Source organism: Crinia signifera, chromosome 7 (genome assembly GCF_055691185.1).
Source record: "Crinia signifera chromosome 7, ASM5569118v1, whole genome shotgun sequence".
Classification (NCBI taxonomy): Eukaryota; Metazoa; Chordata; class Amphibia; order Anura; family Myobatrachidae; genus Crinia; species Crinia signifera.
Genome location: NC_139223.1, coordinates 76377331 through 76521509, shown reverse-complemented (window position 1 = coordinate 76521509; position 144179 = coordinate 76377331). Strand labels below are relative to the sequence as shown.

At 44.5% G+C, this 144179-nt stretch overlaps 1 protein-coding gene across 2 annotated transcripts; it reads left to right on the top strand.

Moving 5' to 3' along the window:
• The first annotated feature begins 60469 nt into the window (after nucleotides 1-60469).
• Nucleotides 60470-140416, top strand: CIITA (class II major histocompatibility complex transactivator). 2 transcript variants are annotated; one of them, XM_083153356.1, is made up of 21 exons: nucleotides 60470-60541; nucleotides 82207-82305; nucleotides 90855-90908; nucleotides 93670-93690; nucleotides 96630-96689; nucleotides 97537-97599; nucleotides 99713-99769; nucleotides 99879-99971; nucleotides 100065-100169; nucleotides 109069-109128; nucleotides 110898-111035; nucleotides 113709-115263; nucleotides 116923-117096; nucleotides 117189-117257; nucleotides 117899-117979; nucleotides 120773-120865; nucleotides 122447-122530; nucleotides 127879-127962; nucleotides 129844-129927; nucleotides 130422-130514; nucleotides 139398-140416. In XM_083153356.1, the coding sequence occupies exons 1-20, from the start codon at nucleotides 60535-60537 to the stop codon at nucleotides 130507-130509; spliced, it is 3069 nt and encodes a 1022-aa protein (XP_083009482.1). In that variant the 5' UTR covers nucleotides 60470-60534; the 3' UTR covers nucleotides 130510-130514; nucleotides 139398-140416. The 2 variants fall into 2 exon arrangements, with proteins under 2 accessions (XP_083009482.1, XP_083009480.1); XM_083153354.1 differs by having other exon boundaries at nucleotides 97534-97599.
• The last annotated feature ends 3763 nt before the right edge of the window (nucleotides 140417-144179 follow it).

Here is a 144179-nt window from a genome sequence, read left to right as displayed (position 1 = left end):
CAACCCCGCACTCACCCTGCTTGACGGACCACAAAACACTGCATAGCACCTTTAGCTTGCAGTGTCACACAGACACATTCAGGCACGGAAGTGGAGCCTGATGTGAAGGACGCTCCGACACTGACCCTGCACTGATCTGACCCGGCTGAGCCCTGCAAAGTGCCACACAGTCTCCCCAGCTTGACTCTCCATCGATCCTGCCTGAGCCCTGCAAAGTGCTACTCAGTGCTACTCAGCTGCTCTGGATCCTAGAGCCATATAAGAACATGCCGAAACAAACTGAGCAGCAGTAGCCACGCTGACCTTGCAGATATAGAGGGGACCTAAAGAGACGGAGAGCACAATACAGTGAGTAGTGACATACAATCCTGAAAGATACAATGGTGCCTGTATGTGTTGCTATCCCCCCCCCCCCCTTTCCCCAGGAGCATATATGACACTAAATAAAAACAAACACTTTTGAGGCCGGGGAGGAGAAAATAAGAAGGGAGAAGGAGGGAGAGGAAAGGAAAAGTAAAAATAAGGAAAGAGACGAGAAAGATTTAAAGAGAAGGGGAAGAAATTAAAAAAAAGGAGGAAAAGGAAAAAAAAAGAAAAAAAAAATAATCTGGGGAAAATGATGATGAATCTGACGTAAGAATGAGGCAACTGCCCAATCAATGCCAAAATAGAATGTATAAATGAGGAGAGGAAAATTTAAAGCAGAATAAGAGGAGGGAGGAAAAGGAGAAGAGAAAAAGATATATAAAGACATAATTTATAACCTGTTTCTTAAAGGGAGATCAAAAGAAGTAAAAGGGGAAAGAAGAAGGAGTGAAATCAAAATAAAGAAACATGTCCCCAAAAAGAGCTAAACCCCCCTTGGAAACCTCAATAAACTTCTTCAAACCCTCCTCTTCAAAGGAGAATGAAAAGCAAAAAGGAAGACAATCCACCTCCTCTGTAACCCCCCACCCCCCCTCGAGCAACCCCTCCCCACAGAAAATGAAGTCGCCATCCCCAGAAAATGATGAAGAGGATGAATTGGATGAACCAATTACACTGCGAAAAATGCTGCAGTTACTTTCAGACCTAAAAAAAGACATCACCTCAGAACTCTCATCTACAGTACATGAAATAAAAAGAGAGGTTGAGCAACTGGGAGACAGAACAGATCAAATAGAAAATAAAATTACAGAGATGGTAAAATCACATAATGAACTCTTAAAAAAACAACAAGATACTCAAGAGGAACTGAGGAATATGAGAGAGAAAACAGCCAACCTTGAAGACCGACTGAGAAGAGGGAACCTCAAGATAAGAGGGATAACTGAGGACATACAAGCAAAAGATCTGGAACAACATGTCCAGGAAGTCTTTCAAAAACTACTGCCAGATACACCGGCCTCCAAAATAGTGATAGACCGAATACACAGACTCCCGAAAACTAAAAAAGCCCCCCAAGACGCCCCCAGGGATGTGATTATGAAAATCCACTACCCCCAAATAAAAGATCAAATTATGAGAGCAACCAGAGATAAAGAGACGAAGGAGATCTTGGGTACATGGCAGCTGTATAACGATCTATCAGCCGAAACTATGATGAAAAGGAGAGCTTTGGTTAAAATCACAACAGCACTGAGAGACGCTGGGATTGAATATAAATGGGGCTTCCCAGTGAAATTAATCATCCATCACCAGGGATCCTTGAAAATCATAGGATCAGAAGAAGAAGGACTGAAATTATTAAAAGAGTGGAGGATTGGAAATCCAGAAAGAAGAGAGGAGACCCCCCAGCCAATTCAGGAAGATTGGACCCGAGTTGGATAGTAAAACTAAAATGGGAACTACACCTTGCAAAAGAATCAAGACTGAAAGAAAAGAACCCCATAGCTATTTGGACTTAGGGGAAGAACTTGAAACATAGCATCTCCCCATGCTGTAAACAACCTGGACTCCCCCCCCCTTTTTTCCCGCTACACTCCCCCTCCCCCCCCCCCTTTTTTTTTTTTGTGTTTATACACCTATAGAATGAGACAAAGTACCCAATAGTAAATGTGGTTTGGTTAAAGGATGGAGTGAATACTCTTACAAGTTAAAGCAAATAAAAAGAATAGAGAGATATATGTAGGAGGCAGAAAGAAGCCTAGAAGAGCACGAGCACTAAGAATATTTGTGAATGGGGCCCCTTTTTTTTATGTTTCATACTGTCATAGAACATATATAACGATGAGGAAATAAGGTTAAAATTTGAAATGAACACTCTTCACATGCTAGAATAAAACACAGAAAGGGACAAATATTAGTGAACACTTTTAGACATGGATGGAGATTTTTATATGTTTAATAGTAGATTTAAAATAAGATTGATTTATAGATGTAGTGTATGTTTCACATGGTCACAGAATTTGTATAATGTATAATTATAAAGAAACAGGGGAAGGATTCATTAAGGTATGTTTAACAGGGGAGCAAAACAATTTAAAGATATAAATTAGATCCGAACAGCAAGAAGTAGATGCCATATGCGGTATATAGAGAACACTCTAAAGGAGGTCCCATTGAAATTGTCTATACCAAATCTGTATTGTTGTTTTTTTTTTTTTTTTTTTGTTATTATTTTTGTTATTATATTAATGCAAAAAATCAACAGCCGCATTCGGCTTAAAAAGCATATAAATATACGATTATAAAATAATTTTTTTTTTTTTTTTTTTTTACTTTACTGCATAGTGACAAGACGAAATATGGTATGGGACTTTAAAGTTTGCTTGCTCAAAATTCATAGGAAATGTCCTCACTTAACTGGATAGGGGGGCAACATACTAGGCGAAGTCAGAGAAAGGTTAAAGGAGGACCATAAGTATATGCGATAGTAGTAGACACATCTCCTGAATCTCTACTTATAGAGAACCATAATAAAAAGCAGGATTATGTTATATACAAAAATGTTTTTCTCGGGGTCTGTCTTTTCTGATTAAGTGGGAGGGAGGGGGGGGGGAACTGGGAGGGATATGAGAAATATAGGGGAGATATAGAGGAGGAGGAGGAATAAGTGTAAAATACATTCTAGAATAGACAACTTAAAAAACAGTGAAAATAGGCGATTGATTGGGGAATCACTCCCCCCCCCCGTAAAGGAAAAGGTCTTGATGGACAAAGACCAGAGAGGCTCTAAAAACAACAAAAGAGCAAAAAAGAAGTGTATGTGTAAACGAAAGTATAAATGTATGTATCAGAACTATGAATATGTGTTGAAAGGTCAGCTAAATAGGCGAATGCAGGGACTGGAAATTAGGATTTCGCGGGGAAACCCACACAGGGAGGTAAAAAGGAAGATATTGGGGATAAAAGCAAAACAAGGGAAACAAATATGGTTAAAATCTTGACTGTAAATGCTAAGGGCCTAAACTCACCTCAAAAAAGAAAAAGAGTCCTCCAATACCTACATACACACGGAATAGAGGTGGCAGCAATACAAGAGACCCACTTCTCAAGAATCAAAGCACCCAGAATGGGAGACCACAATTACACAAAAGCCTACTTTTCTAGCGATATCTGTAAAAAAAGAGGGGTGGCAATCCTCTTTAAAAAAACTATAAAATTTGAACTAGAAACTCAAATCACGGACAAACAAGGCAGGTATATTATAGTGAATGGGGTACTGGAGGGCCAAGAAGTAACAATTATAGTAATATATGCGCCCAATCAAGCACAGGACACCTTTTTGGAAAAGGTATTAAGGAAACTAAAACAAGTTGCAAAAAAGACAGTAATTATGTTGGGGGATCTAAATGCCACGCTAGATCCACACATGGATAAGTCGGCAATAACAAATAGTAAAAGTTTGCAAACCCTCACGAAACTCTCACAAAAAGTGTCCACTAGCATTTTTGAGGCAGGACTCTACGATGTATGGAGAATCAAAAACCCTACCACTAGGGATTATACTTTTTTTTCAAACGTACATAAAACGTATTCAAGAATTGACCTAGTTCTAATGGGTTAAAAATACATTACAGCAAACCAATAAAGCAGAGATCCTACCAAAGACCTGGTCTGATCATGCCCCAGTGATGGTAGTTTGGGACATCAAAAGTAAGATACCCAAACATAGAACCTGGACGATCCCAAACTACCTGATAGGAAGACCTGATATAAAACAACAAATAGTAGAAACAATAGAACAATTCTGTAATACAAACACCCCAGAAGAAACAAACCAGATAAACTTCTGGTGTACTCTAAAGGCGGTAGTAAGAGGTAAAATTATACAAATTAACTCCAAGGAGAGGAAACAAGAACAGGAGAAGCAAATACAACAATTAGAGCAAATGAAAAATCTGGAAGAATCTCACAAAAGTAATCCAAAAAATGAAAAAATACTGGGAAAAATAAATAAGTTAAGAGCAGAAATAGAAGAAAAAAATATAATTCAATTAAAAAGAAATATGGTAAAATTCCAACAAAAACTATACTGTGAGAGCAACAAAGCGACTAAATTGCTAGCAAATAAGATAAAAAGAAGACAGGTAAGAAAACAAATAAAAGAAATATATAATAAAAACGGGGTGAAAATCACAAACCCAATAGAAATAGCAAGTGTATTCGCAGAATACTATAAAAACTTATATAATCTCAAAACGGATAAAGAAACGATCCAACCAACAGAGGAAGAAATAAATACATTTTTGACTAAAATCAAACTGCCAAAATTAGAGATAGACCAGATAACAAAACTAAATAAACCATTAACAGACCAAGAAATGAGAGAAGCGATCAGAACTCTACAACCGAATAAAGCTGTAGGCCCAGATGGGTATAGCAACGAATTTTATAAATTATTCCAGAAACAAATAGGACCTATATTAACACCTACATTTGAAGATGCAATAAAACAAGGGAAATTCCCAGCAGAAATGCTAGAGGCTAGACTAGTGACAATTCCCAAAGAAGGCAAGGATCCAAAAAATGTCCAAAATTATAGGCCAATAGCCTTACTAAATACAGACATAAAAATATATGCGAAAATTATAGCAAACCGAATAAAACAATACGGTACTTGTTTCCTAGAACGGCCACAATCGTGAGTGATCGTGGCTCTTAATTAAGGGACACGATCCTCACGATGTGGCCGATTTTTTACACTTTTTTTGACTTTGATTGACAGAAATCGGGTCAATCGGTCGGTCGCGACCAATTAAAATCGGCCGCGATGCGACCGACCGATTGACCCGATTTTTCCATAGACTTCAATGTTAAAAAATCTTTTAACATTGAAATCGGGAGGATCTTGTCGGTCTTGTGCCATTATAATGGCACAAGATGAGATGGACTTGATTAAGTCCATCTCACATAGGGAAAAATGTTAAAAAAGGTGAAATGGGCCAATATGACCCATTTCACATTTTTTATGTGCCCGCCATGACCCCACGATAGACGTCAACCCGAAGCGTGGCGAGCGCAGCGAGCCCGCGAGGGGCGGCGGTGCGCGTCCTCCGACCTTTTCATTCCCCTACTATCCACTAGGGCGTGGAGTGAGAATAGAATAGTGTGGCGAGCGCAGCGAGCCACCGAGGCCGAAGCGTGGCGAGCGCAGCGAGCCCCGCGAGGGGACGCGTCTAACTTCACAGGTATACGCGTCCCCTCGCGGGGCTCGCTGCGCTCGCCACGCTTCGGGCTCGGTGGCTCGCTGCGCTCGCCACACTATTCTATTCTCACTCCACGCCCTAGTGGATAGTAGGGGAATGAAAAGGTCGGAGGACGCGCACCGCCGCCCCTCGCGGGCTCGCTGCGCTCGCCACGCTTCGGGTTGACGTCTATCGTGGGGTCTAGCCCACTTAGTAACATTTGTGGGGGCAATTGAAAATAATCAGGTGAAAAAAAAAAAAAAAATCGGGTGAAAAATCGGTCGATCGGATCGGTCGCATCGTATGCGACCAAATCGCATGCGATGCGATCGATCCGATTTTTTATCTTACGACCACAACGATCTAAATCGTTGTGGCCGTTCTAGGAAACAAGTACCAACAATACTTACCAAACCTGATCAATCCTGATCAAGTAGGATTCGTAAAAGATAGACAGGGGACAGAAAACACTAGAAGGGCAATAGATGTGATGGAATACCATATAAAAAAAGAAAAACCCTTATTGGTGATGTCTTTAGACGCACAAAAAGCTTTTGATAGGCTACATTGGGGATATATGGAAGGGATTTTAAGGAAATTTGGGATGGTGGGGAATATTTTGCAAGCAGTAATGGCACTATATTCAGCCCCAGAAGCACATGTCATGTGCAACTCTTGTATATCCCCCAAATTTACCATCACAAATGGAACGCGACAAGGCTGCCCATTATCACCAATCATATTTGTCCTATCGATAGAGCCCTTTGCGGAAAAAATACGAGATACCTACTTAATAGAGGCCCCAGTGATCAAGGAAAAACAACATAAGACACTGCTATTCGCAGACGATGTTCTCATATTTTTAACCAAACCCCAAACCTCAATACCCATCCTGATGCAAATAATAGACCAATATGCTAAAATTTCATACTACAAACTAAACAAAAACAAAACAGAAATCCTACCGATAAATATTGACCCTGGAGAAATAACTACCCTTAAAAAAACATATAGTTTCCAGTGGAGAGACAGGAATATACAATACTTAGGAGTGAACCTGACTAACAATGAAGCTGACCTTATAGAATGTAATTATACGCCACTATTAAAACAATTAGAAAAAAAAACAAAAGATTGGATTTATAAAGAAATAACGTGGATGGGTAGAATAGCTACAGTGAAAATGTTCCTGTTACCCAAATTATTATATTTATTCAGGGCCATACCAAGAATACTTCCAAAATATTGGCTGAATAGATTTAATACAATAATAAACAGATATATTTGGAAAGATAAAAGGCCCAACATAGCAAAAAAATACCTGATAAGACAAAAAAAAAAGGAGGAGTGGCGCTCCCAGATATACAATTGTATCAATATGCAAGTATCCTGAACCAGATCTCAGAATCAATGAGAGAAGGGGAAGAGAGACCCTGGGTAAAATTAGAAGAAGAAATAATGGGAGACCGAGGTATAAAAGATTTAATTTGGATACCAGCAAAAATGAGAAAAATAACAAGAGACACCCCCAAAGCGGTTAAAGACACCCTCAAAGTCTGGGATCTCTTGTTAAATACACATGAGAAAATTAAAACTCCCCTAAAATATATAGAAATGCAAACAATAATGAAATTAATCCCAGACATCAGAATAGACACATGGATCTCTAAAGGAATAAAAACGGCAGAAAATCTAATTGGAGAAGGAGGAGTAATCCCATTTATACAACTCCAACAAAAATATGGATTATTAACAATAGATTTCTATAAATATTTGCAAATAAGAAGCTGGATAAATAAACAGCAAATAAAAGGAGAAGTAAAACCACTATCAAATAATGCGATAAACAGAATAAGAGGAGGACATCAGACAAAGGGAATTACGTTTTGGTATAAAACCCTAATAGAAGATAAAACGCAAGGGAAAATGAACGTACAGATTAAGTGGGAGAGAGATTTAAATTTAGAGATAAACGAAGAACAATGGGAGAAAACCTTCTTGACAGTACACAAGATGTCTAAATCTATTACACATATAGAAAGATACATGAAGTTACTACACAGAATGTATTACACTCCAGAGAAAATAAACAAAATACAACCCCAGCAGATAAACGAGTGCTGGAGGTGTGGAGAAGGGAATGCAGACCTGGTACATATATTCTGGTCATGTAGCAAAGTCAGACAAGTATGGAGGGAGGTAGGAGGACTGATAATAAGAGTATTAGGAAAAGAGGTGGAATTGACCCCCCAGGGGGCACTGCTCCACATCGAGCCACAAGATATAAGACAAACAAATACCTATTTCTTAAATCAAGTCTTCATAGCGGCAAAAACAGCGATAGCCCAGAATTGGAGGCAAGAACAAACTCCGAGTTTGATGAAGATAATAAATAAGATAAACTATGCCTTCAGAATGGAAACTAACGAGGCCATAATAAATATTAAGACCCAAAAAAAATGGGAAATATGGAAACAATATCTCGATGCGGAGGGAGATGCCCCCTGGGAGACCATAAACACCTCACTCACATAGAAAAAGAACAAGACATAATACCCTGCGAAAAATTAAAATTAAATAAATAAAAACCAAACAAGCCCTGAACCTGAAAGTGTAAATGAGTGTAGAATGAGGGACATGGTTATGTGAGAGATAACTATGCCCAGATGTAGATGGGGGCAGCGTTAGGTGAGAGATAACAAAGCCCGAAATTGGATGTGTTGTAAGTGAGTTCTGATATAATTTATGTAAGGAATGTATGCTTTTTTAATGTATAGTGTGCTTTATATGTAGACATGTAAGATAAATAACTATGTCTAATGTATGTCTTTTTCAAAGAATAAAATAAAAAAAAAAAAAAAATACCATCGACACTCAAGAAAACACAACAGAAGAAGTGAGAAGATCTTCAAGGGAAAACAAAGGTAAAGCACCCGTACGTTTATCTTACAAAGCAGAGGCAATTAACATACAAGAACCTACATCATGGGAAGAAATTGCTACCTTTTCAGAAAGAGAAGCACAAAAATGGCTAGAAGCCGCAAAGGAAGAAATGAAGTCAATGGAAGATAACCAGACATGGACATTGACAAGACTACCCGCAGATAAAAAGCCCATAGGATGCAAATGGACATTTAAGGTCAAATATGATACTGAAGGAAAAGTAGAAAGATACAAGGCGAGATTAGTAGCAAAAGGGTATTCACAGAAATTTGGAGAAGATTATGATGAAACGTTTGCTCCAGTTGTGAAGCACACCACCATCAGAACCTTACTCCTAACAGCAGCCATAAGAGGTATGCAGGTGAAACATTACGACGTGAAGACAGCCTTCCTACATGGTGAATTAAAGGAAGACATATACATGGAACAACCACCAGGCTTCATAGATGCTCAATTACCAGATCACGTATGCAAGCTTAACAAAAGTCTATACGGTCTAAAACAAGCAGCGAGAGCATGGAATACAAAAATAAATAAAGTATTGATGGAGAAGGGGTTCATCAGAAGTAAAGCAGACCCCTGTCTTTATACAAAATCAATAGAAGGAAGATGTTTATACGTATTGATTTATGTGGATGATTTGCTAATTTGTTTTGAACAAGGAGGAGATGAAACTGAGCTACTGCAAGAATTAAACAGTCAATTTGAAACAAAAGACCTAGGGCACATAGCACATTACTTGGGAATGGAAGTCTCAAGAGAAGATGATGGTACATTCACTTTGAGTCAAAAACGCAAGATTCAAGAAACCATTGAGGAGTTCGGTATGCTAGAAGCAAAGACAGTAAGTACTCCTATGGAAACAAGTTATGTAAAGGAATTAAACAATCAGAGTGAACCATTACAAGATAACCATCTATACAGACAAGCTATAGGAAAATTGCTATATATTGCAACCGTCACAAGACCAGACATTTCCACAGCAGTTGGGATATTAAGCAGGAAAGTTTCCAAACCAACACAGATGGACTGGAACGCAGTTAAGAGAGTAATTCGTTACTCAAAGGGAACAATCAACAAGAAACTCAAACTCTCAGCAAGCAAAAATCCCAAATTAACAGGACATGTTGATTCAGACTGGGCTGGAGATGTAAACGACAGAAAATCCACAAGTGGATATCTATTCTCAATCGGAGAAGGATTAATCAGCTGGACAAGCAAGAAACAGTCTTCTGTAGCACTGTCATCTACAGAAGCTGAGTACATAGCAGCAGCTCACGCCAGTCAAGAAGTTACATGGTTAATGCAACTATTATCAGACCTAGGTATGCATCAAGAAGAACCTATCAAGATAAATGAGGATAATCAAGGATGCCTTGCGTTAGCGCAAACTGAGAGAGTAAATCCCAGAACCAAGCATATTGATGTCAAGCATCATTTTCTGAGGGATCTACAAGAACAAGGTCTTATAGAGTTGAACTATTGTCAGACAGAAGACATGACAGCTGATATCCTGACCAAGCCTCTTGTCAGAGAGAGACATTCGAGACTTACATTAAAAATGGGTTTAATTGAAGAAACCTAGTCTGTTGAGAAGGGGTGTTGGAATATGTGCAACAGACTGTGGGTTTCACTCATATGCATATACATGTGTATGTACACTGGAGGGACAGTAGATGGCGATATACTGTCATATGTATTGTTTGTCTGCTGTTATATTCCTGTATCTCTCTGATGTTTCCTGTTTGTTGTTGTCTTAAGAAGAAGAATGGAGAAGCACATGTAGCAGACATCTTGTGTGAACAAGATACCACTGAATGCTGAAGTCATGTAATGTTATATTGATCCTGTTACTCAGTTATACATAAAGAAGTTATACCTTTACAAGACTCATCCTATCTGATTGCAAGGTAACACCTGTGACCATCTTTTATGTGAAGCTGACCGCTGCATACATCATTGGTAGATTCCATCGCAGAAACGCCAACAGTGGTCATGGCTGCAGAGGTGCAGGACCTGTGCGACCTCCTGCTGTGAATTTTTATTTTTAAAGTTTATGTTAAAATGTTAATAAATTTTTGTGAAAAAAGTTAGAAGTGGTCTGTGTGTTATTGTATTATTTTACAGTATAAGTATAAATATAAGTATATAAGTATAAATAGTGGTGTTTATTTATGTAAGGTGCAAAAGGGATATACAGTATATAGATGGGTTTAGTGCATACAAGTGGTTGAAAGTGAAGGGTAATGTGAAGATGTACATAGTGTGTTGATGTGTATGTGTGTGTTTGAATGTGAAGAATAATAGATGATGTAATATGCATACATAGCACATGGGCTTAAGGGGCGAGAAAGAATGTGGTGAACTTAGCATGATGTAAGGGTTAATCTAAAGTGGTAGTAAAGTCTTTAATTATTAATTAGATAAATAATAGATGACCATTAAAAACAATCCCTTTTTAATGAGGTTGCCTAATTGCATAAGTGGGTCATGGTACAGATTTGGGTGTTCTGATAAGAGTGGTGATTTGTGCGTAAATACACCGCATCGGTGCGTACGGGCAGGTTACCGTCCGTTCTGAAGCGGTAAGACCGTGCATACGCTGTAAGACCGTGCAGAATATGTGCGTGTCCACCGCACACGCAAGGTTTGGATGTCGTCCGTAAACATGCCCTCTTCTTAAAGAGTGAGTCCGTCCGAATGCGGAGGCTTGGTGGGCGTTTATATGGACGATGTCCGCACAGCGTGGCGTGCGGGCCGCTCCGAAAGAATTCGGGAAAGTACGCACCGACCAGAATAAGGGCCTGGGTGTCCACGACACCCATAGAGGGAGAATAAATTAGTGTGCCGAGCATAGCGAGGCACCGGGCCCGCTGCGTGGCGAGCGCAGCAAGCCCGCAAAGGGGGGGCGATCCACGTCCCCCCTTGTCGGGATTTCGGCGGTCAGGATTCTGGCGTCGGGATTTTGACTGCTGGGATTCCGACCACCGGGATTTAGTACCAATCCTGTTCCTTACACATAATGCCCGTCGTAGTGATGTTTACACGCAATACCCAGATTAGTGCCACATACACATAATTCCCAGAGTAGTGTCCCTTACACAATGCGCAGAGTTGTGGCGCTTACACATAATGCCCAGATTAGTGCCCCATATTTATTTATTTAATTATTTACTATTATTTATTTATTTATTTCTTATAGTGCAGCAGATTCAGTTGCGCTTTACAATTATAGACAGTGATGAAACAAACTGTGTAACAACAGACAGACTTGGAGGAAGGAGAGCCTTCCAGAGTAGTTCCCCATATACAGAATGCCCAGAGTAGTTCCCCATATACAGAATGCCCAGAGTAGTTCCCCATATACAGAATGCCCCCTCATTCTCTACAATGCACAGCGTGCCCCCTTCCCTAGTGGTTAGTCACCTTCTTCCCGACACTCAGCTACTCCGGCTCCAGCCTCCAATGTGTCTGCATCTACACGGAGTCTCTTTCTGCTTCTGCCTGTGGCTGACAGCAGCAATGTCTCCCCACAGTACAGTATACTGAGAGGTTACCACTGTGCTGCCTGTGCGGTGTGCTGAGCTCGCTGACAGGTGCAGGCTGCAGCACCCGGAAGCAGCAGTGTCAGAGCTCAGGGGACTCGGAGCGGCTCTCAGGGCCGGCGCCTACCTGTGTATGCTGTATACAGTTACTTGTAAACAGCGGCAGTTTTTACCTATAGGCTGCAGCCCCCCCCCCCCCCTCTTTGTAAAGCCAGATGCAGTCTGTGAGACTGCACTGGCTTCACTGTGACTGACAGTGACTTCCTATTGGAAGTTTGACCAGCCAATCATTAAAGGCAGTCCATAGTAAATGCCTAAAATACGAATACGCCTACAAAAAAATCGTATTTCATTATACAAATTAAGGTAATATAAGATGATGGCAGTGTTGTTACTATTTTTCCTTCTTGGAAAGTACCAGGATGTGACATAAGATAAGGGCAGAAGTGGTTACATGCATTTAGTATTTGGTCTGGAATTTAGGTTGGTGTAGGTTATTTTTCTTTTTTGATCAGCTGGAGTGGACCCTTGTGGGCGCACATCACTCACCACACTTTTATCAATAAAGCAGCCAGTATTTACTCCGCACAGAAACAAAATAACACCCAAGTCTAACTCTTTCTGCACATGTTACATCTGCCCCACCTGCAGTGCATTTGGTTCTGTCCATTAGAGACAGAATTTGCTTTTGCAAGTAACCAGAATCAGGCTCTAAGTTTATCGATATCATATATCAGTTTAAATTTCTTCCTGTGCCAAACGTGTGTTAATATTTTAATTTTATAATTGATATATATGGCTTTGATACCAACGAAATGGATAATGGACCTTATTCTGGTTGATTCGTTTGCACGCACATTCGTACACACCCGTGCGAACGGCAGTCACACACATGCGAAGCGACGCCCACATGCGAACGGGAGTGTTCCCAACGGTACACAAAGGAGAGTAGACTCCCACACACCTGCGTACTCGTAAGCACATTCCTGTCAGTGCAGGATCATGCACCGTGCGTGCGAACACCCTCTGTGGTTTTTCCATTTGCAACTCGGACCATACACACGCAGCCATATCCATCCTCAACACTATAGTTAAATACATCAATTCGCTCACTTCATTGTGTTTACAGCAAGTAGTTTTCTAAATGAGTGGCCATTAACCATTAGCAAGGAAGCGTCTATTAGATGGATGTGGTTTTTATTTTTATGTATTTCTTCCACAACTACATTTACATATATGTATCCTTTCCATGTCCTGGATATGAATGTCCAAAACACATCAGTGCCTTTATTATATTAAATGTGTGTGTATATATGAAAATAAGTGTGCTTTTTAATGTATACTCGCATGTTTCAATGGTTATGTATTTTCAAATGTTGCTAAAATAAATATAAACTCTTATATCATGCATGCCCTTGATATTGTATTTATTTGCTATGTCAGATTAGAGTAATATGCAATCGGTTTCCACATGAAAGTGTCCACATGCACACAGCAACAGTTTGCTAAGCGACTGATATTAAGGCAGTGGCGGTTTTTACCTATGGGCTGCCGGGCTGCAGCCCCTCCAGGTAAAATCCACCACTGTAGTAAAGCCAGATACAGTCTGTGAGACTGTACTGGCTTCACTGTGACTATTGGAAGTCCAACCTGCCAGCCACCAAGGCAGTAACATTGGGAGGTGTTCGCTCCCTCCGAGATGCCTTTCTACGGGCTGCCGTGCTATATCGGCACTGCGCACGTGCTGGTCCCGGTGCCTGTCATTTGTATTGTGCAGCTGCCGGGACCATGATTTCTTCTATGGGATGTTCCGGAAGCAGCCCATAGAAGCTGGCCGCATGCGCAGTACAGAGGTTTGTACTGCGCATTCGCCAGTCCCGGCACCTGTCATCAGAGCACAGGTGTTGGAACTCTGTCTCTGCAGGGACCAGCGGTAGCGACGGGGGAGGGGAGGTGCCTGCATCGTGGTACCCTGGCAGCCCCCTCCCCAGATAAGGTACAGGCCACCACTGTATGTGGCATATCCGCACGCATATAATAGATATGAAGAATGAAAGGGATGACTGTGGGAGCTACAAAAATGTGTTTGCCGTGGCCCTGCATTCAGTAGATGTGGCGAGTTAATTGTTTAATGAGAAACACTTGTATGGGGCATGGGTGAGAAGTGCGTTCAGGGGCATGTGTTTTAGCTATTAAGCGTGTTGATTGTTGTTGCGAACGTCAGTCCACTTAGCTGGAGATCTGAGAGTCACTTAGATTTGCAAATGATTTTCATTCCCACCACTGAGTGCACGCGCAGTGTTGCGAAGTCAACACCCAGCACTTGTGGTCAACTCCCCTTGTATATGCCCCTGTTTACACCCATTTTTACCCCTTGCAAGGCCACGCCCAGATATACACCCACACCACGCATTCATTTTGGGCCTCACTCGCAAGCATATTTTTGTTCGCAAGGCTGCGTGTCTGCACGACTGATCAAAGTTGCACATGCGCAATGCGCCCCTGCGCACATACAATGAGCTAAAATCTTCCTTACGTGTGAATTCGCATGCAAGCGTATCAACCAGAATAACCCCCAATATGTCTGCTGGATGCACTATGAACTGTTTTAAAAGGATGGGACAGGGAATTTATTTCTAAACCCTTTTTTTATTATTTAAATGTTCACTTAAACAATTTTTAAAAGATCTCGAAGTTCGACCAATGTAAAATTGATGACAAGAACACTCTATACCGTATATGATGTTCTTACAGGTCATAAAATCATTTCAAATACATTTCTTCCCATTGATACTGATCTTATTCAGTTTTTTTACCCAAATACTGTAAATCTCTTAAAACAACCTTTACAAAGATCACATCTATGGAAGCCCTTTGTTAAGACTTTTCCTGTTGGTGGGACCATAGGGAGTGCACTCTTAATTATTTTGGATCGAATGCTCAAAGCCTTCCTATATATAAACTTAGGTCTCATCAGAAGGTAATTCCCCCCCTCCCCCCAATACTGATTAATGGGTGATTGTTGGGAACATCAAGTGGAGTAGGGAAAGATGCCTATAACAATGCTTCAGGATCATATATTGTTTAGCTTTTATTGTAATACAAACAGAGCTTTCAGGAAAATATGTCGCCAGCTCGAGTCTGAGAGAGTAATACCAAATTATCTCAATCAGGTTTTAGCCCGAGGTGATATAGGAGAGTCTTCACTAGTTAGAAGTAATTGGAAATGGATGCATACTGGGGGTTATTCTGATTCACTCGGAAAGGCACAATTACTCTCTAATGGACAAAACCATATGCACTGCAGGTGGGGCTGATGTAACATGTGCGGAGAGAGTTAGATTTGGGTGTTTTAATGTTTCTGTGCAGGCTAAATACTGGCTGTTTTATTCTTACACTGCAATATAGATATCAGTTTGAAGTACACCCCCCACCCAAATCTAACTCTCTCTGCACATCTGCCCCACCTGCAGTGCACATGGTTTTGTCCATTAGAGAGTGATTGTGCCCTTCCAAGTGAATCAGAATAACACCTACTGTGTGAGTGGGGGATGGGAGAGAAATAAACAGTTTCTCAAATAAGGTAAGGTCTCTCTTAACCAAAGCCAGACTATTCCCTGTAGAAAGTGACATAATTATAGAAATTGATTGGGGATGGTTCATGGATCCTTCTCTCGTATTGATAAAATCTTAATAGCTGATGAATTAATGTCCGAAGTCTGTAGAGTTGATATTTATGATATAGTAATATCAGACCATGCACCGGTTATGGTGGCTATTAACCACACCTTTATGCATCACACAGATAGGATTTGGAGATTCCCGTCATACCTTTCCTCCTCAGAAGACTTTAAGTCATACCTAATATACCATTGGACGAACTATGTAGATGAAAATATAGAACACTGGGATCGTCCAGACCTTTTTTGGGATGCATCCAAAGCAGTAATGCGGGGACATGTTATTGGATATGTCTCCAAAAAGAAAAAAGAGGCTAGGATGGAACATGATAATCTCAATCATGCTATGTCAAAAGCTTTCCAAGAATATTCCGCAAACCCTTCAGTACACACCCTGCAAACATATAAAAAGAACAGACAACTTTTCGAAACATATCTAGCCACTCAGGTGAAACGATCTCTGGACTACACCAAACACAGGTTCTACAGGTGGGGAGGCAAGGCTGGTAAATTGTTGGCGGGAATAGCCAAACCCCCGAGAAAACGAAATATAATCACTATGTTAAAGCACACGATATCTGGTAAGGCAATAACCAATTCCTCTGAGATTGCCTCCCAGTTCCAAACTTATTTTGAAAGCCTATTTGCCTCCTCACCGGTGGATCCCAACGCCCAAACTACTTTATTTAGTGATGAAGCATTACCCCCTCTCACTCAGGACCAGAAATCAGCCCTGTCAGGGAAAATAACACAAGAAGAAATTAATGTGGCCATTTCTAAATTGCCACACAGAAAATCCCCAGGCCCAGACGGATTCACAGGCGATTACTATCGCATGCTCCAATCCCACATCGCCCCATCTCTATTAGAATTATTCCAAACTATCTATGAAGGTGGAATCCATTCCCATCTTTTTAATAAAGCTTTTATAACACTCCTACCTAAACCAGATAGAGATCCTTGCTTATTATCCTCTTACAGGCCAATTAGCCTATTAAATGTCGACTATAAATTATTGACGAAAATAATGGCCCAACGACTACAATCAATCCTACAGATATTCTCACCTCCTCACAAATGGGATTTGTCCAGGGACGGCACTCTGTCAGAGCAGTACGCGCCGCGTTGGCAGCAGTCGTCTCCTCCCATAACTCCCCGCATACTCGTAACATGTTACTTAGCCTAGATGCTAACAAAGCATTCAATATGATTCTATGGCCCCATTTATTCTTTGTATTGGAAAGGAGGGAATTTGACCCAGACTTTATCGCTTTCATACATTCCATATATAGTAACCCATCCTCCTCGCTATTGATAAATGGATCCAAGGGACCCCGTTTCCGTTCGGAAAAGGGAACCCGACAAGGGTGTCCCATGTCACCGCTTTTGTTTAATATAGCATTAGACCCAATATTACGCACTTTACATAACTGGCCAGAATTCAAGGGCATTAAAATAGGCAATCAGGAATTGAAAATATCGGCATTCGCCGATGACATCCTTCTTTATGTAGCCGACCCTGAACACACGCTATCACGGGTTCTGGATAAGTTAAAATCCTTTGAACCAATAACTGGATTCAGCATAAACATGGACAAATCGAATGGCATGCTCCTTTATAATGCCAACTCCACCCCTCTGTGGGCGGCTAAATATAAATTGAAATGGCAGAACTCACATATTTCATATTTAGGTATTTTGATACCCCGTAACCCCGCTACTCTTTACGCGCTTAATATTACCAAAGCAATAACTTCTCTGACCAACGACATCACCAAATGGGAACGTCTCCCATTATCCTACTTAGGGAGAGCAAACCTACTGAAAATGGTGGCAATTCCAAGACTACTATACCCCTTACAAATACTCCCGGTAATATTATCTAAAAAGGACGTCCAACAAATCACCAAGCTCTTTCGCAAATTTATTTGGAAGGGGGGGCGTGCAAGAATTGCAATGAGGAAACTCATGCAGCCAATATTTAATGGAGGCATTAACTTCCCTGATGTAGTTACTTACAAAGGCGTAACTACCATAGGTGCAAGGGGTGCAACTGCTATGGGGCCCAGAGCTAAAGGGGGCCCATCTTTACAGTCTAAGGTATATGTGCTATATTCATTTATTACCAACAGTTGCTAAATAGGGGGCCCATACAAACTTTTGCTATGGGGCCTATGAATGTCTAGTTACGCCTCTGGTTACTTACAATTACGCCGCCCTTTTCAGACACTTACGAGATTGGTTACACAATAGCTCAGTCTACACTAACACTTTAATACACCAAAATTTTCTAGGTAACATCGGTTTGATTGGCTTTCTGCACCAGCATGACCAGGAAATATCAGAGAACATAAAAAATAACCCTCTCTTATGGACCACTAGAAAGATGTGGCATATTATACGACATTCAAAAGGCCTGAATCATTATCACTCCTTATTTCTACCCCTTCTTAAAAACCCAGCTTTTCTTGACGGCATGGCTGCTCATCCCTTCTCAGCTTGGAGCTCAGCGGGGATCACCTCTATCTCTTTATTGGTTATGAGGGAGGAAAGGCGCATTTTACGCTTCTCTGAACTATCTGCACAATATCCTATGATCAGTCCATATCCCTTGGCGTTTGTGCAAGCCAGTTTTTATGTGTCCTTTGTACTCTCCTATTTTTCAGAGAAGGACTGGAATAATACTCTAGATACTATGCTCTCCTACCCGGTTCCAACTTCTAAGGCGATATCTGTGCACTACACCTTCCTGAGACAAATCCTAGATTACACTAAAATTAAGGGAGGCATGACCACACGGCTGGATCATTTCCCCTCATTAACTGTACCACAGTTGCAAAAAGGTCTCCTCTACTCAAGACAAACACTCAAGGCTAGTATGTATACGGAACTTTTTCTTAATATCTATCACAATTCCTACTTATCCCCTATCAGACGTTTCCATATGGGAACCTCTGACACGCACACTTGCCCAAAATGCCGCCTAGATAATGCTGATACATACCATTGTTTATGGGCCTGCCCAATTATCCGTTATTTCTGGCTCCTTGAGAAACGTTATGCAGAAGCCAAGTTAATAACATTTGTCCCCCTCACACCAGAATGGGCAATATTGGGCATCTTTGATCCCAATATACGTATGACAAAGGAGAGTAAAAAACTACTACTAGCCTTGAGTGCGGCAGGCAGAAAAACTATTCTACAACGCTGGATTGACACCCCCCCCCCCCCACAATTCACTTTATTTTTAACTAAACGTCACTTTTTATTTAGGATGGATTGGGTGGAAGCAATTGTGGACCGAGACAAACAAGTAGGAAAATTCTTCCTATTGTGGGATTCCTACATACCCACCCTCCCTCTTAACACAAGACAAATGATACATGATAGTTTACAATCAACAACATGGTACATGACTAGAGTTGCTGTCCAAGATACCCATAGGTGTGCGCAGCCCATTTATTTAGGGGGTGCACTATTAGAGGGGCGTGTCCATCACCGCCTACTGGGCGTGTCCATCATCGCCTATTATTACTCATAATGCAACACACTGCAATTCCCATTAGACATAATGCCACACACAATAATGCCCATCACACATGCCACACACAGTAATGCCCATTCCACACAACGTAATGCCCATTACACAAGGCTTGAAAAATGTTAGTGAAATAGGGGCAATAGGGACAGTGCGCGCCAATTTTATACCGTAATGCATAATACACATAACACAGCCATTACATAGTATACCAGATTGCATAATGCCCATTATATGTTATGACAAACACCTTAATTCTCATTACATGTTGCGCCTCACACTGTGATGCCCATTACATGTTACGCCTTACAACATGATGCACCTTACACTCTATGCCTCACACCGTGATGGCCATTTCACATTACGCCTCAGATTATGCCATGTGGGGGAAGGGGTGTGAAATGCTAATTGCCAAGAGTCACATGCTCCTTACCATGGGTTTCATGCTCCCTGGGAAGGGGGTGGTTAAATCCTCGTTGACAGGGGAAGTTTCATGCTCATTGCTGGGGGTGCTCACTGCACACCAGCGCTCCCGGAATCCACACTTCCGGGTAGCGCTGGGCGCTCTTCTTGTCAGAAGCCCACCGGAGCCGCAGCCACCTTCCCTTTTGAGCCGCTGGCCAGATGCTGCACGCCGCACACTGAAGCTACTTTACTTGTCAGCGGCAGGCAGCATCCGGCCAGCGGCTCAAAAGGGAAGGTGGCTGCAGCGGGCGGTGTTTCAGGTACAGCGGCCCGTGCCCTCCCTTCTCTTTAGAGTGGCAGGGCCCGGGACACTTGTACCCCTAGTACCCAAGAGCAAATGTAGGATTCTCGGGAGGGGGTTTCTGTTTATACACACACACACATTTTAATACTGAAATAACATCATAACATGTTTCCAACAAAGCATACTACTGTTCCGGAAGGCCAGGAATAGTACCCAATTTTTATGAGCCTCCCATCCATTCTGGGACTGTAAGCAAGTATGACACAGTATACATACACACAGCCGACACACACATTATACATACACACAGCCAACACGCGCACACACACATAGTATACACATACAGAGCCCCCCTCTACACACGCATAGTATACATATACACAGCTTTGGTTATGTGATACTTATCTTGCCTGAAAGTCCTGCAGAGTGCCGCTCCCGCCTCTCCCTCCAGGACATCATTGTCTATTTCTTGCCCATGTGCATGTGAGCGGTCACCGAGGCATTGTTTGGTGTTTGATTGGAGTGCTGGGTCAGTGTGGCTATTTATATATGTATGATTACACAATATATACACACAGCCCCTCTATGCGCACACACACACACACTCTATACATATACACAGCCGACACATATGAACACATAGTATACATACAGGCACAGCATGCACATACAATGTACTGTAGTATACACAGAGCCCCCCCCCCCCCACACACACACACACACACACATACACAGTCCCACTATGCACACACACACACACACACTATACATATACATATACACAGCCCACACATATACACACATAGTATACATACAGGAGGCACAGCATGTACATAAAATGTACTGTACTATACACAGAGCCCCCCCACACACACCCACATACACAGCCCCACTATGCACACACACAGTATACATACAAAAAGCTGATGCACACACACACACCTTTTTGACAAAACAATAAAAAGCAGCCAGCATCATTAAAAAACAATATAATCACGTTTTCTACCTTCCCCCTCCCCCTCTAAAACAAACTCATAGACTGCTCATAAAACATACAAACCCCCCTGTTCCAGCACCTCCCAATTAGCAGAATACCTGGTCCACTCCTGCAGCACTTTTTAAACACCCGGAAGTCCTCACCCAGCCACTCGGCCAGCGCTTCTCAGTAATGCCTGAGAGGACCTGAGCACTTCAGCAGTTCAGCTCCCCCTACAGGCAGTCAGGGTCCTCATTTTATAGTCTGTACTGTAGCCTGCGCTGCTTCACTCCCGGCAAAAAAAAAAGCTATTCAACTGCTGCAATCGTGCGGGGGTGCCTGTCATTAGGCGGTGCCTGTGCACCCCCGGCACCCCCTGTGCGCACGCCTATGAAGATACCCCTGTTCCCCTGACCTAACACTTTTGTAAAACTGTTTGTCAAGACCTACATGTAAACCTTATTTGATTTGTATGGTGATTGGATCTCAAATATTAATGGACTCTGTTTTAAATTGTTACTCCTTTGTAATCTGTTTACAAAACACAGATGTAAAGTGTTCTACTGTCACGTAAAAGCAATGTCTCAATAAAAAAGTTTATAAAAAAAAAAAAAGGAAATTGATTGGGGTATTGCCCATATCTCATGTATTTCTGAAAATAGTTTAAAGCCAGAAATGGACACCAGCTGGCCGACTCTAAATAGTCCCTCAGAGGTCCTAAAATAGAAGTGTGAGGGACAAATACCTTAAAAATTAAGTAAGTGGACTGAAGAATGAAGAAATACAGTATGTGCAAAACAATGAGATTTCCAAATGTGCATGGTAGGAGATACTGTATTGGATGGGGTGGGTCTTGGAAGAGAGAGTAACCATAGTGCAATTTCTATAGATGTAGTCATAAAGCAGCTTTCAAGGTCAACCGATAGTTTAAATTACCAATTCCTGGTCCACTCAAGAATAAAGATTTAGCATGGACTAAGTCTAAGGGCAGTATTCATTGATGATTTTCGTCATGTGCAGCGAATCCTGTTAGGATTTGCTGCACATTCGCCGCGTTCCGGAGGGCTGGAGCATTTGCTGCCAGCCCTCCCTGTCGCCCTATTCAACCCCTGCAGAGCCGGGGGGCGACGGCAGGCAGGGAGATGGAAGTCTCCCTGCCTGTGCCGGAATGTGTGGGGGAGAATGAGGGCTCCCGTGATAGAGGCAGCAGCAGCTGCCCTCCCGGAGAGCTGGCAGGGGACATGGTTAGGGAGCCGATGCACTGCTCCTGCTCGTGCATATGTAATGAGCCGAAGCAGTATGAAGTGAATATATGAATATGTAATGAGCGGCTCCCCGCCCCCTACTGGCTTATGTGTAAAAAAAAATATATATATATATACATGTGCAGAAAAAGATACTGATTTTTTTAAACCAAATAAAAAAAAAACTATATTTTAAAAGATAACATTCCAGTTTACCTTGAAAATATGGCAATTGCTACACGGTGAAGCACAGCGAAAATCACGCTGAAAGCAATTCGCCATCCTAACATTGAATGTACTCACGGCGAATCATGGCGAATAACAGTGAAAAACCCATTGGAAAACAGCAGCGAATTGCGGCGACTAACAGACGGCAAATTGGCTGTCATTCACTGTTCGTCGTCTGCGAATTTTGAGTGTTGAATAGGGCAAACAAATTTTTCAGTCAAAAAATTTGCCAGGGAGCACGAAAATAGAACACATTCACTATGAAAAGTGGCAAATCAGTGTCATTGAATACTGCCCTTAGGCCTCCTAAGTATTTGTGGTATGAGCAGTGACGTAAGTTTGTCCCAGTTGTCCGGAGGCAAGATAAATATTGGTTTCCCCCAATAGTTCATTCAGCTAGGTGTCTGTCTTGAGAGATGTTAGGAGGACGAGTCAGAATCAGAAGTGATATTGACGGCTTTCAATTAACTGATTCAAAGTAACAGGTAAAGGGAGAAGAGGTGACCCCTTGGGAGGAGGAGCCCGGCAGCAGATGACTCCATTGTCTCCCAGAGTTCTGCCTCTGGGCGCGAGAGTAACCTAAGTCTATTACTAGTTTAAATACTAGGTCTTTTTCTAGCCCAAATAAATTGAGAAAACAATGAGTTCATAGATTGAAACTTGTTTTAGGTATTAAATTAATATAGGTAGGGTTTGGAAAAGATAAAGTAATTTAAGGAGAGTATTTGTATCACATTTATTTTCAAAAGCCAGGATAGCTGCTTCATAGACCGTCGATTGTGTTCCAATTTGACAGAAGAGTATGGGAAAGAATTTGTTTGAAAATAAATGAGACAAATTTCTAGTAAGCTTAACCCACAAATAGGTAATATGGGAGGAGTGCCATGACAAAAGGGAAAGCAGTTCAAGTCCTGCTATTGTAGAAGGGGCTACGCTCGCCACCTATTCTATTCTCCCTCTATGGGGGTCGTGGACCCCCACAAGGGAAAATATTGGGTGGCCGTTGGGAACTCGCCTGTCGGTGTTTTGACAGTCAGGATCCCGACTGTCGGGACCCAGTCCGGCACCCTTGTAGAAGTAGGGGTGGAGATATTCAAACCTGAATATTTCAAAAAATTAAGAACCCTGCTCTTCTGAGTCCGGGATTCTTTGGGTATGTACATATTGGTCTGCTTATACACTGGATAGTGTATGCAATACAGAATTAATAAATATCACTATAGATGGACTACTCTACAGTTTAGGCTTCAGAACAAAAAGTAAAAAATCCAAAAGTAGTTTGGATATTGCTGTAGATTTCCTAAAATTGTGTTATACACTACTGATATTGCAGTCATGATTTGTGCCACTGCCTGAGGAGGGGGGGTTTCTGGGCAGTTGGTAACCCCCTTGCATTTTCCTATTGTTAGTCATGCTTTAGGTAGTGTCAAATAGAATAAGAACTGTGGTTTGTGTTCTTGCCAAATTATTCTACTGCACTCTGCCAGAAAGTCATAAGAGCAATTGCATTTGATTGCAAAAGTACTGTGAGAACCTCACTTGATAGTACTGTTACTAGTCTTGTGTTAGTAGAATTGGACATCTTTCAATAATGAGCTGTTACCAAGCACTGGGTATAATCCCTGCAATTCTCATTAATGGTTTCAATGTATGTTTAGGTCTCTATATGGATTGAGAAGATTATTTTGTATCCAGCTATAATAGTGCAGCTCAATCTAAGAAATACAATATGTACTGTATCTAGCTTTAAAAAAAAAATTGGGGGCACAGTTATAATGGATGATACCATACTTTAATGACCAATCATACACAGGCCTGATGTGGCCTGTTTTCATATGACCTAACGGATCCGGAGAATGGATTGGATAGAAACTCGGATATGTTTTGCCATCCGATCTGGCCCTTGCGCATCAGATCCGATTCAGCAATCATATGTGCTGCACATATGTGCATATGTGCTGCACATGCGATACATCACGTGTGAAAAGACCTCATACAATGTTTTGCATGCGATCCTGTGGCCCGGGACCTTCCCAGGCTACTTACAGGGCATTATTGGTCAGACACTGCTCCGAGAAGTCAGAGCAGTGTATGGCCAACTTTAGAATTTTACAATATATAGCAGGGTTACCAACCCTCCCAGAATGGCCGGGAGGATCCCCCTCCCGGCCCCTTGGAAAGGGGGGCAAACCCGCATTTCCATCCATCACCTGCGAACCCCCTCCTGGTGGGGGGTCCGCGGGTCATATGATGCAATCGCGTCATTTTAGCCCCACCCCCGCAGTGCAATGACCGAAATGCCGACATTGCACTGCGGAGGGTGGGGCTAAAATGACGTGTTTGCTATAGCCACGCCCCCGATAGAGCAGCACGTCAGTGGCTCCGCCCCCAAACCGCCATTTCCCCTCCCGGCAATGGCCCCGCCCCCCTACTTCAGTGAGCTGGCTGCCCTCTCCCAGAGAGGGCAGCACAGAAGTCGGCAACCATGATATATAGATTAGAATAATATTACAGTAATATGCTGACACATGCTTGGGGCTGCTGCTGTGAACACTCAATACCTGGGGACAGTAAATACAGTATGTGGTATTTGTGCACAAAACAGTGGAATAGAAACACAGAATTTGACAGAACCTCTTCGCCCATCAAGTCTGCATTTTTTCTTTTATTATTTTGGAAGCTTTAACCCTATATCTACCTTAGGGATGATGCGAGAAACCAATGTTGACACTCAGTCAGTTTTCTATTTGTAAAAAAATGTTCTGTTAGTATAAATACAAATACAGCCAAGTCAATTAATTGAAGTTTAGTTAAATATTGCACCCAAAAAAGAACAGTCGCTGTTAGGGAAGCTGACATTTTTAGCGGATATTTTGAGGATCTCTCACAGGAACATTGGTACTCAATGGGTCAATGCAGTGATATAGACCCCTATTGTAGTGCAGGCAAATAAAACGTTGTTCTACATGAGAAGATATTTAAGTGAGGTGGCAAAGGTGTGTGCATATATGAGTGTTCCCGAGTTTTGTGGCATTGTAGGGTGGTAATGCCACACAAAATAACCAGAATTTTGTAATATTTTAGAAGTGGACAAAATACACTGCAACCCAGCACAAAGCAGTGTGTGCTGGACAGAGGAGAAGAGCTGCAAAAGCTGCTGTCACTTAAGGTAAGGGGGTACTGTATAGCAGTGGCGTAACTATAAATTTTGCTCCCCCAAGCCAAATAGTTTTGGGCGCCCCCCCATAATGCCCCTTACACATTACATAACACACCGTAATGCCACTTACACTATATGCCGCACACGTAATGCCACTTACACATTACACAACACACCGCAATGCCCAGTACACATTATGCCAAACACCATAATGCCCAGGTTTCTCTCACATACAAGGGACGATTCAATTCATTGTGATGGGCACAATGTAACATTCAATTTGCATCCAGAAACATGGCTACTTTGTTCTCACACCAAAGAGAATAAGGGTACCATAATGGGAAGCTGGGCATTGCCTGCACTAAACCACAGCCCATAGCACCTTAATAAGCAATCTTAATGTAAACTAGAACACAATTTGCCCAAATAAAATGAGGCATATAGACATGAAATCCATACAAATGATTAATTAAAGCATATCAAAAATCATAAGAAATAGGCAGGAAGTATAAACTCCACCAAACTAAATAAAACAAGAATGCAAAAACAACAAGTGTAAAAACTTCAAACTAATAATTAATATAAAAAAGGTAAACCATATGGAGACAGGATACCGGGGTGAGAGGGGGTGAGGTAACAGGAGGTGACGTGAATAAGCAACAGGAGGTGAGGTGACGGGGGTGAGGTATAAGGGTGCAAGAGGGGGTGAAGTGAAGAGTGGCATGAGGGGGTGAGGCGACAGGTGGTGAGAGTTGGTGAGGTGAAGAGCAGTTGAGGTGACCTGATGAGATGAGGTGAGATTATAGGTGGTGACAGGGGGTGAGAGCGAATGATGGGGTGGTGAAATGACAGGGTGAGGTGAAGGGGCAACAGGGGCTGAGGTGACAGGGGGCGAGAGGGAATGATGGGGTGGTGAAATGACAGGGTGAGGTGAAGGGGCAACAGGGGCTGAGGTGACAGGGGGCGAGAGGGGATGATGGGGTGGCCAGGTGACAGGGTGAGGTGAAGGGGCAACAGGGGCTGAGGTGACAGGGGGCGAGAGGGGATGATGGGGTGGCCAGGTGACAGGGTGAGGTGAAGGGGCAACAGGGGCTGAGGTGACAGGGGGCGAGAGGGGATGATGGGGTGGCCAGGTGACAGGGTGAGGTGAAGGGGCAACAGGGGCTGAGGTGACAGGGTGAGAGGGTGAAGTGGAGGGGCAGAAGAGAGGATGGAAAGAGGAGGCAGGTCTTACTAGCATCGTCAGGACTCCCGTTCACTGGTGCCAGGCCCCTGCAGTGTGCACCCATCTCCCGGAAGCCGCTGTGCAGCTCCTTGTCTCTCAGTGGTGGCCCGGCCGCCGTTGTTGCCGCCTCCTGTCTGTGGCTGCCGCTGTTACAGCCTTGCGTCTCCCGCTGGCTAACACTGCAGGTCCCCCTTGCTCGCCGCTACAGCACCTCTCCCATGCGGACTTGAGAGCTCCTGTCGGGTCCAGCACAGCGCTTCCCAGGGGGGGGGGGGGTGCAGTGCGTTATGCTCTACTGCTCCCACTCTTATGCCTGCACTGTGGGGGGGGGCGGGTGAGGCGAGCGGGCGTGTAGTTCTCTGAGCGGGCGGGCAGCATCTCCCTGTCTGCGCTGTGCTGGGGGGTGCGTTCCGGTTTGAGGCGAGTGTGTAGTGTGTTCTGCTCTGCTGCTCCCTCCCTCAGAGTCAGTAGCCAGGGAGGAAGCAAGCGACACCGGCGGGTTTTAGGCCAGGCCCAGGGGAGGAGTCAGTGACGTGAGTGCTTCCTCCGCGTCCCTGAAATATCAGCCTTTTGCATTTTGCAGCAATGCCGCTTCTTATCTAGGCGCCCCCGCAACGCTGTCTCCCCCAAGCCACTGCGGGGGCTGCCGCATTATAGTTACGCCACTGCTGTATAGTATGCACTGAGCTGGGGAGATGGCTCAGTGCATACTATACAGTGCCATGTGCTGAGGTGGGGAGACATTTGCAATGTCTGCCTTTTGTTTATGACACATTAATTAGTCCAGCACCCACAGCCAAAGCATTGAATCCCTTTAATGTCCAGCTTTCGCTGTGGGTGCTGGCCTAATTAATGTGTTATAAACAAGTGGCAGACACTGCAAATGTCTCCCCAGCTCAGCACATGGCACTGTACAGTATGCACTGAGCTGGGGAGTAGGGGTGGCCATTGACCATCGATGGTTTGAAATCATCCATGGTTTATGGCCATTGATGAATACTTTTGCCATAGATGGGGAAGAACAAAATGGTTTTCCTACATCGATGGCACATCAAAACCGATACAAGCAAAGTGAAGGTGTTTCTCCCAGTGGCGCCCTAAAAAGAAGAGTACGTCCCTGTAAATAAGGGGACAGTCCTCTTCTCCGTATAAACGTGGTAGTGTATAATACCCCGGACTTCCCTCCTTTTGATAAAGGGATCCTCTTCTCCGTATCACAAAGGAAAGCCAAATGCAGGTGTTTAATCCCTTGGACCATCCACAGGGGGCAGAATTCCCTCCAATAGCATAGGTACCGGAAAAAAAGAGTGAAAGGAGGTACATAGAATAATACCCTTTATTTAAACATAAAATAAAATCCACAAAAAACAGAGGTAAACAGTGGCCAATTACCCAGGTGTTGGATAACTTAAGTGGGTACAGAAGTTCTCTAATGCGCATGAGATGAAGGTGAATACCCGGGATACACCTTCACATCCAGGCCAAAGGGGTAACAGGTCCAAAGTCCAGTCCTCACTTGAACAATAGGCAACAGGAGCTCCAAACGTTTTCGATCATCCACTGTGATCTTCTTCAAAAGGGAGTGCTCCTGTTTGCCTCTCCTACCTATTTAATACAGTCTAAACCAATCAGATATCCTGAAAATTAAAGTCCTCCCATTATAAACACCAATCTGATAGGTGTTCATAAATCAGTGTATGTTAGATTCAGAGCGGAAGCAACCCACTTCCGGGTTGCGTTCCACCTGCACTTCGTATGGACGCTACGCCGGAAGGTTCATACTTCCGGGTTGCGTTCCAGACGTGAAAAAAATCTGGCTGGTGGTGGACGCGTATAATACATTGCGTCACTTCCCCCGGATGTGTGGCTCCGTACGTCTGCCGCCATCTTTGTAGGGGAAAGGGAGAAGCAGGCTTCCCACGATGTTATAAATCTAGTGAGTCGCGTCACTTCCACCGGATGTGTGGCTCCGTATGTCCATTCGTCGCCATCTTAGTGAGGGAAAAAGATTTTCTCACGGTGATATGAGGTTTCTTGCTTTTTCAGTACGATCTGTCCCCATGCAGGTTATTCAGTCGCCATTTTGTTGGTTAGATGGCTATTCAGCACAGCTCAGTGACCTAATTTTGAGGCTGGTTTAAATGATGACAGATCATATTGGAAGGAGTGGAGTGTTTTCATCCATTTTATACTCCATATCCACACGACCAGATTTTGACCTCAAAATTATAAGGGGTATAAATATAAGTATGCAATCCATAAATACTGTCAATCATGTGCAAAGTTGCATTTCAGCTGTGCAAAAATAGCGAAAAGAGGAAGTAGATCTCCCACACACAATAAGAAACATAAAATACATTTTAAAATATGGTAAGATCACATGCAAATACTAAGCTAAAATCAAGTGGGATAAAAGCAAGAAAAAACATGTAAACCCATAAAATCCCAGTGTAAAAAGACAAATAAAACCCGGAGACCGGCCAATAAAAGTTTCGGGGCAATGTAATAGAGCAAGATGGCAGAACAGTTTTAAAAGTTAAAAAGACTTCAAAAAATTTAAAGGAACCATTTCACCTCAAAATCCATATTTAAACCCCCAGGGGTGAGTGTGTTCAACTCATAAATGCACTTCATTTCTTCCCTGGCCAGGGTACTGGCCAGGTTCCTATTCCGCACATTAGTAGTAATATGTTTGAGACCCACGAATTTGATAATGTGGCTACATGAAGAGTTATGCTTAGTTTTAAAATGTTGGGGTAATGAGTGTGTCTCCAGGCCTTTCTTTATATTATTCAAATGCTCACTTATTCTAGTTTTTAAAGGTCTGGAGGTACGTCCAATGTAAAATAAGTTGCACGAGCATTCCACGGCATAAATTACATTTTTACTATTGCACGTAATAAAATCATCGATAGTAAAAGAGACTCCATTGATGGTTACTGCGGTATGTTTGGAGGTGCCATTACTTTTGATCTCACGGCATCCTTTACATAATCCGCACCTGTGGAAACCTTTGGTTAGTGTCCTTCCCTTTTTTTGGGTAGTTAAAAGGGCGCTTCGTACAATCTTATTTCTCATGTTGGGGGCTTTTCTATATATAAATTTCGGACGATCCGGTAAAATTTCCCCCAAGATTGGATCTTTCTTTAAAATTCCCCAATTTTTATTAAAAGATCTCTCCAGTGATTTGAACTGTGCGTTAAAACCAGTGATAAAAGCCCAGTTAAAATTGTCTGTATTGGTTTTAGTGGTGTTGGATTCCTTTAAAAGTTCATTTCTTTCCACCTCTACAGTCTCTTGTACTTTTTTCTCAATAAAAGAGGGGTCATATCCACTGGTGATGAACCTTTGTGCCATTTTGTTGGATTGTACTTCATAAGTACTTGTATCGGTACAGTTTCTTCTTAAACGTTTAAATTGTCCACCAGGTATGGCATCAAGCCACTGAGCATGATGGCAGCTATCTCGTTGGATATAGGATAGTGAATCAGTGGGCTTAATGAACGTTTTGGTTTTCAATAGACAATCTTCAATAAAAATGGTTACGTCTAAAAAGTCACGCAAACATCTTCATGGGCCAATGGGAACGCGATTATGTGTGGTCCAACAATGCGTATGGGGCGAACCTGGTGTCTTGGAAGAGATATATAGACGATATTGTCTTCTTCTGGAATGGATCGGAGGAGGACCTGGGTTTTTTTTGTAGTCACTTGAATAACAACGACCGTAATATTGAACTCACTTTTACCATTGATAAAACCAGCATCGACTTTTTAGACGTAACCATTTTTATTGAAGATTGTCTATTAAATACCAAAACGTTCATTAAGCCCACTGATTCACTATCCTATATCCAACGAGATAGCTGCCATCATGCTCAGTGGCTTGATGCCATACCTGGTGGACAATTTAAACGTTTAAGAAGAAACTGTACCGATACAAGTACTTATGAAGTACAATCCAACAAAATGGCACAAAGGTTCATCACCAGTGGATATGACCACTCTTTTATTGAGAAAAAAGTACAAGAGACTGTGGAGGTGGAAAGAAATTAACTTTTAAAGGAATCCAACACCACTAAAACCAATACAGACAATTTTAACTGGGCTTTTATCACTGGTTTTAACGCACAGTTCAAATCACTGGAGAGATCTTTTAATAAAAATTGGGGAATTTTAAAGAAAGATCCAATCTTGGGGGAAATTTTACCGGACCGTCCGAAATTTATATATAGAAAAGCCCCCAACATGAGAAATAAGATTGTACGAAGCGCCCTTTTAACTACCCAAAAAAAGGGAAGGACACTAACCAAAGGTTTCCACTGGTGCGGATTATGTAAAGGATGCCGTGAGATCAAAAGTAATGGCACCTCCAAACATACCGCAGTAACCATCAATGGAGTCTCTTTTACTATCGATGATTTTATTACGTGCAATAGTAAAAATGTAATTTATGCCGTGGAATGCTCGTGCAACTTATTTTACATTGGACGTACCTCCAGACCTTTAAAAACTAGAATAAGTGAGCATTTGAATAATATAAAGAAAGGCCTGGAGACACACTCATTACCCCAACATTTTAAAACTAAGCATAACTCTTCATGTAGCCACATTATCAAATTCGTGGGTCTCAAACATATTACTACTAATGTGCGAAATAGGAACCTGGCCAGTACCCTGGCCAGGGAAGAAATGAAGTGCATTTATGAGTTGAACACACTCACCCCTGGGGGTTTAAATATGGATTTTGAGGTGAAATGGTTCCTTTAAATTTTTTGAAGTCTTTTTAACTTTTAAAACTGTTCTGCCATCTTGCTCTATTACATTGCCCCGAAACTTTTATTGGCCGGTCTCCGGGTTTTATTTGTCTTTTTACACTGGGATTTTATGGGTTTACATGTTTTTTCTTGCTTTTATCCCACTTGATTTTAGCTTAGTATTTGCATGTGATCTTACCATATTTTAAAATGTATTTTATGTTTCTTATTGTGTGTGGGAGATCTACTTCCTCTTTTCGCTATTTTTGCACAGCTGAAATGCAACTTTGCGCATGATTGACAGTATTTATGGATTGCATACTTATATTTATACCCCTTTTATTTTTGAGGTCAAAATCTGGTCGTGTGGATATGGAGTATAAAATGGATGAAAACACTCCACTCCTTCCAATATGATCTGTCATCATTTAAACCAGCCTCAAAATTAGGTCACTGAGCTGTGCTGAATAGCCATCTAACCAACAAAATGGCGACTGAATAACCTGCATGGGGACAGATCGTACTGAAAAAGCAAGAAACCTCATATCACTGTGAGAAAATCTTTTTCCCTCACTAAGATGGCGACGAATGGACATACGGAGCCACACATCCGGTGGAAGTGACGCGACTCACTAGATTTATAACATCGTGGGAAGCCTGCTTCTCCCTTTCCCCTACAAAGATGGCGGCAGACGTACGGAGCCACACATCCGGGGGAAGTGACACAATGTATTATACGCGTCCACCACCAGCCAGATTTTTTTCACGTCTGGAACGCAACCCGGAAGTATGAACCTTCCGGCGTAGCGTCCATACGAAGTGCAGGTGGAACGCAACCCGGAAGTGGGTTGCTTCCGCTCTGAATCTAACATACACTGATTTATGAACACCTATCAGATTGGTGTTTATAATGGGAGGACTTTAATTTTCAGGATATCTGATTGGTTTAGACTGTATTAAATAGGTAGGAGAGGCAAACAGGAGCACTCCCTTTTGAAGAAGATCACAGTGGATGATCGAAAACGTTTGGAGCTCCTGTTGCCTATTGTTCAAGTGAGGACTGGACTTTGGACCTGTTACCCCTTTGGCCTGGATGTGAAGGTGTATCCCGGGTATTCACCTTCATCTCATGCGCATTAGAGAACTTCTGTTCCCACTTAAGTTCTCCAACACCTGGGTAATTGGCCACTGTTTACCTCTGTTTTTTGTGGATTTTATTTTATGTTTAAATAAAGGGTATTATTCTATGTACCTCCTTTCACTCTTTTTTTCCGGTACCTATGCTATTGGAGGGAATTCTGCCCCCTGTGGATGGTCCAAGGGATTAAACACCTGCATTTGGCTTTCCTTTGTGATACGGAGAAGAGGATCCCTTTATCAAAAGGAGGGAAGTCCGGGGTATTATACACTACCACGTTTATACGGAGAAGAGGACCGTCCCCTTATTTACAGGGACGTACTCTTCTTTTTAGGGCGCCACTGGGAGAAACACCTTCACTTTGCTTGTATTTGTTCTGTTTTATGATATTAAGGGATATCATTTAGGTGTACCTTTCCGCAGGCTGCCTAGGCGCACAGAGGGACCTTTTTTCACTCTTTTTGTATACATCAAAACCGATGTTTTGCTTTTTTATTTTGCTGAAGTGCTGAACTGCATTCCCGAACTGCATTCCTTGCATTGTTTATAGTGTTTAACTTTGTTTTCTAGGTGTTCCATCACGTGATACATTTGTCAACATTTTGTCGACAATCGTTTATTCTTCTAAAGGTATTTACCTTTTTTTTGCCTTTAGTTGATTATCACATATTGCATTTCCACTAGGTTCCTTTTGTAGGGAGTTGCCTTATTTTCATTATATTTTTCAGAAATGAAGTTTGGTCTTGTTTTATTGAAATGTATGAGGAAAACGACTGCCTCTGGAGGATCGATTACAGAGACTATTATAATAAGGATAAAAGGAATCAGGCATACGAACAATTGATAAATTACAGTAGAGCCCGTACCAGCGATGTAGACTTGAGGTGGGTTCGGAAGAAGATAGCAAATATGCAAACAGTGGTGGTGAAGGAGAACAATCAAGTTAAGGAATCTCAACGTTCAGGAGCCGGGACTGATGAGGAGATTTACAAGTGCAAATTGTGGTACTACAAGCAAATGAAATGTATTAGTAAACAAACACCAAGGAGAAGTTCAGAGGGTACTCCTATGGATGAAGACTCTCTGGAATTTGTCTCGCTAGATGTTCCGGAGAGTGTGGACATAGTAGGTTTTTGATATGACATGTTTTGTATGTCAGAAACTGTCAAATTAAATAATATTAACTTTTGTTTCTATTTTTTTTCTAGGAAGTTACCCCCGAGCCGGAAGCAGAGACTGGTCCTGTCACGGAAACAGATGGTCCTCAGGAGGAGATGGTTTCTGAACCTCCACCGAGGATACAAAGGAGGAAGCAACCCTCCAAGACAACCAGCTCTGCACCAATCCGCTCAGAGCTTTTTTATAAGCATGCGGAGGATGTTGTAAACAAGCCCCCGGATTCTTTCCAAAATGTTGCCAATCACATTGCCTGTGAGATGCGGGCGATGCACCTAGACCAGTTCCGCATCTTTAAGCGTCTAGTACATTGCGGTATGTCACGCGCAGCAGACATGAATTTGACTGATGAGTGTGAGATAATGCCAGGTCCTAAACGCCACAGGCCATTGCCCCCACCGCCCAACTACCCATATCACCACCCTATGTACATTGCGCCGGGTAATCCTCTGCCTCCCCATTCTTCTTATTATGCACCGGGGTCCCCTATACCAACCACCACTGCCACTCAAACCAGTACATTGTCTGGTGGTGTGTACACGGCTTTGCTGAGTACACAATTCCCTACACCAGATGATGATGTTTTTTATCATTCATTTTTTATTTAAATTTGTATTCATTTTTTAATTAATTTCTTATAAAAAAGCTCTTGATTTGTTTGTTCAAAGATAAATTTCTTTGCTCATTTTACCACAATTTTGGTTTGTGAAGCTCACAGTATGGTACTTCTGAATGCTGTTCTCCTTGACACATCACTGTTCGACATTTCCCACGTTCCCATGAAAACACTGGGCATTCCCATGGTTATTCGCCGGTGATGCGGGTGCGGGGGGGATGTCACCAGACGTCAGCTGCCTGCCCTCTTCATACACCAGAGAGTGACCTAGATTTACGAGCGCTGTAGAAATCATTTGATGGTCAATGAGCATCGAATGATTTGTGCCCCAAATGCACAACCCCCATTTTCATGCGTGCGGGGGAATTCTGTGTGCGTATGGCAGGCGGCGTTTAATTGACTCGCAAAGCTGCAAAATCCACAGCTTTGCAAGTCAACCTGGGGAACTCATTTCCCTCTGCCACCTAATTACCACCCTCCCAACCCCCATTAGTCAGGACCAGTGGTAAGGCTTTTGGCACCCCCCTGCAAACTATAATGCTTTTCTATTATAATGACTGTACAGGGCAAAGGTAGAGGTTAAACTAGTTCCACCTCACCATTACAGGTGGTGGAACACAGTTTCACCATGTCCGTCCACCCCCCCCCCCACACACACACACACACACACACACACACATACACACACTTTAACCCCTGCTCTTCAGCATCCACAAACTGCAAAATATTGGAAATAACATAACAGTAAAAAGAATCTTCCGCACAACTTGGTCTACTTTGCTCTTTTATCTTTTAAAATGTTTAAGTTTGTTTAACCAAAGAGGTTTCAGGATTCTCCTGTGTGGCAAGTATTAGAAACTAAAAGTTATTTCATGTAAATAGTTTTAAGATTAGGAGGAGCCAGTTAACGTATATTCAGGAGTGCAGGTAAACACATAGAGAGTTGAGAGTGTAGTACAGCTTAGTTTTAGTCGGGGACATGTATTGGGTTACTAATTAGCAGCCAATGAGGGAAGAGGAGTGGGCTTTGGTTAGGAGGGGACAGAGGTTTGTAAGACCTAATCAGGATAAGGACTAGCCTCTTTGCCCTTTCTTGACCCACCAACCCGCCCCATTTTTTTTTCATTGCCAGCTGAGCTTTTTCAACCTACAGGTTGCGTGAAAGAACAGTAGTCTTTTTTGTGCATCCCGCCCAAATAAGCTGATTAGGCTACAGCCTAGGGCACCAGGACTGGGGGGGGTCGCCTTGCATGTGAAAGTCGAGGAATAAAATAAAGGCCTAATTTATTCCATACTCGTTAGCTATTATCCGTCCTGATGTACTGTGGGGGGTAAAGTTCTTAAGGTGACTGCCAGATGGGTGTGCCATTGTACCTTACTAATGGAACATTACTTTAAGTTTATGTACATTGTGCTACAGTGCCAGTTGGGCAGCCTAAAACCAAAATCTCCTTCACCTACCCCAAGCATTAGATCCTGCATGCCAGTTATATAACCTTTGTTATATACACATGGGCAGTATGACTGGTGAGTCACTGAGCGACCATACACATGTGTCTAGCAGCATTACAAGGAGAGATACATGTATATTATTAGCCTATAGCACCTGGAACCTTTAATTAGGCCCTGATGCCACTACCATGAGGACGATCACCCTGGAGGTAGACAATGGCAAAGAAGCTGCTGAAGCTAGTGGTAAAAAGGTTGTAGAAAAAATTTACACTTTAATAGTCTCAATTTTCTAATTATATTGGTACAGTAGCTTGTTATTCCTAAAATAGCTACATTTCAAACTTGCTTGCTTGCTATATTAAACTTTAATAACAAACGACCAATATAATTATTTCATTGAGAATATTAAAGTGGAGCCTTTTTTTAAAAAGTCCTTTATTTTATAATACCTTTTTTATTCAAGTGTTGTTTTTTTATAGTTATAACTTTTTGTTTAACACATATTATTTTCTATCTTTATCTAGTGCAGAAAGTAGGTATAGGTTCAAAAGTCTATGTCATTTCCAGAACAGGGCCGGTGCTAGGTTGTCCGGCGCCCTCCTGCAAACCATAAATTTTTCGCCCTTTTACATTGCCATTGCAACAAGCTGCAGCCCGATTGTGGGAGTGTATGCAACATGCAATCCTATGGAGGATCTCAGGTGCATGTACATGTATGCATGCACCATCTCAGTGCTGTGTCCGCAAAATGTTACAGGCACTAAAGGTGCCCATACACGCTGCGAGAATCGCATACATTATGGGCTAGATCGCATCACACGGCATGCATGCAATGTGTGTGCGATGTGATCCAAAAGCAATACAAAAAGTATGTGCAGCACATACTTTTTGTACTGTGCGATGTGATGCCCGATTGCAGTGTATATGGCCACCTTTAGGCACATAACCCAGCCCATTATTTAAAAAGTGTCTAAATTAATATAAAAAAAATCTACAATTATTAAACAATTTGTTATAAACATGTATAATAAAAAACTCACTGTTCTTTTACTGTTTAACTCTTGTGCAGTCCCTCCTCTTCTATCTGCCTAGGCAGGACGCTGAGGATGCCATTACACCCCTCTCATGACTGAGGGGGAAACGAATGGGAGAGAAGGAGGAGATGGAAGAAGAGGGGAGGAGATAGAGGGGGCGGAGTGTTGAGGACTGGCAGTGGCACTGGCACAGCACACTGAGAAGAGGGAAAGAAGGGGATCCGGCGCTGCTGCCTGTTCCGCATTTGATTGACAGCTGACAGGCGCAGGGAGCAATGGGTAGGGGGCGGATCCGGACATGCCATCCAGGCATTCACAGACAGCGCTACATGCCTCAGCGCAAAAGTCCATGAGGAAGAGGGGGCAGGTCGCAGGAGGAGGACAGTGTGTGCGTGGTGCAGGGAGCTGCTCAGCCTCTCCATACTGCCACCCGCTGTCAGACAGGCGCTGCGGGTGGCGTGCAGGAGGCAGTGACAGTGAGGGCTGAGGCAGCTTTAGCAGAGCAGGGAGGGAGACAGCGCCTTTTCAGCATGGCGCCTCCCTGCTTTGCAGGAACTGCTGAGTGGGTAGCGCCGGCCCTGTTCCAGAGTACAGTTGGAACTTTGACAATGAATGACATTGAATCGAGAGCAATGTTAAAAATGCTGCCTAACATATGTTTACAGTTGTAATACCAATCCAGTTAACATGTTCTAAGTATGTAACATGTTAATAACCTACCTTTGATAAAGCTACCTTGAGTAGCGAAACGTGTTAGTGAGCTACCTGGACACCCACTTTCCTTCACTAAACTCTGGAATGCAGTCTGAACCAACCCCTGGGATTCTTTCCAACTGGAAATTTTCACAAACCCTTGGGATCAGCAAACCACCAAACATTGGACATTCCTGTTCCATTTGGATTAAAAGGATGTTTCCATCTGCAGACCATTTCAACACAAACATCTCCAGTGGACTTTCGGTAATTTGTGCCAAACTTGGGCAGACCACAAAAACGAAAAGTGGATACTACACCGATCCATTCAAAGGTGGTAACTATATTTCCACTGATTCCTTTACCTCTACGGGTATTATAGGAATGGACCCTCCGGGTTCCATATTGTTCTGTGGGTGTCCTAATTTAACTATTCTGATATACATTGTTGCATACCATGCATTTTATTTTAATTCATTAAATTATCTTGTACAAGATCATTCAATCTACTTTTTAACATTTTCCGTGCGCTACTTACGCCGTTTGTTTCTAATGTTACGAACCTGTCCACATGTCAGCACCTGCATTCTGGAATCAATCCAAAATATCCATCCCTCTTAACACCTCTCTCCCCCTTTTGCATTGTTACTCTCTCCCCCAAATAATAATTATAAAATAGTGCTAGATACACCCATTAAGCGGCACTAGACATACCCAATAGGTGGTGCTACATATGCCCCTCTGATAGTGCATGCCTATGATTTTGGTAAGCCTTGTTCCTGCATGCAATAAATAATATACACCTGTAATGTATTTCATTAACGTAATGTGATTATGGCCAAATTTATCACATCCCATCTACATCTGAGCTGTGGACTGAGATACATATGAGCTATAATTTCCTCTGTTTCTGTTATTATTCTTTATCAGACGTGGTAACAGTTCCATTCCTGTTCCATTTAAATCATAAAATTATTTTATGTTTGCGAGATATTTCAGTGAACGCAAAATTACATCTTCAGAAAGTTTGAAGATGGGGTCTGTCTTGCTTTCATCAACTGCTGCCATATGAATAAGTTAAATCAGCAATGGGAGTTGTTTTGCAGATAAAAGTACATTGATGGGAAGAGACTTTTTTGCCTGTACAAAATGCCCAAAATGACAAATGATTTTGTCTTCCCATTATACTCATTACAAAAAAACTTGGAAGCACCACCAATTAAAAGCAGTAATACCCATCCATACATTATAATATATTAGTTTTATAAATTATTACACTATTTGATTAAAATCATTTTTGAAACCTGTGCAAAGGTTTTCCTTCCTCCAAAAGTACATTGATGCAATATTTGACAGTTAGATTTTTACCAAATCATTCAGACTCTTTAGTATTTCATTATTAGTTGAAATTTATTGTCATTTGTAGTGTATATTGTGCAGCCTCCCAAGTATAATGCAAGAACTGAAAAAGAGACAGGGGGGATTCTATAAACTAAAAATGAGATCAAAACCCAGTTATCAGGGTTTTTACCACATTGTGGGATGCTCTAAAGACTCCCTCGCCGGCAGTGTCATAGCCCCGTCAAGCAACCCTACCCCCCCCCCCCCCCCCCCGCCCCGCCGCCCATGCAAACCCCCCTCCAATCCCCCACAGCCTTACCTATCGCGCTGGTCCCATCGGCTCCGTTCTTCTGCTGAGGACCACCAAAAAATGGCAGCCCCCTTACAGCAGACAGTTTCGGAGAACTGTGTGCTATATGGGGGTGGCCATTTTGTGGTGGTCCTCAGCAGAAGAACGGAGTCGCCGGGACCAGCGAGATAGGTAAGTCTGCGGGGGATTGGGGGGGGGGTGTAACTATAGCACCGCAGCCCCCGGCACCCCCACATGCACAGTGCCCCCCCCCCGCAGTGGCGGGGGCTGCGGTGCTATAGTTATGCCGCTGCCCACCGGGTTACCGCAAAAGCTGGCGCTGCCCCATAGAAGCCTATAGGAATCTACCACGTCCCACCACCGCCCTAAATTAACCCCTGCCACCCGGCATGGACCCCCACAGACCCCCCTCACAGCACTGTGCTGCCCGGACCTGTGACCTCCTCCTCCCTGCACTGTAAATCTAATTCCGGTGCAGGGAGGAGGAGAGTCCACCCGCCTGCAGCAGAAGCACATAAGCCAGGTAAGGGAGGGAGGGGGGAACCGCCGAAAATGAGTTTTGCAGTTGGTGCACTGAAAGACCCTAAGTACATATTATAACTTCTAATACCTCTTTAATACCAAAATCTGACCTGGTATTTGGAACACAGTTCCAAGCCAGGTTGGATGTGTATTTGTTCTGTTTACAGCGCGGTACCGACCTGCAGTGTAAACTCGCGGCACTTGGAGATTGCATCAGCTCTAAACCCCGGGACCGCTGATCGCCATACCAGGGCCCAGGACCGCCATGCTGGGATAAAGCCTAGCACCAAGTTAAGCTGCTGGGCTGCCCCCAGCCTCTGTGCACCCCCCCCCCCCTCAGCCCCTGTCCGCAAGGTGAATGGATGCCATTCCATTCACCTCCTCCCTGCATCCGCTGCTGTCAAAACTGGTTGGAAAGGGATGCTGCAGTCTAGAGGTTGGGCTTCCCCACAGCTGTAAACGGGAGCCGGTTTGGATGACCCAACATACCCGTTTACACTGCGCCGCCCCACCAGCCTCCATCCCATGTTTCACCCTGGTCAGGACTAGGGTAAGATTCGCTGGGAAATGGACCCGGCTTTTTTTTTATACGATATATTTTATAAGATAAGGCTTTTACAGTATACCTTAGTTCCAGTGTCTGTCTTACTGAATTACTATAGTCTCTTAACTGAAGTGGTTTCACGAAAACACCATTGTGCTTATAGGGAACAGCCATACTCTGCCCAAATCCTTCTATTTGCCAGGACAATCCCACTCTGCAAACCAGGAGGCTCTCCAGCTCAAACTGAGTTATGTGATGATATTGCACCAAGGGGTTTGATGAAAAGTACTGACCCCTTTATGATGCATATCCGAAATCCCAGGATGATATACAATTCAGACTCCAAATCACTATAGGTATGGATCATTGGATGGACACCAACTAGGCCGACAAGCATTAGGTCGACATGCATGAAGGTCGACATGACTGAAGGATGAAATGACTGAAGGTCGACATGCATGAAGGTTGCCATGACAAGATCGACATGGGGTTAGATCGACAGGGTCATTATGTCAACAATCTTCAGGTCTACATGGGGAAGGTCAACAATCAAAAGGTCAACATTGGGTTTTTTCACTCGAATGTCGACACCGTTGACATGGACACTGAAACGTAGCAACGCATCCCCTCACATGGCTCGCTGCACTCGCCATACTTCGGGCACAGTGTCTCGCTATGCTCGGCACACTATTTTGTTCTCCCACTACGCCCTAGTGGATGGTAGGGCATGAAATACCACCTGTCGGCACATGTCGGCTCAAAAAAAGTAAAAAACCCCAATGTCGACCTTTTGACTGTCGACCTAGCCCATGTTGACATAATGCTTGTCAACCTAGTGACCGGATCCCCTCTTGGGTCGATATCCAAAGAAGACCCAACATTTCTGGAGGCAGTAATATGCGCTATTAAGTTCTCTGGTAGCAATACAAACGCACAAACCAGATTTGGATGAATACAATGCAGTCTTCAGACTATTGGTAGCAACACAGTACTACTCTGCCTGCCCCATACTGTATATCCCCTCCAAAAAAACAAATTCACATCAGCAATGTAGATCCTGTAAAGTGGTCTGTGTGCAAATCACCCAGGACTCTGAAGAACTGCAGAAGTCCTATAGCTATATTTAAAAAAAACAATTCTGTATTACCTCTGTAACTTCTCACTAACAAAATCAGGAACCAAATAGTTCCCTTAGTAGAGATGTTTTCTATTGTGTTTTTAAGTCCGAGAGGATATCTGTTGACTGTTTAAGAAAAATGAGGAAACCATGTAAAAAAGATATTGTGGCTTTATTGTTTCTTCATATGAAATAATAACTCGGTCAGTTACATTCACTTGCTGGCTATTTGCAGATATGAATTCATTTACAGAAATCCTGCCATTTATAAGAACTACTGTTTTAGGCTTTACATCGGATAAATTAAAATTATATCTGGAATTCCTGGTGGAATTTGGAGCAATATCCTTGGAATATTATCAAAGTCTGCTGGATGAGAGTGACCCTGAAGGCTTATGTCGGAAAATAGCATTATCTGTCATTAGAAACCCAGAGGTTCATCATAGACTGGTGTCTTCTCTGTGTGTCGTGGAGGAACCTGTACCATCTCCTGTCATCTGTAAGTACATCCGTTAGTGTGATCTGGAACATCAGTGTAATTGTTTAATCCAGTGGTTTTCAAAGCTGTGTGCCTAGGCAGATGCGGGACAAGGGATCTACAGCAAAAAGATAGACACCATTAGTTAGACAAACAGAAAGGTTGACATGCAAATAGGTCGACATGCAAAAAGGTAGACATGCAAATAGGTCGACATGCAAAGGGTCGACATGCAAATAGGTCGACATGCAAATAGGTCGACATGCAAATCGGTCGACACTGCCATTATGTCGACAGTGTCTAGGTCGACAGTCAAAATGGTCGATATGGTTTTTTACCCAAATGTCAACACAGTCTACATGGACAGGGCAGCCGAGAGGAATGCCGGGCCCCGGTAAAATTTTGGGGGTGTGGCCTAAGTGTGTGTTGTGGGGACCTCCCACCCTGAGGCCACGCCCCCAAAATGTTTAGAGGAGGGTGAAAGAAAACTCTAAAAACTGTAATCTCAGAAGCAGCACACACCTACAGCATGTGCTGTGCTGACTGCAGGCTCAGCATGACCTCTCACGCTGTCAGTGAGACACTCATGCTGAGCCTGCTGTCAGCACAGCACATGCTGTAGAAGTGTGTGCTACTGTTGCTACCCGGGAGGGATGGAGGGGGAAGGGAGGGGTCAGACCAGGGCCCCTGCGGGGCCCCTTCAGCAAGTGTGGGCCCGGGTAATTAGTACCCGCTCCCCCCCTCTCTCGGCTCCCCTGTACATGGACACAGTTTGAAGTGAAACGCAGCCCCTCGCATCGCTCGCGATGCTTCGGGCACGGTGCCTCGCTGCGCTCGGCACACTATTATAATCTAACTCCACGCCGTAGTGGATGGTAGGGCATGAAATACCGCCTGTCGGCACATGTCGGCTCAAAAAACTGTGAAAAAAACCATGTCGACCTTTTGATTGTCGACCTATTTGCATGTCAACCTTTTTGCATGTCGACCTTTTTGCATGTCGACCTTTCTGTTTGTCTAACTAATGATGTCTATCTAATGGCTGTCTATCTTTTTGCTGTAGGCAAATAGTCCGGATACCGCCTAGGCACCCTGGAGTGCTGCAAGGCTTTTGCAGGGGGGCCTCAGTTTGGTGGGTTAGGACCAATTCAAATTATTTATGGTGAAAGTGATAGGCAAAACCAGTACTAGTGGCTGCCAATCATAAAACACAAGGACAGTCAGAAGCACAATTGTACACCACCACATAACCATACCTCCCAACTGTCACGATTACAGAGGGACAGCCCCGATTTTCGGGTCCTGTCCAGCTTCCCACCCGCGGCAGGCATTGTCCCGCTGCGGGGGGGGTGGCAGTTGGGAGACCCCCCAATCTAATAGAATAGACGGCTAATTAGCATAAGCTGTGCCCTCATTTGCATACGCCCCGCCCCCTTTCCGTCCCTATTTCATCAGCACATAAGTTGGGAGGTATGACATAACTGATAATGCATGTGTTGTTCCAACAGCAATGGTCCCCATCCCACCTAATAGAATAAATTCCCATTTTGTCTTTGTACACTCATAAATAAGAAGAAAAATATATATCATAGATTTGTAATAGAAATTCAGACATTTTTAGAGCCTACTGTACAACAATTATTTTGGCAGTTCCATGCAGCTACAATGGCTACACTTGCAAACTACTAGTTAGAAATAACTTTAAAAGATACTTATTTTCCATAATGTAGTGTAAGTGTCACTACATTGTGCAAAACGTGCCTCCTATTGAAGTCTTTAATAATCACTTATATCCCTTTCACACCACAAAGTGCAGGGACATACCCGGGAATATGGTTCATGGATCATGCAGGGACATTCCCGGATTGGCACCTTTCACACCACCCTAGTCCCTGCATTTTATGGTGTGAGGGGGCAGCGGGGTCCGGGCAGCGGGTGGCGGGGTCCCACCCCGCAAATAGAGCTACAAGCCGCACCCCGCTGCCCGGACCCCACTGCCCTGATGGAAGCAAGCCGGGATGCCGGGTAAGCACCTTTCACACCGGTATGGTTCCCGGGCTGGTCCCGGGAGCAACCCTGCTATGTAGCAGGGTTGATTTCCCGGGAAATTTTCCAGGGAACCTTGCACACCAGCACTAGTTATGGGTTGTTCCCGGGTCCAATCCGGGAATTTAGGTTGGTGTGAAGAGGGTATAACTGATCTTCCCACATTTTCTACTAAAAGCAGTGCAAACACACATTTGTGTAACAGATAAGACACCACACATTATTATTGCAGATACTGTCATTTGGGTTGCATGCCATTGTTAACACGTACAACAATACAAAGCTATTCAATGACCCTACAAAATAGTAAAAATTTCTGCTTGAAAATAAATGAGAAACTAGATAAGATGTCTGCCAATTAATGAACATCACTGACTGTATAAGAATGCTTACTTGTCCTCCTTTGGGGACCGTTATTCTCATTTCCTTTTCATTCTAAAAAAAATGATTTAAGGAAGTGGTTGGCTCTTAGCTTCTTTACAGTTACATTTCTCTATAAATTTTTGGCTTCCTCTCATAGGTGAAACATCAATTTGTTAGTGGCCTCTATACACATAGGGGGTTGTTCTGATTTGTACACAGCAGGGCTTCGTTCGCACGGGGACCTATGTTTTTGCTATGCGCATGCACCCAACATAGCGGCAGGGGCAGAGAGAGGCGTGGGGCATCGGGCAGCCCCATTACAATATGGGAATGGCCAGTGTTCTCATGGTAATGAGGCCGTGACGTGAATGTGGGGGGCCGGCAGCTGATATCACCAGATGTCAGCTGCCCACCCATTTCCGTCCCAGTGTGCACACATACTGTATGTAAGTGATGTGAAGTCACTTTTATATGCGTGCACCTTGCACATCTTTACATGGTCAGCAACCATCACAACTTTCACCTCGCAGGGTTTGGTGGCCTCTCAAGGCTGTTAATATGTAGCCTTGCGAATCAACCAGAATAAACCCCATAATCTATATATATACTTTTGGATGGTGGCACTCGCATGAATTAATCTCAAACCAGCCTTTAGTTAGTCAATGTTTCTTTATTAATGTTTCTTCATCAGGTCATACAAAAAGCACAGTCCCAGGGGGGGCCAAAAACTGGTCTGTGCACTACTAAAGTGGGTCAGGGAAGCAAGATATGGCAAAGTTGCATAACTTAGAGGAGGCAGATGACATTGATTGGGTTCAGATTAGGTACACAGCCACTTAGAACCCAAACCCGACACCACAGGGGGCCTAAAAAGGGGTCCGCCACTACAAAGTGGGTCAGGGATGCAAGATTTGGCAGAGTTGCATAAAATAAAGGGGATAGAGGATATGGGGTTTAAGAAAAAAAAGAACTATGCTCAGATCCAGGAGCCCACCACAGACAGGTGTATGCCAGTCATAAAATGGGCATGGTGAGTGATTTAAACTTAAAACAAAAGAAGGATAAAGTTCAAGTAATGCTAATTGCACAACGGCGGGTAACTCAGCTAGTTATATATAATTTGTACATGAGTTGAACTATTTAACATGGAATCCGAACCGCCCCAAGCTTTATTCAGAAACCTGAGCGTGGCCAAATGGCAAAGTCCCACATTGGAATCTTGTGAGGCGTCGAATCTTTAAAGACTCGGCGTGTGCTTTGCTGGGTGCTGTGCTGGGAGTACGCGATAGCTGATTACTTCCCTGCGGCTGCCTGGCATCCCTGTCGTCTAGGCAACCGCTGGGGAAGAGGTGGTGCTAGCAGGGTTGAGCATCTAGCAACTGTTGCCATGACGCTGTCCCAGACCAGAAGTTCGGGACCGGCAGTGACGTGTCGTCCCGGCTGCTTAGCAACAGCCAGGACCAGAGCTGCAGGTCCCGGCTGTGCTGGGCAAGTGCCGCTAATTCGGCCTCAAACATTACCATGGGGGATTACATGTTCATTGCCTGGGGGTTACATGCTCTTTTCCAAGGGGGTATAAATGCTCTTTACCAGGGGGGTTTATATGCTCGTTGCCATGGGGGTTACATGCTCATTGCCATCGGGGATTACATTTAGTGTATGCATGATGTATGTCAACATTGTCATGTTAATGTAGAAATTAAGGACATGTTGACATTCTTAAGAATTGTGCCCAGGGATTACTTTATATAGGGAAGGGATTTGAATTTGGTGCCAGCATGACATCACTGATCCCTATGGGAACACCAGCTACCACTGAAGGCTGTGCGCAGGCCCGGCGACAGGGGGGTCAAAGGGGACAGCTGACCTGGGCCCCAACAATCAGAGGTGCCCCAAAGTTAGCCGCCAGGTCCCTCATCCCTTCCTGCACCCAGCCACCCGGCAATCGATTGCTGCGGGCGGCTGTCACTTGTTTCCCCCTTCCGCCACCCGAACAAGAATTTCCGCGGCTGCCGCGGTGCCGGTGGAACTCGGGAGAGGGGAGGGCTCTTACTATGCTGCATGGGGATGGATGGTCGACATATGCAGTTCCCGCCGACTCGCACTTACACACTCACACTGACATGAGCCTGCTGTGGAAGGCTCCCGGCCGCCGCTTACACACACTGACATGAGCCGGTGCAGCTGCAGAAGGCTGGAAGATGCCTTCAGCAGCAGCATTAGCTCATGTCAGTGTCTGCAAGTGGCGGTAGCTGCGTGTTCCCACAGGCTGTCCCCTGGGAACAAGCATTTAACCCGTCTGGCAACAAACGTTATCCCCCTAGGCAACAAGCGTTTTATCCCCCTGCAACAAGCATTTAGCTACCCTGGCAACGAGCATGTAATCCTCGCGGGCATTGAGCAGGTAATCCCCACTGGGCACAAACTACCCCTGGCAAGAAGCATGTAACCTGCTGGCAATGAGCATGGAACTTCCCCTGGCAAGGAGCATGTAACCTGCTGGCAATGAGCATGGAACCCACTGGCACCGAGCATGTAACCCCCTGGCACCCAGCAAGAAACCCCTGGCAGTGACAAAATGTGCAATGGGCATTACGGCGTGTGACGTAATATGTAATGAGTATTATGGCATGTGGCCCAATGTGTAATGGGCATTATGGTGTGTGGCATAATATGTATTGGGCATTACGGTGTGTGGCATAATGCAGTGGATCCCAAACTGTGCGCCTAGGCTCCCTGGGGTGCCTCGGAGCACTTGCAGGGGTGCCTCGGTTTGGTGGTCCAGAACCGATTCTAATTATTTATGGTTAATGTAATAGACAAAATCAGTGCTTGTGGCTTCCAGTTTTAAAATACGTGGATAAACAGAAGTGAATTCTGTCCCTCACCATATAACTGGACCTAAGGATGACATATAAGCACAACTTATTTAATGTAATATTTTTTTCTGAAATTCTCGGAAGCAAACTTTGCACCTAGGGGTGCCTTGACAAATATTCTGATAATCTAATGTGCCTTGATGCAAAAAAGTTTGTGAACCACTGGCATAATGTCTAATGGGCATTACAGTGTGTGGCATAATGTGTAGTAGCTATCAGTTCAGAAATGATAATGATACTGTCTAGGCTGGGGGCAGCCATTAAATGGGACTTTTTGCCACCAATGCTCACCATCCATCCCTGCTCCACATAACTACTAGTGATTGAGGGGGTGGGGCAGAAATATCAGTGTATGGGGCCCCAAGATTTCTGTTGCCGGCCCTGGCTGTGTGCATGAACTGCACAGACAAGAGGACTCCCAACTGCCCTCCTCCCCCTACCCTGGGACACTGCCGCGGATGGGAAGCTAGACAGTAACAAAAATTAAGAGACTGTTCCGCAAAAAATCAGGAAAGTTGTGAGGTTTATTGTATATAGATATTTATCTGTGGGCCTGTATATTGACCCGGAAGTGCTGGTTTTTAATTGAATAAAAGTGCAAAGAGGTAGCACTGTGTGGAATCCATTGGTTTGAACCACTGGCCATGCCCCCAGCCCATGTCTCCGGGAATAGATGCTGTGTGCATGCTCACACAGTCTATTCATCACTGCTTTGCTCAGTAGAGCAGTGCTGGGCAAGGGGGACTCACAACGTGCCCCCTCCCACTGCGGGACACTGCCAGCCCCGGGAGGGACCCACCAAAATGGGGACAGTTGGGAGGTATGCCAAATTTCCCAAAATATCACAAATATCTCCACCCCGCCCCCAGTGTAGCCCAGAAACACCTCAGAAATTGTTACACACCCCCCAGGTATTCCCCACTCAATTGAACAGATGTCACAATGGATATACAGTAGATTAGCGCCAGGGTGGTGGACAGGGCCAAAACTCTGGGAAGGTGGCCTCATAGGTGCGTTGGCCTCACGAGAATCCCTGTAAAGGCCCCCATACACTGCAGCAATTTGTGCCGATTCTACCTGTTCCCGATGGATCGGGTTAAGAAATCGTCCCAAATTGGATTCCTTTGATGTCCCCTTAGGTCCGATGCGCGGTCCTGTGCACATCAGACCTGCATCGGAGGACAATCAGGTCCGACCTCAGACCCACCTCCCAGTGGTGGGGAACAGGGGTCGCATGTGATACTGCTGCCCAATGGATCGGCTGGTAGTAGGCTGGTACATTGAAGTAGTGTATTGCCACCTTAAGGTCTATGCCAATCTGCCGAGTATGGGCTATTTCACACACTCCGGCTCCTGCCGGGCGGCAAATCCCGCACGGCCAGAAGCCGTGCCGTGCATGGTAGTTACTAATGGACACGATTGTGTCCATTCAGAAAGGATGGCCACGGCCCGGCCGCACGGTTGCAGCCGGATCCCACCACTGGAAGGGACGGCTGCCGGGCTGTGGCCATCCCCTCCATTTTAAACTGCTGTGTGCTGCAAGACTTCCTGGCCGTACGGGTTTTCGCCGCCTGGCAGGAGCCGGAGTGTGTGAAATAGCCCTATGGGTAAAAACCGGACCAGGACAAGACCCCCGGAACGGACATCAAACTGCATTTTGGAGCTTGTGGCGTCCGGTCCGGGTCGGGGGCAGGGGCGGATTTAGGGATGAGGGCGCCCCTAGGCACAACAATAATGTTTACTAAGTAGGACAGTTTATAGGGGCAGTATCTGCATGTCCTATCCATTTACACTCTATTTAAGATGGAATATAGTACAGTACAGTGGATATTTTGCAGTTATTGGTACATTTTGGGCTGACAGTACTATCACAGGCATCCAAGTGCCGCCCCCAAACATGTGCCGCCCCTAGGCCGGTGCCTCACGTGCCTAATGGGAAATTCGGCTCTGGTCGGGGGGGTGTTCTGTCCAGGGGGTGTCCTGTCTGGGGGGCTGCCTGTGACAGCTGTCACCAGAAAGAGGAGGGGGAAAATAAAGCCTCCCTGTATGGTCCGGGCATGGAGCAAAAACCAGACGGTCTGGACCAAACAAGGAGGCTGTAATCTCCCCTCCCCCATGTCCCTGGTGATAGCTATCACAGGGAACCCCCCGGACAAGACACCCCCGGACCGGACAGTACAAGCTCCGGACTGCAGATTGTCCGGGTCCGGTTTTTACATAGTCCCCAATCTGCCCCTGAAAGATATACATAATTATCATCATACATACATACTGTACGTACATATCATACATTCATAAATAGATTAACTCATTTTGACACTGAATGGTAAATACCCGATACCAGAGACTAGGAAGCGTTACACAGTATGCTGTGTGAATAAATAGCGCCCAGGCTACGAGGCTGAAGTTGGCTTCTTATTCGGCCAGCTTCTTATTCGAGATCCAGCTTCTTATTCGAGCTCCAGCTTCTTATTCAGAAAAATCACTTTTACAAGGGTTAATGAATCATGGACCACAAATTTCACTGCAGAAATCAACACAGGGGGGTTGCCTACATATGAACCACTTGCAATTTCTTTTGACCAACAATGATTTGGGCAGAAAATGGGCACAAAAATGGGCATGGGTCCCAGATATCATTTTGAATAAGTAGCTGGTGTCCTGCAAGTGTTAAACATCGTTGGTCAAAAAATATTACACTGGAAACCCGCACAGGGGGGTCACTTACATATGATCCACTTGCCATTTCTTTTGACCAACAAGGATTTGGGCAGAAATAGGGCAGTAAAGTGGGCATAGGTCCCAGATGTCATCATTTTGAATAAGTAGCTGGTGTCCTGCAAGGGTTAAACAGCGTTGGTCAAAAAATGTTACACTTGGAATCCACAATGGGGGGTCAGATACATATGACCCACTTGCCATTTCTTTTGACCAACAAGGATTTGGGCAGTAATAGGGCAGTAAAGTGGGCATGGGTCCCAGATGTCATTATTTTGAATAAGTAGCTGGTGTCCTGCAAGGGTTAAACAGTGTTGGTCAAAACATATTACACTTGAAACCCACACAGGGGGGTTGCCTACATATGACCCACTTGCAATTTCTTTTGACCAACAATGATTTGGGCAGAAAATGGGCACAAAAATGGGCATGGGTCCCAGAATCATCATTTTGAATAAGTAGCTGGTGTTCTGCAAGGGTTAAACAGCGTTGGTCAACAAATATTACACTGGAAACCCGCACAGGGGGGTCACTTACATATCACCCACTTGCCATTTCTTTTGACCAACAAGGATTTGGGCAGAAATAGGGCAGTAAAGTGGGCATAGGTCCCAGATGTCATCATTTTGAATAAGTAGCTGGTGTCCTGCAAGGGTTAAACAGCGTTGGTCAAAAAATGTTACACTTGGAATCCACACAGGGGGGTCAGATACATATGACCCACTTGCCATTTCTTTTGACCAACAAGGATTTGGGCAGAAATAGGGCAGTAAAGTGGGCATAGGTCCCAGATGTCATCATTTTGAATAAGTAGCTGGTGTCCTGCAAGGGTTAAACAGCGTTGGTCAAAACATATTACACTTGAAACCCACACAGGGAGGTTGCCTACATATGACCCACTTGCAATTTTTTTTGACCAACAATGATTTGGGCAGAAAATGGGCACAAAAATGGGCATGGGTCCCAGAATCATCATTTTGAATAAGTAGCTGGTGTTCTGCAAGGGTTAAACAGCGTTGGTCAACAAATATTACACTGAAAAACCGCACTAGGGGGTCACTTACATATCACCCACTTGCCATTTCTTTTGACCAACAAGGATTTGGGCAGAAATAGGGCAGTAAAGTGGGCATGGGTCCCAGAATCATAATTTTGAATAAGTAGCTGGTGTCCTGCAAGGGTTAAACAGCGTTGGTCAAAAAATGTTACACTGGAAACCCGCACAGGGTGGTCACTTACATTTGACCCACTTGCCATTTCTTTTGACCAACGAGGATTTGGGCAGAAATAGGGCAGTAAAGTGGGCATAGGTCCCAGATGTCATCATTTTGAATAAGTAGCTGGTATCCTGCAAGGGTTAAACAGCGTTGGTAAACAAATATTACACTTGGAATCGACACAGGGGGGTCAGATACAGATGACCCACTTTCCATTTCTTTTGACCAACAAGGATTTGGGCAGTAATAGGGCAGTAATGTGGGCATGGGTCACAGATGTCATTATTTTGAATAAGTAGCTGGTGTCCTGCAAGGGTTAAACAGTGTTGGTCAAAACATATTACACTTGAAACCCACACAAGGGGGTTGCCTACATATGACCCACTTGCAATTTCTTTTGACCAACAATGATTTGGGCAGAAAATGGGCACAAAAATGGGCATGGGTCCCAGAATCATCATTTTGAATAAGTAGCTGGTGTTCTGCAAGGGTTAAACAGCGTTGGTCAACAAATATTACACTGGAAACCCGCAGTAGGGGGTCACTTACATATGACCCACTTGCCATTTCTTTTGACCAACAAGGATTTGGGCAGAAATAGGGCACTAAAGTGGGCATGGGTCCCAGAATCATCATTTTGAATAAGTAGCTGGTGTTCTGCAAGGGTTAAACAGCGTTGGTCAACAAATATTACACTGGAAACCCGCACATGGGGGTTACTTACATATGACCCACTTGCCATTTCTTTTGACCAACAAGGATTTGGGCAGAAATAGGGCACTAAAGTGGGCATAGGTCCCAGATGTCATCATTTTGAATAAGTAGCTGGTGTCCTGCAAGGGTTAAACAGCGTTGGTCAAAAAATGTTACACTGGAAACCCGCACAGGGTGGTCACTTACATATGACCCACTTGCCATTTCTTTTGACCAACAAGGATTTGGGCAGGATTAGGGCAGTAAAGTGGGCATGGCTCCCAGAATCATCATTTTGAATAAGTAGCTGGTGTTCTGCAAGGGTTAAACAGCGTTGGTCAAAAAATCTTACACTTGGAATCCACACAGGGGGGTCAGATACATATGACCCACTTGCCATTTCTTTTGACCAACAAGGATTTGGGCAGAAATAGGGCAGTAAAGTGGGCATAGGTCCCAAATGTCATCATTTTGAATAAGTAGCTGGTGTCCTGCAAAGGTTAAACAGCGTTGGTCAAAACATATTACACTTGAAACCCACACAGGGAGGTTGCCTACATATGACCCACTTGCAATTTCTTTTGACCAACAATGATTTGGGCAGAAAATGGGCACAAAAATGGGCATGGGTCCCAGAATCATCATTTTGAATAAGTAGCTGGTGTTCTGCAAGGGTTAAACAGCGTTGGTCAACAAATATTACACTGAAAACCCGCACTAGGGGGTCACTTACATATCACCCACTTGCCATTTCTTTTGACCAACAAGGATTTGGGCAGAAATAGGGCAGTAAAGTGGGCATGGGTCCCAGAATCATAATTTTGAATAAGTAGCTGGTGTCCTGCAAGGGTTAAACAGCGTTGGTCAAAAAATGTTACACTGGAAACCCGCACAGGGTGGTCACTTACATTTGACCCACTTGCCATTTCTTTTGACCAACGAGGATTTGGGCAGAAATAGGGCAGTAAAGTGGGCATAGGTCCCAGATGTCATCATTTTGAATAAGTAGCTGGTATCCTGCAAGGGTTAAACAGCGTTGGTAAACAAATATTACACTTGGAATCCACACAGGGGGGTCAGATACAGATGACCCACTTGCCATTTCTTTTGACCAACAAGGATTTGGGCAGTAATAGGGCAGTAAAGTGGGCATGGGTCACAGATGTCATTATTTTGAATAAGTAGCTGGTGTCCTGCAAGGGTTAAACAGTGTTGGTCAAAACATATTACACTTGAAACCCACACAAGGGTGTTGCCTACATATGACCCACTTGCAATTTCTTTTGACCAACAATGATTTGGGCAGAAAATGGGCACAAAAATGGGCATGGGTCCCAGAATCATCATTTTGAATAAGTAACTGGTGTTCTGCAAGGGTTAAAGAGCGTTGGTCAACAAATATTACACTGGAAACCCGCAGTAGGGGGTCACTTACATATGACCCACTTGCCATTTCTTTTGACCAACAAGGATTTGGGCAGAAATAGGGCACTAAAGTGGGCATGGGTCCCAGAATCATCATTTTGAATAAGTAGCTGGTGTTCTGCAAGGGTTAAACAGCGTTGGTCAACAAATATTACACTGGAAACCCGCACAGGGGGGTCACTTACATATGACCCACTTGCCATTTCTTTTGACCAACAAGGATTTGGGCAGAAATAGGGCACTAAAGTGGGCATAGGTCCCAGATGTCATCATTTTGAATAAGTAGCTGGTGTCCTGCAAGGGTTAAACAGCGTTGGTCAAAAAATGTTACACTGGAAACCCGCACAGGGTGGTCACTTACATATGACCCACTTGCCATTTCTTTTGACCAACAAGGATTTGGGCAGGATTAGGGCAGTAAAGTGGGCATGGCTCCCAGAATCATCATTTTGAATAAGTAGCTGGTGTTCTGCAAGGGTTAAACAGCGTTGGTCAAAAAATCTTACACTTGGAATCCACACAGGGGGGTCAGATACATATGACCCACTTGCCATTTCTTTTGACCAACAAGGATTTGGGCAGAAATAGGGCAGTAAAGTGGGCATAGGTCCCAAATGTCATCATTTTGAATAAGTAGCTGGTGTCCTGCAAGGGTTAAACAGCGTTGGTCAAAACATATTACACTTGAAACCCACACAGGGAGGTTGCCTACATATGACCCACTTGCAATTTCTTTTGACCAACAATGATTTGGGCAGAAAATGGGCACAAAAATGGGCATGGGTCCCAGAATCATCATTTTGAATAAGTAGCTGGTGTTCTGCAAGGGTTAAACAGCGTTGGTCAACAAATGTTACACTGAAAACCCGCACTAGGGGGTCACTTACATATCACTCACTTGCCATTTCTTTTGGCCAACAAGGATTTGGGCAGAAATAGGGCAGTAAAGTGGGCATAGGTCCCAGATGTCATCATTTTGAATAAGTAGCTGGTGTCCTGCAAGGGTTAAACAGCGTTGGTCAAAAAATGTTACACTGGAAACCCGCACAGGGGGGTCACTTACATATGACCCACTTGCCATTTATTTTGACCAACAAGGATTTGGGCAGAAAATGGGCACTAAAGTGGGCATAGGTCCCAGATGTCATCATTTTGAATAAGTAAGTGGTGTCCTGCAAGGGTTAAACAGCGTTGGTCAAAAAATGTTACACTTGGAATCCATACAGGGGGGTCAATTACATATGACCCACTTGCAATTTATTTTGACCAACAAGGATTTGGGCAGTAATAGGGCAGTAAAGTGGGCATGGGTCACAGATTTCATCATTTTGAATAAGTAGCTGGTGTCCTGCAAGGGTTAAACAGCGTTGCTCAAAAGAAATGGCAAGTGGGTCATATGTAAGTGACCCCCCTGTGCGGGTTTCCAGTGTAATATGTTTTGACCAACGCTGTTTAACCCTTGCAGGACACCAGCTACTAAGTCAAAATGATATCTGGGACCCATGCCCATTTTTGTGCCCATTTTCTGCCCAAATCATTGTTGGTCAAAAGAAATTGCAAGTGGGTCATATGTAGGCAACCCCCCTGTGTGGGTTTCAAGTGTAATATGTTTTGACCAACACTGTTTAACCCTTGCAGGACACCAGCTACTTATTCAAAATAATGACATCTGTGACCCATGCCCACTTTACTGCCCTATTACTGCCCAAATCCTTGTTGGTCAAAAGAAATTGCAAGTGGGTCATATGTAAGTGACCCCCCTGTGCGGGTTTGCAGTGTAATATTTTTTGACCAACGCTGTTTAACCCTTGCAGGACACCAGCTACTTATTCAAAATGATGATTCTTGGACCCATGCCCACTTTACTGCCCTATTTCTGCCCAAATCCTTGTTGGTCAAAAGAAATGGCAAGTGGGTCATATGTATCTGACCCCCCTGTGTGGATTCCAAGTGTAACATTTTTGACCAACGCTGTTTAACCCTTGCAGGACACCAGCTACTTATTCAAAATGATGACATCTGGGACCAATGCCCACTTTACTGCCCTATTTCTGCCCAAATCCTTGTTGGTCAAAAGAAATGGCAAGTGGGTGATATGTAAGTGACCCCCCTGTGCGGGTTTCCAGTGTAATATTTGTTGACCAACACTGTTTAACCCTTGCAGAACACCAGCTACTTATTCAAAATGATGATTCTGGGACCCATGCCCATTTTTGTGCCCATTTTCTGCCCAAATCATTGTTGGTCAAAAGAAATGGCAAGTGGGTCATATGTATCTGACCCCCTTGTGTGGATTCCAAGTGTAACATTTTTTGACCAACGCTGTTTAACCCTTGCAGGACACCAGCTACTTATTCAAAATGATGACATCTGGGACCTATGCCCACATTACTGCCCTATTTCTGCCCAAATCCTTGTTGGTCAAAAGAAATGGCAAGTGGGTCATATGTAAGTGACCCCCCTGTGCGGGTTTCCAGTGTAATATTTTTTGACCAACGCTGTTTAATCCTTGCAGGACACCAGCTACTTATTCAAATTCATGATTCTGGGACCCATGTCCACTTTACTGCCCTATTTCTGCCCAAATCCTTGTTGGTCAAAAGAAATGGCAAGTGGGTCATATGTATCTGCCCCCCCTGTGCGGGTTTCCAGTGTAACATTTTTTGACCAACGCTGTTTAACCCTTGCAGGACACCAGATACTTATTCAAAATGATGACATCTTGGACCTATGCCCACTTTACTGCCCTATTTCTGCCCAAATCCTTGTTGGTCAAAAGAAATGGCACGTGGGTCATATGTAAGTGACCCCCTACTGCGGGTTTTCAGTGTAATATTTGTTGACCAACGCTGTTTAACCCTTGCAGAACACCAGCTACTTATTCAAAATGATGATTCTGGGACCCATGCCCATTTTTGTGCCCATTTTCTGCCCAAATCATTGTTGGTCAAAATAAATTGCTAGTGGGTCATATGTAGGCAACCTCCCTGTGTGGGGTTCAAGTGTAATATGTTTTGACCAACGCTGTTTAACCCTTGCAGGACACCAGCTACTTATTCAAAATGATGACATCTGGGACCTATGCCCACTTTACTGCCCTATTTCTGCCCAAATCCTTGTTGGTCAAAAGAAATGGCAAGTGGGTCATATGTATCTGACCCCCCTGTGTGGATTCTAAGTGTAAGATTTTTTGACCAATGCTGTTTAACCCTTGCAGAACACCAGCTACTTATTCAAAATGATGATTCTGGGACCCATGCCCACTTTAGTGCCCTATTTATGCCCAAATCCTTGTTGTTCAAAAGAAATGGCAAGTGGGTCATATGTAAGTGACCCCCCTGTGCGGGTTTCCAGTGTAATATTTGTTGACCAACGCTGTTTAACCCTTGCAAAACACCAGCTACTTATTCAAAATGATGATTCTGGGACCCATGCCCATTTTTGTGCCCATTTTCTGCCCAAATCATTGTTGGGTCAAAAGAAATTGCAAGTGGGTCATATGTAGGCAACCCCCCTGTGTGGGTTTCAAGTGTAATATGTTTTGACCAACACTGTTTAACCCTTGCAGGACACCAGCTACTTATTCAAAATAATGACATCTGTGATACCATGCCCACTTTACTGCCTTATTACTGCCCAAATCCTTGTTGGTCAAAAGAAATGGCAAGTGGGTCATATGTAAGTGACCACCCTGTGCGGGTTTCCAGTGTAACATTTTTTGACCAACGCTGTTTAACCCTTGCAGGACACCAGCTACTTATTCAAAATAATGACATCTGGGACCTATGCCCACTTTAGTGCCCTATTTCTGCCCAAATCCTTGTTGGTCAAAAGAAATGGCAAGTGGGTCATATGTAAGTGACCCCCCTGTGCGGGTTTCCAGTGTAATATTTGTTGACCAACGCTGTTTAACCCTTGCAGAACACCAGCTACTTATTCAAAATGATGATTCTGGGACCCATGCCCATTTTTGTGCCCATTTTCTGCCCAAATCATTGTTGGTCAAAAGAAATTGCAAGTGGGTCATATGTAGGCAACCCCCCTGTGTGGGTTTCAAGTGTAATATGTTTTGACCAACACTGTTTAACCCTTGCAGGACACCAGCTACTTATTCAAAATAATGACATCTGTGACCCATGCACACTTTACTGCCCTATTACTGCCCAAATCCTTGTTGGTCAAAAGAAATGGCAAGTGGGTCATATGTAAGTGACCCCCCTGTGCGGGTTTCCAGTGTAATATTTGTTGACCAACGCTGTTTAACCCTTGCAGAACACCAGCTACTTATTCAAAATGATGATTCTGGGACCCATGCCCACTTTAGTGCCCTATTTCTGCCCAAATCCTTGTTGGTCAAAAGAAATTGCAAGTGGGTCATATGTAGGCAACCCCCCTGTGTGGGTTTCAAGTGTAATATGTTTTGACCAACACTGTTTAACCCTTGCAGGACACCAGCTACTTATTCAAAATAATGACATCTGTGACCCATGCACACTTTACTGCCCTATTACTGCCCAAATCCTTGTTGGTCAAAAGAAATGGCAAGTGGGTCATATGTAAGTGACCCCCCTGTGCGGGTTTCCAGTGTAATATTTGTTGACCAACGCTGTTTAACCCTTGCAGAACACCAGCTACTTATTCAAAATGATGATTCTTGGACCCATGCTCATTTTTGTGCCCATTTTCTGCCCAAATCATTGTTGGTCAAAAGAAATTGCAAGTGGGTCATATGTAGGCAACCCCCCTGTGTGGGTTTCAAGTTTAATATGTTTTGACCAACACTGTTTAACCCTTGGAGGACACCAGCTACTTATTCAAAATAATGACATCTGTGACCCATGCCCACTTTACTGCCCTATTACTGCCCAAATCCTTGTTGGTCAAAAGAAATGGCAAGTGGGTCATATGTAAGTGACCACCCTGTGCGGGTTTCCAGTGTAACATTTTTTGACGAACGCTGTTTAACCCTTGCAGGACACCAGCTACTTATTCAAAATAATGACATCTGGGACCTATGCCCACTTTAGTGCCCTATTTCTGCCCAAATCCTTGTTGGTCAAAAGAAATGGCAAGTGGGTCATATGTAAGTGACCCCCTTGTGCGGGTTTCCAGTGTAATATTTGTTGACCAACGCTGTTTAACCCTTGCAGAACACCAGCTACTTATTCAAAATGATGATTCTGGGACCCATGCCCATTTTTGTGCTTATTTTCTGCCCAAATCATTGTTGGTCAAAAGAAATTGCAAGTGGGTCATATGTAGGCAACCCCCCTGTGTGGGTTTCAAGTGTAATATGTTTTGACCATTACTGTTTAACCCTTGCAGGACACCAGCTACTTATTCAAAATAATGACATCTGTGACCCATGCCCACTTTACTGCCCTATTACTGCCCAAATCCTTGTTGGTCAAAAGAAATGGCAAGTGGGTCATATGTAAGTGACCCCCCTGTGCGGGTTTCCAGTGTAATTTTTGTTGACCAACGCTGTTTCACCCTTGCAGAACACCAGCTACTTATTCAAAATGATGATTCTGGGACCCATGCCCACTTTATTGCCCTATTTCTGCCCAAATCCTTGTTGGTCAAAAGAAATGGCAAGTGGGTCATATGTAAGTGACCCCCCTGTGCGGGTTTCCAGTGTAATATTTGTTGACCAACGCTGTTTAAACCTTGCAGAACACCAGCTACTTATTCAAAATGATGATTCTGGGACCCATGCCCACTTTAGTGCCCTATTTCTGCCCAAATCCTTGTTGGTCAAAAGAAATGGCAAGTGGGTCATATGTAAGTGACCCCCCTGTGCGGGTTTCCTGTGTAATATTTGTTGACCAACGCTGTTTAACCCTTGCAGAACACCAGCTACTTATTCAAAATGATGATTCTGGGACCCATGCCCATTTTTGTGCCCATTTTCTGCCCAAATCATTGTTGGTCAAAAGAAATTGCAAGTGGGTCATATGTAGGCAACCCCCCTGTGTGGGTTTCAAGTGTAATATGTTTTGACCAACACTGTTTAACCCTTGCAGGACACCAGCTACTTATTCAAAATAATGACATCTGTGACCCATGCCCACTTTACTGCCCTATTACTGCCCAAATCCTTGTTGGTCAAAAGAAATGGCAAGTGGGTCATATGTAAGTGACCCCCCTGTGCGGGTTTTCAGTGTAATTTTTGTTGACCAACGCTTTTTCACCCTTGCAGAACACCAGCTACTTATTCAAAATGATGATTTTGGGAGCCATGCCCACTTTAGTGCCCTATTTCTGCCCAAATCCTCGTTGGTCAAAAGAAATGGCAAGTGGGTCATATGTAAGTGACCCCCCTGTGTGGGTTTCCAGTGTAATATTTTTTGACCAACGCTGTTTAACCCTTGCAGGACACCAGCTACTTATTCAAAATGATGACATCTGGGACCTATGCCCACTTTACTGCCCTATTACTGCCCAAATTCTTGTTGGTCAAAAGAAATGGCAAGTGGGTCATATGTAAGTGACCCCCCTGTGCGGGTTTCCAGTGTAATTTTTGTTGACCAATGCTGTTTAACCCTTGCAGAACACCAGCTACTTATTCAAAATGATGATTCTGGGACCCATGCCCACTTTAGTGCCCTATTTCTGCCCAAATCCTTGTTGGTCAAAATAAATGGCAAGTGGGTCATATGTAAGTGACCCCCCTGTGCGGGTTTCCAGTGTAATATGTTTTGACCAACGCTGTTTAACCCTTGCAGGACACCAGCTACTTATTCAAAATGATATCTGGGACCCATGCCCATTTTTGTGCCCATTTTCTGCCCAAATCTTTGTTGGTCAAAAGAAATTGCAAGTGGGTCATATGTAGGCAACCCCCCTGTGTTGTTTTCTGCAGTCAAATTTGTGGTCCATGATTCATTAACCCTTGTAAAAGTGATTGTTCTGAATAAGAAGCTGGAGCTCGAATAAGAAGCTGGCCGAATAAGAAGCCAACTTCAGCCTCGTGCCCGGGCTACGGAGTTAAGACCAAATTAATCTCACAACCCCTGCCCGACTGGTAGTAATTGGACTGCGACTTGCGCATGCGCTGTGTGCTCGCTCCGGCTGAGTGCTGCTTGGGAGAATTTAGAACGAGCACGGACTGGCTGCATGGTGCGCTCAGTGACTGCTGCTGCTGCTGCGCTGCTCTATGAGAGGTAAGGAAATAAACTTTTATTACAAAGTTAGCAGGCAGTTTGGCTGGATTTGTCCATCTTATATTAACTGTGCAAACCTGGTGATTGCATGAAACCTTATATGTGCTACACGCTCTGTATTCTGCTGTGCATGTACTGTATAAAGGGGAGAGACGGTTCCTTATAACCGCACTGCTGATGGATGTAGTCACTGATCCACCACTACAATAACAATGTAACATGTAACATATAACAATGTCCTCGTGATATTGGGCTCATCAGAAAGTTTAGGAGAACTCAAACTTTCTGCTCTCTTTCTGTCACCGCATTGGAAGTGTCTCATAGGGGTATATTAAGTGTGGTTCCCAAACGTTGTTTTATGAATCATGGTACCATGGTACAAGAATTGTTGTCGCGGCGCCCTTAGGACACATGTTTCTTTTTGAGAAATTCAGGAAAAAGTTTAAATAAATGAAAAACCATCAATAAATCATGGTGCTAAAATGTCAGACAAATAAATGTAATTACTTCTGGTTTGAATGTTTTTGGTATAAACAGAAGTTCCATATGTTTCATTATTTTATAAAAGGGGTAAGTGTACTATACTAAGCAATTGGTTTATAATAACGGTGTATATGTACTGTACTATACAATGCATTTATAATAAAGGGGGATAATTATTGTACTATGCGATGGATTGTGAAAACCCATGATTTTTGCCGCTTTTGGATGTCACTGAATTCCAGATGATTTTGATCCAGTTGCCAGAGCAAATACATTATGGTCCTGATTCTAAGCAGCTGGTGCGACTCGCAGGCTCTGGTGCCATGCATCACATTGGACCTGCTGTCAATCACATGCAATTTGGATGCTTTTTATGCAATTGATTGCCCCAATCGCATGGAAAAAAAATTGCATGTGAATCGCCCTAGTGTGTGTGGGCCATAGTCTAATGTATCTACAGGAGATTCAGATAGATCTTTTCTAGGTCTCTCTTTAGGTGAGTTATACAGTATGAAACATTTGGGAGCCATATCATGGAGATTTCCATATCACAGCCACTACTGCACCTTCCGGGATGCAGCTCTCAACCTGGTTTGCCGTAAATGATTGCTGCAATGACTGCTGCTTTAAAAAAAAAAAAAAGGGCAGACTCACACATAAGTTCTGCAACCAGGGCTGCCATCAGGGGGGTGCTATGGGTACAACTGTTCTGGGCCCTGCCACTCTGGCAGAGAGGGGAGGGCCTGGGTGTTCTGTTGCATTTTCCACTCCCACCCCCGGCCAATGGTCATCTCCCACCTTCATTTAACAGTGGCGGGACGTTGGTCGCCCGCTGCCACAGCCACCTGCATACCGCCCATCAGTCCATTTAATAGCGGTGGGTCGCCCACTGCCACTGTCTGCTACACAACGCCCACTAGCCTCCTTCATTTACATGGCTGCCAGTCACCCACTGCTTGGAGCCCTGGGGCCCTGAATATTTTGACAGTCCCGGGCCCCTCAATTTCTGATGACAGCCCTGTCTGCAGCTCCAGACATTGGAGGCTATTACATTTATCCCCCTGTCTCTGATTTTGAAGATGCAATAGAGAAATAATAGTTAAAATATATTTATGCAACGTCACTCCACTCTTGTTAGAAACTTTAGTAAATCTACTTTTTACAGTTGATTGGACAGCTACAGTATGTATAGAAGCTGCTGACATACTGTGCTGTGGATTTCTGTACATGTTAGTTAGTTATTCAGGTATGTACTGTATAAGAGCTTCTGATACTGTATGCTGTGAATTTCTGTACATGTATAGTTGCTTATGCAGCTGTGTATAGGACCTGATGGTACATTATGTATTTCTGTACATTTAGCGCTGATTGGACAGTTATAAAGGAGCTGCTAACATTATGTATTTAGGGTCTACTCTGTTAGTCCCACGATCACGCTGCAGTTAGCACAGATCTCTCTCTGTTGGAGCCTGAGAAGGATATCCACGTTACCTGCCCTGATTGCAAGTGCCACAAAGCTGTTAGCACTTTATTGAGATCCCGGATTCTATAGGCCAACTCATGGTATCTGGTATTTTACCACACAAGGAAAATAAGCCCTAATTGAATAGCCCGAGGCGGTAAAGCCTGTGGCTACCACCTTTTTCCCCTCGTGGTAAATTATGGCAGCTAATTGCATACAGCCTTTAGGAGCCCATTTACCATAGGATCGCGTTTATACAATTCAATCTGGCCAGGATCTTCCGCCCAGGAATGCATTGCTATATGCGAACCTGTAGGGGCTCTAAAGGAGACGTTCCCTGCGATCTGTGCCAGGGGGTTTGTAACTGCGGGGATAGTGCTGACCGCACTGCCCCGATGGCAATGCAGTAAGTAGCCCATTGGCTACAATGGGCTACTGCCATCTTAGAAAGGTGGTAGCTCCGGGACCCAATATTGGTACATCGGGCAGCATTGCATCCCCCCCCGGAGATTCCTGCTGTGGTCCCTCCGTCCTATAATCGGTAGGTACTAAGGGGTAGATTTATTATAGCGGCGCTAAAAGCGCCGCTATAGCACTTCCTGCTTCGCCTCATTAGCAAGGCGAAGCAGGAGGGGAGAGCGACAAGATGTTTTAACATCTTGCCCGCCAAAGCGGGGGAGCGCTAACTCCCCCCCTCCGGCGATGCCTCCTCCAGCTGACAGCGTATCAGTTAACACTGACGCGCTGTCTGCTTCTTCCTGGCCAGCTGGACTGCGCATGCGTGGGATCTCGCTACTCACGTGAGATCCCCAGAGCAGCTCAGAGCCAGCAGCAGGGACAGCGCTGTTTCTGCTGTGGGCATAGGGCATCGCCACCTGCAGCTGCCGAAGTCTATAGCTGCAGGCGGCGGTACGGGCAGCGATGCTGACTGTTCATTAATTAGGCAGGAGGCAGGCATGCAGTACGAAATATCATAGCTGCGCTATGCCTCCTGCCCTGCACTGCCGCACCACCCAGCAGGTGTCATAGATCAGGGGAAGCACTATCCTCTGCCTTAACGCACAGGGATAGCGCATATTCCCCTGATCGACACATCATAAATCTAGTCCTAAATCTTTTGCGGCTTACTCCTCAAAATAGGTGTTTTGGGGGAATTAGCCGCAAATATTCAATAGAAAATGGGCTGCTTAGAGTTAACTGGCAAGTCTGTATAGAGCTGCTGGTATATTGTAGATTTCATTTTCTACGTCACGTGCTTTATTTATTCAAATCACTTGCTTTATTCACTTCCGATATACATTGCCCCCCTTAGAATTGATTTGCAGATACTTATAGGTGCTTCTGGCATATTATGCGGTTAGAGTTGATTGGCAAGTATGTGCAGAGCTGCTGGCATGTTGTGGATTTCTGTACAGATTAGGTGGTTTCATTGGCATCATATCATGTGAAAATAGAAGGACGTTAATGCATGTTTAATCAACAACTTTGCCTTCAGAGAGTTTGGGATTGGGGATTTCCAGTTGCTGGAGCTGTATCACAGGCATGCTGCCAAGTGAAAGTAAAAGTAAGATGCTGCTTTTATTAATAGATTACATAATAGTCTATCTGGCAGGGAACAGGATTGGAAGTATGCCCAGGCAGGGACAGAGCCGCCTGATTTCCTATAAATTGTCTGACTTACAGGATAACTGTGCAGCACCAGACTGGTATGTCATTGTCATCTTGTATATGTTTGGGTGTGATGTATGTGTTATTGTGCCAGTTTATTAATAAAACATCATTTTAAATGAACACAATGATCAACACCATGTATAGTTTTTTTATATCTATTGTAAGTATAATAATTTATTTCCTATAACTAACGTGATATAAAACCCTGTGTGTATACTGCTTTATGCCATCATGTATTAATCAAAAAAATCTTAAACCTGACGTATTATGAGGTTTACTGCAATGCATTTGGTTCCTGGGGTTGGGATCATTTGGTCTACAAGAAGTTGGTCGACACGGGTCTAGGTCGACATGGGTTTAGGTCAACAGGTCATTAGGTCGACACAAGCATTAGGTCGACATGGTCTAGGTCGACAGTCGACATGGGGTTTTCCACTGTTTTCCTACCCGAATGTCAACACAGTCGACATGGACACAGGTTAAAGTGCACCGCACCCCCTCGCATGGCTCGCTGTCAGGCACACTATTTTTTCTCCCACCATGCCCTAGTGCAGGGGTGTCCAAACTTTTTGCGACGAGGGCCAGATTTGGTGAGGTGAAAATGTGGGGGGCCGACCATTCAGCCTGACCTTCTTCTTTGAATCAATAATCACATCAGAATGGTCCCCCACTCTGCCCCCATTCACTCTATGTCCCCCAGCCTGCCCCTTTACTGTATTTCCCCCAGCCTGCCCCCATTCACTGTATGTCCCCAGCCTGCTCCTCCTTCACTGTATGTCCCCCATTCACTGTATGTACCCCACTCTGCACCCATTCACTCTGTGCCACAGCCTGCCACCCTTCTCTTAATGTCCATCAGTGCCTCCATTCATTTTATGTCCCCAAGCCTTACCCTCCTTTACTGTATGACTCCCATTCACTATGTACTCCATTCTGCCCCCATTCACTGTATGTCCCCCAGCCTGACCCTCCTTCACTGTATGTCCCCCACTCTGCCCCCTCCCTTCTCTGTATGTTTCCCAGCCCCTTGTGTGAGCCAGAGGACATAGAGGCAAAGCAGGCACTGCAAGGACATGAGATGCTTGGGCTCCTGCTGCTGCCCTCCTCCGCTCTGCATGTAACGGGAGCAAGCTTCCCCCTTGCTGCACCCCTTCCCCAAACACTGCTGTCACTGTGATTGTGGAGTAGGGTGATATACGATTGCAGCAGCAGGGGTAGGACACCAAACACATCTGACTGCAGTAGACAGCAAGGTAAAGGCACGCTCGCCGGGGCCCCACCTTTAGTGTCCTGTGCTGTGCTTCCCATATCTGATGCTCTGTCCACTTCCAGCTGGAGGCTGCAGGCCATTGAAATGACAGCATGGGCCGCAATTGGCCCCCGGGCCTGACTTTGGGCATGCCTGCCCTAGTGGATGATAGGGCATGAACTATATATCGCCTGTCGGCACATGTCATGTCGACATGGACACCAAAACGTAGCACTGCGTCCCCTCGCTACGCTCACCAGGCTTCGGGCACGGTGCCTCGCTATGCTCATCACAATATTTTATTCTCCCACTACGCCCTAGTGGATGGTAGGGCATGAAATACCGCCTGTTGGCACATGTTGGCTCAAAAAAACTGTCTAAAACCCCATATCGACCTTTTGACTGTCGACCTAACTTGTGTTAACCTCGTGACCTGTCGACCTAGAACCATGTTGACCTTGACCCCTGTCGACCTATACTCATGTTGACCTTTCCTCATGTTGACCCAATGCTTGTCGACCATCATGTTGTAGACCAAATGACCGTATCCTGGTTCCTGTGGACCCCAAGCACAGCACTTCCCACAGGATTCCATGGAGCTGTGCCATGCATACATGTTGCAAGCTCAGGAAAGCATAACGTTTATGAGTTTCGGTGTAAAGCTGGCCATACACTAGGGTCGCCTGTGATCCCACCTTGTGCCGCCTAGGGAGGTCTGAAGTCAATAGATCATACATGGTCCTTTTGCATATGATCTATTGCAGAGGTTCTCAAGCTTTGGGTCCTGACCCCAAAGTGGGTCCCCACCTGCTTAACATGGGGTCACGACTCCATGTTGCTGACCATCAGGCTGATGACTTTTCTAATCTGTCATTGATTCAAGGAGTCTGAACAATCTGTTGAATTGTCTGTTATATTAGACTCCTCCCATCACTGTGTGCCTCCACAATGCTACTATGTATGTGACATGATGACCTTCTGCATCAAGTTGCTGGGGTCCCGTAAATATTTTTATTGTCTGATGGGGTCCCAGAGCTAAATAGTTTGAGGAACCCTGATCTATTGCATACGATCACAGCCAAGCCTGCCTGGTTTGGCTCCGATCAGAAGGATCTGTCCTGCTGGAGGACACGGTCATATGTCAGACCACACTTAGGTCGACCCTGGAAGGTCGACTGGCCCCAAGATCGACATGGGCCAAAGGTCGATATGACTTAAGGTTGACATGGGCCAAATGTCGACATGGGTTTAGGTCAACAGTCATTAGGTCGACATGAGTTTTTCACTGTTTTTTGAGCCGACATGTGCCGACAGGCGGTATTTCATGCCCTACCATCCACTAGGGCAGTGGTTCCCAACCTTTTTTCTCTCCCATACCCCTTGATTACGCTTTTCATTGATGAGTACCCTCTCCTCTCAATTTAAAATATAGACAGTACGAGTGGAGTAGAAGTGAGTGGTATGTGTATCCTTATGCATGTCCTTATATTAAGGAGTAACGGACAGGAATCGTGCCCTTCCGTGTCTGGCCGCTGGTTGTGTATTGTCTCTAGGGTTCCCACTAACACCTGTAGGATTAATGCTGCTGCTTCCTGCACCTGTGTCAGCGCAGGGCAGATGATTACTGATGTCTGAGGGCAGCACGGGAAGCTCCCATTGGATTGCTGGTCAGGCAAAATCACAATGAGACGCTGATGATGCTGATGACGCTGAAGACAGAACCATAAGTGACAACATAGTTCTTCTCCAAAGCAATGGGTCTTCTTCTGCCATCAAAATACTTTTTTTTTATCTTCCGCCATTACCAATATTATTTTCAAGTATCCCCAACTGGTCTGCAGAGTATCCCCAGGGTTACTAGTACCCCAGGTTGGGAACCACTGCACTAGGGCGTGGTGGAAGAATAAAATAATGTGCTGAGCGTAGCGAGGCACCGTGCCCGAAGCATTGCGAGCGAAGCGAGGGGCTGCGGTTGAACTCCAACTGTGTCCATGTCGACATTCGGGTAAAAAAACAGTGAAAAACTCTTGTCGACCTAATGACTGTCGACCTAAACCCATGTAGACCTTGGCCCATGTCGACCTTAAATCCTGTCGACATTGACCCATGTCGACCTTTAACCCTGTTGACCTTGGGGCCAGTCGACCTTCCGGGGTCGACCTAATGACTGTTGACCTAAGTCTGGTCTGACAGATGTACCGATTCCCCTGCTGGCGGTGTGACTCATAGGCTCCAATGCGATAAGAACGAGATCTCATCAGACCTTGTTATGGATTTGGGTGTTACCCACCGTTGGAGTCCGGAGACAGGGACGTGAGGATGTTGGTGTGGTGCTGCAGGAGGCAGGGAGCTGAAGATCAGGCGCAAGCCCGTAGCTGGGACCGCTGTTTAGGATGGCCACAGCGAAACCTACACTGACTGTTGAGTCCCCCGGGCAGATGGAATACCCCTGCAGAGTGCTAGGCTTCGCCTGTAGCCGCCGCATTCGAAAGAGCCAGTTACGCCAGCTCTAACCCCGATGCAGCCAGGTGTTATGAGGTGACAAAGGGTAAGCGATCGCCAGGGGGTATCACAAGAGGACCGTCTAACTACCAGGCCTAACTGGGGGAGAACCCCTGACTGCCGGCACCTGGCCAAGAGCGGGGAGAAGCACAAAATGAGGGAAATAGGGAATCTCGGAATGGAGACTCTGAGACTATGATTCCCCAAAACAAGGTGCAGTGGATAAAGGGAACAACCCCTGCCTGACAGAAGCTAGGGCGACAGACAAAAATAAAGCAGAGGAAAAGACAGGTACTTATGTAACTACCAGATAATGGACCCACGGAGGGGCGCAGCCACGGTGGGCCTGAGGTGACAGCAAATAATAACCAGGCTCCAAAGGAGCACTTACATGACCCACAGGCAAGGAGGGTAATGGGAACAGGCACAGGGACAGCCTGGGTCAAGATGAGAATCCTGCAGACAGAACAACTAGGGAGCTTGGACAAATAGAGAGAACTCCAGGGACAGGAACAGAAGAGATCCTGGGACCGGGTATGGGCGCTGAATGCTTGGGAAGCAAGAAGCTGAGCTGCAGAGGATATATCCTGGGATCCAAACAGGAGACTGGAACAAGGGACCAGGAAGCGTGGCTGCGAGCAAACAGAAGTTCCCTGCACATGCAGCAGGAACTTAAACAGAAAGCTATCACTGGCACAGATCCCCAGGAGAGCATGGCTTATAAAGGCCTCAGGTGATTGAAACAGCTGGTGGATCTCCAGGCTGCTCCTGATTAACGAGCTAATACCTCACAGCCTGTGAATAATAGCTCAAAGAACACAGGGCTGTAATGGCAACAGACCTACCACTGGAGGCCACCAGTGAGTCAAAAAGCCAAACAGAAACAAAACAGCCCCCCCATAGAGGGAGAATAGAATGTGCCTGCAGCGTGGCGAGCGCAGCAAGCCCGCAAGGGGCTTAGTTGCGCTCACCATGCTGTCTGGGTCCGGCCAGTTGGGATCCCGACGTCGGGATAATGACTATCGGGATCCCGACTGTCAGACCCCTATAACACACCCCCTCTGACACCATGTGGCAGTTATGTTAGACTCTGTTTCAAGACGAGTGTTCTGATTGGGTCGTGGAAGCTCCTATTCATTTCAGTGACATTTTCCCCTATGTGACCTGCCATTTGTAAAGCTCTCCCAATGTAAAATGTAGTATGTCGTGTTACATGAGGGGGTTTCTCTTTAGTTTGAGGATGTTTTGGATCAAACAGAACCTTTCATATGGATTTGTAAGAAATTTGCATCTCTGGTTTTTGTTGTATAAAGAATTTTGTCATTTTGATAATAGAATTTAATGTCTGTTTAATGTGTTTTTTTTTTCTCTAATATTTTCATGTGCACTGTGGTTGCTAGTTGACTTTGTCTGGCAGGAGAATTTTGGAACTTGTGGTTCTCCAATTGCCAGCATGTCCACCAATCCTTAACATTGGGCATTACAGGTACCTTACCTATAGTTAATAAAAATATTGTTTCTGTTATTAAAAATAATTTATGGTACTTGTTTCCTAGCACGGCGCCCATCGCATTGCATACCATAAGGAATACGATGGGATGCGATGCGATACGATGTTAGCCGATGTTATACAATTTTAAATTGTATACCATCGAATTGTATGCCATTGTATGGCATATACAATGGTATACGATTTTAAATTGTATAAGCACCGTAATGGGTGTTTTCAATGTTAAATGTGCCCCTATAAGATAAATATTTGTATAAACACCGTAATAGGTGCTTACAATGTTAAAAGCACCCCCACGCCACCCATATTATCAACACCAACCCGAAGCGTGGCGAGCACAGCGAGCCCGCGAGGGGCGGCGGTACGTGAGGGGCGGTGGTACGTGTCCTCTGACCTTTTCATACCCCCACTATCCACGTTGGCGTGGAGTTGATTTTATATAGTGTGGCGAGCGCAGCGTGGCTCGCGGAATACATGTGAAGTAATGCGCGTCACCTCGCGGGGCTCGCTACACTCGCCACGCTTCGGGCTCGCTGCGCTCGCCACACTATATAAAATCAACTCCATGCCGGCGTGGATATTGGGGGTATGAAAAGTATAGGCTGTTTTTATATAATAATAATAATAATAGTTAGTGTTCATTCTAGCACCCGCTATCTTTGAAAACCTATGCAGTTCCTCTTCCCTGCCTGGGGTGTCGCTGTCTGATGTAGTGCTTCTTGCACAGTGTGGTCTGTATATCAGCACTGATAAGCAAACCAGACCTGTGCTAGAAACACAACAGCAGACGGCGACACCCCAGGCAGGGAAGAAGAACTGCATGGGTTTTCAAAGATAGCTGGTGCTAGAATGAACACTAATAGTAATAATGATAAAAATAATAATAGTTCTCTAATATAGGTAATATCATTAAAAATAGGCTGTTATTAAATAATAATACGTTATTATATAATAATAATAATAATGTTAGTTCTCCATAGTTAATATCGTTAAGAATAGTTTGTTGTATGAAGAACTATTCTAATGATATAATGTTGCACAGTACTCACAGATATACATATTGATACTTTATGATGTCCTAGAGCAGCGGTTCCCAACTTTTTTCTCTCCCGTACCCCTTGATTTGGCTTTTCATTTAGGAATACCACACGAGTCAGCGCAGTGCAGATGATCGCTGATGTCTGAGGGCAGCGTAGGTAGCTCCCAGTGGATTGCTGGTCGGGCAAAAGCATAAGGAGATGCTGATGATGCTGCAGACAGAACCATAAGTGACTCAATGTTTTGTCTGCATGGCAATGGGAGACTTCTTACGCCATTGGTAGACTTCTTCTTCTGCCATTACCAATATTATTTTTAAGTACCCCGAACCATTCTGCAATGATCCCCTAGGGGCACAAGTATCCAAGTGTGAGAACCACTGTCCTAGTGGACAGTTGGACCTCTCTGTTCATATAAGAAGAACTGCATACTCCATACACTACATCCAAAGTCACATGTAGGTGCATGCATGTCACATCTTGTGAAAATGTAGACTAACGCATTCAGCGGCTGCTTCTGATGAGAGTGTATATTGTATATTTGTAAGCTTTGTGCTATTCAGAGTCATGTGTATTGCTGGGAAAGGAAAGCTTGTTTCTGATAGGTTTTTGCACCAAACTTGAAGTTGGTGCAAGTTCTAATGATGGTGACATCTGCGGACATTAGAACTGTGGACGGAAAAGACTTGAACTTTCAGATGCACAGATTTGCAACTTTGGTTAGATTGTGACATTAGCATAGGAAAGTGAGTGCAAATACTAGAGAAAAACAGCTGCAGACATATGCAGGTATCGCCCTCGCCACATTGTATTCTATCTATAGTTTAAGTCTTTCACATGCTCCCACCTTATGTCTGGGTACACATTAGGCCGATATTGGCCTTATTTTCTGTATTGGAACGACAATTTGTGAATATAGCATAATGTATATGCCGGGCTGCGCACTTCCATGGGTACTTTAGGTACCCCCTCTACCACCAGCCCCATGCACTTAAAATATAGAGTAATTTGGACACCTCAGCCCGTGCTCCCTGCTTGTCCCCTGTCTGTCCTGCTCTACCTCCCCTTCCCCACCTGCCCTTTATCATGGCTTCACTGCAGCTTCATCTCATCCTGTGCTCCCATCCCCCTTTCTTTATCACTCCCCCTTTTTTTAAACGATAAAAAAATGTTTTTAAATGTCCACGTCTTTTAGAATTATCACAGAGATATTCAAACTTGATTTAGCATTTTTGTTAAAAATAGATACATTGAATTATATCCAAAATGTTATTTTCAAAATTATATATTTTACAGTTAATTATTTAATTAAAATAATTACAGCCATGTTAATAAATAATTAATAAATGTTGGTGTCAAATGTTTAAATAGGTTTGTTACTAAACACGAAGTGGGAAATAAGCCGTATTTTAATCATTTGCTACATATGTTGTCCTCTTATGTTTTACTAGTACTTAGATATGTGTAGACATGCATGAATCGTTCTATTTGCATAATGTCTTATTTTAGTGACTAAAAGATATGTGAGCGTTAAACACATTACTTGCGGGAAACACAACATGACCAAAATATTATGCTCTAAATGGAAAGTTATTACGTTGGAGGAAGTGTCTGTGTCCGTGTATTGTGTTTCAGCCATGCCACTAATTATTTTAATATAGTTTGAAATGGTACACAATCCTTAAGACCCATAGACACTGGGTGACTGAGCTGAAAGCAGCTATTATGTCTTTTGAAAAGTCCACCCACCAGCTCAAAAGCCACCCAGTGTGTACGGGGCAGCGATGAGCAGTCCGCTGGCCTGGCCGCTCATCTAAAACGGGTAAAAAAATGCTCAGTGTGTTTTCCACCATCATCGGTCAGTATACATGCTGGGCAAAATCACCCAATGTGTATGGACCTTTAAAGATTGTAAGGCCCTTATGCATTAGTGTGATACAGGCACTTTTCATGCGATTGCTACACATTGTTGCGACAGACCGCATGAAAAGTGTCATATCCACAACCCGCAATGCTCATTCTAGCCAATTCTAACTTAATATAAAGCTATTACCTAATTGTGTTGTGAAATAACTGCTGAATATAAATATGGTATATGGATATGCGAAGAAAGAAAACAAGAATGTCTGTTTGTGGCGCACTAAGTAAACAATGATATAAAATGTAACTGCTGTACAGTTAACCAGTGATCCAGACTATGGCCCAAATGCACTAAGCTTCAAAAGTGATAAAATGGAGAGCAGCCAATCAGCTCCTACCTGACATGTAACAGACTGTGTTTGAAAAATGTCAGGCAGGTGCTGATTGGCTGGCTGTTTATCACTCTCCATTTTATCACTTTTGAAGCTTAGAGAATCTGGCCCTATAAGTGCTGAGATCACAGTAGAAATAGAAGCAGAGGCTCTGAGTAACTTAGGAGGTTATTCTGGTTGGTGCATTAATTTCCGAATTCTTTCGGAGCGGACCGCACGCCACGCTGTGCGTACATCGTACGAAGAAACGCCCACCGGTCCTCCGCATTCGGACGGACTCACACTTTAAGAAGAGGGCGTGTTTACGGACGACATCCAAACCTTGCATGTGCGGTGGACACACACATATTCTGCACGGTCTTACAGCATCTGCACGGTCTTACAGCGTCAGAACGGACGGGAACCTGCCCGTACGCACCGATGCGGTGTATTAACGCAAAACATACTACTATCATCGGAACTCATACATCACACACGACACACTTATGCAATTAGGCTACCTCATTAAAAAGGGATTGTTTTTAATGGTCATCTATTATTTTTCGAATTGATAATTAAACACTTTACAAATTTTTCATTTCATCCCCAAATGTGTGCTGTTATTGGTGAATGAAAAAGTGACATGGATATTTATATTAGTGATAGCAAGTTCTGTCCATTGCTTGCAGTGTAAATGTGTGTACAAAATGCAGCCGTGCTTTCAGCATATATTTGTGTGTTTTGTAATGGTCCATTTAAGCTGCAATGGTTCCAATTGAAGCAATGACAAGAGTGTAATTAATGAGTAATGAGTAGAGGAGTGGATTGTATTGTGTTCAGCTGACATTGGTTCAGGTGCGGCCGTACTAATTGGGCGTTCCGAATGCCTAGCGCATGACCGAGTGGTGTCCGCAAAGCAATACTTGCTTATGGAGACCGCATATTTTCTGCCTTTTGGTTTGTTTGCAGTCGGTGTTCTGTCCGAATGCACGCCTACCAGAATTAGTGCACTCCCTCGTGCACGCCCATGTTTACGCCCAGTTTAGCCCACTTTGAAACTACGCCCCTGTGTACTTCCGAATGACGCCCATATTACGCCCATATTTCCCGAGTGAATGCGGTGCACTTTTCTTTACGGTATTAGTGAGAACGAGTACGGAGACCTTGCGTGGCACATGCACATAGCGTTGCCCACGCATGCGCAGACGGCTAAAAAACGCCATCCGAAAGAATTCAGAAAATTACGCATCGACCAGAATAAGGCCCTTAATGACCTCCAAATATACTGGGCAGTACAGATAGCTTACTCAGTGCAACAAAGCACAATCATTTAGAGCAATACTGCCAGATAATGAAACAGTGCCACAACCCGAAACTGTGTCACATTGGGCCTTATTCTAGTTTACTCTTTCTGACAAAATCCTTCTTAGATGGACAAAACCATATGCACTGCAGGGGGGCAGATGTAAAATGTGCAGAGAGAATTAGATTTGGGTGAGTTATTTGTTTCTGTGCATGGTAAATACTGGCTGCTTTATTTTTACACTGCAATATAGATCTCAATTTGAAGTAAAACCCCACCAAAATCTAATTCTCTCTGCACAAGTGACATCTGCCCCCCTGCAGTGCACATGGTTTTGTACATCTAAGAAGGATTTTGTCAGAAAGAGTGAACTAGAATAACCCCCATTGTCCTGTGGTACAGACACAGCAACGTGACTAGAAATAGAGGCTCACATTTAACTAATGATATCAAAATCTGTCAGGGGGCACGGTTGGCTTATGGGGAATAGAACAGAGTAACCCACAGCCACACCGCCCGCTTTGGGAGATCATTTGAAACCTGCACTAACATACTCTGATAGATGGTCAATGTGAACTGTCTACAACATTATACAAGACATAGCACCGTATAAAACAGAGATAATCCTCAACTAGTCATACCTGTCCCCAGGAATTAGAGGACCAGATAGAGGGAGCTCTGCATCACAGGTGACAACATCTTTAAGCACCAATGAGTGTATATCACAACTGTGAATACTAATACTAAATTCTACCTGCCTACCCACTGTAATAGGAACGGGTGTGGTATAGGGGTCCGACAGTCGGGATCCCGACAGTCATTAGCCCGACGTCAGGATCCCGACTGGCCAGACTCAGACAACATGGTGAGCGCAACAAAGCCCCTTGCGGGCTCGCTACCTATTCTATTCTCCCTCTATGGACCCCCACGAGGGAAAATAGCAGGTGGCCGTCGGGAACCCGGCTGTCGGTGTTTTGACAGTCGGGGTTCCGACGTCAGGTAAATGCCTGTTGGGATCTCAACTGTCGAGACCCTGTCCGGCACCCATAGGAACAGAGATATTAGTTCAAACATTAAAATCTAGTAAACAGGGGGTTAATAAGATGCATTATAAATAGCCCCTTAATACTATCTGCAGGATACAGCAACTAGGTCAACAAGCATTGGGTCGACAGGCAACAAGGCCGACATGGGTTTAGGTCGACATGTGTCTAGCTCGACAGGTCATTAGGTCGACACAAGCATTAGGTCAACATGGGCAAGGTCAACAGTCAAAAAGTTGCCATGGGGTTTTCCACTGTTTTTTGAGCTGGCATGTGCCGACGGGCGGTATTTCCTGCCCTACCATCCACTAGGGTGTGGTGGGAGAATAAAATAATGTGCCGAGCGTAGCAAGGCACCGTGCCTGAAGCATGTGAGGGGATGCGGTGCACTTCAAACTGTGTCCATGTCGACTGTGTTGACATTCGGCTCAGAAAACAGTGAAAAACCCCATGTTGACCTTTTGACTGTCGACCTTGCCCATGTCGACCTAATGCTTGTGTCGACCTAATGTCCTGTCGACCTAGACCCTTGTCGACCTTGACCCATGTCGACCTTGCTGCCTGTCAAGCTGGTGGTGTCGACCTAATGCTTGTCGACCTAGTTGTTGTAGACCTAACAACCCACACCCCTATCCACTGCCAGACTGTAGAAACCAGGGTACACTGAATAGACTCTGGGAAGAGAGCCAACAGTGAATTCAGAATATCTATAAAAGCTACAATGTATAACACTAATTGAAGGGATACAATGAACATATACAACTCAGTTTGAAATTTATGAGACAATAAAAGCTATATAAAGCTGTGGGGCAGGTCAATCTGACACGATAAAGGAAACCAATATAGGTGTAATTAACGCTGGTACACACACATCCCTATATCTAAAGGATCAATTAACATTCTAGTTGATATCAGGTTCCTGACGACCAAGAGTGATTCTACGGGTAACATCGGTCCTGATGTACGGAAGGTCTAGTTAGGACTAACCCCATCCAGTGGTGTAGCTACGTGCCACGATGCCCGGAGCAAGGGCATGGGGCATGTTCCACCCCCCCGATTTGTAGTAGGTGGGCTACCCCCCCCCCTCCCCTTCTGGGCATATAAATCCTTTTGAAAGTGGCCCCCCACCCTCACCCTTTTTTCATGACAGGTTACATGACATGGTCCCCAGAACTCTAGACTATCAGCACCACATTGTAATGCAGTGATCAGTATATAGATATAGTATCCCCTCCCCATCCCCCCATTAATCACAAGACAGGCCACCATGATCATAAGAAGACTGCAAACACATGAGGGGCATTAATCTTAGCATCCAAAATAGAATTAGGAAGATAGCAGTGAAAATACTGTCTGGAAAAGACTGACATATTCCCGGGCTCATACATACGGTGGGGGTCTGGTTATCACACAGACGGTGTGTGATTTAACTGCTGGGAAGTATACAGCCGGCTCCAGGTTATTGGACTCACCCACACACAGATTAGAAGTGCCGCCGCCTCCCTGCTGAGAAGTGCCGCCCCACTTGCAGAGTCATCATTGCAATGTGCGTCTATGGAAGAGTGCCTGCCTGCATGAAAGAAGCGCTGCCTGTAAAAGACTGACATAGCGCCGCCCAGCCGCTTAAGCTGCCCACTCTAAGGGAAGTCAGCGCTGCGCAGGGAAGAGGTGTCTCCAGCTTGTAGCAGCTGGAGAAGAGACGCCGCCCACCTCACTCATCTAAAGCGATAGTTGCTCCGCCCAGCGCCTAGTGTCTGGGCGGGGGAGCCGGCGAGCAGGGCGGGGGAGCCGGTGGAAGAGTGCACGGCTCCGGCGCCAGGTAACATCTCTGCGCCTGGAGCGTGTGCTCCACCGGCTCCACCCTAGCTACGCCTCTGACCCCATCACATAATTCATTGAACTAATTAAAAAGTAAAATAACACACACAACAAGGGAGCGACAAACAGCCCAATTTTTTATTTTACTTGAATCACATTTTATTTCCTTTTGCACATTTCTATAATTTTAATATTTCACTGTAGTACAGTATATAAAAAGTATTTTATTTAAAACGTAATAAAAGTTACAATTTATATAATTGTTTACTTAGTGCGCCAAAAACAGACATTCTTGTTTTCTTTCTTCACATTTTCAGTAACTGTTAATGTCTGGGGCTGCACCCCCTCAATAAGAGCATTAATCGATGCCAAATAAATATAAAGGAGGGGTTCCCGGTATCTTTCTAAATCTATACCAAGCAAATAAGACCTAGTGCGATAGCTCCAATCCGTGCGCTCACATATGGATATAAATATGCTAGTGTCAGCAGGGCTGCCACTAGGAATTTTGGGGCTTGGGACTGATTTCAAGTCTGCCCAACAGCATCCCTCCCCCACCACTATTTCTTTGCTCTTGTGCAGTAATCTGACCTTCCCGGGACAGAAGCAGCCATGCCAGGCGCCGTGGAGTTGCCCATGGCGGATGAACTACATTTGCTACAAATGTTACTATAATCTTGTCTGGAGATACTATTCATTAACAAAGATTCACATCAGCTGCATTATTTATTTGGGTTCTCTGTTATTCATATTGTCTTTGTGTAACAACAGCAATTAGCTATCTTTACAATAAGTATTGGTGTGCCTGAACCACAAGGGATATATGGATACTAATCCATTGATAGATTATTATCTATTTGAAACTCTCTCAAAACTTCCCCTTTTTAAACTTTAATTTCTACTCCCCTGGAGATCCATATACTTGCCAACCTTTGACATTATTTTACACAAACTTCTTAAAAGTTAAGTTTTAAATACATATCAATTTTTCAAGCATGCCCCCACATAGAGGGTCGAAAACCTGGGATTTTGGGACGGGGGTTGACCCTTTCACATAGAAGAAATACTCGTGTTATTTAGCAAATTACCTGGTAGGAATTTGTAACCCGGTAATTTGTATTTCTGTGTGAAGGGGGGGTCAGGCTGGAACTGGCAAAATTTACTCAGCAATGAAAATGTCAGGTAAAAGCTGGTCTGAACTTGGTATAAGAGTTCCTCTTTGTATTAAACAAATTGTAGAATCCAAATAACATTTGCTTAACACCTAATTATCTATTTTTTTCCTTTGCAAATTCTCCACATTAGATTTTATAAAGACCAGAAAAATATGGAACAATTGAAAAATGTATTTCTATGCAGACACTCATTTATTGATAATATAAAAGGGGATAACACCGGTCAACACAAATTTTGAGTCTGGGTTCTGCATATATGATTTTTATTTCTTCCACATTGCTAACTAAAGAAAATATAATTTCCCCCCCCCAAAATTCGCTCTTTTATCTATTATAATCCCCCATCATACTCTCACTGTATTGCCCATGATAACGACGTTCAAGTCCATCACTTCTTGATGACAAACGTTCACCTTACTTTCCCCCGGCTCGTCCCCTCCCTTACTAAAACACGCTTCTCCTTATATGGGCAGTACAGACGGTGTAATGGTTAGCATTACTGCCTCACAGCATTGATGTCATGGGTTCGATTCCCACCATGGCTCTAACTGTGCGGAGTTTGTATATTCTCCCCGTACTTGCGTGGGTTTCCTCCCACAATCCAAAAATATTTAGGCTAGGTAGGCTAATTGGCTCCCAACAAATTAAACTGATGTGAATGTTCAACTATACTCTGTAAAGCGCTGCGGAATCTGTGTGCGCTATATAAGAAACTTAATCAATAAATAATTCAAAAAACTTTAAAATGAAACTGATCATTGTAAAAGGGACAAAAGCAAAGTTTTGGTTATTTTTTAATATATAGACAATCCGAACATAGTCGTTAAAATAAAAGACTAAAACATTTTTTGGGTTGTTGACCGGTGTAATCATAAAAAAGTACAGATGTTTCCTTATACTGTGTTGCTGCGTTATGCAGTGTTTCATAGCACTAAATCACTCCATGTATAGTTAATGGATAACCCTACTATCCCTCGCCATGCATGCACAACATGAGAACACATTTGTATATTTGGGGATTTCCTTAGCAGAACTTTGTGGTCAGTTCCTTTTTTGTTATTATGACTTGTTTTTTTTTATTTTGCAACTTGCAAAGGGTGGATGGCAAAGGACAGTCAATTTTGGTAGAGGAGGTAGTGGGGAGTGTGGTTTGGGTTGCTTTGGCAGTCTGGAGGCATAAGGACTGGTCCTGACATGAATAGGGTGGAGGGGGCTGTGACGTGATGCAGGTGCAACTCATAATGTTGGGCTCAGTGGTGGCCTGGCCCCTAATTTTCCCCTGCTTGCATGCTACTATAACGGAGATTATGTGGGTAGGATGAGTTAATGTGTCCACCCCATAAAGGTGTGAGCAATTACTGGCAATGTATGCAACCACACCTCACATGAGAAACCCTGTATTTAATGTAATCCTCCATTAAGAGTTGCTAATACAAGATGTAATTAATTATTACTGATTTAAATAGGGCATATTTCAAGTGAACAGATTCTATTTTCACCTGCTTATAACAGTTGTGACAGGAGGGATCAGTATTATGCAGATATACATTTGATATAGCCAGATATTACAGTGGAATGCATAATTACACTACATTCTAAACTGTAAATTGGGGCAATTTGTTTAGCGGTTTGGACACAATGGGCGGTATTCAATGAGGCTGATTCGCCATGTTTTTATGGTGATTTTGTGCTTTAAGGCGAATTTTTTACTAAAACGGTAAATCACCCTATTCAATGACCAGATGGCGAATACATTTCAAGGTTTTTTTCGCCATGATTCACAGGTAGCAATCGCTATCTTTTTATGGTGAAGTGGGATGTGAACTTTTAAAATAAAGTGTTTTGTTTTTTACATTTGGTGTAAAAAAATCAGGAATTTTATTCTGAGGAGGGGCATGCTATTTTTATTCATGTGCTGTAAGCACATGAATATATATTTAATAAAAAAAATATATATATAATTATTTTTTTTTACACAGACCAGCCAGCAGGGGGCCGGAGCCGAGCCGCTCATTAGATATTCATATATTCACTGCACCCGATCATTACATATGCATGATCGGGTGTAGTGAATATACCCGGTCCCCTGCTGGCACCCCCGGGGGGCAGCCTGTGCTGCCTGGCACCCGGGGAGCCCACCTCTCCCCCACAAACGTTCTGGGGCAGGCAGGGAGACTTTCATCTCCCTGCCTGCCGCCGTCCTCGAGCTCCCTGCGACCAGTGGCATCCCAAGTGTTTTTCCTGTATCCCATAGAGATACGCAGATGATAATGTTGAGCCAACCATAATTATGTGCACAGAGGATCATCCAAAGATTTTTGGCATTTTCTCTTCAAATTGGTCCCATATATTATCTAATATGGGGAAAAAAACAGATAATTTTAAAGGTGTGTACACACTAGACTATAAATTAAGCGATATGCAAAATAAGAACCATCATTAACTACATTATTGTGCATATCGGCGAGTGTGTATACACTGCTTGGTTAACGATGCTTGCTCTGATGGGTCGTTAGCGCTGTCCTCCATCTTCTGAACATGCAGGGTAGCACTAGCGAGGCCCCTCTCCCCCCCACCCCCACCCCATCTGGTTGGGTGCCAGATGCCGGCCACCCCGTTGGATCCCGATGCACTAGATCATAGGTACTCAAACTCGGTCCTCATTACCCCACACAGTGCATGTTTTGCAGGTCTCCTCACAGAATCACAAGTGAAATAATTAACTCCACCTAGGGATCTTTTAAAAGCTCAGAAAGAACAAGATTTGAGCGCTAGGGACAATTGTTGTGTGGCGTGTACAAATAGCTGCCCCATGGTAGAGGGATGCCGCCCTCAATTGTGTGCAGATACAAAAGAAAAACCCGTTGGGCGCCGTGTGTACACAAAAGACAATTTAATTATAATAAATAACAATAAAATTAGTTGGTTGTATGCATGCAAAAAGAGCACATTTAAAATAAACACAAAAATAAACACATACAGAATTGAAAAAGCCGCCCTGAGCGCGGCGAAACGTGTTTTTGAGGAGATCCTGAGCACCACCGGCCAAGGACCTGAGGGACAAGCATACATTTGCAAATATCAGCTTGCAGATCCCTTCAAATCACGGTCCCGGCACAGCCGGTGCAGACGGCACAGATAGTGATCCCATACACTGCCTCTAACCAGGAGGAGTGTGCGCACAACCCAGGATTTCGGGGATAGATACAACAGAAGTGCGATCTCACCCTCCAACGGAGTCACGCACTCACTGAGAACAGGTAGTCTCTGCCTCCCACTCGGCCCGCTGGCCGGTCTATCAGCTTGGAGCTCGAGAGACGCCGCAAGGTGTGAGCAGCGGCACCCGTATCCAGCGACTAACGAGTTGGTCACCTCCGCCAGCGACAGCCCAGCACAAAAGGTCTGACAGTCGGCCACGGCTGCTATTATATCTACTTAGATTTGTCAACTACCTGTGGATATCAGAACTGCAACTGTTGTTCCCCCCAAACTGCCATTATTGGAGACTTATGTGTGAGTATCTACCAACCTACCTACACACTGCATCCAAACTAAAAGTTGCAGGGATATTTATCTTTTATTTGGGGCTGACAGTAAAACTGTCCAATCTGTGCTATTCAACCTGTATTAGTCAGGATTTATCAAATACCGGTATTTAATACGGATATCTAATTGTATGTGTTTATTTTTGTGTTTATTTTAAATGTGCTCTTTTTGCATGCATGCAGCCAACTAATTTTATTATTTATTATAATTAAATTGTCTTTTGTATACACACGGCGCCCAATGGTTTTTCTTCTGTATCTTTTAAAATGTGTCAATGAGTAATGAATGCACCTGTGCACCTGCCGGGTGACCTGGAAAATGTGAACTGCGTGGGGTCCCCAGGACCGAGTTTGAGAACCCCTGCACTAGATGTTGTGCTGGGAATGTGTACCTTGCTTACATTCAATGCTTGTTTTTAGGAATGGGAAAATACCTGAAAAGATTAATGTTAGGAAAATACTATATAGTGTAGGGCCAGGCAATTTGGCTTCTTGGTGTGACTCTCCCATACAGTTTGTATGTATGGTCCTTGGGTGGTAAGAGATGTTTACATCTCTGCTTTTCTATCACCAATTATTTCATATGTGTGAATTTAGGCTACATGTATGTTTCATATTCTTATTTTACCATTACAGGTGATGATTTCTCAGACATGGAGTTACACACTTTCCCAGAGAGCTTCCTGCAGTTATTATACAGTGATGCTGAGCAGTCATCTGATGTGGATATAAAAGGTCAGTTAAAGTTAAAACCTTGTAATGTTTTGTGATATATGTAAGACATTTATTTTTGTCTTTAGCAGTTACAAATTCTTGCTACAAATAAATTGTCTTTCCCAACCCTTCTTGCATCTATAATGTATCTTACTAGAGAAGCATTGTGTACTTTTTTTAAGCAATTTTGAAATGAATAATGTGAAAAAAGGTGAGACAAAAACCTGGGCGCTGTATTCCTCAGTGTTTTGCTGCCTTCCCCTCACCACCAAGAGCTATTCCTTAGTTGCTCCAATAGAAAACTATGGAAAAAAGGGATCAGGGTGTGGGGTGTGGCGCTATGCGAGGTCAAGCATAAATTGTGGCGGTGGAGCTACTTATCTTAAATATTCCTGATCTTTTCTCCTCTCTCGATCTTCTTGTTTTTCTGGATTTTTCTCTCTCAAAGATTTTATATACAGGAAAAGACAGAGATACGGCGGGTGTTATTTCATGAAGGAAGTGGAATGGAATGAAGGAAAATCATTTGTGAATCGGCTGTATCCGGGAGAGTGTGCATCGGTCGAGGATTTCATTTCATTCCATTCCACTTCCTTCCTGACATAACACCCTCCGTATCTCTGTCTTTTTCTGTATATAAAATCTTTGAAAGAGAAAAATCCAGAAAAACAAGAAGATCGAGAGAGGAGAAAAGATCAGGAATATTTAAGATAAGTAGCTCCATCACCACAATTTACGCTTGAAATGAATAATGTCCAAGTAGGAAACAAGAATGTAGAGAAGAACATTTGGTATTATTAGGGGTAGGTGCCTAGCAAGAAGGGAAATGTAGGATGCTTGCCATGGCTGGTAGGGGTGCGGTCATTTGGTCTACAGCAGAGGTTCTCAAACTGTGGGTCCTGACCCCAAAGTGGGTCCCGGCCTTCTCAGCATGGGGTCGTGACTCAGTGTTGCTGACCATCAGGCTGATGACTTTTCTAATCTCAGTCAATGATTCAAGGAGTCTCAAATATCTGTTTAGTTGTTTGTTATTTTAGACTCCTCCCATCATTCTGTGGCTCTACAATGCGGCCTTGTATGTGCTGTCTGCAGACTTCACACGTGATGTGATGACCTTCTGCGGTAACTTGCCGGGGTCCTGTATTTATTTTTATTGTCTGATGGGGTCCCAGAGCAAAATAGTTTGAGGACCCCTGGTCTACAGCATGATGGTCGACAGTCATTAGGTCGACACCATTAGGTCAACATGGGTCTAGGTCGACATGGGTCTAGGTCAACAGGTCATTAATTCGACAGGTCATTAGTTCGACAGTGTCTAGGTTGACAGTCAAAAGGCTGACATTGGGTTTTCCACTGTTTTTTGAGCCGATGTGCTGACAGGCGGTACTACCATCCACTAGGGCAGCGGTGGCCAACCCGGCGGCTCTCGAGCCGCATGCGGCTTTCCCCCTTCTAATGTGCGGCTCCTGCTCGCACTGCTGCCCGACGTGGCGCCCATCACCAGTTCCCGTCCCGAATACCTTCTGAGGGTAGGAGAGCGCGCATTGCGCATCTCTCCTATCCCTCACTGTGCATCCTTGTGACTTGGCCGCCCGCCAATCACAGCTTGCGGGCCGGCAGCCAATCAGGAGCAGGCCCGCGAGATTTGATTGGTGGACGGCCCAGTCACAGGGAAGTGAGAGGGGAAGTGAGAGGGGAAGGAGACGCGCGGTGTGCTCTTCTCCCCTCAGCGACATGACAGGACTGCAGGGGGATGCCAGACTGTCCTCTCCCCGCCCGGCAGCAGCAGCAACAACGGTGAGTGCTGCTGCTGGGAAATTATCACTGGGGGCATAACTAGCACTGTGGGGGGCATAGGTGGCATTGTGGTAACATATCTGGCACTGGGCACATAACTAGCACTGTGGGGGCATATGTGTGGCATTGTGGGGACATACCTGGCACTGGGCACATAACTAGCACTGTGGGGGCATATCTGGCACGGTGGGGCATATATGTGTGGCACTGTGGGCATATCTGGCACCGTGGGGCATATATGTGTGGCACTGGGGGCATATCTGGCACCGTGGGGCATATATGTGTAGCACTGGGGGCATACCTAGCACTGTGGGGGGCATGTCTGGCACTGGGGGCATAAAGTTCTGTCATGTAGCCACTCCCCCTTGTGTCATATAACCACTCCCCTGACCACGCCCCCTGACCACACCCTTTTTGGCGCGTGCGCATGATGCCGGCTCTTTGGCTTGATTGCCGATATTTTTCGGCTCTTTACCTCAGACCGGTTGGCCACCCCTGCACTAGGGTGTGGTGGGGGAATAAAATAGTGTGCCCAACGCATAGCGAGCGATGTGAGGGGATGCGGTGCACTTTAAACTGTGTCCATGTCGACTGTGTTGACACTCAGGTTAAAAAAAACTGAAAAACCCCATGTCGACCTTTCACTGTCAAACTAATGACCTGTCGAACTAACGACCTGTCGAACTAACGACCTTTCGACCTAGAACCATGTCGACCTTTTCCCATGTCGACCTAATAGTGTCGACCTAATGACTGTCGACCATCATGCTGTAGACCAAATGTTCCCAACCCAGCTGGTAAACTAGGGGTATATTTACTAAAAATCGTGATTGAGGCAAACTTGGTTGTGATCAACTACGCAGGACATCACAGGAATTTGACATCACAGGAATTTGGGGGGGAGTTTAGTTTTACAAATCTCAGAAATTTACTAAAGGTTCGAACACACTAGACGATTATCGTTAACACACTATGCTGGTAATTCAGACCTGATCGGCTTGCCAATTCATACAACAGCGATCAACTATCGAGCGACTGCGTCTGGGTCGCAACACGTAAGCATGATGCCAAACAAAGACAAAAATCAGCAAATTCCTTTTTTTTTGCATTCCAACGGCAGTTTGATGGGTCTTATTTAGCTGTTTTCTGGGAGTGTCAGGAAGAACGCAGACATGCCCAGGCTCCTTCTGGGAGGGTCTGTGATGACAGCTCCAGCCTCAATAAGCCTGTCTCTGTCTCAGACTTGTGCTAGGATCAGAGTTACACACACTTGCACAGACTGGGAAAATCATTTGATGGTGAGTGAGTTGCAAATTGATTTGCAGCTCAGCGATCAATTTGCAAGGAATTCATAGATTTGCAAGGGGTGGGAGGGTTCTCTCTGTTGGGGCAGTGGCTATCTAATCACAGGCCTCTGCATTCTCACACAGCAGTGATAAGGTCTGAATAAGGGACTATATTGTTAACAATGTGCACTGCTGCAGGGCGTTACCGTTATCCTCCTCTATCCTTCATGTACAGACAACGGAGGACATTGTTAAAGAGACCCGCAGCATGCCCCCCCCCACCACCACCACCATAAATCGCTGCCGGCATCAACAAGTGTGCATGCCAGAACCCCGCCTTGTCCCCATCACCACCAGATATCGCTGGCTACACATGTCGCTACATGTGTAACATGCTTTAGAAGTGTGATTTCATGAATCGTGTTCTTCGATGGAGTACATGATGTTTTGTTACGTGATATTAAAACTAAACATCTGTGTTAGATATCAACAGACTCAATTCATATACATCCTGGATATTGTGTAAGATACTGTAGGTATTCTCAGGGATTCAGATGTCTTAATTGTTCCAGGTCTAAAGCTGGGGACACTATGTGATATTTCCAAACAATATGTACAATAACGATTTAGTTAATGAAATTATCGTGCATATCATCTAGTGTGTAGGCACTATATTGTTAATGATACACACTCCCGTGGATCATTAACGATCCCCCCAAATCGGACTTCATCAACAGTGACTGCATGTTAAGCCGAAAGCTGGGTGACATCACTAAACAATAACATTAACGCTACTAATGGGCCCTCCTACCTCTACGTCGGTTTGTTACTACCCAGTTTTTTTTTTTTTTAACTGAATATTTTTATTAAGGAAATTTTTAATTACAAATTATACAGAGTGGATTCAGCACAGGAACAATACTGCACGTGGCTCTGTGTTCAACATAGAACATACAACATTAATACAATTTCAATCACATTGAGAGAGAATATACACTAAATGGATTAAAAAAAAAAAAAAGAAAGAAAGCTAGGGGGGAAGAAATAAGAGAATTAAAAGGGAGGTAGGGTGGGGTGGGGTGTGATGCCATAGATCCTGGTACGACAAAAGTTATATGTAGCAGAGAGGGACGGAGACATCCATAGTATCCCAAATGAGCTACAGTATGATCGTGGTGGGGGTAGTAGGGTCTCGTAATAGTCAGACCAGGGAAACCATTTAGTCAAAGGGGAGTTTGGCGCCATAGAATATTTAAATCCAATAGTTTCCATTTCATAGCTGTGTTGCGCAGCTGCTATAATCTTGGGCAATATTTATGGTTTTCCAAGAGAGGAGGAGAGAGAGAAAGAACTCTGGGTGGGGGCACCCTTAAATCAAGGACCAATATTTGCTAGATATGCAGTATTTAAAAATTACACTTTTTATTGGTATACTCTAAAAAATAATGGTGTGTATATTCCTTTAAATAAAATTTGTAAGCGCTTTAGAAATATAATAGTATTGATAGGCTGGTATTGCCTTATATATGCAGGCAAGGAAAGACAGCTTGTCAGAGTGTGATCCTCATACAACCCAATTTATACCAGTGTCACAGTAGAAATAACAGTGGGAAATAATCATGGGTCACGTTATTTAGTATAAAATGTGACGCAGACAAGTGTCTTTGAGATGCTTTATAAACAGGAGCGCCCTTGATCTTAATAGCAGGAAATTGGTGTTATAATACACTAAGGGGGGTATTCAATGTCAGGGTCACGGCAGTCGGGCTTGCTCGACCGCCGTGACCCAGTCCCGTTCTCTGTCAGCTCGACCGAGAACACGCAGGCGGGATTCAATGTCCCGCCTGCCGGGGAGCAAAAAGGGGGCGTGGCCACGAGTTGCGGCCGGGAAGAGGCGAGCTGCAGCCGGCAGCTCGTCCCTTCCCGACTGTTCTCGGCAGAACGAGCCCGACAGCTTGTGATGTCGGGCTCGTTCTGCCAAGATACCCTGCTCAATGCTGTCGGGGAAGACAGCATTGAATAGGGCCCGGCGGGCATCTCCCCGATGGGAGGTGCTCACCGGAGATTGAATTTCCCCCTTAGATGAAGCTGCAGGCAATGTAGCAATCACTGTGTCTGTTTATGCTGCTGCCACGGCTAGGTGTCAGTTTAGCATAAGCATGAATCTATAACAGTGTGATGCCGCACTTGCTAGCAGGAGACAGGAAACAATGTTGCTGATAGAAATATGAATGTATCCACTGGACAAGTCCAGCGGTTACCTCACAGTTGGCTTCAGATGCCAGGTTCCTGTGTAAATGTGCTGGCGTCCCCGCTGGCGTCTCTCCTTGCCTGGACTGCCCAGTCACGTGGTGCGCCACATGTCCCGGGGGTTCCCTACGTACGTTTCTCAGGCGCTTGGTCACGCGATCCCCTTCCCCACAATAATATATAATCTTGGGCAGGCAAGGAGGGTCTGGTCTCTTCCAGTATTGAGGAATAGCTGCTCAAGTTGCTATGAGAATATAGTGCATCGGAACCTCTAGGGGAAATTGGTGCAGGAATAGGATTTCAGGGAGTAGTGGGGTAGAGACCTTAGAGATATGTTTAATCAAGTTAAAGACCTCTGTCCATAATTGCTGGATGACAGGACAGGTCCAAAATATATGTACTAGTGTTCCCACATACACTCATTGTCTCAGGATTCAGACAAGATTTTGTGAAGTCGTTCTGGGGTATGGTATAGTCCATGGATACGTTTAAACATCATTTCAGAGTGATTTATACATCTTGACATTTTGAATACATTAAGGAAGACCGTGTTCCATTCAGCGTCTGTCAAGATGATACCCAGATCCCATCTAGTCTGAATTTGAAGTTTAGTCTCATCATGTGGGGACAGCAAGGTAGAGCACCATTGGGATATACCTTTCTTGTGTCCCTGGGTACTAACTTTAGACAATACATATGGGGGGGGGGGGTAGTGGCAAAAATCTTAAGGCATGTGTCTGCGCCTTGGACCAATGCCTAAAGCGTAAATATTTATAGAAATCTCTCCTCGGGATATTGTATTTCGATTGGAGTTGTTGGAAAGAGAGGAGACCTGAATTGTCATAGAGTTCACCAATAGTTAAAATTCCAGCCTCTATCCAATTATGTATGGATAAATCAGGTAATCATTTTGAGACCGCCAGAAGCGAGGGAAGGGAGAATTCACCTAATGCAGCAATTAGCTTGTCCCATACACGGATGGTGTGGGAAATAGGGCGTGCAGATATGGCAGAGGGTGGTCTATTGGGGGGATTAAGCCAAATGAGGTCTGAAAGAGGGAAGTCTTTACATAAATAATGTTCTATAGCAACCCACAGTTTCACAGGTTCCAATGATAGTCAATCTTTTAATTGGTCTAATAGAGAAGCAGCTTGATACAGTTCAAAATTTGGAAAAGCGAGGCCACCATTACATTTGGACCGGTATAGCCGAGCTCTGACCATCCGTGGTCTTTTATTTTTCCAAATAAAATTTTGGGGAGAAGCATCATTTTTATAGAGGCTAGGCGGCCCATCCAAGTGATGTTATAGTTCATCCATTGTTTAGTAAGAGAAGAGAATTGGGCCAGAAGGGGAAGATAATTAAGTGTGATTACGTCTGGGAGATTCAAGGGGATTTTAACGCCTAAGTACTGAAGGGAAGATGTTTGCCAAGCATAATTTTATCGTAACTGCAGGTAGGCAAGAGCTTCCGTTTTGGTAGTATTTAGTTTATAAAAAGAAACATTAGAATATTCTTGGAGAATAGAGTGAAAGGTAATAATAGAGAATTCAGGGTTAGCTACAAATAGAAGGGCAGCATCTGCAAAGAGGCAAATTTTGTGCTGTAGAGTACCAATATGTATTCCTTCCACAGAAGGGGATAGTCTAATCTTTTTGTGCTAATGGTCCTATCATTAAAGCAAAAATAAGGGGGGACAGGGGACAGCATTGGCGGGTGCCATTACTGAAAACACGAGCAGAAGGATTAGCATATAAACGGAGAATATTTGTAAGAAGTTACCAGAAAATCCAAATCTAAATAGGACCTCATTCATGCATTGCCAGTGAATCCTGTCAAAGGCCTTTTCTGCATCCAACGACAGTAGTAGCATTGGTTTTTGAATTATAGAGCGTTCTTCTAAGAGGGAGAATACTCTCCTGGTGTTATCAGGGGCTTGTCGTCCCATAGTAAAAACAACTTGATCTTGGTTAACTAAGGTAGTTATTAAAGGGTTAATCCTATTTGCTAATAATTTAGCATATAGCTTTAGATCAGTGTTCAAAAGTGCTATAGGTCTATAGTTTTGGGGGAAAAATGGGTCCTTGCCAGATTTGTGGATTGTTACTATTTGTGCTTCCAGCATTTCAGCAGGGAATGGGTTGACCGATATATCGTTATAGAGATGATGGAGGACAGGGGAGAGGGAGTCTTGAAACACTACATAGAAGGTATTAATAAGCCCGTCCGGGCCAGGGGCTTTATCTTTCATAAGAGATTTCAGCGCACTCCGCAATTCCTCAGTAGTCCAAGGAGAGCAAAGTGCAGAGGAATCATCCGAAGACAAAGAGGGAAGGCTTATGGAGTCTAGAAAGTACCTTATGAGAGGGCTGGAGGGTTGGGGTGTAGATGGGTCATGCTTTAAATTATATAATTTTTCATAATAGGAGGCAAATTGATTAGCAATGTCCTTCGTATTTGTCAATACCGATCCATCTGGTTTGGATAGTTTTTTTAATCCTATTTATTGTATTTTTGATTCTCAATTTCCTCGCTAGTAATTTACTAGCTCTGTTACCCAGAGTATAACATTTTTGATTTAATGCTGAAATTGCTCTCTGAACATCGGCAAGGGACAGGCTGTGTGTGTGGGGGGGGGGGGGGGGGCATCTGCAACTTCCCTTACCTTCAGCTCCGGCGGCTGCAGTCCCGGATCAACACAACGGCTGCGGGCGATTTTACATGATGGGGCCAGAGGAAGGAGGTCTGTGTCCACCGCCATCCCAGTAATTCGCGGTCCAGCGATGGAGCTCAGCAGCGGGTGTGCAGTCAAAATTGAGGACCCGGCTTCAGGGTCTGATGGGCCGCAACCTGCAGGGACCTGTTATCAGGACCCCCGGCTCCGCAGCTTGCACCAGACTGTTGACTCTGGTCTCGACTGACAGTTGGGTCAGGGTAGAGGGGTATTAGGGCGGGGAGAGTGCATAAAACGCACTTTTATGGGATGAGAGGTAGGAGCTGAGGAAATTTGCTGCTGTCCTCTTTTCCGATCTGGCCACGCCCCCCTACCCAGTTTGTTTTATCACTGTTTCCTATTGTAAAGCGCAACAGAATTTGCTGCACTATAGAAGAAACTGTAAATAAATAAGTAATAGTAAAGGTATTATTATATAGGGCTAACATTACATGGTGCTTCCAAATATTTTTGCATTTACATTAGTATGAAAATAATCATTTATACTTTATATTTTCTGCTAGATACCCGTTTTCTTGAAGATACACTTCCTATCAGTGATTTTGAGCAACTCACAGGTGATGAAATAAACAACTCATGCACTCCGTTGTTTGTCTTTGGGGAATTAGAAGGTGCTAAATAAATAAGAAGCATATTTTGATTGGTTGATATTGTATTGAAAAAGCTAAATATTTAATGGTGATAAACCACCATAATATATGCTCACAATGATACTGAGCATATAAGAGGCAGTAGCTGAACGTAACATGGGAGTCATTTCTCCAACGTATACCCTGACGGGTGGTTTTAGTGGTTTATTAATACCCCTTTTACAGCGCCGCAAAAACCCGGGTCATTAGCGGGTCACTGGCGGTGTAAAATGGGTCAACCCGTATCAATTTACATGGAACTTCTACCCAGGTCCTGACCTGGGTTGGACATGGCTAGGACCTGGGTAAAGAGCAGTGTAAACGGGTACGCCAGGTCATCTGACCCAGCTCCCATTCACATCAATGGTGGAAGCCCAACCTCTAGAACGCATCGTCCTGCAGTCAGTATAGAGGTTGGGCCCAACTGACCGCAGGATGCCTCCGCTGCTGTCTGCTCTACTCTGCAGAAGGCAGTGAGGAGCTGAATGGATGCCTCTGTGCAGGATCCATTCTCCTCAGGGACGGGGGCATCCCAGCAGCTTACCTCAGTTCGGAGTTCGGCGGTCCCGGCGCTTGGAGATGATGTCATCTCCAAGCGCCGCCTCCGTCTACACTGCGGGTAGGCACCGCAGTGTAAACGGTGCAAATCCCGGATTCCGACCTGGCTTGGATCCGTGTTCCAAATACCGGGTCGGGTACGGGATTTTTGGTGTAAAAGGGGTATTACTAAGAACATATTGGACATATTGGGTGTCACAAGCTCCTTCCTCATGGGCCATCCTGGCTACAATATCAATTATACTCCTGGCACCTGTGTACCAGGGAGGAATTGATAGAGGCCTGGATGCTGGATACAAAAGAAAATGTGTTATTTCCTTATTCTCAGAGTAAGAACACATCTTTACGTTAGCAGCAAACCTCAATCACAACAAAATGGATGGCAGAGGCACAGTAGGTGTCATTATCTCAGTATAGAGATCTGTGGTGCAGAGAGCTCTCCTTCCTATTACTCTTGTAAATAGGGGCTCTGAAATACACAGGTTTTCTTGCTGAAGCTTTCATAAGCAGTTGCAAAATATGGAACCTGGGAGGCAGTAGAGCAGGAGTTCTTCTACATTGAGCTCAAACATGTCAATACTGCATAACCCCCGCTACTATTAAGACAAATTGGGGGGTATTCAATCTGGGACTCCGACTGTCGGAAGACCCAAACAGTAGGAATCCCAGGAAGTTTTCATCCGATACGACAGTAACTCGACAGTCAGAATTCAATGTTCCGTGTCGGAAAGTCTGTGGATCGGAAAAACGGCTGTGAATTTGATCTGAGGCCGTTTCCGACAAAACAGATTTGACTAAAAAAGTTGGATCTGACTGCCTTTAATGCGGTCGGTAACAGCAGCATTAATTAGTCGAGTGACACTATTTCTGCCAGCAGGAATACCCCCCTTTATTCCTTGGATCTCTACCTTTTGCTATTTCATTGGAAGTCAGTCATCCTCACATCTGTAAAGGAAAAAAGGGGGAGGAGCAGCGCTGTATCTAATAAAAAAGGGATGTATGCATCAATTTTAAAATATATATAACAATTTATTCACATGTAAACATTCATATATCACAATTATAAAAAATACAAAAAAATTATAAAAAAGACCTGATAAGGTAAAATCGGGGACCTGAGGAGAATCAATAAACGTCAGAAAAAAGGGAAAGATTGATAAAACCTGCGTGGATCATGGATGGTGTCCAGAAATTGCAATGAATCCGTTGTGATGATATTCCTGAATGTCCTATGGTCTCCTGGTTCCAAACCCGTTGGCATAGGATGTTGTTTTAGCCAGCCCGGGGGGACCTATATACGGCAGTCCAATAGGTCAGGTGTTTTGGAAAACGGTGTATTGCTTTAGAATTGGAGGGACGCGATCCAGTATTGGGCAGGTGGTCAACCTTTTTCTCCAGATGATAAAGGATGTTTTTCTTCTCCAGATTAAGGTCAGGTCAGGTCAGGTTTTAGCAGCACCTGTAGCCGGCTCCCTTCCTGATCAGACAGCATATGCCTCCTGATCAGACAGCATATGCCTCCTGCTATAATAGGTACATATAGTGCTGCATCAGCAATTAATAAACATACAGAACTTAATGGATAAAGGCCCATACACACACAAAGATGTGTCAGTAACGATCCATCGTTAACTACCATCTTTAATTTTCACCCTTGAAGTGAAAATGAACGACGTCCGCATTGCAGGTGATCACTGGTGCACGACGGCTGAAAAACGATGCAGGACCTTTTCTATTGAAAAAACAAACAATGTAAACGACCATAGCCAAATTGACCTGCATGCATTGACGATGGCTATGGTCTTCAACGACCCACGGGTACGCGCATCGTTGGTAGTCGTCCATCATTCACAGCATAAACAGTAGACGATGTTAAAAGATTCACCTCCTAAACGACCCTGAACAAAGTCGGTCTGGGTTGTTCAGTAGAGGATTTATAATGGGGTCGTTCATCATCATTAAGAAGACATCGTAGTGTGTGTATGGACCTTAAGTACATTTTAGTCAAAATGAATGTAACATTGTCTTGGGGTAATAGTGCTATGTTATTTATCCTGTAAGCCACATTTGATTGAAAATAACACAATGTAATATTAATTTACGTACACCTTACATGTTTCTCTTTTTACAGATTGTTTGGAGCATCCAGTGGGTAAGTTGTTTTCTTTCATACGGTGTAGATAAGGATATAGCAGGTAATCAATACATTTTTGGGTGGTATAAACTATTGCCAGAACCTGTGATGTTGATAGGTGTCAGAAGTGTGCGATAGAGGTTCGTTGACACTGGATAACTTTGCCAGTGTTATTGGTTTATTAATACCCCTTTCAGACATATCACTTGGGATATTTTTTTGTATATTCTGTTTTTATTGAAAAGAACACAGATATACATTCATAAAGAAACCAATAAGAGGACATCTACTCTTAACAAAATCGTGACATACTGTGAAACACCACCCGGGAATTTAAACCCGGTACAATCCCGGGTCTATAAAAATATCCTTTCAGACAGCTAGTCCCTGGATTATGCGTGGATAATCCCAGGATTTTTGCATATGTCTGAAAGGGGTATTACTGGCAGACAACAGGATACAGGGTTACTGCAGCTATGCACATACAACTGATACAAATGGATCCAGCCAGGAGCTGTGGGGTAATGCAGGTGCTATGTGTTTTGACTAGTTCCCACCTGTAGTGGTGAGATGGGCCCTTCAGCAGTTAGCGATGGTCACACAGTATTATTTGTGATACCTTCGCTCTATAATAGTCTCACTCAGGGACACGTCCTCTTCTAAAGGAGGATGGAGAGAGAAGATGCACGGAGATGCCGCATGGGCAGAAGACCATTTCGGTTGGACTTTGCATTGTGACATTTGTTTTAATAAACCACTAATATTGAAATAGAGCTTGATTTAAGACTTGACCACAAACCAATTTTTTCATAGAGAAACATTACTTAATTATGAATTAATACTATAGTGCTATTTGAGTCAAATAGCTTTTTTCTAGCCAAAACAACAATAATCATAGCATGTAGAATAAAAACGTGACCAGTGCAGATAAACATAAGGTATTCCATCTATGACCAGTGCCACCATTCTTCCAACATCATACCTCCTAGCCCTTAGCTGTGTGGGGGTGACCATGAGCCCAATGCACGCTCTCTATGGCTTTAACACATACAATAAATTAATAAATAAACCCCAAAGTTTTGCTCATACATCATTCCACACATCAACTTTCCTAAATCTCAAAGTGGACCTGTCATGTCCATTTCAAGCCACAATGAAATGTTTATAAGGGTAGCCTAAAGGTCTGTGTGACTATGTGTAAACTAAAGCCCCATATATTCTAGATCAGTGATTTTCAACCTTTTTACCTTGCAGCACACTAAATAAGATTTTAAAATTGCCAAGGCACACCATGAGATCCCCACAGGGAAAAATACATTGACCCCCATAGGAAAAAAACAAACCTATTGGCCTCCATATAAAAATATCACACTGATCCCCACAGGTAACAAAACTGAAAAACATTGGCCCTTTACATGAAAAGAAGAAACCAGTAAATAACAGTTAAACTGGTCGTGGCTGTAAACTGGTTTCAGCTTCTTTAGATCTGGGGGCACACTTGAGAGCAGCTCAAGGCACACTAGTGTGCCATGGCACGGTGGTTGAAAAACACTGTTCTAGATGATGCAGGCCGCGGCTGATAGTGTTAACGATATCAGCCGCTGGTGGCCGAATTGAGTGTACACACTGAATGATATCAGTACATGATATCATTCAATGATGTCATCAGGACCCACTGAATATGTGGGTCATTGGCTTTATAGCTAAAATTTAACTGCATGTTCAGTAGACGGGCGAGGTCTGTAATGATGCCAGCTCCTCTTGGTGCATCGTTAGCAATGTTGATTGTACACACTAGACCATATTTGGTAGGTGCCAGACCACATGATAAGGAGACACACGCAGCACAAGTCTTAATCAAGGAGGCATAGGTTGGCACCTGCAGCACAAGTGGGCAGACATAGCAAGAGACGTAGGGGGGTTATACAATCCGGGATTCCGACTGTTGTAATGTCTCGGCAGTCAGAATCCCAGCCAGTGAGGCAGCAGATACAGCAGTGGGCCCCCCTCTATCTAGGCCCCCCTCCTCCTAACCTCTTTTGATCCTCCTATCCTGCCTCCGTTCCCCTCCGTTCCTACTTATTCTATTGTTTTTCGTTCGTTCACCCACCTATTTTTAGTATGTTAACTCTTATGAGTAGGGTCCTCTTTCCTCACGTACTCACCCTACCTCTTTACCTCACCTGTGCTCCTGTCCTGTTCTTCCCTTCCTCTATTTCATCTTCAGTATCCTCGGCAATTTTGACACCTACTTCTGAACTGATGCTGCTTTTAGTTCTACCAGCTATACCCCTATTTATATGGTATTTTTCAATACACCCTGTACGTTATCTTGTAATTTGTTTTTTGTTTGCTATGTACGGCGCTGCGGACACTTTGCGGCGCCTTATAAATAAACGTACTACTACTGTGGTCGGCATGTTTTTAAAAAATATATATTTATTTTTGCTAAAGGTTTTGTGCATGGGAGTGGGGTATTGCTGCAGCTTCACCTATCTGTCAATGTGACAATGATTAATGGTGCCTGAGCATCAGGAGCCAAGGCACACTGACGGCACAAGTGTGCAGTGCAGTACTGAGAGCTGACTAAGTCTTATGACTTTGCATAGGAGGTCAGAGCCTGACGAGGCTTGTGCTGAGCTCTGATTGGTGGAACTCATCACATGCTTCTCAGGCTCATGGAGGATAGCAGCAGAGGCCTTGTCCCTGCAGTTACCCATTGGCCGGCCAAGTTTATACTGCCTTTACTCTGTGTTTTGAAAGTGTAATATTCTCCAGTGCAGTTTGCAGCCAGTAATGAAAAGTGGGAGCCCCCCCCCCCCCCCCCTGTCTAAAGTGACCTGGGCCCCTCAAAGGCTTAATCCAGGACTGTTATGTCCCTTCTGCTGTATTCCAGTGTTGCCAAATTACTTTTCTCTGCCTATTTGCTTTTTGTATAAGTGATGTCTCTTTTTCAGGTGTAGACATAATAAATTACTTAGATGGTAAAGGAAATGAACAGCTGGATGACTTTTTCAGTAAGTAAAATAAACTCATATAAAGTACACATATTTGTATCAACATACTAGGGAAAACAAATTGATTTAATTTTGTCAGTATCTTGGGCATGAAAGGAACTGCAGGAAGAATAATAGAAATACTATGGATGCATTTTTATAGTGAAATATAAAATAAAATGTCATCAATATTTTTTTTTAACTACAGAAAATACCAATATACTTAGGTGATAATTGCAAACTAAGGCCCCATACACACCAGAACGACCAGGATCGTCTAACGATCGGCTACCGATTTGGCGTGCACTTTCCTGGTGCGCTCTCCCGCTGCCGGTAAACGACTAGGGAACGATCATGTTCCCTGGTGCACACGATTAGCTAACGATCCGACATCGGTAACGATGGTCGTACGACCGTCGGATGTGCGGATCGTTAGTAAATCAAAATTTAAGGCAAAATGGCTGCGGTGGGAGTGTCTTTATAAACAAGCCGGATTGGAACGACGGTCCGTACGACGGGAGCACACACAATGTGCTTCAGATGTGCATACAATCAGCACCCGACCTGCGGTCGGATTGGAGATTCTGCTGCAGGAGGCAAAATCTCCAATGCGACACACGACGTGACGGGAGCGCGCATCCCGTCGCAAACGATCCTGATTGTGAGTGAAAAACGAACGATTGACCCACAATGCATGCACAACCGTCGTTACAACGGTCGAAATTAGCCCTAATCGTGAGCTAATCTTTCTGGTGTGTACGGGGCCTTACAGTAGCAACAAGGGATCCTCCCCAAACTTAGTATATTCTGATCAATGAGAATACAAGACTGCAAGAAAATGTCATTCTGTACCTTTTTTTCCCAGAAGAATTGATTGTTGAACAAGACGAAAGTGTAGAAAAACCAGCAGCAAAATGTGCAAGAAAAAGATGTGAGTACTGAAAGGTATTATATTATGGACAAAGGAAAGTAATAGTTGTTCTCACAAACAGTAGTCCATGTATTATATTACAAGCATTGCGCAGTAACCCATATATGTGACCTGCATTTACTGAGGAGATATTGTTTTGAGAATTGTCAAGTTAAAGAATTCCAGTGAGTCAGAAGGTCGAGGTTACACAAACTAAAATTCAGGTTGAACATTTAATAAGATGGGATTTCTATTTCACATGGTATGTTGCTATGGAAAACCAATCAGAATCTACGTCTTAATTATTTATCACTTTCTAGAAGATAATAGATAGTATCTGATTGGTTAACCATAGCAACATCCCTTCTGAAATAGAACTCCCATGTTAGTTCATTTCCCCCAATAAGTAAGATGAAATGTGTTTTCACCTTCTTCTACAATCATGCCTGTCAGATTAGTGACCGTACGAATGCTCTTGGGTAGAAGAAAGATCAGACACCCCAGAGAGGAAACAAAACTGTACTTTAGCCTGTACATTTATTTCGTTATATACTGTGTTTAACCCTTTTGAGTGCCAAGGGAATTTGTCAAAATTGGTGTGAAAATTGGCAAACATTTTTTTTATATGTTTTTATTGAAGCACCAAATGCAACAGGTACAAAAATAGAATATCATAGTCAAAATGTAAAAGAAAAAAAAAATGACTAATGATGTGAAATACATTGGACATTGTCTCCAAACCTTTTTATTCATCATAATGTAGTGTTTACCTTTTATAGGAAATATAATCATTATTACACAACTTTTTATTTAATTTAAATTCATATAATAAATCTGAGCAATGCTGCCATTTTTAGTGCATATTTTGCATACTGTATCTCTCACAGAGCTGTTGGCATTTTTAGCAGATATTTTTGCGCATCTCTCACAGATGTTGGCACTCAAAGGGTTAAAAACAGAAACAGGAATGTAATTAAATATGGGCAAACAGAGTAATTAGAATCCTATACCTTAAAACAAAATATCATGCCCTGATTAAACCTTTTTACAGGTTTTATTTCCTTGTTGAGGAATGTAAATTGCTGCCAGCATACTATAATCAGTGCATAGTTGAGTGTAATGCAATTACTATGCACCTCTATGCACTGATCATTGTCATGCTATTACTGTCTGTCCATTTATAATTATTCCAGAAGTGGTGTCCAATACACGGACTGCCAAATACCATTCTTAGGGCCTGATCGGTATTTAGGAAATTAGCAAATCGAGCTATTAACGAAGGACTGGTGCATATGTCACACTTTGGGGGTTTTGTGGGACTGGCAGGGAGAAGGCAGCTGAGGAAGTGAGTGGATGGATGTAGTGCTTTCTCTTGTACCCAAAGTACAGGATAAACGGAGGAGAGTTGAGTGTGTCTCAGAATGGATACCGGAACGGATGCATTAATATGGGTAGTATAGATGAAAGTAGTGTAAGATCTAATACAGTCTATAGATTGATTTTTTGAGGGCACCATGAGCCAGTGTAGGGATTTGTATAATGGTGCAGCAATGAGAGAAAACAAGTCTTACTGCCTCTTACTGCCTCATTTTAGGTTTGAAGCAGAGATAGATGGGTGAGTGGATTGCCAGATACTAAGAAATTGCATAAAGTCAGGGCTAGAGATGATTACAAAGTGCACAGGAGATTTGGTAGCTTCATGAGTAATGGTGTATTCTGTATTTCAGGCACTGTGAATGGCGCCGGTTATGTTATGGTGCACCTGTTTTGAATACATTTCTATTGAACCATTATATATCAAATACTATAGCCCCATAATAAATAATAAATATTACTCCACGGTAAAATGATACATGAGTATTGTGTCCTTAATAAAATAATACATTGTGAAAATAAATGAATACTAGTTCTTTAATAAAATACTATAGTCATGATTTTTATAGAAGGATAATAAACATATAACTGATCTTAGTCATAATAAAAAGGCTGCCTTCTGTAGGAAATTAATGTTGATGTTTTGTACCAACAGGCCTAAAATTACACCCAGTCTATCAATAAGAAAAATGTCACACAAATAACATGACATGCATTGTACATTTTTTTTATTTACATCTTGATTTATAATATTTTTCAGGTCTTTCAACAAGAATTCCTCATTTCCCAGAAACAGCACGAAAGCGGAGGAAGAAAGGTATGTACGTGTATGTACGTGTATGTACGTGTATGTATGTACAGTATGTGTGTGTGTGTGTATATATATAGTTTTTGGAGTATTATTGGGTCCCCTATTTTTTCCTCAGGTAGCCCTGCATTAAGTCTGAATCACGCTGTAAAATCCTATTCTCCAGATTCAGCAGCTATCCCCCACTTACCTCCACCTACAGGAACATCAGGTGTGTATTGTATGTACCTACTGTAGGCCTTGTTGTCTGGTTATATGCTGCATGGACAGATGCTTATAGACCATTGCTCTTTCTCTACAACAGGTAACACATTGCACCCCAGTGCTATCCCTGTGGTTCCAGCTTTCCTTCCACCATCAGCTCTCAATTTCCCTATATTTCCTGTTGCAAAATTAATTATTTACACAGGTAAGTGTGATATGTGGAAAAAGGATTACATAGAGGTGGACAAAATGTGGTTCAGTTCAGGAGTAAGCTGGATGTACAGTATCAGGGAGCTATATAAGTCATTTACACAAACCAACCACAAAAGTTAAGCAATAGCTTTGTTGGCACTCCGACTGCCTGTTTTTCTGGAGTTTACTCTGCCCCCTTACAAAATATTAACATATAAAAAAGATGAGGACTTTTTTTATGTACTCTGAAGTCTGACCATTTTCTTTAATTCCATTTTGAGTACTTCCATATCTGTAAGACATGATTGGGTACTTATGTAGTATCTGGGCGCCCGATTTTAAAATCGGGTCGGAAAAATCGCATTGAATCGCATCCGATATCGCATGCGATCTGATGCGATTTTCCATAGGATTCAATGTTAACATAGTCCTGTTCATTTCCCCACTATCCAAGTGGGCATAGAGTTGATTTTATAAAGCGTGGCGAGCGCAGCGAGCCACCGAGCCCGAAGCGTGGTGAGCCCCGCGAGGGGCCGTGGATTACGTAAAATGTTTTCCGCGCTCGCCTCGCTGCGCTCGCCACGCTTTATAAAATCAACTCTATGCCCACTTGGATAGTGGGGAAATGAACAGGACCTTGTTAACATTGAATCCTATGCAAAATTGCATCGAATCGCATCGCATGCGATATCGCATGAGATATCGGATGCGATTCGATGTGATTTTGCCGAAAATCGCGTCGAATCGCATCTGATTGTATGCCTTAAGGTAAGGCATACAATCAGAAAATCGGCAGCCCAGATACTACATAAGTACCCATGATTGTGCTTTACAGTATGCCTACTGAGCAAGCTCTCTGTAAGGAAATAGGTTTGTCTCTATTTTAAGGTGGTGGCAACACGATTTTGACTCCTTTGACGTTGTCTAACCTGCAACTGTATAGGAAGTGCAGGTGATGGGAAAGTAGGAGAAGAGCAGGAGAGAGGGGTGCAAAGAAAGAGCAGGATAGTGGCGAGTAGGAGAAGAACAAGTGGGAGGGGAATAGAAAAAGAAGATGTGAGAAGAGAATATAGGAAGAACATGTGAGAGGAGTTAGAGGAATAGCATGTGAGAAGAGAATAGAGGTAGAACATGTGAGAAGATATAGAAGAATAACATGTGAGAAGAGAATAGAGGAATAACATATGAGAGGAGAATAGAGGAAGAACATGTGAGAGGAGAGTAAAGGAAGAACATGTGAGAAGAGCAGGCATGAGGAGAGAAGAGAGCAAACATATGAGAGAAGAGTACAGAAAGAAAAGGTGTGAGGAGAGGAAGCGGGTGAGTGGAGAGTAGAGATCAGGCAAGAGGAGAGTAGAGGAAGAATATGTGAGTGGAAAGGAAGAACATGTGAGATGAGAGAAGAGGAAGCGCAGGAGAGAGGAGAGGAAGTGCACATGAGAGGAGAGTAGAGGAAGGGCAGGTGAGAGGAAAGAAGACAGAACGTGAGAGGTGAATAGAGGAATAACATGTGAGAGGAGAATAGAGTAATAACATGTAAAAGGAGAATAGAGAAAGGATATGAACATGTGAAAGGAGAGGAGAAGAATAACAGCTAAGGAGAAAAGAGGAAGTACATTTAAGAAGATAGTAGATGAGAAACATGTGAGAAGAGAGTAGAGGAAGCACATGTGAAAAGAGCATAGATGATGAACATGTGAGAGAAGAGTAGAGCAAGGGCAAGCACAACGAGAGAAGAGAAAAAAATGTGAGAGGAGAGTAACAGAAGAACATGTGAGAAGAGAATACAGGAAGAACATGTGAGAAGAGAATACAGGAAGAACTTGTGAGAAGAGAGTAGAGGAAGCACATGTGAATAGAGCATAGATGAGGAACATGTCAGAGGAGAGTAGAGGAAGGGCAATCACAAAGGTAGAGGAGAAAAAATGTGAGAGGAGAGTAATGTAAGAACATTAGAGGGCAGGCAAGAGGAGAGAACATATGAGAGAAGAGTAAAGAAAGAGAAGGCATGAGGAGAGGAAGAGCAGGTAAGGGGAGTATAGAGGAAGTTTAGGCAAGAGTAGAGTAGAGGAAGAATATGTGAGTGGAAAGGAAGAAAAACATGTGAGAAGAGGAAGCGGAAAATATAGAGTAGAGAAGAGGGAGGACAGGAGAGAAGAGAGAACAGGTGAGAGGGAGAGGAAGGACAGGTAAGAGGAGAGTAGAAGTGCACATGAGGGGAGAGTAGAGGAAGATCAGGCAAGATGAGAGTAGAGGAAGTGCACATGAGAGGAGAGGAGAGTAAAGTCAAGTGAGGGGAGAGAAGAGAGAACATAGGAGAGGAGAGGAAGTGCAGGTGAGAGGAGAGGAAGATCAGGCAAGAGAGGAGAGTAGAGGATGAGCTACTGAGAATGGAGGAAATAAGAATAGGTGACAGGATAGTAGAAAATAGTAGTAGATAGTAGATAGTAGTGTGATCTTTTTTAGATTTGTGGGAAATTTGTTGTGATTGGTTTCTCTTGAGAGGCAGCTGTACTAAGGAGAGTGATACAGTGGAGAAAATATAATAACTTCTCTGTTACAGGCTGGGAGTTGGTTGGTAAGTTATCTTTCACACTTTATCTCTCTCCAAGGAATAGTACATATCTTGTAGTTAAACTTGTTTGTTGTAATGGGGCAGATGTATTAAGCCTGGAGAAGAGATAAACTGGAGAAAAAAAGTGGAAGAAGATAATGCACCAGTCAATGAGCTGTGTTTGAAAATATAACAGTTGGGAGTTTATTGGCTAGTGCATTATCTCCTTCATCTTTCACTCAAGTTTATCTCTTTGTCAGGCTTAATACATCTGCCCCAATGTGAGGTATTTCTGTGGTCTGAGAAGTGGATGGGGAGTATGCCTTAGGCCCCATACACACCAGAAAGATCAGGATCGTCTAACGATCGTCTTACGATTTTGTGTGCACTTTCCTGCGGCGCTCTCCCGTGGCCTTTTAACGATGTGCTAACGATCGTGTTCTATGTTCCATACGATTTACTAACGATGTACTCACGATACGACATCGCACATGATGGTCGTACGACAGTCGGATGTGCGGATCGTGAGTGCATCGTGAGTGCACTGGTCACGGTCGTTTTTGGAATGTAAATAAAGGGCCGGGCTACCAGAGGGGAGACAAGGGGGGGACAAAAGAACACAAAGAATTATGGGCTGGGCTAGCAGAGGAGGGTAACAAGACTAGGAGCCATTTTGCAGGACCTCATTTCTGCTTTGTGACTAGTGAGGCTTGGTGTATACCTGCTGAACGCTGCACATTGCTATTTTTGGCTGCTTTGTTTTTGCATTGCTGAACAAAGTGTGTTTTTTTCCCCCATTTTGCTTTTTTGAATTATGGATTCGTTCCAGCAAGATTTCCTGCTTTCCTACGTTGTGCTCAGGGTGAGGAGGATGAGGGCCCAGCGTAGGAAGGCTCGATCCTGCTGGACCAAGCAGTGGCTCCTGGGACGACAAGCGCGGTCTCATATGCCCCTGCTGATGGAGATTCGCGAGAATAATCCCCAGGATTATCGCAATTTCCTTCGCATGGACGATGAGACCTTCCAGGAGCTGCTGCGTCTGGTCACCCCCCACATCCAGAAGCAGGATACCAAGTACCGGATGGCTATCCCTGCTGAGGACCGGCTGGTGGTAACCCTCAGGTTTCTGGCTACAGGACGATCGCTGGCGGACCTCAAGTTTGGATCCATCATCTCCCCGCAAGCGTTGGGACTCATCATCCCGGAGACCTGTAAAGCCATCGTGAAGGTCCTGCAGCATCAGTATTGCAAGGTAAGGAAAAATATACCACACACTTGTAGTGAAAAGATAACCTTTTTTATTTAAATAATGGAACTGTGAGTTTCACAAATACTGATAATTTTTTTTTTTTTTTTACAGTATAAATATAAAAATTGCCAAAAAAGTTATGCAAATATCAAAAATATAAAGCAAATGTATTGTCTTTGTTCGGACATGAGGTAGATCTCAGTATGACACATGGTGCTTGTGCAGATAATGCATGTCCCCTCCACCTCACGTGATGCATAGTGCAGATGCAATAGTCCTGGCACCATTGATATGCACTATGTGCCACGTGGCCATGTCCTTTGTCTGTACCACAAGTACCATGTGTCATACAGCACATTGAGTACACATAATTTTTAAAAGTGCTTTGTGTTGATTTAAATATTGTTATCCTAAATGCTTATATAGTAATGTTGTTTATTTAAATATTGCAAGAACATTATATTAATTGACTGGAATGCAGCAAGGGGGCAGTATGGCAGACGACGCATGTAGCGCGGACAACAAAAGCACCCTCATGCATCCATGGCGCATAGTGCAGAAGTAGTGGTCCCGGCCCCATTGCTCTGCACTCTGCGCCACTGTAGCATGAAGGTCCTTTCATTGTCTGCACAACATGCACCATGTGCCATACTGCTCCAAGCATGGACCTATAGAAAGAACACACATAGCATATAAAACATAGGCAAAGTGCCCTAAAAATAACAAGGCATTTCAAATGCTTCATTGCCATGCGGCAAGGGACAGTATGGCAGACGACGCATGTAGCGCGGACAACAAAAGCACCCTCATGCATCCATGGCGCATAGTGCAGAAGTAGTGGTCCCGGCCCCATTGCTCTGCACTCTGCGCCACTGTAGCATGAAGGTCCTTTCATTGTCTGCACAACATGCACCATGTGCCATACTGCTCCAAGCATGGACCTATAGAAAGAACACACATAGCATATAAAACATAGGCAAAGTGCCATAACTACTAAAATTATTTTAACTTAAAACCAAACCAGTGCCTCATTGCCTTGCAGTATGGAGCAGTAGAGAGACGGCGCTTGTAGCGCAGATAAAGAAAGGGACTCATGATTACCTGTTGCATACTGCATATACAATGGTCCCGGCCCCATTGTTCTACAAGTATGCAACAAGTCAGCATGGCCATTATCTCCGCCACAAGCACCGTGTTACATACTACTCCATGCCAACTGCGAAATAATTCTATGGGATGCGGTCATAAATCTTGCAAAACCGGTGTATCATCCAGGTTCGTGCTGTCTCCCAACAATGTTGTATACATGTGACTGTACCGGGGTGGGGTCTGAGGTTGGGTACAGGATTGTCTAATGGGCGGGGTGTTTAAAGGCAATGATGCAATGGCTGGTGAGGGTACGGCAGGCATCTGTTGCAGCGTCTGGTGCAATGGAAGAAGCCCCATCAGTGTGGTTTTGATTGACAGGCGGCCCTGTCGGCCCATAAACAGGAGTTCGCTTGTGACGCGTTCGAACGCCATCTGTTGGTCCGGATGTAGCTTCCGTAAGCCATCAGCCATGTACTTTCCAAAGGTGTCAAACTCATCAGATGGCCTACGCAGCACCTCTTCGGCTCGAACCAGAATATCATCGGGTTCTTGTTCAGGAACTGCCTTGGTTCTGCGTTTTTTCTTTTTGCCAAATAGTTGAGGCGGGGTGGGGGTTTCCGGAACTCCATAGATTGTTCCCGATGAGTCTTGTGGCTCTGGGGTTGGATTAGGGGTTGAGGTGTGGACCACCTCTATCTCTGTACTTGTTGTCTGTGGAAAAGAAAACAACAACAATTAGTTAACATCACCTTCTCTTTTTTTCAGTTCCCCAACACCGTTCAGGAGTGGCAAAACATCGCTGCTGAATTTGATGAGGCGTGGAACTTTCCTAATTGTGGAGGAGCCATCGATGGGAAACACGTCCGGATCAATCAGCCACCCCACAGCGGTTCGTACTACTTCAACTACAAGGGGTACTTCAGTATTGTGCTGATGGCTGTGGTCAATGCGAACTACGAGTTCCTCTTTGTGGATGTCGGCAGGAATGGTCGGGCCTCAGATGGTGGAACTTTGAAGGACACCAAGTTCTACCACAGGCTCGCCTCCAACACCATGCACTTGCCCACAGCTCAACAAACCAAGCATGGGCTGAACTTTGTATTTGTTGCGGACGAGGCATTTGGGCTTCATGAACACATCATGAAGCCCTATGCCAAGCGTGTACTGGACCACGACAAACGTGTGTTCAACTACAGGCTCTCCAGGGCACGCCGGCTTGTGGAAAGTGCATTCGGGATAATGGCCAGCAGATTCCGCATTTTCCACACAGCCATCAACCTCCGGCTGGATAAAATTGACTGGGCCGTCATGGCGTGCTGCGTCCTGCACAATTTACTTCGCCGCAAAGAAAGGGCACATCGCCCGGCAGGACCAGCACCGCCGGAGGACCCAGATGATCCCAGGGAGGTTGCCCCAATTGTGTCCCTGGAGATGCCGGCCCAGCAGTACCGGGGGACAGCACGAGCCAAACAGGTCAGGGACCAATATAAGGCATATTTCAATGGTGTTGGTGCTGTCCCCTGGCAGGAAGACCACATTTAAAATCTTTTTGGATAAAGGAACAAAAAACTGATTGAAAGAAAGAAATGGGGCAAAGGGGTGATAAACACATTGGACCAGTACTTACTGATAACGGCTGGAAACTTTCATCCATGGCCGCTGTCACGTCATCCGCCTCGCCTTCCACCATCATGCAGAGCCCTCGCCTTGGCACCTCCTGGCTGAGTGTGAAGGTCAGCAAGTGGTAATACCACAGCGACGTCTCATACACCTCTCCTGCACCAGCACCGGACCTTTTGGAAGACTGTATTTTTTTATGTTCCTTAAGAAACACAGTCCGCAAATTCTGGATCTTTTTACGGACCCATTCCGTATCAGCCTCTGGGTTGTAGCTCTTGCTAAATTCAAGGAGATCTTGCAGCGCTTGAGCTCTTTTGATTTTATTACTATAGTCTTTCGACTTTGTCTTCCAGAGGCATTCAAGTTCGCGGTATTTCTCTATGAATGCCTCCACAAACTCCTGTTCTTTGACCAGTGCCTAGGACATTCCTGCCAAAAAAAAAAAAAAATTGACAATAGTCTATGTACATATTTTTCAAATGTCAATAGTTTGGTTAATATAAATAGTAGTTAAAATTATATGTTTCATTAAACTGTATATAATTAATAAAAATAAATGTTTTGTTTTTATACATTTAAGAAATTTTAATAAATCATATTTCTATACATTTATCATCTTTACATTACATTTAGTGGTGGTGGCATAATATTTGGTAGGTAGGCCGCAGGGGAAGATTGGCGGCTGGGCTGGCATAATACATCTGGCCACCTTTATTAGTGGGCAGCGGGGACCCAGGTGGGGTGTTGAGGTCAGAGGTGGCCTGGTATGGGCAGCGGGGACCCAGGTGGGGTGTTGAGGTCAGCGGTGGCCTGGTATGGGCAGCGGGGACCCAGGTGGGGTGTTGAGGTCAGAGGTGGCCTGGTATGGGCAGCGGGGACCCAGGTGGGGTGTTGAGGTCGGAGGTGGCCTGGTATGGGCAGCGGGGACCCAGGTGGGGTGTTGAGGTCGGAGGTGGCCTGGTATGGGCAGCGGGGACCCAGGTGGGGTGTTGAGGTCAGCGGTGGCCTGGTATGGGCAGCGGGGACCCAGGTGGGGTGTTGAGGTCAGCGGTGGCCTGGTATGGGCAGCGGGGACCCAGGTGGGGTGTTGAGGTCAGAGGTGGCCTGGTATGGGCAGCGGGGACCCAGGTGGGGAGTTGAGGTCAGAGGTGGCCTGGTATGGGCAGCGGGGACCCAGGTGGGGTGTTGAGGTCAGAGGTGGCCTGGTATGGGCAGCGGGGACCCAGGTGGGGTGTTGAGGTCAGAGGTGGCCTGGTATGGGCAGCGGGGACCCAGGTGGGGTGTTGAGGTCAGAGGTGGCCTGGTATGGGCAGCGGGGACCCAGGTGGGGTGTTGAGGTCAGAGGTGGCCTGGTATGGGCAGCGGGGACCCAGGTGGGGTGTTGAGGTCGGAGGTGGCCTGGTATGGGCAGCGGGGACCCAGGTGGGGTGTTGAGGTCAGCGGTGGCCTGGTATGGGCAGCGGGGACCCAGGTGGGGTGTTGAGGTCAGCGGTGGCCTGGTATGGGCAGCGGGGACCCAGGTGGGGTGTTGAGGTCAGCGGTGGCCTGCTTACCTGCTGTCAGGTGCGCGCAGTAGAAGACGCCGTGTGCTCCTTCGCTGCTGCATCCACGGGGCAATATGGCTGCGGTAGGAGTGTCCAGGAACTCGCGCGAAAACACGGATCGGATGGATGGTCGTGACGACGGAAGCACACTCAATGTGCTAACGATGTGCATATGATCAACACACAATCTGCGGGCGGATCGGCTGATTCTGCTGCAGGAGGCAAAACCGCCAATGCGACATACGAGCTGACGGGAGCGCGCATCCAATCGTTAACGACCACAATCGTGAGTAAAAAACAAACGATAGTGATAAGATTCATGCACAACCGTCGTTACGAACGACGAATTGTACCCTAATCTTGCATGAATCTTTCTGGTGTGTATGGGGCCTAAGACTTCTTAACCACTGGAATTAATCCTTTAACTAGTGTTTTTCTAATACTAGTAAAGTTCTTGTAAACATATGACGCCAGGACCTTTCTTCAACTTGACAGTTGTTAATTGTGACTTCTGTAGTTACAGTAGTGTTTGATTCATGTTCTGCTTTCTGGGGTTTTTTTCCAATGTATTTCTTGCAGTAAGTGTTATAAAGATCTCTTAGCTAGTAATAAACACATGTGAACGGTATATATATATGATGTGTGTGTGTGTTATTACCAGCATCACAAATGCTATTGCTACAATGCTGGTTACAAAACATACTTCCATCTAAATAATAAGTTTCATTCTCCAACATCATGTATTCATGTTTCTAAAACAGAATGAAAGCAATTGTACATATAAATTTGATAGTTATAAAATAACCTTTAAAGCATAGAATATAATATGTACAATGTTTTGTCCTCTGTTTGCCAGCACCCCTTCCTGCAGCAGCACAGCATTGTATACCATCTATACTCCCCCCATCCTTACCCGGTAAGTTTCTGTAAATGATCAGCAATGTACCTGATAACCATGTGCACATAACATGCTTTCAGAGACCGGTGACCAGTAAATGCTCATTTATGGCATATCCCTGTGGGAACTCAGGGGTAGATGTATGAAGCAGTGAAAAGGGAGAAGTGATAAAGTGCCTGATTCTTTATCACCGGCCAATCACCTGACGGTTAAGTTACATGCTGGGTTTAAAAAGGGACAGTTAGTAGCTGATTGGTCGGTGATAAAGAACCAGGCACTTTATCACTTCCCCTCGTATGCAAATACAGGGATTCGCTCGGGCAGGCTGTGTTTACCTGTTCGATATGCTGCGAACATATGCAGCCCAGCGAACAGGTCTGAATAAAGCCCAAGGTTAAAGGCAAATGGATACATTAGTAGCTGACCAGGTTGATAAGAACATGTCCAGCTACAAGTTGGGCAGGGATAATGGCAGCAATCATGTTCCTAACTTCTTGATTAAGAATAAATCTTTTTTTTTTTGTTCAGAATTGTTTTTATTTCAAAAGATGGGTACAACAGTGTGAACTATCATTAAACAACATTGTATAATGCAGACATTTTCACTTTTTCTTCTTCTTTACAATTAATATTGACTACAACTATGAGTTTGAAAGTTGTACAACTAAGATTTTGTGTAAATATAAATTATATGCATTAACAATTATATATTTTTGAACATATAAAGGATACATTTTTTGTTGAATATACAATATATTAATCAATTCCTGTAAATGTCACTCCTGTGTAGAACAAACTTCAATAAATGGGATCAATAATTGGAACCATGGAGTGTCTATCTGTTTTTTCACAACATTAAAATAATAATTTTATACCATGTTATTCTTAATCGAGTAAAAATTAAGTAAATAATTTTTTTTTTTTTTTTTTATAAAACCAGGATGAAGGGAAGACTTAGGGAGGAAGGGAGGGGGAAACCACATGCTACAAATAGAGTGTCCGTGTCTGTCTGGCATGTAGTATACTAGTGATGGCTAACCTTGACACTCCAGCTGTTGTCGAACTAGCATCCCAGCATGCTCTGCATCAGTTTTAGCAGGGCCAAATAGTAAAACTGTAGCAGAGCATGCTGGGATGTGTAGTTTAACAACAGCTGGAGTGTCAAGGTTAGCGATCACTGTAGCAGACCCAGCCTCTGGTCAGGGCCATCTTAATAGCATTGTCGACCCTGGGCAAAGCAATGCACTGTTGCCCCCACCCATCTATTTAAGGGAATAAATAAAAAATACATCATAACATACCCCTAATATGGCCCCGAGTCCACACCATCTCATCACATGCTTCCATACAGTGAAAGGCTGTCAGCACTCTGGGGTCTAGCTTTCGCCATTCACCAATCAGCATGTTGCCAGCCATATACTGTCTGGCTGCAGGCTGGGAGGCAGGTACTGATTGCTAGACTCTAATTACTGGATAGCTCCAGCCACGCACAGCATGCTGCCAGCCATTCACTGGTTGCAGGCTGGGAGGCAGGTACTGAATGCTTCCTTGCTGCTCTGTTTTTGTGACACTTATTATCAGTGCAGCTTGGCAACATTCTCTGCCTACATCCCAAGAATCTCCAGAGGCACCGGTCCCTGCTTGAAAGCCTCCAGAATTGTGGGGCCCGGGCATCTACCCAGCATGACCATATTTAAAGATGGCCCTTTCATGCCTTTATCTACATTTGTAACCCAATATGTGCTCATTAAGCAGTAACTGAATGTTACAATGTGTTCTTCACTTAGGAATCCCTGCAGTCCCTACAGATACAGGCATCCCAGCATCACCTGATAGGAATTGCTCGTCCAGTCCTTTTGCTCCTAATGCAGTGGACCTGCCCAATTCTCCAGAAACTGCTTCTGTTAACCAGCGTCCTTCCACAGGTATTTACAATCAGAGGAACAATTTGTATATAGCCAATAATTGCTTTGGTAAAGTAACATTCTGTTTGGAAAAACACAATTGGTTTCATTGTACATGTTATTTCACGTGTCATACCAGTGTAATTCTTTCATTAATGTCTATACAGTACTTTGGGTTTGTTGTCTATCTGTTTCAAAATGTTTTCCTCCTGTACCCATCTATGAAAACATTGTGTCCCCTGCTGGCTGTAGTGGTTTTCTGCCCCAGTGCCTCCTGGACAAGAATGGCTGTGAGCCTGCAGTTAGAATGTTACAATGAACATTGGATACATTGGATACATTGGTAGCTGTCTAGACTGGTGATGTTACCAATAGCAAACAATCAGATTCTCTCAATTTATAGGATGCCATAGAAAAATGATAGGTAGAATCAGAGGCGGAACTAGCGAGTTGTGGGCCCAGATGCAGTAATATGCTCCCCCCCCCCCTTCCACACACACACACACACACACACACAAATGCCCATGACACATTATGCCACACTCCATTAAGGCGTTTACATTACCCACTTAAGTGTGCCTTACAGAATTCTCATATTAGTGCAGGAGAAGAGAGAAGAGGGGAGGAGAGAGCGTTCACCACTATGGTCCTGTGTGGTGTGCACTCAGCTCCTATGCTGCTAAGTGGCTCATGCCAGCACCTACAGACATTTAAACTATGGTGCAGGCTTGTGAGCTAATCAGATGTTGCGATCCGGCAGCCAATCGCGGCTGCTGGTCTACGAGCTCTGATAGGCTGGTGGGAAGGTGCCATATATCAAATGCCAATTGGTGCTGATGTGAGCCCCTTAGCAGCCAAGGAGCTAAGCGCACACCACAGAGAGACATGGTGGTGGGTGGCTATGCGTTGCTCCACCCTTGGCCCCAGTGCTTTAGACTGCAGCCTGATCAGCTCATTGGTTTATCAGGCCCTGGACCCCTCACTTTAGTTTTATTATTATTTAACAGTCCCTTCATTGTAGTATTATTAACAGCCCCTCCCTGTAGTTGTATTAATATTTAACAACCCCCTCCCTGTAGTATTTTTATTATTTCACAGCCCCTCACTGTATTTTTTGGGATATTTAACAGCACCCTCCATTTAGTATTATTATTATTATTATTATTTAACTATAGAGAGTGCATGGGGTGCACTTGCTATAGGGCCTGCAGTTTTGGGGGCCCAGCAAGCGAAAACAACCCAGTGTTTTCTTTGTCTTATTTTAATCACCACCACGGGGGAGGCGAGCGTGCTGGTCCCTGGCAGTAGCAGCTGTAGTTTTTTTTTTTTTTAATTTAACAGCCTCTCCGTATTCTGTAATTAAAATATTAACCAATAAAGTGAATATGGATCTAGCCTTGGTATTAAGGAAAATATGGTGGTTATTTGCTGATGCTTCTGAGCTAAAATCTGGAAAACCCCTATGGCACATGCATTACCTTGAGTCAGACATTATCAGAAAGGTGACAAAAGAAAGTGTTTCTCAGTGAAGTGTAGGGAGTGACCTGAAGTGAGTGCAAATTAATCCATTGCATGGGTGGGAGTGACGTGGGCCTGCCAGTAAGAGCAGCTGCATTCTCAGACGCTTCCACCATTGGTAGAGTGACGGACAGGGGATGGACATAGATGAACAAACAGATCTCCATACAATAAAAGGATATACATACAAAAGTATATATACCCATCCATACATTGCCTCACATATCTCACCCACCCACCTACCACAAGTGGATCTTACACCTGGAGCGCTGCTGCTGGCACCGGTTGATTCCATGGTGCTGTCAGCGGGGTTGGGAGGGCACTGTGGTTCTACCAACAGGGGGGTGGCACCGTGGCTGCCCGGGGTTCCATAGTGCCTCTCGGCGCTACTGCTTGTAGATGCTGACTCTTGTCCCTCCCAGAGAGCTTGCCTCACAGGGGAGGTGGGAGTAGAGGGTGTGAGCAGAGACTATTAACTTGCTGCTGCCGACGAGGGAGGGAGCTGCTACTGCCAGGGACCAGCACGCTCGCCTCCCCCGTGGTGGTGATTAAAATAAGACAAAGAAAACACTGGGTTGTTTTCGCTTGCTGGGCCCCCAAAACTGCAGGCCCTATAGCAAGTGCACCCCATGCACTCTCTATAGATACACCACTATGTAATTAGCAGATATTGATAGTCTGCGCATGCGTACGGCTCACAGTACCCATGCACCAGGCCATCCTGCGATAAATTCGAGAATCTCTTTTCATTGCTAGCCATACGTAAGTTGATTGAAGCCAGTGTTTGTGGGTGCCACCCACTCAGGGAAAATGCAGGCATTTTCAGGGAGGGTAAGGGCCCCCGAACAGCCTGTTACAATCACACTGGTCGAGCAGGACCTGGGCAACAGGAACAGCTACATCGCACATGTGCTTGTTAAACGAAGTAAAACAAAAACATTTTCTGTGTATCTAATAGAGGGTAAAATAGAATCAAATTTGAATGCTTTTAGCAGCATTCAATGCAGATTTAATCCCAATGCGCATGACCATTTAGTGGAAATCGAAAAGAAAAATAGTCTTGCCAGGCAAGACTATATAGTAGAATTGAAATTGAATGACAGATGGAACAGTGTGTACCCACTATTAGTAACAGAAAACTTACTAGTAATGACTAACTTTTCTTTTTCCTACCAGAACCTATGGACTCCTTTAAAGAGGCGCAGAAGAAGCTGTACAAAGACACTTTCGCCCTGGAAAGTGATGTCTTGTATACTGAGGTTGTGCTTGTGAACAGCAGGATCAATCAGGAAAGCAGGAAATTTGCCAGCAAAACAGCAGAGAAAGAGTTAATAAATCACGACTTGGCGGAACTGAAAATGGAGACAGTTGACCTCTGCAATCTGTTTGAGAATAAAGACCGGAAAGAAATGGAAACTAAAATAATTGCACTACTTGGACAGTCTGGAATGGGCAAAACTGTCCTGTGCAAGAAGATCTGCAAGGAATGGTCCAATGGGAAGTTTGCTCAGTTCAGCTTTGTGTTTTACTTTGAATGCAGCCGTCTAGATGTGTGCAGGCAATACAGCTTTAAAGACTTCCTTTTCCAGCTATCATCTTGTCCACAAGAGAGGAACATTGGCGTTTACCAGTACATTCTTAGGAACCCGGAAAGGGTTCTCCTCATCTTCAACGGTTTTGATGAGTTTCAGGATTCTGAAGGCCTTCTTCATAGTTCCTTTGCTACATCACCGAGCAAGACAAATAAAGTAAAGGAGATATTTACAGGCATTTTCCAGAAGAAGCTACTACGTGGGTGTACGCTGCTGATAACTGCAAGACCCAGAGATAGATTCAATCAGTACTTGGGAAAAGTAGACCGAATCATTGAAATAATGGGGTTTTCTCCAAGTCAAGTAGAGCGGTACATCAAAGAATATTTTAAGGAAATGCCGGATGCTGTAGAATGGATTAAAAGTTCTGAATATATGTTCAGTTACTGTTATATTCCTTTTATGTGCAGGCTTGTGTGCTTGTTTGCAGAAGCAAATTATAAGACTGGAAACAAAGCACTACCTTCATCATTAGCTGGTTTGTTCTTGGACGTACTTCACAAAAACGACACAAAGCGTCAAAGTTCCACTGTGGATCTGTCACCTCTGGGTTTAAAACCTTTTAAGGAACTGAACTGTGGTCTACAAATAAAACTGCATGTTTGCACTGGGAACTCTTCTAAGAACACTCACTCTACCACCCTGAAACAGAGCTTTTTAACAGCTCAACACATGCTTGAGAACATAAATGTTAGGAACTTGGTCAGATGTATCTCTTTAGATCTTAAAAAGAGACGGAATCATGAGTACTGTCCAGACATGGTACGGAGATTCCTGATCGGTCTGCTGTTTCATGAAAGTCCTTACTCAAAAAACTTTAAATATATCCGCAAGAAACAAAAGAAAATAACAGAGTATTTCCGGTCCCTGCGGATTTCTGAGCTTGGACTACATCAAGCACTTGAACTTTTACATTGTGTCCATGCAACAAAAGACCAGCGCCTTATGTGTTGCCTGGCCTTAACACTCAGTGACAAACTCTCATTTGTGGATACTCGACTTACCCCCCCTGACGTTTGTGTATTAAAACACGTTTTAAAAAAGTCAAAGGTAAATATATCCCTGGACCTCAGGAAGACAGGAATCCTTCAAGAAGGATTGAGAGAACTTGTGCATCTAAAAAGGATCAAATCATTTAGGTATGTTTTATGTTGCTGATTTCTGTTTGCAGCCCCATAATGGTATCGCCCTAGTTACATAGTTACATAGTTACATAGTAGGTAAGGCTGAAAAAAGACTTGCGTCCATCTAGTTCAACCTGGTATAGATATCCATTGCTGATTTGGTAGGTTCTGGTATTTTACAGACAAATTATATTTCTTATTTGTACCCATGGATGTTTTTCTCCAGTAAATGTTTGTCCAACTTTGCCTTGAACGCATTTAATGAGCCAGCCGTTACCACCTCTCTGGGAAGAGAGTTCCAGAGTTTAACTGTTCTGACCGTAGAGAAATTCTTTCTACTAGCTGAATGAAATCTTTTTTCTTCTGATCTATACTCATGCCCTCGTGTCCTAGATTCCTTTCTAGTAGAAAAGAGGGTGTGTGACAGTTCCTTATATTGGCCCTTGATATACTTGTACATGTTGAGCATGTCCCCCCTTAAACGTCTCTTTTCTAATGTAAATAGTCCCAAATTGCTTAATCTCTCCCCGTAGCTTAAATTCTTCATTCCCCTAATAAGCTTTGTTGCTCGCCTTTGGACTTTTTCTAATTCTATGATGTCCTTTTTATAGTGTGGGACCCAGAACTGTACTCCGTACTCTAGGTGAGGTCTCACCAATGCTTTATATAGTGGCATAATTACCCTTGAGTCCCTAGTTTCCATTCCCCTCTTAATACATGCCAGAATTTTGTTGGCCTTTTTTGTAGCTACATTACAATGGGCACTACATCCTAGATTGCTGTCTATTTGGACTCCTAGATCCTTTTCAAGTATGGAATTACCCAGTTCCTCTCCACTAAGGTTGTAACTTGCACACTGGTTGTGTCTCCCAAGGTGCATAACCTTACATTTATCTACATTGAACCTCATCTTCCATTTTTTTGCCCACTCATCTAGAATTGCAAGATCATTTTGAAGCATGGTGACATCTTCTGGTGATTTGATGACTTTGCTAAGTTTTGTATCGTCCGCAAAGATGGATACATTGCTGAGTAACCCTATCCCAATATCGTTAATAAAAATGTTAAACAAAATGGGCCCCAAAACCGAACCCTGGGGCACTCCACTTAGTACCGGTATCATATCTGATACGGCACCATTCACAACCACTCTTTGTTCTCTATTACATAGCCAATTCCCTACCCATCTGCAGATATTTTCACCCAATCCTAGTTCCGGTTGATAGCTCTACAGTGTCTACACTGGGGATTACCGGCCCTGCCTGGCAAGTTCGATGCTTCCCAGCAAGAGAATGACGGACTGTTTAAATCTCTTGTCACTGCAGAAGTGCCATTTTTGACAACTTTTCAGCAGGGGTTGTCCCCCCTACTCCATCCTGGCAACACCACTGAGTTTAGATTCAATAAGGTTTACAAGGATGCAAATAAAATGGTATATGGTCGTTAGGTCAACAGCACTAAGGTCGCCATGCATTGTGTCGACCACTGAAGGTCCATGAGTCAAGGTCGACATATGGGATGGTCGACATGACATTAGCCCTACCATCCACTAGTGCCAGAGTCCACAGAAATGCAGAGAGAAGGGGGCCCAGCCAAGCCTGTACACAGGCCCCCTGCTCTGTTAAACGCCCCTTCTTTAATGATAGTGATAGTGGTTTTTCTGTTGATTTGCAGAGCCTCTCTCAGTGATACTGTAAGCCTGTGGAAGACATTGCTAGCAGAGGATCAGTATGCGCTGCTAAAAAAATGTGTTGGAGGATTTATGATAGAACCACTCAAGATGGAGAGCCTGAAAGACATCACTGACCTCAAAGCCCTTGTAGATATCCAGAATGACATCTGGACCTAGTAAGACCTTCTCTGTACAATTTACATTGCTTAATATTCATATGTAATTGCTGATGGTCAATCAGTGCAATTAATGTCTTGTTTGTTTTCAGTAGTGAAAATTCATTGGCCAGCATCAAAGAAATCCCTGCTGTGAAAAACCTGAAAAGTCTAATATTTGGGTAAGGCACCAACATGACTCAATGTTAATCAATGATTGCCTTGTCTGAATTGCCTTTAAATTGACTGATGATGCTGTATTTAGGTAGTATATGGCTACACCACTTTCACTACTGACCATACTGGCCAACATTGTATGTCGCATGTCTGGGAGATCCCAATAGGGAGGACCAAATGGGACATACTGTATATACATTAGGCATGGTGAATTCATGGTGGCTGTGAAACGTGACCTCACGCTGCAGGGGGCAGGGCTTAATAACAACTTTTGCTGCCATCACCTTGTTTAGTCTTCAGCACTAAAGCTCCTGTGAAACACACATTAAGGATCATCCTACTTTCAAAGCGATCCCAGCCATACTAATAGGCAACTAGAAGGTCTGAAGGAAACCAGGACACATTTTGGACAGCAATTTTACATGACCCTTAATTATCACATGACCCACACTTTCGTAGAAGCTTTTCTTTCAATGTGATGTCTGTATCTTGCATTACGTGCAGTATAAATTTCACAATCTTTTTGGTAAACCCGCGTCTGCACATAAAACTTAGAGTTTAACCAGGGTGGTGACATAGTTGTATAATCACCTGCATTGCATATACTGTACGTGCTTTACTCTATTATCGTTTTTCTGTGTTCTAGACTTGGGAAGAAACATGGAGAAGAAGGTTTCCTGAAGCTTGTTGAAATTCTTCCAAAACTTCCAGCACTACAATATTTAGAGTAAGGATCACAAGGGTGTGAATTATAAGACAGACAGTGTCCAGATCAGGGGGGGGGATTAACACTTATACCCCTTTTATACCAAAACGCTGGGTCGCACCCGGGTTTTTGGACCCAGCTTCAAGCCAGGTGCGACCCAGCATTTGGTCCCTTTCACACTGGGGCCCCGTTCCTATGGGGGTTATACTGATTCACTCAGAAAGGCCCAATCACTCTCTAATGGACAAAACCATATGCACTGTAGGTGGGGCTGATATAACATGTATAACAATGGACGGAGTAATGGTTAGCATTTCTGCCTCACAGCACTGAGGTCATGGGATCTAATCCCACCATGGCTCTAACTGTGCGGAGTTTGTATATTCTCCCCGTGCTTGCGTGGGTTTCCTTCGGGTACTCTGGTTTCCACCCACAATCCAAAAATATACTAGTAGGTGAATTGGCTCCCAACAAAAATATTAACCCTAGAATGTCTGTGTGTGCAAGTACATGTGGTAGGGAATATAGATTGTAAGCTCCACTGGGGCAGGGCTGAATGTACAAATATTCTCTGTACAGCGATGCGGAATATGTATGGGCTATATAAATAACTGGTAATAAACTGGTAATAAATAAATTGTGCTTTACACATCCTGCATTTATATTGTTGCACCAGCTGCTTGCTGCTGTCCAACCCTTATTAAGCCTGTGACATAATAGGAAACTATTTTGGACTCCTTATACCACTTTTACACCAGAACTGCCAGGTTGCACCCAAGTTTTGGACCCGAATGCAACCTGGCAGTTGTTCCCTTTTACACTGGCGTCCCCCGACATTATGCCGGGTGGGCGACGCCGGCGAAGTTAGGCCCTGAGCCAGCACTTGGAGATAATAAACCCGCCAGCCAGGACCCCCATGATGCCAAACAACACGCTGGGGGCAAGCCCAGCACCCAGGAAAGCTGCTGGGCTGCCCCCAGCCTCCATCCATGGGATGAATGAATGACACACGCAGGCATCCATTCACCTCACCCCCCGGCTCTGCTGCTGTCTGCAGAGTACATCAGACAGCAGCAGAGGCTGTACACGGTCACTGCCCAACCTCAGGGAGCTGCGGTCCAGAGTTATGGGCTCCCCTATTGCTGGAAATGGTTCCCCAATTGGACGACCCGGGTTACCCATTTGCACGGCCCTTGACTCTGGTGAAGCCCTGTGTCCGACCCTGAGCATTTGCCGGGTCGGACACCCGGGGAACAGGACTGGGGTTATTTTTTACCCCTTTTATACCAAGCCCTGGCCCGGAGTGGAGCAGCAATAACCCGGGTTGAGGCTCTGGTATAAAGGAGGTACAGTATTATTGACTGTCCCTGCTGACACTTTACCACCTCCAAAGGGTATGATTCACTTTGTGTTATGTGTAGTACTTTTTAAAATCCTCCCACTTATTTTTATCATTGTTTTCTGTGTATAAAAAACGAATCTCTTCAGTAGGGATGCCAATCCCGGGATCGGGATCGGCGGGATCCCGGGATTTAGGGCATATTTGGCCGGGATTTGAATCCCGGGATTGGCCGCTCCAATCCCGGGATTGCGGGATCCAAATGCGCATTCGCATTTGATCCCCTTCTTATGCGTACCGATGAGCGGGGCGGGAGGAGGCTGTTAACTTGAACTCCGGGCAGACTCGGCGGTGTCTGAACACTAAGGTTGCGCAGCGTGACCTCTAACATCACGCTGCGCTGCCTAGCAACAAGGCTGTGTCGCTGCGCAGCGTGATGTGAGAGATCACATCACGCTGCGCAGCCACACACTGATTCACAAGCCACCGCATTCGCCCGGACACCAAGTTACCCGCCTCCTCCCCGGCTCGCCAGTCACCTCGCCTCCTCCACCGCGTCTGCCCGGAGACATTGTCACCCGCCTCCTCCCCGGCCCGCCTCAAATGCCGCATGCCGCCGGCCCGCCGCGCATCTCCTCTATGCTTAGAGGTAATTTATCAACTATTGGGCATATCGGGCTTTATTCGAGTTCACTCTTTCTGACAAAATCCTTCTTAGATGGACAAAACCATGTGCACTGCAGGGGGGCAGATGTAACATGTGCAGATAGAAATAGATTTGGTGATTTTTTGGTGATTCTTTGCAGAGTAAATACTGGCTGCTTTATTTTAACACTGCAATATAGATCTCACTTTGAAGTAAAACCCCACCCAAATCTAACTCTCTCTGCACAAGTAACATCTGCCTCACCTGCAGTGCACATGGTTTTGTCCATCTAAGAAGGATTTTATCTGAAAGAGTGAACTCGAATAAGGCCCATCATGAGGCCAATCCCGGGATCCCGGGAAACCCGGGATTGACAGTTTTTCAATCCCGAATCCCGGGATTGAAAAAATGGCCCGGGATTGGCCTCCCTACTCTTCAGGCAAGCTTATCCAATTCCAGAACCAGTCATATAACCTTGCATTTTAGTGGAATCGATGCAATAAAGAATACAGTATCTATCCTTATGTATCAATGCCTATTTCCCTATAGATGTAAGCTTGCGAGCAGGGCCCTCCTACCTTTTGACTGTCTGTAAATACCCTGTTTGTTGTATCACTGTCTTCTTTTGTAAAGCGCAACGGAATCTGCTGCGCTATATAAGAAACTGTTAATAAATAAATAAAATATAATAAATATACTTGACATATTTGACATTGATGCGCCAGTGGCTTCCTGCTATCTACTCTGTTGTACACTTAACTTGTCATCGTATGTTCATTTGCTGATCATTTAAATTTTTTTTATATTTTATTCCTTTTAAAATATTCAGTTTGAACAACCTGACAGAGAATCACATTGGGGATAAAGGAGTGGCAAAGCTGGCAGAGACATTTCCCGAACTTCAATGTCTTCAGACACTGGAGTGAGTATTAGAGAAACACTGGGGGCTTTTAGAAGATACAGTATACAGAGATATGTTTTGAAGAACGTACAATGTCATAGTGAAACCAGTTTCGTGTGGCTGTTGTTAGCAGAGTTACCATCATATTCTTTGTATAAGGTCATACAATGACATGGTGAAACCAGTTACCGGTATATGTGGCTGTTGACAGCAGAGTTACCTAAAACAACTAACTAATCATATTCTTAGTACTAGTCTTAAGGCCCATCTGACGGACGGGCGAAAGTTTATGCTTATGCATTTCTCAAAAGTTTTGTAAAGTGAAAATGTTTTTCATTTAATGGACCCTTATTGGCCTTTAGGGGGCCACTTAAGGAAGTCTATTTAGTGTGTTGTATTCAGTGCCATCAAGGAAGGTGGGGGTACTTTTTTGCCAGGCCTGGGTCTGATGTAAACATAGAATTTGACGGCAGATAAGAACCACTTGGCCCATCTAGTCTGCCCCTTGACCCATCTAGTCTGCCCCACGTTACCTCAAACCATATTTGATCCTTATCCTTTTTTGTAAGGATATCAATATGCCTATCCCAAGCATGATTAAATTGTACCACTGTATTTGCCTTAACCACCTATGGTGGGAGGCTATTCCACTGGTCCCACGCCCCACTCCCCCACTACAGGGACCGGGCATTGTTTGTAGAGAGCAGAGGCTGCCACAGCTGCACTGCCTCTCTCCCCCACTCAGCACACTTTAGCTCAGTTTCATGTGCTGAGTGGGGGGAGAGGGAGCTGCAGCAGCAGCCTGTGCGCCGGCACCCCCTGCACATTTTTTACAGGGGTGTGGCCATGCCGCCTCCATTGACCACACCCCTTTTTTTTACCAGGGCCTGGCGGTGCTTGCATCGGCCCTGGTTGTATTCAGAAAGTCATAAGCTTTCCAATGACAATGCATGAAAATAACAGAAATAGCATGGACCTATGACAGCACCCTTAAGGGCTCGTCCGATTAAACCCATTTTGGAACTCAGATTGTCCCTTAAGATGATAAGGTAGTGTGCAAAGTGTTTGAGAGTAATTGTGGAACATCCATGCACACACGCAAACATCATTCACTTATATTGCCATGTTGAAGCCAGTTTCATGAGGCTCTTGGCACCAGTTACCTATAGCAACTAACCCATTGTATTCATAGTATAAGGTCGTACAATGACATGGTGAAGCCAGTTACCTATAGCAACTAACCCATTGTAGTCATAGTATAACGTCCTACAATGCTATGGTGAAGCCAGTTACCTATAGCAACTAATAAAATGAGAGCTTATAAAATGAAAGCTATTCTATTTTTCCACAGTGCTCTGTAGAACTTCATCAGGGCTTCGTTAGCAGAAAAAGTTAAACTCACAGTTGAACGCACACACGTATAGAAGCAGATGAGTTTCAAACCTTTCTGTGATCTAAATCCTATGAGATGCACAGGGTTTTACTAAGAAATATTAATTGCATTGATATATATAAAAATACCATCCCCAGGAAACTATAAAACTCCTACTTAGAACATCATTTTGGCATTACCAATAACTGCTATCTCTTCTTATTTCACAGCTTGTCACAAAACAATATTTCTGGAGCAGGAGCAATGAAACTAGCAGCCGCCCTTCCTTCCCTGCACTCATTGCAGACCCTGAGGTACTGTTCAGTTTGCAGTTATGACTAGCCACATGTGTCTGTATATGAGCAAGTGTGAAAATCTCTTGCTTTACATTCCAGTATTGACTATAGCTGTATTATAAGCATAGCAATTCGGTTGTGATTCCTGTATCTTACATCTCCATTAGACACCGCAGTGTCCAAAATCAGTTAGACACCTATACCCTGTATATTTATTAGCATTTCCCAGATTTACTTTCAACACAGTTCTATTAGTTACACCAGGCATTCTCAAACTTCTGGGACCCCATCAGACAATAACATTTATTACAGATCCCCAGCAAGTTACCTCAGAATGGTTGCCACACATGGGGGATCAGCAGACAGCACATGCATGACTTCATTCTGGAGGCACAAAATGTTGTGAGGAGTCTGAAGTAACAGATAATGCAACTGACATTTCAGATGCCTTGGAGCACTGATTGATAGGTTAGTCACCAGCCTGACAGCCAGCAACATAGTCATGACTCCATCCTGAGATAATCGGGACCCACAGTTTCAGAATCAATCAGTTACATAGACCGTGCTTGGCATAAGAACTGACGCTCTCACATTGTAGGATAGTCACTGTCACATCACTGTCTTTACATTGGTGCAGTCACACAATGTTATTATTATCATTATAGTATGGCAAACCACAAGACAATACATGGTATACAGTATGATACGGTAATAAAACAAGCTGTATCAAAAACAGCAAGTGATGGCCCTGGGGAGGTGGTGTGTGTTTGTGTGTGTGTGTGTGTGGGGGGGGGGGGGGGGGTACTGGGGCGTATGTGGTATATTCATTGCAAGATGAAGCCTGCAACATTAGTATGGTGCAACTTACAAGTTTAAATACACTGACAGAGGTGCACAGAATGAGAAGATTCAGGGGGCAGAAAGCCCAAGGAGAAGGCCCTGGTATAGTTATAGGAAATGAGTGATATCTAAGAAAACTGGTGTAAGAAAGTATTGTACTTTATGCTGCGACCACTAATTTATAGAATTTCTAAATGACTGAGTGTGGTGGTGCTCCTCAGAGTTGTCAGTGAGCATAAAGAAAGGGGTCAAAGAAGCAAAGACTATTGCAGAGCTACTGTTTCGTGAGGCATACAGGAAAAATAATAACAAACATAACTTTTATTTATAAAGTTTTAAATAGACAACATAAAAAAAGAATGAGGTGCAAGCACTAGGAAAAATGCATAAAATGCATAATCGAATTAAAGAAATTGTCTTATCACCTTCCACTTTATCACTTAACCAGGCCTAATAAATCTACCCCTGAATGAGGAGTGAGAGATCTGTGTGAAGTGGTTACCTTTATGGTGTGTACACGTGGTGAGATTCAGGCTAATGCAGTGGTTCCCAAAATTTCTTGAATCACGGCACCCTGGAGTATTTTCAAGACACCCCTGGTCCCAGGGCCGCCGACAGAGGGGGTGCCGTGGGAGCAGCGGCGCCCCCCCCCCCCTCACAATGCCTCCCCCACCCGCAGCCCCCCAGCTAGGCATGCACAATACACAGTGCATCCTGCAGAGAGCTGAGCATAGCATACAGAGGGGCCTGGCATCTGCAGGCTGCACTGTGCAGTGTGCGCTGATCGTCCGTGAAGGATTGAGATGCCGCGCCACCGCTGGTATGTAAATGGTAATTGGGGAAGGGGGTGCAGGCGGGTGCGCGCACACGGGGTGGGGGGGGTGCCAGGTGCCCAGGACCCAGACTGAAGGTCAGTCCGGGCCCCAACATTTCTAGTGGCGGCCCTGTCTGGTCCAAAAGTTTCTTATACCGCTTTCAGACCGCACTCTAGACCCGGGTTATTGCCCTGTTCTTGCGGCCCCAACACGGGTCAAGGTGCGGTCTGAAAAGGCCACCACGGGTCAAGTAACACGGGTGTTCAACCCTGGTATTGACCAGGGTTGAACACGGCTATGACCCGTGTCAAGTGCAGTGTGAACGGGTGCCTGGGTCGAGTGACCCGTGTCCCGTTAACAGTATGGAGGAGGCAGCACTGTCAGCTCCAAGTACTGCCTCCTCCCAAGCCCCCGATGACGCGCCCCCGCCCCATGTGACGTCACCGACTCTGCAATATGCCGTGTCGGTGTCAGAACTTTCAGACCGCATATGCCGTGTTGCTCTGGGGATGGGACCCGTGTCCTAATCCCGTGTGCGACACGGCATTTGCGGTCTGAAAGTAGTATTATTGAACAAAAAAAAATTAAGTGTGCTTAACTGTCACCCATGGGTTCCGTTATGTAGTGGACATGGTTGTGGTTCTAATTGTAGACCTATTTTCTAACACCCTTTGGTTTTGTCTATCACTTTGAGCACTTTGATCCTGGAACACCAACCCGAGGAACCCCAGGGTGCCTAGGCACACAGTTTGGGAACCACTGGGCTAATGGATGATTTTGACTATACGATTTTGGCTAACTTCACTTTAGATGTACTTTAGAGTTACCCTATATTGCTATTTTAGCCCTAGGTAGTGGCCTAAGTTCGACCATGTTGTCCGGAGGCAAGAAAAAAATGTTGCGCCCCTCATCATAGATAGAGATAGCTAGAGAGAGGGTGAATGAGATAGGAGGAGCGAGATGGTGTCGGAAAGAGAGAAGGGGGTGAGAGAGGTTGTAATGGATAGCTAGAGGGGAGTAAGAAAGAAGGTGGTCAGATACAGAAGATGAGAGGGGAGGTCAGATAGAGAGAGAGGGGTGAGAAATATGGGGATCAGGTAGACAGAGGGGGGCAGGTAGAGAGGGGTGAGAGAGGGAGGTTATGCAGAGACGGGGTGTCGTGGAAAAAAGGAGATTCGTAAGAGGAGTGAGAGGGGGTTCGGCGGATAGAGAGAGAGAGAGGAGCAAGAGAGGGGTGTCAGGCAGAGAGAGAGAGGGGACTCAGCCTCAGACCGAGGAAGAGAGAGGGTGAGGCAGAAAGAGAGAGAGAGGGGTCAGTCATATAGAGAGGGGGGTGAGGCAGAGAGAGGGGGGGGGGTCAGGAAGGTAACACGTATGCTGGAGTTAGGTGCTGGCTTCAGCAGTGAGGATTATACTGCTGCAAGAACCCCACAAGCAGCCCTCACCTTATTGACACCACTGGACCTGAGGTTTCAAAACTCCCCGTGCGCATGCCTCCATCATTGTGTGCCTCTTATGTGCAACACGGACCTCTTCCCACTATGTGCAGCTGCCTCTGAAATCTGTGGCTTCCAGGCATCCCGCCCGCTTCTGCCCTGCAGCCTGCTCATCCTCCTGTCATCGAAGTGCAGGCTGCAGATTCAAATATCACAGGACAGCCACTGGCAGCACAGAACTGCTCTGCAGCGCCAGCGGGCAGCGGCTGTCTATCACTGCCTGCGATCCGCGGTGGAGGACGGGGACCCGGGGATACTTGCTCCCTGAGCCGGCTGGAATTAGGACTCAGGGCTAAGAGCCCGGCAGCGGGAGCCTCCGTTGCCTCCCGGAGTTCCGCCACTGGCCCTAGGCCAAATGCATTCTACAGATGACATAGACAAGATAGACTTGCCTGCACAGTCTATTTAGCTATACGATACAGATGCCAACACTGTGTGATTTTTGACTAACTTCGTATGCAATTTTTACAAAAATTTCAAAATCGGTAGCCAAAATAGCACCATGTGTACACAGCTTAATGGTGTGGACACACGGTTCGATGCAGCAGCTGCTGATATCGATATGATATCGGCAGCCAGCAGGGTGCCGTCATCGGCTGGGAGGGAAGGAGCAGCATGGCCCCCATTTCAAACTAGTAGAAATAGACTGTGCTGCGGGATCGCTAAACACTGTGCGATTTGAACTAACTTGCTATCAATTTGGACTATATAGTCAAAATCGATAGCAGTCAATGTCAGTATAAATGAGAAGTCATTTGTTTCTGCTTTTGTCCTTATAGCACCGTGCATTTAATGATCAATGAAACAAAAACAGAACTTGATAACGTGTGCATATGATCCCCTAGGTGTTCAGTCCTGAAAATATATTTTCATACAGAAAAAGACAGTTTGTACGGTACTTGTGTATTTTGGCGGCGCCCCCGATCTCCATCGCGCGATGTTTAAATCGCATCGCATGCCATGCACCCGATGGCATGCGATGCGATGCAACGCGATTTTTGACCCCTATGCGATGAAAGATTGTATAAGAACCCTAAAGGGTGCTTTTAAGCACCCTAATGGGTGCTTACAATGTTAAATGCACCCCCACGCCACCCCCCCACTATAAACGTGAACCCGAAGCGTGGCGAGCGCAGCGAGCCTGCGATTGGCGGCGGTACGCGTCATCCGACCTTTTCATACCCCCACTATCCACGTCAGCATGGAGTTGAGAATAGAAAGTGTGGCGAGCCCGAAGCGTGGCGAGCCCGAAGCGTGGCGAGCGCAGCGAGGGGACGTGGATACCTTCACAGGTATCGGAGTCCCCTTGCGGCCTTCACAGGTATCCGCGTCCCCGCGCGGGGCTCGCTACGCAAACCACGCTTCGGGCTCGGTGGCTCGCTGTGCTCGCCACACTTTCTATTCTCAACTCCACGCCGACGTGGATAGTGGGGGTATGAAAAGGTCGGAGGACGCGTACCGACGCCCCTCGCCGGCTCGCTGCGCTCGCCACGCTTCGGGTTCACGGTTATAGTTGGGGGGTGGCGTGGGGGTGCATTTAACATTGTAAGCACCCATTAGGGTGCTTATACAATGTTTAATCGCATCGCATCGCATTGTATGGCATTGTATGCCATATACAATGTCATACAATTTTAAAATTGTATGGCATTGTACAATATCGTGCGATATCGCGTCGCATCGCATACCATCGCATTCCTTATGGTATGCGATGCGATGGGCGCCGCCAAACTACACAAGTACCGTTTGTACTTGAAAGTATCTATTCATAAAGAGTATATTTGTCCCAAAGTGCAGACAAGAGTTATACTGGTAAAGTATACCATTTGAAAACATATATAAGTAACAATCATTTGACTAAAGTAAAGTGAGAACAGTTCAATGACAACAGGAATGCAATCCAGTTGATAATTTAAACAGTTTTAGTATCTTTTCACATGAGTTGTACACTATCAGAATATTATTGTGATACTTTGGGGAATCATACATCTAGAAATATTTATGAAATATATACAGAAGGCTAAGAGAGAAAATCCATTTGCTGATTGTATGCTGCTTTTGTGAATTTCAGAATCATTGCAAAGAATAAATTGCTGAATTTTATTTTCGATGGAGTGATTTCCAATTCTGTATGCATTAATGTAATTACTCCACATTTCTGGAAAATATGGTGCATATGCATTAACAACTCTGACCTTTGTTTTGTCATTTGTAGCTTGTATAACAACAATGTCTGTGATCTGGGAGCTGAACTCTTAGCTGATACGCTCCCCAACATGACAGCACTGGAATCGCTACAGTAAGTGCAAAGGGCCAGAAAAGTTCTGCAACTCATTTAGTAGAAATAAGCTTGTAATATACCAAACAATACAAACACTGGTACCATGTTAATAGATGTGACAGCACTTCCTCCTATCTGGCTGCACACTTTGGGGCTGACTCTAAGGTGTAAGCAAAGAAAAGGCCCATACACACTGGGTGACTTTGAGCTGAAAGTCGCTCAAAACAGGAGGTGATGAGCGGTGAGCGCTGCTGCGCGCTCCCACAACATCGCCGGGAAAGCCGTTCATCTGCTGGTTATACCAGAAGATAAGCGGCTTTCAGGACGGCTTTGCATAGCGCTCCGCTATGCAACGCCGTCCTTCCCTCCTCTCTCGGCGCCGGGCAGGGGGAAAGCTGCTCAGTGTGTATGCACTGGGCGGCTTTCCCGGCAGCGATGATAGTGATCATCGCTGTCCATACACGCTGGGCATAGTCGCCCAGTGTGTATGGACCTTAAGTAAAGTAACTTTGTATCTGGAACAAACCATGCTGCAATAAAAAGGGAGCAAAACATGTATGTTTTCTGTGCAGGGTACATACTGGCTGCTTTTCCATGTAGACCACAAAATGTTTTAGACTGCTTTTTTACATTTCAATTTAAATTTTAGTTTGGAAACACCTCATCCAATCAAAAATACATGTTACACCTGCTTCAGCTGCTGTGCCATATGATTTTGCCCTGGAGCCCTGTAACTTGCTTTTTTGCTTTACTTCAAAATCAAAATTGTGACTTTTGTTACAGCATTGTTAATGTAGACAACACGAGTTAAAGCATTTATTAAGCAGCAATGTGTGTGTAATTCAGAGATAGAATGCTGTGAGCAGGAAACAAGCCACATTTTTCATAATGGTTAACTGAAGGATTATGTTTTCCTGGTCAGAAAACTTCTATGCTCTAAATCAGGCATGTCTAAACTATGGCCCTCCAGCTGTTGTGAAACTACAAGTCCCATCATGCCTTGCCACAGTTTTGCTATTAGGGAATGCTAATACTATGGCAAGGCATGCTGGGATGTGTAGTTTCACAACAGCTGGAGGGCCACAGTTTGGACATGCCCGCTCTAAATAATCTGACTTGATTTATAGATACTTATATAACGTCCCTTAGAACTTTGAAGAACACTTTTTCTGTAGGTTGATGTATTTCCAATGTGTGTAACCAGTCTTTTTCAAATAATTTCCATGTAGAATCTCTATGTGGATATTTTGTTCCAATTTGATTCAGTGTGAAAAGGAGAGAAAATAAATCTTCACTGTCTAAGTAATTTATCACCATCAGTTGCTAAATCGGGAGCCCTTACAATCTTTTGCTATGGGGCCTACGAATATCTCGTTACACCTCTACTCATACATGACATATTACAGATGTATATACTGTATAAAAGCATCTTATTTAATGGATATACCTTGGTTATAGGGTATTTGGTTACATTATACTGTGTATGTCAGATACATATCCCACTCACCTGGTAACAAATGTCAGACCATAATTATGTATTGCAAAAGGAAGACAAACCAGAGCACACCGACTTCAGTTCTTTATATTGCTCATCACATCTCTTCTTTATGTTTTGCTGGCGTGTTATATTTTACATGTATTTTTTTAATTGATGGAAAGTTATATTTTAAGTAGTGCACTTGTTATAGACACTAACATTCTCTTTGCATATTATGTTTATGTGTCTGTGGTACCACCTCTGTGGGGAATTAATATGGAATGATTTATTGAACAATAGGGGTAATAACTTCTTTATTCTAGAGTGAGATAGGTTTATAACAGGTACAGTAAATCAGTTTTTTTCTATAATTACAATTGGTACAATACAATATACTAAAGCAAATGCTTTTTTGTCTAAAGTTTGGACTTCAACAGTTTCACTGATATTGGAGCTGGAAAACTTGCAAGAAGTCTTCAAAAGTGTCCTAGAATGAAAAGCTTACGGTATGTGATTAGTTTCTGTTGTTAAAAGACAAAATAGCACCATCTACAGTTCTAAATGTACAATGCAGAGAACCCAGAAGGAAAACAAATGGGGTGAGATTTAATAGGATGAGAGATTCAGAAAGTGAGAGATTTGGTAAGAAATCTCCAGGTTTTTTAAAGTGGCAATCATTTACACTGATTAATCAAACTGGTTTTGCAGTGAAGTGATTGCTACTTTAAAAAAACTGGAGATTTCTCACCAAATCTCTCACTTTCTGAATATCTCATCCTATTAAATCTCACCCATAAAGTGAGTTTGGGGCTCATGTACCATTGACCACGTGCATATTAGATATTCAGCAACACATGCATTTTTTACATAAATTATGTCCAATTATACCTGAGTCCTTTTTTGTACAGTGCTACAATAGATGTTGGTGTTTTATATATAAACCGTAACAATACTGTATAGCTGTTTTCTTTATAATTTTATTATCATTTTTATTTTTTAGGATGTACAGTATGAAAATTCCGCACGCTGTTCTACAGCATCTTCAGCAGCAAGATTCAAGAATCCGCTGTCTCTCCATTGGGTGGTAGTAACGGTAATTCTATTACGTTTAAACAAAATAATGTCTTTAGAAATCAGAAAGTTTTGCAGATATTGGCGTATTGGCATTTTATTGAAGTATAGGGGGAAATTTACTAATATGAAAAACCTAGTTTTTCGTATTAGTATTTTCCCTACGACTGCATACGACTGTTTCAGTCGTATGCAAAGTCGTGTTCCGGAGGGTCATTTACAAAGCAGTCATATACGACTGCTTTGTAACCCACCGATGTCGTAGTAATTCATATTAGTGGCCGTATATATGGCTGCTAATACGAATTATTTGTAGGCAGTCTGCACGGATCAGTCAGATCCGTGCAGGCTGCAATGTGTAAAAAAAAATTAAATAAATAAATAAATTTAAAAAGAAAACGGCGTGGGGTCCCCCCCACAGCCGAAACCAGCACCAGGCTGACAGAGCCTGGAGCCGGTAATTAAAAATCAGGGAACCCGACAAATAGGGGTTCCCTGATTTTTAACAACCAGCCCCAGGCTCCTGCTCTGGGGCTGGTTCCCAAAACACGGGGGACAAAATGACTAGGGGTCCCCCGTATTTTAAGAACCAGCCCCAGGCAAAACCAGCCAGCAGGGTAATGCCACAGCCGGGGGGAGACTTTTTATGCAAGTCCCCCCGGCCAAAGCATTAACCCTACTGACCAGTCAGCCTGGCCAGGGGCCCTGGGGGAGTGGGGACCCCCCCAATAAAGGGGTCCCCCCCCTCCAGGACTTACCTGACCAGGCTGAAGCCTGGTGCTGTCCTCGATGCCCCTGGGCGGTGGGCATCGAGCTGATTATGGTGTAAAAAAATAGAACAAACTATTGTTTTTTTACTGTGGCACTACAAGTGCCAGCAAGCCTCCCCAGCAAGCTGGGACTTGGAGAACCACAAGTCCCAGCCTGCTGGGCATTAAAGGGCCCGCTGGGTCTTGTAGTGCCACAGTAAAAAAAAAGGGATTTTTGTAAGAACTTACCGTTCGAATCCCTTTCTCTGATATGGTCCTGGTGACACAGCTCAACACTGGGATGTAGGAGGGTCCGAAGGAGCCAGGCACCTATCCTAAAGCTTTAGAGGGTAGGCTCCTCCCCTACTGCATCCCTGGACTCTTCAGTTCAATCTTTCAAAGCCACTGGAATACATTAACTCAGTACAAACGCCTGCACATATTATATGCACATTTTATAACAGAAACTGTTAACTTTTAACCATTTTAACATGAACATCATGAACTTCTGGCATACTTACTGAGCGTAAGGGAGGGATCGCTGTGTCACCAGGACCATATCAGAGAAAGGGATTCGAACGGTAAGTTCTTACAAAAATCCCTTTTTCTCTTTCAATGGTCCTGGTGACACAGCTCAACACTGGGACGTTCCAGAGCCGGTCCTTTGGGAGGGTACGCTCAGGGCTGCAGCTCTTAGCACTGCTCGCCCGAATGATGCGTCCTCCGACGCGAACTCATGGAATCTATAGAATTTGGCAAATGTGTGAACAGATGACCAAGTGGCAGCTCTGCAAACCTGCTCAGCTGTGGCCCCATGTCGGACCGCCCAAGAGGTGGCAACTGACCTGGTGGTATGCGCATTTATTCTGGCCGGTACAGGCCTACCCACTTTGGTGTATGCAAAGGCTATCACAGAACGCAACCACCTAGCAATGGTCTGCTTAGATGCAGGCCAACCAATTTTATGTACGTCATACAGTACCAATAAAGTGTCAGTTTTCCTAACACTCTTCACTCTGTCCACATATATGCGTAAAGCACGCACAACATCCAAAGTCTTCAACTTGTCCCTTTTCTTGGAACCCTCTGGGGGTTGAAACACAGGTGGAACTATCTCCTGATTTAAATGGAAGGCAGAGACTACCTTCGGTAAAAATTGCGGCACTGTTCTCAGAACAGCCCTGTCATCGTGAAAAATTAAGAAGGGAGATTTGCATGACAAAGCTCCCAGCTCTGACACCCTTTTAGCAGATGCTACTGCTAACAAAAACACTAGCTTCCACGTGAGAAACTTAAAGTCAGCCGACCTTAAAGGCTCAAAAGGTGCCTTCTGAAGGCAATCCAAAACCAGTGACAGATCCCAAGGTGCTACTGGTTGCTTGTAAGGGGGTTTCAGTCTGGATACCCCTTGTAAAAAAGTTTGAATCTCCGGTAAAATGGCAATTCTTTTTTGAAAATAGATGGACAAGGCCGAAATCTGCACCTTCAACGACTGAAGGCTCAGGCCCGAAGAAAATCCATCTTGTAGAAAATCTAACATTTTTGATAATTTGAAGAGAGATGTGTGAGCTTTTTGCCTCTCACACCATCTAATATAAGTCTTCCAGACTCTATAATAATTTGCCGAAGAAACAGCTTTTCTGGCTTTTATCATAGTCTGCACTACTGCATCAGAAAATCCTTTCTTTTTTAAAATGGCGGTTTCAATAACCAAGCCGTCAAAATCAATCGATCGGAATCCAGGTGATTGAATGGGCCTTGTCTTAACAGGTCTGGTCTCAGAGGTAGACGCCATGAATCCACTGATAACCTCTGAAGCCTCGAGTACCAAGACCTCCTTGGCCAATCTGGGGCCACAAGGATCACCGGAACTTTCTGGTCCTGTACCCTCTTCAACAGTCTCGCTAACATTGGAATTGGAGGGAATGCATAAAGAAGGTCTCCCTGCCAATGAGTAGTCATGGCATCCACTGCCTCTGCTAGCGGATCTCTCGTTCTGGCATAGAACCTGGGCACCTGATGGTTGAACCTGGATGCCATTAGGTCCAAATCCGGAGTTCCCCACCTTGCCGTGATCTGGTGAAACACCTGAGGATGTAGGCTCCATTCTCCTTCCTTGAGCTCCTCCCTGCTCAGGAAGTCTGCTTCTATATTCTCCACTCCTGGAATGAATATAGCCGATACGGCAGGAACATTCTGTTCCGCCCATAGGAAGATTCTGGACACCTCCCACATGGCCAATCTGCTGCGTGTACCTCCCTGATGATTCAGATACGCCACAGCTGTGGCATTGTCGGTCTGAATCCTCAAGGGGAGGTTCCTTAACCTGTCTCCCGCCAAGGAAATCACTTTCCAGACAGCTCTCAGCGCCAAGATGTTGATTGGTAACACTGATTCGTCTGCCGTCCACAGGCCCTGCAGCCTGAGATCCAGGGCTACTGCCCCCCAGCCCCTGAGACTGACATCGGTAGTTACTACCAACCAGTCCCAGGTCTGTAATGACCGACCCCACTGAAGGGAATCTACCTCTGTCCACCATTTCAAGGAGTCCCGAGTTTCCGCGGACAGCACTATCAACTCCGTCTTCATGGTCAAAGTGTTTCCTGACCAGGCTGACAAAATGTTCCATTGGAATACTCGTGAGTGGAACCTGGCAAATTGAAGCGTTTCGAATGACGCCACCATTTTCCCCAGGAGTTTGAGGCACCTCCACACTGACAAGCTCGGAGCTCTGAGAATCTCCTGAACTAGAGTGACCAGATCCCTGGCCTTTATCTCCGGGAGAAATACCCGATGGAGATGGGTATCCAGTATGACTCCCAAGAACTGGATCCTCTGTGATGGTACCAACTGACATTTTTGTAAGTTTAAAATCCAGCCGTGAGCCTGCAAAAAATTGATGGCCTCTTTCAAGTGACTTTGAAGCAGGGTTGCTGACTCTGCCTTGAACAGGAGATCGTCCAAATAGGGTATTACTGTGATTCCCCTGAGCCTCAGCACTGCCGCCATCACTGACATTATCTTTGTAAATACCCTTGGCGCGGTTGCTAGCCCAAAGGGTAACGCCCAAAACTGTAAATGCAGGTCTCCTATGGCAAATCTCAACAGCGTCTGATGTTCCGGGTGAATGGGAACGTGCAGATATGCGTCTTGGACATCCATGGACGCCAGAAATTCTCCCTGGTCCAGACTCAGGAGAACAGACCTCAAAGACTCCATTTTGAAATGGTCTACCCATAGGTGAACATTTAAGGACTTCAAATTTAGTATTGGTCTGAAAGACCCGTCTGGTTTGGGCACCAGGAACAGCGTGGAGTAAAATCCTTTCTTCCACTCTGCCCTGGGAACCGGAGTTACCACCCCTTTTTCCAAGAGGGAATGAGCCGCTCTCATCAGAGCTGTGCGCAGGAGCTCCTGCTTTGGTATGGGTGTGGGGATGAACCTCTTCGGAGGCCGCCCTCTGAAAGGGATTTTGTAACCCTGGGTAATGATCTCTAAGACCCAGGAATCCTGGTCTAGAGAAGCCCAAGCGTCCCTGAAGTGTGTGAGACGCCCCCCCACCTTTATCCCTGCCGGGCTGATCCCCAGGCAGTCATGCGGAGGGTTTATCCTCTCCTTTAGAGGCAGGCTTCTTATGGAAAGAGCCAAACTTGGACCTTTGAGATTTGCCCCTGGAGGTCTGAAACTTTCCCCTGAACGATTGTCCCCGAAAGGACGCACCACCTCTAGGGGAGGGCCGAAAGGACGGCCTAAAAGCAGCGAATCTGGATGACTGCTTTGTTGAGGAGGCCGGCAGAAAAGTACTCTTGCCGCCTGTGGCTTGTTTTATAATCTCCTCAAGCTCAGAACCAAAAAGTAACTTTCCCTTGAAAGCTAACATTTCTAGGGCCTTTTTGGACTCATTGTCCGCTTCCCAGGCCTTAAGCCAGAGCACTCTCCTGGCATTAATAGAGACTGTGGACACTCTGGTAGCCATTTTAAGAGCTTCCTCTTCTGCTTCCACCGCATATTCTGCAGCGGCCTTAATCTTTTCTGCTACCAGCAAAGCACCAGGGTCAGCCTGCAGCATGGTGCATAACTCACCAGCCCACTCTATAATGGCCTTAGAGACCCAGGCTGAAGCAATAAGGGGACGCAGGGTAAACCCCACCCCTTCAAAAATAGCTTTGAGGTTTCCCTCGAGCTTTTTATCCACAGAATCCTTAAAAGCTGCACCACCCTGTACAGGCAATACCGTAGCTTTTGATAAACGTGCCACTGAAGCATCCACAACAGGCACCTTTTCCCAGAGTTCAGAATGAGACTCCGGCATGGGGTACAGACTAAGGAATCTCTTAGGCATCTGTAGCCTCTTATCTGGGGTTTTCCAAGCCCCTTCCAATAGTTCCTGTAACCCCTCATCTAAGGGAAAAGTAACAGCCTCCTTCCGCTGTCGCTTAAAAACACCCTTAACAGGGGTTTTATCCTCAACAGACAGTTTTAACGCCTGTTTTACAGCTACAATGAGATCCTCTATACCAGCAGCAGAGGTCACTTCAAAATCATCACCCTGGTCCCAGGGTGTGTCAGTATACTCTCCTTCCTCCTCCTCTACCACATTAGGCATAGCATAAGACCTTTTAGGGGTCCCTGCAACATCATCCATTTTGTCCAGTATTTCACTGAATCTGTTGATCCCCTTAGCAGTATCCTGCATCACCTGAATAAGCGCAGGATCTGCCTGAGTAAGAGGCAAGGAGCCAGACGACTGCTGAGATGATGGCATAGGTCTCTGTGATTCTACCAGCACATCACTCTGCCTGTCCAGAAGCTGCACCAAAGCGTTTACAGACCTGCCTAGGGCACTGGCCCACGCAGGTTCACTCTGCTCTGCCCTATGGTGTTCACTGCCCATGGGTCTCACATCAGCGCAAGTAATACATAAGCCCCCCTTGGCCATCTGCTCAGGGACAAACTTTTGTGTGCAAACATTGCACGCGCTCAGTGCACTAAGGGCTCCCTCCCCCAAAACCACAGCCTGATGCTCAGACATGATGCAAGTGAAAAATATATATATCTCAATATACACAGTGCAAACAATTGTACAAGCGCTTATACAAAGTCAATGCACCCAGTCACTTAGCTGTCTATAGGTTTCAACTGCGGGGAAGCGATGCCCAGGAAATCCAAGTCACTCTGCCAGGAACAATTAGCCAGCTCAGCTCCGCTGCAAGCGTTCTGAAAGGCGCCAAAGTCAGAGTGAAGGAAGAGACCAAAAGTCCCTGCTGCTGCGGGGTCCGTGACCTTTTGGCGCCAACCACCCCCAGCTAGCCGCTCCTTAGGTAGGATTTCCTTGTTCCAGTGTCTCCCCCTCAAATGGGGACCACTTGGAACATGCCTGTCACAGCGCTGCTGTCCTCTCAGTCAGGAGCTCAGCGTGTAAGCTCCGCATAAAATGGCCGCCGCCATCACGGAGCGCCTGTCCCCCATGATCCCCACCTAACTGTGGAGCCGGTTTCAGGACGCTCCGGAGCCCAGGCAGCCTCATAAAAGAGGCTAAAAGCGCTGCACAGGGAGGCCAGACAGCGTCTACCCTGTGCACAGAGAGCTGACAGGACGCGCTTCTGTCAGCTCCTGCTGCGCTAGCAGTGTGAGGATTCACTATGAGAATCCTCACACTGTGCCTACCTAGCTAGGGTAATAGTTAATAAAATAATAAAAAATCCCCTAACTACTCTATTTCTTCGGCTGCTCCCGCAGCCCTTTAGAATAGCACCCACTCCAGTGGGCACCTAACACGAACTGAAGAGTCCAGGGATGCAGTAGGGGAGGAGCCTACCCTCTAAAGCTTTAGGATAGGTGCCTGGCTCCTTCGGACCCTCCTACATCCCAGTGTTGAGCTGTGTCACCAGGACCATTGAAAGAGAAATAGTTAAATAAAACACACTGACACCCATTTTAAATAAAAGTTTAATACACACATTACATACATACTGATACTTACCTTTCTTGATCCCGTAGGTAGCCCTGGTCCTGATGTCCTGTGTCGTCCTCCAGGTCCATGTCGGCTGTCTGCGTCGTCCTCCAGGTCCATGTCGACGGTCCGTGTCGTCCTCCAGGTCCATGGCGGTGTCCGGGTCCGAAGAAATCCATGTTGGAGCTGTGGAAGGAAATCCTACTCACCTGGTCCTGCGCTAAAGAAGTCTTCTCTTGATCCGACGTAATCCAGGTAATGTTGAAGCTGTCGCCGGTCCCCGCTGTCTCCGCTGTCTCTGCATCGCGCTGAGGAGAGATGCTGAGATGTTTCATATTCGGCGCCGACTTTCTCGGCTCCTGATTGGCCTGCTAGGCGGCCAATAGAATTCAGTCTGAGGAGAGGCGCCGAATATGAAACATCTCAGCATCTCTCCTCAGCGCGATGCAGAGACAGCGGAGACAGCGGGGACCGGCGACAGCTTCAACATTACCTGGATTACGTCGGATCAAGAGAAGACTTCTTCAGCGCAGGACCAGGTGAGTAGGATTTCCTTCCACAGCTCCAACATGGATTTCTTCGGACCCGGACACCGCCATGGACCTGGAGGACGACACGGACCGTCGACATGGACCTGGAGGACGACGCAGACAGCCGACATGGACCTGGAGGACGACACAGGACATCAGGACCAGGGCTACCTACGGGATCAAGAAAGGTAATTATCAGTATGTATGTAATGTGTGTATTAAACTTTTATTTAAAATGGGTGTCAGTGTGTTTTATTTAACTATTTTTTTTACTGTGGCACTACAAGACCCAGCGGGCCCTTTAATGCCCAGCAGGCTGGGACTTGTGGTTCTCCAAGTCCCAGCTTTCTGGGGAGGCTTGCTGGCACTTGTAGTGCCACAGTAAAAAACAATAGTTTGTTCTATTTTTTTACACCATAATCAGCTCGATGCCCACCGCCCAGGGGCATCGAGGACAGCACCAGGCTTCAGCCTGGTCAGGTAAGTCCTGGATGGGGGGGACCCCTTTATTGGGGGGGTCCCCACTCCCCCAGGGCCCCTGGCCAGGCTGACTGGTCACAGGGATGAATGCTTTGGCCGGGGGGACTTGTATAAAAAGTCTCCCCCCGGCTGTGGCATTACCCTGCGGGCTGGTTCTTAAAATACGGGGGACCCCTACTCATTTTGTCCCCCGTATTTTGGGAACCAGCCCCAGAGCAGGAGCCTGGGGCTGGTTGTTAAAAATCGGGGAACCCCTATTTGTCGGGTTCCCTGATTTTTAATTACCGGCTCCAGGCTCCGTCAGCCTGGTGCTGGTTACGGCTGCGGGGGGGACCCCACGCCGTTTTTTTTTTATATTTAATTTTTTTTCTATTTTTTTACACTGAAGCCTGCACGGATCTGACTGATCCGTGCAGGCTTAAAGCAAATACGACAGGAAAATGGTGTTCTATTTTCCTGTCGTATTTGTGTGGGTGTTTTACACCACTAAGCAGCCGTATTATCCATACGGCTGCTTAGTAAATCAGAAACCACCATTCTTTTGAATGGTGATTTCTGTCGTATCCTATCGATGGTGTAGACATTCGTATTTGTAAATACAAATACGAATGTTCCATCTTTAGGACTACGAATTGTTGTATTTTTGGGATTGTAAATCCCGAAAATACAAATTCGTAAAAAAAAGGTGTATTTCTGCCTACGAATACACCTTTTTTCTACGAATCCATTTTGGTAAATGTCCCCCATAGTTACTAGAAAAAGGGATAAGGTGTTCTGAACCTGTATTCAGTGTTCTAGTACTGTGGTACCTTTGGCCCAATTCAGATCACATGGACGCAAATTGGTAGTGCCAGCGTTCAGCTAAGATGCTGCCCCGCTAGAGTGAAATCCTGCCTTGCGAATTAATGAAATGGAGGCTTCCATCTCCCTGCCTGCCTCCGTCCCCAGTGAACGTCGCAGGGGTTAAAATTTGCCGCCAGGGGCAGCGAGCCCCTGTGACATTGAATACGGCAACAGGAAGGGCTGGCAGCGAATGCTCCAGCCCTCCGGAACACTGCGACATCGCGATTATTCACATTGAATACTGCCCAATGACTAAATCTCTTCCTAGACAATGCCATCAACGCTTTCAGATGATAAAAGTGTATTCTGTTATACTGTCATTGATGAGCTCATGTTATGTGTATTTACAGGCAAGAATAAACCAAAGAAGATGAAAGCTTGTGGATACAGAAAGGAAGCCACGTGGCAGCACACCACTGGCATTGCCACAATCAACATTTTGCACTTAATGAAATATTTGCACTAATTTTATACTGTTGAATTGCACTAATGCCAGATCAATGTTGTGTTCATTTTGTTTTGAATCCTGATTAAAAAAAAAAAATATCCAGGGTACAAACACAGTGACCTATAGGTTATTAAAGAGATGCTGTCTGGTAATTGTGATGAGGCTCTAAAATAACTTCTTCATGCCGGACACAGGACATATAAATATGATGATGCTTTAATATAATTGCTCCATTAGGTGCCGCCTGAGTTCCAGCCATAGAGGTGAGGAGCAGTGTTAGCCTTTTATTATATACCATATTTAACATAATTCCATAAAAACAAACTGCTATAGTTCATCCATCAATGATATACAAATTGCACTTAAAAGGTAGAGGGGGGGGGGGGGGGATTCAGACCTGACCGCACAGCTGCAGATTTGCAAGCTGGCGATTATCGATACACTGCACATGCGTGCCGCTAGCCGGCATTTGTGGGTCACTCGGACGTTTACTGGGAGTGTCAGGTTAAACACAGGCATTTTTGGTGAGGGTATGTGACATCAGCTCCGGCCCTAATCAGCCTGACTCTGTCACACCAGCTGGGTAGGACCTGGGCTACGCACAGACTGCGCACACTGGAAAATCATTTTATGGTGAGAGGATATGAAATGGATTTGCTGCTAGTAACAGGGCTGTGATGTTGTTGCAAGCTTTTTGCAGGATTGCACAGGGCGGGATTTCACTCTGGTTTGGCAGCAATTACCTGATCACAGGGCTCTGCAAATTATCAGCCCAGCGATCAGGTCTGAATAACACCCTCCAATTTCTTGCTGGTCCTATTATATTATGGATATCTGTATTCGGACCATAGTTAAACACACCGCATTATCATTATTCTCACCTAGGCCCTTATTCTAATCGGATCGGTACGGCCCGCGTGCGGCCGTACCGCCGATGTTTTTACTCTGCACATGCGCAGAGGTGAATCTGCGCATGTGCAGCCCCCTTCGCCGCAGACGTATTTCGTCCGCCGCAAAGGGGGCGTATAGGGGCGTGAGAGGCTTCATGCCCTCATTTCCCTATGTGTACGCCCCGCGTTTCATGGGCGTTCCCATGCAAACGCGGGGCGTACGCATGCTAATGAGGGCATGACGCAACTCATGGGGGCGGAAAGCTGACGTCGCCGGATGTCAGCTTTCAGCCCCCATACAAGCTACCACACGGACGATTGTCCGTGTGGTCTCAGCTTGCGGGAGCTGCCGCGGCGTGCGGACCTGCCTTCGATGGTCGACGACCATCGAATGCAGGGGGCAGCTCCCACCATGGTGGAGGCGTAGCCTCCACCATTTTTATGCGGATCGCCAGCCGTCCGTGTACGGACGGCCGTGGCGATCCGTAGGGTGGGCGGGGATTCGTCTGGTGCGGTCGGAGCCGCATATGCGGCTCGACCGCACCAACCAGAATAAGGGCCCCAGTTCAGTTCTTTGCATTCGCAAGAGTCAGTAAACATTTATGTACGGTTAATATTTGTAATGTGGTGTTATGTAATAAGAGTCTACTTGCACTGTTGCAGCTTGTGGTGTGATTGGGAAGTCTTTGTCTGGTAGCTATGTGTAATGTAAAGGCATGCACTGTAATGTAAATAATGGTACATCGGTTTGGTGGTTTAGCAACCGTTTTATGCTGCTTTAAGATTGACTACTACAAATGTGTCCTCCTGCACTTATACCTTTTGTGCCATAAGGCACAAGTCTCCTGCTATGTACGTGGGGCATAATTCAGCATGGATGGCTAATCAGAGAACTGCAGAAAGAGAGCTTCCACCCAGACAGAGAATTGGGAATGGATCGCTAACCGTAATCCATACGCAGTTCCCAAAACATCAGTAGGTTTGAGGCTTCCACTAATCTGTGGCTGAGACAGGCTGGAAGTGGTCATCACTGATGTCACAGACCCTCCTCAAAAAAGCCTGGGCATGTCTGCATTTTTTAATACACACCCAGAAAACACCCGGTTTCCACCCCCATACGCCGGCTTCCTGTCAGTCAAGCTCCGGCCTCCAGTCCATACACATTTTCAGTCACTAGTTCCCCTCATGCATGCACAATGCGTACGGTATGCATGCAAAGTCGTTTGATAATTACTCGATTTGCAAAGTCTAATTAGGGATCCATGCTGAATTAGGGTCTTACGCTTTCATTTTGCTACTTTTCTCTTCATTTATGACCACAGTATATTTACTAAGAAATGAGTTGGATTTTGACTTCCATATTTAAAGATGTGTGCACATACTGTGTTTTCCGATTGGTGCATGTTCAGGAGATTATCTGCTACTGCAATGTCGTTCTCAGTGCCCCAAAAGGCACATTATGATGGACATGCTGCTGACATTTAGCGGCATTGATGGGGCAGTGTTTTAGAAAATCAGTGGCTGTGTCATTGGAAGCAGCTCCACTGGCCCTGGCAGCATGATTTTGCTGGACATGTGTGATGGTCAAGCAGTTGATCCGATGCATCTTTCTTGAATGCAGCTGAACCTCGGCTTTTGCATAATCTGGCACTGCCGTGGTTAGCAGCAAATAGGAATCAAGCCCTTAGTCCAGTTATAGTTTACTAGGTGATTTTAGTATTTTTATGTTGCAAAGTAGCAATTCCATGGCACAATAAACAGGGCTATATGGTACGACATAAGGAGAGATATGTGTGGTCACATCTGCATGCTGTTCACTGACAATCATTGTTCACTGACAATTTTTATTTTGAAATACCTGGATTATTTATATATGTTGGTTTTATTCACGTTTCTTTACTACAGTAGGTGTGTAAGCAGGGCAGCCAAGAGGGGGGGAACTAATTACCCAGGCCCAGGCTTGCTGGAGGGGCCCTGGTACGACCCCCCCCCCCCCCCCCCCCCGCTCCCGGGCAGCAGCAGCACACACCTCTACAGCATGTGGTGTGCTGACAGCAGGCTCAGCATGAGCGTCTCACTGACAGGGTGTGTGCTGCTGGTGAGGGGCGTGGTGGACAGTAACATCCTCTTCAAATTTAGAGTGTTTTTTCACCCCCTCTAAAGAGTTTGGGGGCGTGGCCTAATCACAAGAGGCGGTCACACCTCCCTCGGCTGCCTTGTATGTATGCAGTATGATTAAGAGGACATGTACACAATTTAAAAACTTTTTGCATTTTTATTGACCAAGATTTATACTTCCACAATTCTTACTGGATATATCATATAGGGCAGGGTTTCCCAAACTCCACAATTTCATTCCAGGTTTTAAGGATATCCATGCTTGAGCAGATGTGAATTAATTAGTACCTCAGGTTAATTTGATTTAACTATCTGGACTCAAGCATGGATATACTTAAAACTGTGACTGTCATGGCAGAGCTTGGGAATTCCTGGTGTAAGGGCTTTGTTATTAAAAATACAGTTGAAGTGATCAGTAAAACAAAATTGTGCAGGTCTATGTAGTTTTCACACTGATTTTTAAAATTTATTTTTAATGTGAATTTGTATGCCAGTGTCACCTATAGCTGTAGGATTTCTTACCCTGGGTTACTTATATTTTATAGAATATTGTAGATAGGGCATACTTGCCTACTTTTGATAACTAGTTTCAGGGAGATTATAGTTGGTAGTAGAAATTTGCACAGTGCCGCATTGAGGGGGCGTGTCATGCTAAACCCAAAGGGCGTGATTAGTTCCATATATGGAGAGATTGTAAAAAAGAGATTGTGAATGTGGCACCTAGAAGTGTGGGTGTGTGGTGCTACATCTGAGAGGAATCTTTTAAAATGACTTATATCCAAATGTAGATGAGCCGCAAAGCAGTTAGTAAGAGGTACTATACTTGCTAAAGTGCTAGGGAATGGCACTGATGATTCAATGTAAATTCATCTATCTCTCATTCCTTTTTTCCCCAAAAATGTAACAGTGTAATGTGGGCTAGGTGAAATTAGGGAGATTGCTGCTATTTCAGGGAGTCTCCTGCAGAACGCAGGAGGGTAGGCAACTGTGAGATAGGATGGTATATCATACACTCTCTTTTTTTATTCAAAATAGCAGTTTATTGTAATAGACTGATGGTGTGTACACACGGTAGATATGCCATGCTATGCGAGTCCCGATACGATCAGATCGTATCGGGAATCACATAGCACGGGTCGGGCATGCATGCAGAGGCACAATTTTGACTATATAGTGCAGATCTACACTATATAGTCTTGGCTGCCCTCTCTATTTGACTGCCAATGTTCACTCACACGGGAGCACGCATCGGGCTCACAAGCCCTAAAAAATGTTCACTATATCGGCAACATCGGAAGCCATATCGCACCGTGTGTACACACTATGAGAGTAAATGTTAATTTCAGAGAGATTGTGAAGACAACTTTATCTAATTGTTTGACTCCTCTAAGTAGCCTCATTTTGCAGATATAACAACCGTGGATTTCTTTCTACAGTGGAAATCATATATAGTTTTGGACGTTCTTCCCAACTGTATTGCGGAAGTTCCTACAAATGTGTTGGCACTTTTAGATGGTTTTGCTTTCACTCTTCTGTTCTTTGCATCCCACATCACCTCACTGTGCTGTCCATTCTATGATTGGACGTTACCATAGGGTTTTTTATTTCAAAGAAGTTCTTACAAAGCCTGGAGTTACTGTATGTCCTTGGTCATTATCTTAATGTAGGAACATGGA

Coding starts and splice junctions, on each gene's coding strand:
- CIITA (XM_083153354.1), top strand. Junction 82,306..90,854: donor ATCTGATGTGGATATAAAAG/GTCAGTTAAAGT, acceptor ATTTTCTGCTAG/ATACCCGTTTTCTTGAAGAT. Junction 100,170..109,068: donor AAAATTAATTATTTACACAG/GTAAGTGTGATA, acceptor TCTGTTTGCCAG/CACCCCTTCCTGCAGCAGCA.